The following is a 124723-nucleotide window of genomic DNA, read 5'->3' as shown; positions in this document are numbered from 1 at the left end:
TAGTCTCTGATTGATGCTCTGGATTGTCCAGGGTGTTGCCCAGCGTCAGCTGGCTTGGATTTCAGAATTGAGATTGCAGGCAAGATGAACGATGATGTTTTCAGGCCAAATTTAAATGTAACGACAGTTGGTGTTCAAGACTTTTGAAGAAGACAAACAAATACGCCTGGTCCTAAATAGGTCTGGCTCCAGCCAAGCGGTGTGACCCGAGTCCTTCACCGCCGGTGCTTTGACATTTCTTTTCTCCTTACCTGATTTCACCTGCACCGAGAGCGACGCTATTGAATTCTCCCCGTTGGACGCGTCCTCCGCTTCCACCTGCAGGGTGAGTAAGGTGAGAAGTTGACTTCAACGACCAACTTAGCTTGGGTTGGGTCAACTCACCTGCAGAGATAAGGTATCCTCCGGGCGGTCTTTGGTCATGAACAAGTAGCCGTTAATGATGGAGAAGTCGTCGCTTCCGATGACGCGATAGACGATGTGAGGGTTTATTCCCTGGCGAGGCAGGAACGAGAAGGTCAAGTCAAATCAGCAGATGCGGACTCGGAATGGAATCCAGGTGGCGGCTTTACCCCCACGCTGGCGTAATCCTCGTCCAAGGCGACGATTTGAAGCGGCTCGTCCTTGTTGGTCGGGTCTGTCGCCATGGCGCCCGCTGAAGAGATCACGCCCTGGTACTCGGCCCTCTGGAGTTTTGGTTTGTGGAGGCTCTTCACCTGAACACTGAGCGTGAGGCTGGTGGTGGCAAACTGAGAACTGCTCGGTGTCTGGGCGGCCTGCCAGAGAAGAACAAACCTCAGGAGGTCAAATCGGGTTCTTTAGCGTTATTGATTGAACATGTAGTACGAAAAAATGTCTTGCCAACAGCTCGTGTGTGTGTGGGTGTGTGTCTGTGTTAGTCTTCACCAGAACTGTCAGACTGATGGTCCCCAACACGTCGATGGCCCTCAGCATTGTGACGTCGCCGGTGTTTGGGTTGATGTCAAACAGTCCGTCCTCGTTTCCTGGTACAGACAACAGCGATTGAGTTCTTGCCCGTTTTAGGGGCAGGGTGTGGCTTACCGCTCAGGAAGGAGTAAACCATGGCCTCGTTGATCCCGGCGTCGCCGTCAATAGCGTGAAGCGGACCCGGCTTCAGTGTCAAGGGTTCGGCCTGGTGCAGGGATGGGACATAAAAGCGCTTCAAGTTGTGGGAAGATGCAAGTCGTAGCTTAGCGTGAAAAGGACGGAAGGCTCGTCAGTCACCTGCATTTGGTTGAGGTCCACGCTGCCGGTGTAGCCGGTGTTATGGCAGATGATGACGCCGGCCACCACGTGTTTGTTGCAGGGCTGGAACCAGGGCGGTCTGTTGTCCACGTCCACCACGTTGACTTGAATGGTGGCCGTGGCGGTGAAGGAGACCTCGGCACCCGAACCCGACAGCGGCGTGTCCTTGGAGAAACAAGAGAAATGACAATCCGGAAGAGGAGAAAAGCATCACGTGACGCGTTATCACCTGAGCTTGCAAGACCATCTGAACAGTTTGGACTTTGTCGTAGTCCAGGATGTTCTGGATAACCAGTTGCGGGTTTTCGGGAGACGCCAGTCTAAAGTAATCCTGAAGAAATGCACAATACACCGAGTTCATGCTGGGAATGGAGCTCATGGGCCAAAGGAGGAACGTACGGATGGTGATGTCAGCGTATAGTAAAGCGTCGTGCCCTCGTCGGCGTCCTTGGCTGGAAATTGGCCCACGGCCGTCCCCACGGCGAGCAACTGAGATGCCCAGTGACGCCGATGGTTAGTTTGCAAACGGGAGCGCCCGGCCGCTCCGCTCGAAGCGCTTGCTTACCTCCTCCGTTGGGATCTGGTACGTCTTCATGTCGAACTCTGGCGGGTTGTCGTTCACATTGAGCACTCTGACCACCATGACCAGCTCGTACTGGGAAAGCAAACCGTGAGTGAACATTTCCGAGAGGGCGGCTGGCCTTTTCAACTCCGCTTTGTTAGCGCTTTGAGTTTCGCTTCGAAGCAGTCCAGGCTAGTAAAGAACCTGCAGGTTGAACGCTCACCTGTTGCGCCGGGGGCCTTCTGCACGTCACCATGACCACGTAACGTTTTACCGTCTGCAAGCAAAGGCAAAAAGTTGAGCCCATGCCCCGAGCGCTTGCTTATTTGCCGGCCCACCTCATAGTCCAGAACGGCGTTGGCCAGCAGCCTGTTCCCCTCCAGAATGAAGGGCACGTCGGCGGCGTTCTTCAGCGAGGGCACCACCCCGTCGAGCACAGCGATGGTCTCCACTTGGTGCCCCACCGTGTTGTTCTCCTGCACGTTGACCGTTTCGGGAGCGCTACAAACTGGAAACGCCGCACCAATCAACCGTCTGCCGTTTCAATCGATCAGAACAAAGTGACTCGAGCATGATGTGACGGACGAGACAAAGTGTCAGAAAGCCCAATTCATGAAAAATCCCTAACGTTGTAGCTTTGAATCATTTGAGCATGATTTATGGTTTGTAAAAAAAAAAAAAATCCCAACAATTTCACCCTTTCTTCTTGATGATTCTTTTTTCGGGTTAGATTTGATTGCAATCAATTTGTGTTATGACAAAGCGAGGAGCTTTCTTCTTTTTTTTTTAGGCTCCGGATGATAATGGCTTAATTGAGCGATGTAGCAATCCATAGGACAATTACTCACGCTCCTGGGCCTGTGTGATGGTCAAAGAGGTGAGCAAAAGCACCGAAAAGAAGAAGTTCTTGCTGGCCTCCATGTCAGCTGCTTCCGTCTTCTTGCGCCGTCCGTCTGCTTATCGGCCGCGATTTACGAGCCGCTTGGACTTTTGCCCGCCATAAACATTTTTGTTTGCGCAGTCGGATGAGAGTTTGTCACATCCGCAAGTTTGTTTGTTTGTTTTTCTGATTCGGTTGCCTGTCACAAAGATCAAATATATTTGTTTATTCTCAGAATTTTAAGTCAAGCCAGTGGTGGCCTTCTCTGCTGGCCTAAAAATATCGGAATCGCAGACTGATGTTAATGATATTTTGTCCGTGAATTCGTATTCATGTAATGATTTAATAGTAGTACCCCATCGCTTCGCTGCTTCATAACTTTAATGTAGTGCTGAGTGTGAGACCCCTTTCTTATTTGAACTAACTTTTCACTTTATGTGATAGTCACCTACAGTCAGCACATAAATAGTTGAGCTGAGTGACATAGAAGTTATCATGTAGCCCCCAAAAAGCCCCACTGTGGCGCAATCCTTGGTATTGTTTTTAAAATCCCTGTTTTTTCTGCATTTTGAGTGACTTACTGAATATATATATAATTGATATGCCTGAACGTTGCATGTCTCTGTGGCGCAATCGGTTAGCGCGTTCGGCTGTTAACCGAAAGGTTGGTGGTTCGAGCCCACCCAGGGACGGATGCCTTTTTTTTTTGGTTGTTTTTTGAAGTATAGAATAAAGTCCTCACTGGTGTAAATCACTACTTGTATAGTTTGAGAAATGCCGATGATTCAAAACTCAAGTTCTTTCTATTCATTTTTTTTCTGTCCTGTTTGATAAAATACAGTTTTTGTTTTCATCGGGTTCCGCATGGCCAAATGTCTCTTCTGTGATTGATCAAACGTTGCCCCGCGACAGGAATGCTAAGGTTAATAAGAAGAGACGTATTGCCTTTGAATCACAGCATCGTCTTAGTGCATTGATTGTATTGTCATGTTTTGTACTGTTGTATTGTTGTTTTTTTTTTTTAAACGTCCAGACGAACAGCGTTCCCGGTTTCCGGGATATCCCTGCGCTTGCTTATCCTACTTCGTAAAATTAGTCCGCTTCGTCTTTCGTCAATTAAAATGTATACACCTCCAGCGTTAAGGGGAAACACTTGTGAAGCATATGCATGCCGTCATGAAAACGCCCGCGCGTATGCCGAAGTATGGAAGAACGACCCACGGCTTTTACGTGCATGATGTGGCGGATGGATACTTGAGTTGAAAAGCATGCATGCGTTTCAAACTCCTCGGCTCCACCAGAACGCCGGCCGGCCACGCGGGCGAGGCAAGTGGCGCGCACGCACGCTCGCTCGCTCGCATTAAAATGGCCGATGTTCCCAATCGTGGCGTTTTCCTTTTATTTCGCCCGTGAGGGCGACCGAGGCTTCCGCCGCTGCTGCTCGAGAGTCGTTGGGACCACACGTCTTGGGGATTTTGATAGTTCCATCCATAGAAAGATAAGCCGCAGAGGAATAATGCTGCTCACCAAACTGGGCTCAAGCTTGTGCTCCGCCGCGAGTAGCGTGGAGCTGCCGCCCATCAAAGCACAACAAGGTAACCAACACATCATTCCTCTTAAAACAACTTTCGGATTATATTTATTCCAACGTTTGATTTCAGCCGTCCTCGTGTTCAGTCATGTTAGCGTGTTGAAAACTGCTCACAATTGTTCGTTATTGCTTATGTATTTAACGATGTGATTTTCTTGTGTGTTTCTCAGTCCAAGAAGAAGTGCCTCCTTTTGAGAAGGTGTACCGAGTGGATTCGGTTCTGGGCAGCGGGGGCTTCGGGACTGTCTACTCGGCCGTCCGCGTGGTGGACGGCGTGCCGGTAGGCGCTGCTTTTGTTTTGCTCCGTAGCACGTGGGAGGGGGGGGAAGGGGGGCAGGGAGGACCGGCAGGAGGACCGGTAGGAGGCGTTCAGCGAAACGACATCCGCTGCGGGGCATTTCAAATCACATATCGACGTGTCTTTGACGCCTATGTCGAGTTTCTCAAATAAGCAATATTTTGTCAATGTTTCTTGATATATTTGAAATGTATTTTCTGCAGTGATAAAGCCGCATTCCATTTGTGGTTTTAACATCTTTTTGTCGTTGTATCAATGCAGGTAGCTGTGAAACACGTGTCCAGAGACAAAGTGACTGAGTGGGGCTCTTTGGTGAGTTGTCTGTCTGTCTGTCTCTGTCTGTCTGCCTGCCTGCCTGCCTGCCTGCCTGCCTGTCTGTCTCTGTTTTTCAATTCAAATTTGGGTGGCACGGTAAGTTCTAGTTAGCACGTCTGCCTCAAATGAAGCTGAAATGAAAAGGAAAACGAAATATTAGTCGTTAAGAAGATCTTGTTCAATTCGACTAAATAGAATGAATAGTATATACCCGAATCTGACAATTACATGAGGGAAAAAAGTCAAAAATAAGGCAATATGAAGTGATGAAAAAATAAAGAATTATGCACAATGAGGAAAAATGAGAAAAATAATTTACAATATTAAAAAATGGAATTGGAATAATTTCACTCGGGAATGAAACCTGCCTGACTTGTGCAGTCATGGTCATTTCATGATTGTCATTTGCGCACCTGGAGTGATCTTTTTTTTTTTTTTTTTTTTTTTTTTTTCTGTAATTTGACCACCACTTCTATTCTCCCATGGATAGTGTGGTAGCGTGGTTCCACTGGAGATTGTGCTATTGAAGAAGGTGGGCGGGGCCTTCGACGGCGTAGCGCGCCTGCTGGACTGGCGGGAACACCCCGACGGCTGGCTGATGGTTTTGGAGCGCCCCGAGTTGGGCCAAGACCTCTTTGACTACATCACGGAGCGTGGCGCCTTGGATGAGGCGGTGGCGCGCGGCTTCTTCCGCCAGGTGCTCGAGGCGGTGCGCCACTGCTACGCGTGCGGCGTGGTCCACCGCGACATCAAGGATGAGAACCTGGTGGTGGACCTGCGCACCGGCCACATCAAACTCATCGACTTTGGGTCGGGGGCCCTGCTCAAAGAAGGAATTTACACAGACTTTGATGGTGAGTTGGAGCACTTTGCGAAAAGCGCAATCGAAATCCAATGCCGTCGCTGCCAATCCAACCCATGTCGTGATCCTTGGTCAATGTTTTGCTCTAAAGACCTCAAACTTTGTCAGCATCCCGAACCGTTCTGAATCGGGCTCACTCGGCTTCCTGATTGATTCCATCCTGATTGTGTGTTCAGGTACTCGTGTGTACAGTCCCCCGGAGTGGATCCGTCTCCGCCGCTACCACGGCCGCTCTGCCGCCGTGTGGTCTCTCGGGGTACTGCTGTACGACATGGTGTGCGGAGACATCCCTTTCGAGCACGACGACGACATCCTCAGTCGGCAACTACGCTTCGGCGTCGGCGTCTCCTCGGGTACCTTCGCGCTTCCTGTCTCTTGAGACGTGTCGTACTGAGCAGGCAGAATTCCAACAAACTTTGAGTTCCTGCTGGATGGTACCTTACGTTTGTTTCCTCTTGTCTTGTGACAGATTGCCGGCAACTGATCGGCTGGTGCCTCAGCCTGGAGCCGTGCGCGCGTCCAACCCTGGAGCAGATCCTCCTGCACCCGTGGGTGACCTGCGGTAGCAGCAATGACAAGGACGAAGAGGAAGAGGAAGGGGGCGCCACATTCCATGCGGCATCTCAGGAAAGCGTCTGATCAAAAATTAAGAGGCAGGCAGGCAGGCAGGCAGGCGCTGGTCTTCTCAGGTTGTTTTTTTGTTTTGGTTTTTCTTCACGTTGTAGCAATCGTCAGTTCCTCGTGCACAGTCAATGCAATGATACGCTTGGATATATTTGATATATATTTGCTATTCGTGCGAGTATATTTTCTATACATTTATTTATAGAGAACATTCCACGTTATTTATACACTACGTTTTTCAAAATGTTTTTTTTCATTTTGTTTTACTCTTGCCATGTTTTTTTGGGGGTGCGGGTTTTGTGTTTTTAATACTTTTACTACTGAAGCATATTGCTGCATATTGAGAGATAAAATGTTACAACACTTTAAAGGGCGGGGGGGGGGGGGGGTCAAGTAAAAAATTGTGTTTCCAATAATATGTTCTATACGGCGGCCATTATGTCATCTTCAGTTGACAGCAAATGGCCGCCCTCTGGGAGGGAAAAATCGATTGGCTTGTTCTGCTCCATTCATATTGCACAATCGCAATATTAATCAGAATAAGGAGCCGTATAGAACGGTGTAAAGGACAGCTTTGACTTGACTTCCACTCAAATTTCTTGTTTTGGTGTGATAATGCATCAAATAAATATGCTTCCACAAGTATTTTTGTTGCACATTTTTTTTCTTGATTAAACCTTTCATATCAATAGTAACTATGTTTAATTTCTGGCCAGAGTTGTGATTCGAACCAAGAACCGCAGGACTGAGGCAGATGTGCTAACCACTAGGAGTGAGCCAGATTGAATGAACCAACCAAAAGTTGGTATTCAGTATGTCAAAAACGAAAAAGTACAAGGAAACGCTTGTATTACATTTGCTTTATTAAAACTTGTTTGCAGATCTAAGTAAAGGCAAAAGGTGATTCGAAAATGTTTTCAATCTATTTTATTTGGAATGCAGTTGAATCATTCTAATTTCGTCCAGGAATTCTCACTATTGTTTTATTTGAAGTGCTTATTTGAGTTGGGCGTTTGAGTGGCAACGTTGTCTTTTTGAACAGGCGCTTGGGGACAGCCTCCAAGGGGGGTCCTACCGGCCGGGTATCAGACGGAATCGCCTTTTCTGCCGTAAGCTTAGCGTAACAATTTCAGCGAAAATACGTCGTTCATAGTCAAAATCATGCGCCAGTTTAGTAAAACTGAATTATTCGTGTCTATAACTGTACTTTACGTTTCGAGCATTCATGTTAATCGCTAATCGCTTTCAACCAAACACATCTCTGGTGTGCACATGGCACTAAAACTGACGTTGAAAAGCAATTGAAACGATGTACTTAGGAGATTTAAAAACGGTGAATGGACTAAAACAAAATACATACGACATGCCTTTACATCGGCTATCGCGTAACGAGTCGAATGTCAGCGGTTTGCGCACGAACACAAGCCTTTTGGAAAGACGACTTTGTTTGTTTGTTTGTATGGTCGGTCGTCTAACATGATGAGGATAATGATGATGATGATATTGTCCGGCAGAGGAGGCTGGTCGGAGGCTGGTCGGAGGCTGGTCGGAGGCTGGTCGGAGGCTGGTCGGAGGCTGGTCGGAGGCTGGTCGGAGGCTGGTCGGAGGCTGGTCGGAGGCTGGTCGGAGGCTGGTCGGGATGGGGCGCTCGTCCAAAGACAAACGGGACATTTACTACCGTCTGGCCAAAGAGGAAGGCTGGAGAGCGAGGAGCGCCTTCAAACTGCTGCAGCTCGACGAGGAGTTCAACCTGTTCACTGGTTGGTGACCGACTACAAATCTCTGGAGGGCAACAGTACACGAAGGAGCAACAATGATCAATCTAACCACCGTATTTGGAAAATGAGCATTGTTTTGCCTCGCGTGTGCCTTTTTGTTTGCTGTGACGTCAGGTGTGAACAGGGCCGTGGATCTCTGTGCGGCTCCTGGCAGCTGGAGTCAAGTTCTTAGCCGCAAACTCAGGTAGACAAACTTGGCGCGCAACATCCATTCAACAAGAGTGAGGGCTACTCTTTGATCCCAAATAAATCAAGGGATGTCTAAAGTCCAGCGCCATCGGATCAAGGACGCTGACCAGCCTCGAATTCGTCTGGATTTGAAACAAGTCTATTGTTGTTTAGATATCACGGGGAAAAGTCCGAGGGCGGTGAAGATGTGAAGATTGTGGCGGTGGACCTGCAGGCTATGGCTCCTTTGCCGGGAGTCACGCAGATTCAAGGAGATATCACCAAGGTGAGAATCGAGTTGAATTACCAAAACAAAGTCCATACCAGGTTCTTCCAGCATGCCGGGCGGGGATCGATTTATGGAAGCGGCCGAAGATTATCTGATGAAAGCACACAATGCACGGGCTAACGAAACGAACGCGCATCTCGTCTCAGGTGTCGACGGCCGAGGAGATCGTCCGCCACTTTGAGGGCCGCCCGGCCGACTTGGTGGTGTGCGACGGCGCTCCTGATGGTCAGAGTCTCGGGCGCCGCACCCGCCAGATGCGCATCCCTCACGTGCTGTTGTTTTGTCGCCATAGTAACGGGCCTCCATGACGTGGACGAGTACATTCAGGCCCAGCTGCTCTTGGCTGTGAGTTGCCAGGGTTGCTCTTACACAAGGACGGCAGTCGTTTTAACGGTTGTTATTTTTTGGGAGCTTCAGGCGCTGAACATCACCACCCACGTCCTTAAACCAGGAGGAACATTTGTGGCGAAGGTTGGTTCTTGTTCTACTGTTAAAACTCGATGTGTGTTTTTGCTGTGCGTAAATGCCAAGCGTGTCTTTCCTTTCTCCTGTATTTGTTTCCCCCCGCCCTCGTCAGATCTTCCGAGGCAAAGACGTGACGCTGTTGTACTCGCAGCTCAAGATCTTTTTCAGCGGCGTGACGTGCGCCAAGCCTCGCAGCAGCCGCAACTCCAGCATAGGTCCGTTGGCGCCTTTATCAGCGTTGAAGAGCACCTTCAGTTCTCTCTGGCTCTCGTTTCACGTGTTCTTTCTGCTGGCGTGCAGAAGCGTTTGTGGTGTGTCAGAACTACCGTCCTCCAGAAGGTTACGTGCCCAACATGTCCAACCCTCTGCTGGATCACTCCTATGGTAACGGCAGATGAATCATTTATAACGATTCATTCAAGTTTGTTTTTCACATTTGGATCTGCGTGTTCCAGAAATGTGCCGTGTTTTACGTATGTGCCATTCCTGAACAAGTTGTGATGAGAAACGTGATCATTTCCTGTGGCACATTGGTTCGGAAACATTGGTTTACGTGAGCCCGGTTCCCTTTATTCTATATTTTTGAATCAGATGTCGACTTCAACCAGTTGGAAGGTCCAAACCGCATCATCGTTCCCTTCCTGGCGTGCGGAGACCTTAGCGCCTTTGATTCCGACAGAACCTACCCTCTGCAGGTGACGCCGCACTTGATGATGAAAAATGCTTAGTTAATGCCCTTCAAATTTGACCTGGTTCAAATTTCCTGCAGCTGGACGCCAGCAAGGCGTACCAGTACACGCCCCCTACCCAGCCGCCCATCAGCCCCCCTTACCAGCAGGCCTGCCACCTCCGCAAGAACAACCTGCTCTCCAAGGAGGCGCCTCCTTCCGCACCCGGACGGCAACAGAGCCGAGACCAGGCGCAGGCCGACTGACTACACTGAGTGCCAAGCAGGGAAGAAATGGGTGTCATTGTTATAGTCACTGCTATGACTCGGCCGAGGTCCGGCGGGGTTCGAACTCACGACCTCCCAGACTCAGGGCGGTGAGTTTTAGTAGCATTGATGGCACCGGCCCATGTTTTAAATGGTTTTTATTTTCGGGCTTTGCTTTGTACGTCCAATGTTTGTCTGTGTGCCCTGACCACTGACTTGCGAGTGTGGCTGCTTAGAATCTTGCCCAAAACGTCTTATTTGGAGTTCAGGAAAATGAGTCGATGGATATTAAAAAATGTTCTACATTTATTTCTATTTATATATATTATTTATAATACCGCAGTGGAAACAAAAGACATTTTTAGACATTCAGATTTTATTTTTTAAGGCTTAGTTCACAACGTTTTAAATGCTGTATCGTTGAAAAGATTGGAAAAGCTTCGACTCAAGCACTTCCTGGTTTGGCTACGTGTGACGTCATGACGCAGAGGACTCGCAGCCGCATTGTTGTTGGGGGAAGAGACGCGAAGCAAAGCAAAGCAGAGCAGCAGCAGCAGCAGCAGCGCAGAGCAGAGCAGAGCAGCTCGACAGTTCGGCCCGAGCACCACAACCATCTAACGCCAGCCAGCACAGCCACCAATTTTGCTGGCGCCGTCGAATTCTTTGCGGCCGGCCCGGGCCTTGTGTCGCTCTGGATACTCGGCGGATCTGCTCGGGGGTCGTTGGGTTGGGCAGCGAGCGCCGGCTGGATGCGGATTTAACCTAACCGCCGCTGGGGCTCCGCAGGCCTCGCCGCCGACGCCATTGCTACTAGTCCTGCTCTCCTAAAGCGGAATTCCCCATCAAATTCAGGTGAGGTTAGCCTCGGTACAACCTTTTCATGTCCCCTAGTCTATCACCAAACCCGGGTGGTCGTTAGACATAAATGTTGACAGCATGGAGGATGTGACAACTTTTTTTTTTTTTTTTAAATCCCCCCGTGGGTTTTTCTTGTTGTGTTAGTCGCCATATTGCCCCCCCACCCCCGCCCTCTCTGTTCCTTTGAGCAGGCTAACCGCGGCTAGCGACCTGCACCGAGTGTCCCGCTGCGTTTATCCGAGACACGGTGGGGGCTTTTGGCTCGAGAAAACATTAAAACAACTTTTCCCGGTAAGGCATTTGCCAGGTGGTTGGGACTGTTGCGTTCTAAAACAAAACGGCGTCTTGGCCGAGCGGACATTAGCCGCGTTTGCTAACGGTTTCTTGTCCACATTCGATCAGAGGGAGCGACCCGGCGTCGAGCCGGCGGAGGCACGCTGGGGTCGCTGCGGAGGAGCGGAGCACCCCGCCTCCTTCCTTCCTTCCTTCCTTCCTTCCTTCCTTCCTTCCTTCCTTCCTTCCTTCCTTCCTTCCTTCCATTCATCCGAAGAGAACGTCCACGGCTCCCTTGCTTGTCTGCTGCCACAGTCAACAGCGCGAGCGTCACGCTCCTCACAATAACCGCTTCGAAGAGAATTAAAAAAGGAAAAATTGACCTAATGAAGGGGGGGAAAAACAACTTTTCTTGTACTGCTACTTTCCAACTAAGGCGAGATCGATTTCTTTTGAATTGTGGCGAATTGTGACTTAGTTGTGACAGCACAGCAATGCACAAACTGTGTTGAGATGCCAAGTGAGGCGAGACGGAAGGAACCATGTGACCGACCGACCGACCGACCCAGTGAACTTGTAATCATCTTAGTCGTGCGCGAGCCCAGCTCAAGCTGTTTGTCGTGCTGCCGCCTCATTCAGTGGGGAGAGAGGAAAGACTGTGATCACTTGAAAGTGAATACGTTTCTGCTCAAATAAAACACTGACATTTGACAATGCTGAGACCATGGCGTCGAAATGTTACTATTCACTTATCTGTTTTCGACTCGCGTAAAACATCACAGTGAGGAACCAAAAGGAGACGCTTGCTTGCACACTTCTCCAAATAAGAGAAAAAAAACAGTCAAATGAAACATTGTATAACATTGTACCATCGTGCCGACGGCCCAAGTTTACCTGTCAGCGGAGCTTCCATTTTGACCCATGTCTAAAACTTACCCCCCCGGCGGCTTGGCTGTGTTTTCAGAAGTGGCGATGAGCAAACCCACTCAGCGCTTTTCCACTCTTTGATTTGGCAGCGTGTGGCGGCATGAAGAAGAAAGCCCGGCACCAGCGCCCGGCGGCGCCCAAGCGTGACTCGTCGCCCATCAAGCCGTCGCCCAACCGGGAGACGCTGACCTACGCGCAGGCCCAGCGGATGGTGGAGCTGGAGGTGGACGGCCGCGTGCACCGGCTGAGCATCTACGAAAAGCTGGACGTGGTCGGCGACGACGACCCCACGGCCCAGGAGATCCTGGAGTGCAACAGCAACAAGGAGAACCACGAGAAGCCCCGACAGGTCCCGGTGCGCTCGGCGCGCCTGCAAAACAGCCAGCGCAAGAAAAATGCCGCCGCTCTGGCGGCACCGCCGCGCGGGGGCACCAACCCCGCCGCCCCGCCGGAGCCCCGAGTGAGGACGGTGGAGTACAACCTGCCCGTGGTGCCCAAGAGGCCGGCGGCGTATTACACCTACGCCGAGCGGACGGCGGAGGAGCTGGACGAGGAGGTGGAGTACGACATGGACGAGGAGGACTACGCCTGGCTGGAGCTGCTCAACGAGAAGCGCAAGAGCGACGGCATCGGCCAGGTGTCCAGCAACCTCTTTGAGTTCCTCATGGACCGCTTTGAGAAGGAGTGGTACGCCGCCGCGCTGGGCCGCTGCGAGCCGCCGCGCTCGCTGGTGGACGAGGACGCCGTGTGCTGCGTGTGCATGGACGGCGACGGCGCCGACAGCAACGTCATCCTCTTCTGCGACGCCTGCGACATCGCCGTGCACCAGGAGTGCTACGGCGTGCCCTACGTGCCCGAGGGCCGCTGGCTGTGCCGCCACTGCTTGCAGCGCCCGGCGCGGCCCGCCGACTGCGTCTTCTGCCCCAACCGGGGCGGCGCCCTCAAGAGGACGGACGACGGGCGCTGGGGCCACGTGGCCTGCGCCCTGTGGGTGCCCGAGGTGGGCTTCTCGGACACGGTCTTCGTGGAGCCCATCGACGGCGTGCGCAACATCCCGCCCGCCCGCTGGAAGCTCACCTGCTACCTGTGCAAGGAGAAGGGGGCGGGCGCCTGCATCCAGTGCGACCGGGTCAACTGCTACGCCGCCTTCCACGTCAGCTGCGCCCAGAAGGCCCGGCCTCTTCATGAAGATGGAGCCCGTCGGGGAGGAGACGGCGCCGGGCGTCAAGAAGACGGCCTACTGCCGCAGCCACACGCCCGACGGCTGCGACCGCCGTCCGCTCAACGTCTACGAGGAGCCGCACCCCGAGAACGGCGCCGTTCGCCACAAGCGCAGCGAACGGCGCGGCAGGGCCCGCGCCAAGGCCTGGTGCAAGAAGCGCAGCAAGCGGCCCGAGCCTCCGGCCCGGCCCCGGCCGGAACCCCGAGGGGCCGGCGCCGCCGACCCCGGGCCAGCATCACCTCCTCCAGGTTGGCTGGCGCGTTGCCACTCGCGGGTGGATTGAAAGAGCCTGCTCGGATTAACATCTCTGGCCTCGCCTCTTTCAGTCTGGACACCATCCTGAACCAGGTGGCCGTGCAGAGGAAGCGTCCCTTTGTGGAGCGCGTCCTGAGCTACTGGGTGCTCAAGAGGCAGTCCAGGAACAACGTGCCGCTCATCCGCCGCCTGCAGGCCAACCCCAGCCAGGCGCCCAAGGTCCACGTCGGCGGTAAGCGGCCAGCTGCGTTTGAGCCTGCGGCGCGTGGACCCGCCGTTATATTTGGGGCGGTGGTGTCGCTTCAGGAACGCACGGAGAGCAACCGGGCCCTGAAGGAGCAGCTGAAGGAGTGGCATCGACTCCGACACGACCTGGAGCGAGCGCGTCTGCTGCTGGAGCTCATCAGGAAGAGAGAGAAACTCAAGAGGGAGGAGGTAGGCGGAGCGACCAGCAGCCACATGCCTCAGCATCAATAAGGCCGAGAGGAGACGTTGACAGCTGCAGCCTTTGAGAATCTTTATTTTTTTCCCCTTTCCTTACAGCCAACACTTTATGCTTGCAGTTTTTGTGTGTTCTTGCGCTCTCTCTCTCTCTCTCTCTCTCTCTCTCTCTCTCTCTCTCTCTCTCTCTCTCTCTCTCTCTCTCTCTCTCTCTCTCTCTCTCTCTCTCTCTCTCTCTCTCTCTCTCTCTCTCTCTCTCTCTCTCTCTCTCTCTCTCTCTCTCTCTCTCTCTCTCTCTCTCTCTCTCTCTCTCTCTCTCTCTCTCTCTCTCTCTCTCTCTCTCTCTCTCTCTCTCTCTCATCTCACTGCAAATCAAAGCAGGTCTTTTCACGCGTGGGCATTTATTCTGCTCGCCAGGTGAAGCTGCAGCAGTCGGCGCTGGAGGTCCAGCTGACGCCCTTCAACATCCTGCTGAGGGCTGTGCTCAGTCAGCTGCAGCAGAAGGACCACTACAATGTCTTTGCTCAGCCCGTCAGCACCAAGGAGGTCAGGTTTTTGTTGTTTTAAATGTATTTGTCCTCTTCCCCGGTCCCCCTGAAACCAATAGTACTCCTCCCCCGTCGCAGGTCCCGGACTACTTGGACCACATCAAGCAGCCCATGGACTTCTCCACCATGAGGACTCGGATAGACGCTCACTTGTACCGCAGCCTGGACCAGTTTGAGGCCGACTTTGACCTGATCATCGCCAACTGCATGAAGTACAACGCCAAGGAGACCTTCTTCTACAAGGCGGCCCAGAGGATGCAGGACCTGGGCGGCGCCATCCTGCGCCGCGCCCGCAAGGAGGCCGACCGCATCGGCTTCGACTTCTCCAGCGGGTTGCTGCTGCCCGAGGCCCCCAAAGCGGAGGCTCCGCCGCCCTTCGCCTGGGAGGACGGTGAGTGGCTTCTGGGGAAGCTCCGAGTGAGCGCCGCGCTAATGTCGGCGTCCTAAAGCTCCGAGCGCACGTGAGACGAGTCGGGCTTTGTAAGACCGCCGTAGTTTGGTCTACCGCCGTATAAGATTCAAAAGGGTCCTTCTACAGGGCTTCATCGCAAACCCCCCGGCCAAAATCCAGGCGTCCGCAAAGAAGGCTTAATTTGAGATGGAAACGTTTCTGCACACCTAGCCTCTGGAATTTCTGCAGGGTGGGACTTTCCAGAGTACTGGAGAATCCACAAGAACCCGCCGACTTCTTTTTCTCTCTCTGTCGCCGAAAGACCAACATGTTGTGAGTGTGAAGCACTTGGGAAAGCTAAAGGCAAAGTCAGGCCAAAAAATGAGTCCGATCACGGCATTCTCGTTTGAGCCATCGTGGCGACGTTGTGAGGGGGCGGCCGTTTTGCCACGCGCCGGCCACACTGGGTTAATGACATTTCGGCCGCTGCGCTGCGATTGCTTGGGACCTGGCCGGCGACCGTCGTGTCCTTTTCTGTCCGTGGCGAGTGGCCAAATGGCCTCGCCCCCCCAGATGGCCTCTTTAATTTCAAGGTCCGCAAAGCAAACGACCAGTTGGTCCGCACACAACTAAGACATGTTTTGGCCCAACTTCCCCTTTGAGCGGATAGTAGTTCCGATTCAAGAGCGGTGCTTTGCCCTGATCCTAAGCCTTTTTGAGGGCTGTCGCAAATCGGCACTGGCGACGGCAGAGCCGCTGCGCCACCGCAGGAACGTAAACGTGCTGGAAGATGACGGTGCCTTTCCTGTCGCCCAGTGGACCGCCTGCTGAGCCCCTCGTACCGCCGCCTGACGCCGCTGGAGGATCAGCTGAAGGAGCTGCTGCAGAAGCTGGACCTGAGCGCGGCCATGAAGAGCAGTCCGTCTCGCAGCAAGAGGCTCAAGCTGCTCAAGAAGACCATCACGGACGTTCGGAGCGAGATGAGCCTCGAGAAGCCGCCGCCGCCGCCACCCGAGCTTCCGGAATCTCCCCACGCTCCCGACTTGAAGGCCTCCGCTCCTCCGACGCTCGAGGTGTCGACGCCATTGGAAGTGCCGCCTCCGCCTGACCCGGGGCCGCCGAACCCGGCGGAGCCCACTGCCGCCGCGGAACCGGCCGACGTCACTCGCACCTCATCTACCTCAGCGCCCTGCCACGAGCTCAACGGGCACCTCGGCGACGGCGAGGAAGCCGCGCCGCGGACCGACGACCTCTCACGCAGGTCCAAGAGCGTCAGTCCGCAGAAGCCCCCCAGAGACGACGGACAGGAGGCGTCGGGCGTCCCCTCGCCACCGGGCGCCAAGACCTTCCTGTCGGTGGTTATCCCTCGGCTGGAGACGCTCCTGCTGCCCAAGAAGCGGCCGCGAAGCAGCAGCGTCGACGGCGAGGAAGACGGCCAGTCGCCCGTCAAGCGTCTGGGCACGGGTAAAGTCTCTCGCGTCGGCAACAGACGCACCGGCCCGTGAGCAGCCAAAGCGTTGACAAGCCGGTTGCTCTCCGTAGGGTTGGCCAACGGTTTTGTGGAGGAGGAGGAGGAAACCTCGGCGGCACCGCCGCCGCGATTGCTGGAGCCTCGACGCCGCTGCGCCTCCGAGTCCAGCATCTCCTCGAGAGTCCCGCCGGGTGCCAGGTGAGGGCGCCGTGGGCCTGGTTCTGAGGGCGCCGTGGGCCTGGTTCATTGCCCGCTCTCGCTGAAGTCAAACGTTCATGCGCAAAATGAGCTGGAGTGGAAATGGGACCGTCGTTAAAGAAGACAAATAACGTTTAGAAATCGTCTGGCGCTGTGGCGAGAAGGTTCCGTCTCGCGTTATTCCTTAGTTGGCGGGATTGCTGCGTTGACACTTATCTCCCCCCTTTCAGCTCAGAGGCGCTCTTCAAAAGTGCCAAAGGGCAACCGACGGCAGGCGCGGTTCCGCACAAGCCGGCGGACGACGACGAAAGCGCTCCCGCGTCTTGCGGCGGCGGCGACAACGGAGAGCTCAGCCACGCCGTCAAGGCGTCGTCAGGTGACTGCGCCGCTCTTTTCGCCGCTTGCACTTGGCTGGAGAAACAGCAGCTCAAATTGGGACGTTCACGAGCCCGGGCTCCCCTCAGACGCGCGCCACGGTTGCCTCGTTGTTGAACCACGTCTGAGTAGATCCATTATTTATTTCTCCACCTATTTATTAGCTGGGGGGGTGCTACAGAGGCTTAGGGAGTTGTTGCGCAGAACATGTGTGACAGGAAGTGCAAGGCAAAGTGTTTGACTTGCCTTCAAAGTAGTTGATGGCAAATAATAAAGTGGCCGTGAGTGACGCTTGGCTTGACCCGAATTGTGTCCATCTGCTCTGCATGTTTACGTGCCGGCAAAGTGACAACGGCGGCGGCTGCTGCGGGAGGGCGGCGGCGGCTGCGGGAGGGCGGCTGCGGGAGGGCGGCTGCGGGAGGGCGGCTGCGGGAGGGCGGCTGCGGGAGGGCGGCGGTGGCTGCGGGAGGGCGGCTCGCGCGTCAACATTTTCGTCTCGTTCTTTGATACTAGAGACAACGACGGCAATGATTGCATGCCGGCGGGCCAAACGTCCAAAAAGCTCTCGTGGAAAGCAAACGGTCCCGGGTTTGATCCCAAACGTTTCCATCCTCACGCTCAACATCCTATTTGAGTGCGTGCGTGCGTGCGGTTCGTAATTGACCTGTGTTGTTCCCGTAGAGGCGTGGAAGCCCTCGGCCGCCTTCCCCTTTGTTGCGGAGCCTCTTAAGCTAGTTTGGGCTAAATGTAGCGGATATCCCTTCTATCCCGCCCTGGTGAGTGACTTGCCAAGCCAGCCGCCACGCCTCATCAGCCATCAGCCCCTCCCCCACCCTCCGCGCCATCGTGCCTGCTTGTGATTGGTGGTCGCCGGTTTGCATGCTCGCCGCTCCGGACGAGGGCGCCGTCCTCCTTCCTCGCCAGCCCGCTTACCTTTTGGCGTGTTCTCCGCCGCAGATCATGGAGCCGCCGGCGCGGAGAACGAGGCGGCGCCGGCGCAAAGGGGCGGGGGCGGAGCTGCCCCGCCCACCGCGGGACGTGCTCCGAGCCGGCGAGCGGATGCAGTTCAGGTCCGCAGAGAAACTCTTCCTCGTCCACTTCTTCGACAGCAGGCGCAGCTGGTGAGACGCAAAATGTTGGAGCGAGCGAGCGCCTCGGGACCGTGATTCCCCCCAAAAAAGTAGTTTGGCTTGACGGTCTCAAACTTGGTGCCGCCCCTCCAGGCAATGGCTTCCTAGATCCAAGATGTCTCCGTTCGGCATGGACCACACTCTGGACCGCGTCAAGCTGCTGGAGTCTCGCCGCTCTCACCTGCACAAGTCGGTGCAACGAGCCTTCGAGCGGGCCATGAAGCACCTCCACCAGCACCGCTGTGGCGGCAGCAACACTCAACACTGACGCCCACGTCTGCCTTCGGCGTCGCCCTCTCCTGCTTTCGGGAGCTTCCCAGCGCCTGGAGGTCCTCCTCGCGCGCGCACAAACCTCAGACGTACTGTAGCCGGCAGCGGCGGCCATCTTGTCCGGCCCCGAGACCTATGCAACGTCGACACTTTGCTGACGGGAGGATGAATGTGCCCGCGAGACTGACCACCTCACATCTGCTGCAACTATCTTACTGCCACGAAGACCGTGCGTGTGTGTGTGTGTGTGTGTGTGTGTGTGTGTGTGTGTGCGTGTTTGCCATTGCGTGTACGTGTGTGTGTGTGTGTGCGCGTGTCAGCCTCCTGTAAATAGAGGTCCTGACCTGACACTAATTTATTCCCATCCTCCCGTCATCAGATATCTTGAGGCGACATGGGCCGCCGCCATCTTGTGGTGCTATCTCATTCATTCATTCATTCATTCATTCATACTTCATCAGTTGAACATTTTTTAAGTTATTGACTACTCAAGCTATGACGACTTTGGCATCAGTTGTTTTTGTTTTTTATGATAAAGTATGTTTTTACACGACTGCTCGTTTGTACATATTTCTATCAAATCTATAGACATGCTCATTGTTTGAAGTGGTGCAAGATCAAGTTCAACTTTCTTTTTAATAATGGGCCTTAGTGTGTGTGTGTGTGTGTGTGTTTGTGTTTTCGAACTACAGGGGCAAGCAGAATGTGCCTGCACTTATTTATTGTAAAGCAGATCTTATATAAATGTTTATGAATGACTTTCTAGATTATAGTGAGACGATAGTGGGGGCACATAGCGGGGCCTAGTGAGCGGGCGAGCTTTTGTTTGGACAGGGTCGAGCTGGCGCCGGGTGCTTTCTTCTCTTGTGCGTGCGTCACCTGTGTTGTGCGTGTAAATAGTTTTGGTACTTTAGCTCTGGGAATCGAACAAAAAAAGTCATAGCCAACGGGAGTCGAAAACAGCCAACACTGTGGCTTTGTTTTTTGTTTTTGTTTTTTATACTAAAACACTGAAAAATTAAAATCTGCATTGAATCACTGTGTCTATTGAGGTGTTTGTATTTGATTCCAGTCGGCTCGGCGAGTGACAATGGCTTTCTTTCAACTGCAACGCATTTTGATGAGGCTGGATTATTTGACAGCCTACGGCGCCCCAGACATGACAAAAATCATTGACGACCTACCCTACCTACATTCGAGTAAGTCGCTTTTCACGTCGTCATAGCGCACCTGTTGCAAAGAATGTTTGCCCACTAAGGTTAATATGATCTTGTAAAGACGGCAACGTAGGTTTCGTTTGACTTAAAGAAAGGGTCGAAGGGGATCCACGTGGACTCACAGAAAGAACGAGACAAAGTAAACAAGTCTCCATTGCCACCTGATTATCAAGGAAATTGAAATGTGAGGCCAACAGTTGTTTTTTGTTTTCTTTTTTGGACTCTTCGAACAACCAGACGTCAACTGCGTAAGTGATTCATGTTATTTTTCTTACAATGCATTTTAATGCTCTAAAAGTTTTGACGCCATAATTTGAAACCGACATTATTTTAAAAAAAGTTACATGACGTTATTTTAAAATATCGCTTTACTACAATAGTATTTCAGGCACTGATTCCGTAGTGACATCAAATAAACATTTCAAATAGTGAACCTGTAAAATAAAAGCGTTGTACCCTTAAAACCAAAATAATTAAAAATGTTCAGTACCTGTAATTAAAAAAACGAAAAGGGCATTGTTTCTTTTTTCAATCACATTTTGCCATTTAATAATTTTTTTAAATTATTTGAATGACATTTGAAATGATTTCAATTTTGCGAACGCTTATAGAACGATCCAAAAATAGTGCATTCTCTATTCGCTTGCTTTTGAGCTCATGAATTGGCAGTGAAGAATCCTGCGCTTCTTTCCATCCTTTCCCCTCTCAAGATGGTCGTGCTGATGGGCAGCAGCCTAATGAACCAATCAGGAAGCTCCGCGGCGAGCTAATGACTTAGCTGACAGGGCTAACGAGGCAGGCCGTTAATATGACACGATGCGCTTCCTCCGTGCTGTCCCCCCTGACCGTGAACTGCAATCTGTCTTTAGTTACTTTTCTACGTTTATTATTTGTTTTTATTGATCTTTTATTTCTTCCACAGTTTAAAGTGCATTGCCATCTTTGAGATTTCTTTTCTTTCCTGGTGCTTAAGTGGTGGGCAGGGGGGGCGGGGGGGGGGGGGCGGAGAAAATCATTTCCAAATATATTTTAGAGTATCAAATAAAATGCTGCAGGAGCTCAACTGGGCTACAAGTGTTCTAGCGGGGCTCAAGCCGCCCCCTAGTCTCAGTCTAGCACCACTTTGGTACCATGACCGACTAATTTGGTCCACTCCGAGTGCCAAAATATTAGGAAGGAAAGACAAGTTAGCAGGGATAAAAGTTCAAAACAAACAGATGTGTACTTTCTTTTGTGGGAGGTGAAATGGGGAAGGGGGGGTCGAGGCTGGAGGGGGGGGGGCTGTAATCTTCGGGGCTTCTATTAGCGGGTTGGCGGGTGCCAGAATGGAGCGGACGCCTCTGAGCAATCATCTCGACCATTTCACACCTCGTTGATCCCCTCATCTGCTGCACAGCAAAGAAGAGTGCCTCTAAGGGGGGGGGGGGGGGTGCTCAAGTCTGTAGCTTAACTCTGAAAATCTTCCTCGTAAAAGTCACTGAAATCATACGTCCCCGCTTTTTTCTCACGTTGACTATGACTTGAGTGACCAATGACGGTTGAGAGACCAAATTGGACAATTTCAACTTCCAAAATGACTCCATTATTAGAAGAGTTGCAGAAAATGAGTACTTGTCCACTAATGGATTGATTCCAACACTTCTTATTGTGATACAAGACGAAAGCCCAAACATGATCCCGTCACAATTCATCTTGCGTCAAACCAATGGATTGACTGGCCCTCGGCAGGGAACGTCACCCCTCCAAACATGGCCGCCACGCAGGCCTGTCCGTCCGTCCGTCCGTCCGTCAGCCGGGCTTCTACACTGCGTCTTCTCTTCACATGCTATCATCCTGCTCATCATTTCAAACCCTCCAAAGAGTGTATTGCCACTACTTTTTTTTTGTCCTCTCCATCTCTGAGCGAGTTAGCCCGAGGAGCTAAGCGACGGGGTCCGCCTCCACTCATCAGTGGAGGGATGACGAACGAATGAGCTGTCCTTGCACCTGCTCCGTGGCACGACCTTTTGGCGGCGCCGCCTGCGCAGAGCCCCACACGTGAATTAAGAGGCAAGGCGGGAAATTGAATTTGTGCCGAACGGGAGGCGGCTCGCCACGTCGCATTTCATTTGGAGGTAAAGTGTGGCACTTAGCAGGGACCGATCTGGCCACCTTTTTTTTCTTCTCCACGCAAGAGCAGGCTTTTGAGCAAATTCAAGTTTCAAACTTTTGACTTTCAAACTTGACTTTTGCCTTTTTTACGTTTTTTACGAAATTTCAGCGGCTCTTGGAAGCCTTGTTGGAGCTTCACGTTGCTTGACGCCTTAACACAAAGTGGAAACTTTGGCCGAGCGAGCGAGCGAGCGAGCGAGCGGTGACTTTGAAACGTGCCTTTGTGCTGCGCTTTCCACGTCATTTTGCCGTTTGTCACGTGCGGCGCGAGAACAACTTTGATGAGCCAACGCTCGCCTGCCTTGGAGTCACCATATGTTCGCTCCCTGTGTAAAAAAGATTTCAAAAAAGAGCAAATCAACAGAAGTAGTATCAGTGGCTCACCCCAAAAAACGACAAATCTGTGTTGTGGCGGCACGTCAAACAATGGCCGCCGGCCGCTCTGGCGTGCCATCGCCGTATCAATTAAAACTTTGAAACTTTTTTTCCAGTTTGCTTTTGGCTCCATTATGAGCATGAAATGCTTTATTTTTAGCGGCGTTCTATTTTTTCTTGTACACACCGCCAAGGCTTTGGCCGCTTCGATGCGGCCGCTCGCTTCATTTGTGGCCATCGCGGAGCTAATTGGACCTCCGGAGGAATAACCGGACGACTCCGTGAAAGCGACACCTGACTTTGCCTTGCTTCATCGCCTGACCAATTTGCAGTTTGTTTGTTTTTATCTTCTCGCTTTCCCTTTGTGGCGTTTTGCCTTCTTTCCGCCGAAGTTTTCGCTTGCCAAAGTTCTCTTTGTGAACTATGATTTTGCGCTAGCAGGCCGTGCCGTGCCGTGCCGTGCCGTGCCGTGCCGTGCGCGAGGCAAACGTCACAACGCTTTTTGCCCGCTCGACCGTCACGTCGAAAGACAAACGTGACGAGAGCTGCGCACCTTTGATATGAGCGGAATTTTGACATTTTCAAGCGAGCTTTTGGCGGATGACGTACGTGCGGCGCTTTCACTCCAACCTGCACAACGTGTCGGGGGCTTCAAATGCGCTCTGCATGTTTACGGAGGAAGTTTCTATTTGAATAATTGAGTTGAAGCTCAGCCGGAGATGATCCGTCTTTGTGTTTATTTTCCACGCACGAGCCCGAGCGCATTCTGCGATGCGTGCAGCCTCTTTCAGCGTCATGGTAAAGCGTGTGTTGTTTTTTTTTGCGTGATGAAGTGCACATTTGTGTGCATGTTGTGATGCTAACGCTACACGCTGCCTCCACAAGCTTTTTGGAGCTAACTGCTGCATTTTTCATGGCCGCCCGCTCAGTTCTCATCTCATTTAGTTTTTCCTTTTCACTCGGCGTAAAAATCATAAGTCGTCATCACCTGCAAAAGTAATAATTAGTAGCAGTCTATCAAAAGTTGTCGACATGATTTATTCGGCACTTTCCAGATATCGCGACGTGTCCTCTTGAGTCGCCAAGTAGAGATTTTCTCCAAAAGGCAAAGTTGAGTCCAACGTGGCACGACCGACCCCATGTCTTGGCTCAGCTCTCGACCGACCGACCGACCGACCGACCCCATGTCTTGGCTCAGCTCTCGAGATGCACGATGGGAGTTTTCGGTCCCGTTGTCGCCACTGTCAGGAGACCTGGCAGACATGAGCGAGGGAGCGAGCGAGCGAGCGATCCATGGTGATTGCAAGCAGGAAAAGAAGAGCTGAGCAAAATGTGGCCGCTGTTGTTATTGTTGCGATCGAAACATTCCATTGTGGACCAAATTGGACGGGACCCGTGACTGAGCCTTGTCAAAGGCCTTGTCAATTTGATGGCTTTCCTTTACGACAATAACCAATAAGCCAGTCGGTCGTAGGCATTTCATGCACGTGGACCGGATGGCTTTTGGTCGAGCCCAGCGTTCTCACCGTGGTGGTCTTGACCCGCCCCCCCGGGCGCGCGCAGCTCCATCCCGAGCCATCGACGAGCGCTCGGCAGCCCTCGTCGTCCAGGCACGGACTCATCTCGCACCACTGACGACTCAGCACGATGCCAGCTGACCACGCAGGAAGGGGAACAAATGGCGCGTTGACAATCATTTCATTGGCACCGCAAGCTAAGTAGCTGCACGTGGATGGAAATGCTAATTGCTAATCTATCCGACCAGCAGCCAAACGAAGCAAAAACTAAGCCGAAACCTAACAAAGTACCAATTGACCAATGACCCAACGAGCTAAGCAGTAAGCTACTGAACTAATGAACTATCCGGTCCCCTAACTAACTGTCAGTCAGTCGGTCAGTCGGTCAGTCAGTCACTCGGTCAGTCAGCCAGCCAGCCAGCCAGCCAGTCAGCCAGCCAGCCAGCCAGCCAGCCAGCCAGCCAGCCAGCCAGCCAGCCAGCCAGCCAGCCAGCCAGCCAGCCAGCCAGCCAGCCAGCCAGCCAGCCAGCCAGCCGGTGAGCGAGTGAGTTCGGGCAAGCAAATAATCAGTGGCCCTATGATAAAACCGTGTGGGGCTATTGTGTGCGAAACGGCCAGCGGTGATGTCATGATAACGGTCTCACCGTGCACGCAGGCGGGCCGGCCCCGGGTGGTGCCGGCCATTTGTCCCGGGACGCAAGCGCAGCGAGCCGTCTGCCGGGCGACGCTTCGTCTGGGGTGGCTGCCGTCGCGCTCCAGCGTCAGCACCTCGCAGCTGCCCGTCCGCAGCTCCCCTGCACAAGACGCACAAGACACCAACCATCCTGAAACTCAAATGGCCTTTTTGATTTTTCATCTTTTTCCTCCCTTTGCGCCATTTTTATTCTTGCAAAAACGACCATTTCCCTGATATTTGCTCCATCTGCGCATGTCAAAGTGCAGTCGGATTCATGTCCATGTCAACAGTGCATCCGATCGATCCTAATGATGGGATCCAAAACATTGTGTTGCCATGCAGTGACTCACACATGCCACGTTGCGCGTGCGTGCGTGCGCGCGCGCGCGCGCGTGTAGCGAGGGTCCAGGGACTCATAAAATGGAGCTGATAGAAAATCACTAACAATCTTGAGTGGCACACTTTTCACTTCCAGCCCGTCACTTTGACACGCCGCAGTAGTTTCGATCGGTGACCTAAAGCCGCCTCTTTCTCATCATACTCATAGGAAGGTTGGTGGCGCTCTACTAGATCACCGCTCGCCTTTATTCTCCTTTCGTCTCCTCCTCTGGACTCCTCTAGTCCAGCTATAGTCCAGCTAGTCTCACTCCATTCCATGTACAAGTCGGAATTGTGGGCTACCTGTTGTCAAGTACGCGTGCACACGCGCGTGAGCGCGACGCACCTTGGCGGAGGCTGTTCCCGACGAGCGCGCACAGGAGGAACCAGCAAAGCCCCGCGGCGGCGGCGGCGGCGGCCAGAGTCAACAGCAGCCGCAGGAGCTGCATGGGAGCCCGAAGTCCAAAGTGGGGCTCACCGGATGGACGGAGGCGCCCCCGGGTCGGCTCCGTCGGAGGTACGCATAAGCGCGCGGGACCGAATCCACTGTTTAAGTCGCTTTTCAATGTCCACTCGACGAGAAAAACAAACAAACCATGAGATGATAATTGAAAGCTTAAATAAGGCAAGAACCGCCGAGAGCGGGCATGTTGTGTGTGGCAGGAGCTGCTTCCTGCCGGCCGGCCGGCTCAGCTCAGCTCAGCTCAGCTCAGCTCAGCTCAGCTCAGCTCAGCTAAAGTCAACTCAGCTCAAGGCGCCGGAGCTTGTTGAGCGACGACGGGAGAAGCTCGCTTTCTCTCCTCTGACGTCACAGCGGTGCGTACGTGATCCCAACAGTTTGATTGTGCGCGTGTGGAAGCAAACAGCCCAATTAAAACAACATTTTACAAACCTATCCAGAGATATCATAGTAAAGAAAGGCTCTGGATTTCAATTCAGACACAAGTGCATAGGTCAAAGCAAGTTTGACCTCTCTCTCTCTCTCTCTCTCTCTCTCTCTCTCTCTCTCTCTCTCTCTCTGTGTGTCTTTTTTGCATAGTTGTTGCGAGGCTAGCTCTGTCCCTTCTTTTGCAGTTGCCGGCTGCTATTTATTGACGCTTTTTGCGTGGGCGCTGACTCACTGACATGTCATCGAGCTAGAAGTGAAAGCGAACCGCGGCGGCAGAGCAGATGTTGTGCCGCCGCCGCCGCTTATTTCATGCAAATGCTTGAGAGGTCCCGCTCCGTCTCTTGGTTGACATCGTCCCGTTCATCATTTGCCATCATGATATGATGGTGTCGGACATTCTCTCAAAGTGATTGACGTGTTTTTATTTCCCTCCCTGTCGCTGGACTTATCTCAGGTCCCGCGGCATCCGGCCCCTTCTGGTTGTTGTCGATGATCTGCTTTCCTGTCACGGCCGTCCGAACCGGACCGATCGCCCAAATGAAACACGTCCGTCAAGCGGACGAGGGGATTGCGACGCGGTTGACGGCTGAAATGAAAACGTCACACGTTGCGGACGGACATCGTCGACCGCTCGGTCGACCGCTCCATCTTGTTTGGCTTTGCGAGGCTCAACTTAGCTCGGCTGAGCACGAGCAACCCTTTTTCACTTTGCACGATGGCAAAACTGTTGACCCAAAGGCGCCACCTGTCTGATGACTAGTTGTCAACTGATCCTACCATCGGTGGACCTCTTCTTGACAATTGTTAGCACAAATGCTACGAACCCGCGTCCGTGAGCCAGCTCAGCTAATGGCAATTTTGGTACACTGACGAGTTTTCCAAGCAACGCATTTGAAAGAGTTCCATTGATTTGCTCGACTCGTTAGCTCTATGCTCATCATTAGCATATGGAGAGGCAACGAAGGAGCCCTCCGGAGGATTCTAGAAAAATGTCACAAAGCAACAATGATGCCGACGTCGGCGTCCTTGTGACATTTGAACGTTGCGCGTAGCTTTTTGCCACGACGGGACAATTTCCCGACGTCCCCCGAGATCGGCGAGACCTTTCCAGGACCACCTGGCCCCTTTCCCTGGCTGGCTGGCTGGATGGATGGATTTGTCCATTGCTATACAGCGTTTTTCTTCCATCAAAAGCTCTCAGTTGTTTGTCTTATCTGAGGCAAACAAGTTGATGGTGCATGCCTGAGGGAACTTCCTCTTCCCCCACCTAAATATTCAAGTCGGTCAATATTTCATCGTGTGTGTCAGTCCCCACCCCCCTTCTGTGAAGGAAGGAAGGAAGGAAGGAAGGGTGGGCAGGCTAAGATGCCGCTGATGCGTCTTTCAGGCGCTTTTGTTGCGACCTCGCAGCGTGATCTGAAGGAATCGTCTTGAGGCTTCGGTGCTTACTGAACTTCGCTCGAGTGTGTGCGCAGATACGCACGATTGATCGGAGACAACGCAGCCACACGGTCTGTTTCGCGACTTGAGTCCACGATGTTTGTTTTGCTTAAAGAAAGGAGGCGTGCGTGCGTGATGTCATCAATCCACATGGAGTGAACAAATAAGTGGAAACAAAGTCATCTTCTTGTGAATAAAACATGATTTAACATTTATAGCCCTAAAAACAATAAACAATGTCTTGTTTGTGAAAACAAGCATCATGCACACCTGACCTTTAAATGTGTGTGTGCCTGCCTGCGTGTGTGTGTGTGTGTGTGTGTGTGTGTGTGTGTGTGTGTGTGTGTGTGTGTGTGTGTGTGTGTGTGTGTGTGTGTGTGTGTAAAGTCGGATAGGTCAGAGTCTCACAACATTTATGCACATCAACAAAAGTTAGTAAATAACGTCAAAATGACGTCGTCTTACATAACATTTCATGCAACTGCAATTGATGCTCCAAAGTTGTAGAATAAAATGAAAGTAAAAGGAGGCTTTTGAAAAAATGTTCCTTTACTTCTGTGCAAAAGTTCCAGGCGGTGACGGTTGACTCCTTCACTGGCAACCCAGTTCATATCTTTGATGTCTCTAACCATCAATGGCACCTCAACAATCAAGAGCAGTTTGTCAGACGTCAACGAGAGAAGCCAGCCAAGCATGCCATGCACTTTCCCTGAGTCGGAGGCCTTCACTTCACTTCCAGCAGTTTTTCAGGTAAGAGGCCATCAGCAGGCGGACGAGGCCCAGCTGGAGAATCGGTGCAATCAGCAACGAGTGGGAGGAGTCTGTTGGCAATGTCAGCTTTATTTGCTGGCTGCTCATCTGAGTTTCTTACCAAAGAGATCAACTATGAGCACTAACACGAACAAAGCCCTTTTGGGTCTAGCTCTATCATTAGCAGTAGCTTTATTAGCCTCCCCCCAGGACTTGAAATTGAGGTCCAAAGTCCAGCAGGCAGCAGGTAAACATTTGAAACATTCACAAATTGTTCCGATTTCAGTCCGTCGAATTCAACATTTAGACGGAAAAGCTTTCCATGTTTTTTTAGCTCTGTGATGAGCTTTTTCCGTCTCAATCCATGTCTGGAGGTGCAGCTGGCCAAGCTTTTCCTCAAGAGCGGCCCTTGTCCTGGAAGCCTCCTCAAGCCCCGGCGGAGGAGGAGCCCCGCTTCCCGCCGCACTTTGAGCTGAAGCCTCCTGAGGTGCCCGACGCCGTCCTGGTGGTTTGTCAGGAAAACTCCATCCGGGTGGAGGCCAAGCGCTTTCCGCTGGGCACGGTCGGGAATGCCGACGTCACCTTGGGGGGGTGTCCCGCCACCGGGGAAGACTCTCGGAACCAGGTCCTGATCTTTGAGTCGGAGCTGCACGGGTGCGGCAGCCAACTGTTGGTGAGTGTCCTGCTGGATCACGAGACTTGGCTTTCGAGACTTGACACAAAACTCGTGTCGCTTTGGGGACTCGTTGCGTGTTTCAGATGTCCGAGGACGCCTTGGTTTACATCTTCACGCTGCAGTACACGGCTTCTCCTCTAGGAGACACGCCCATCGTCCGCACCGGAGACGTCACGGTCGGCATCCGATGTCAATACCGGAGGTGGGCCGCTCGACTGGCCGACTGGCAATTCGGCCACGCTTACGCCAAGCATTTCAGGAAGCACGACGTGAGTAGCGGCTTTCTGCGTCCCACCTGGAGCCCCTTGAGTGACTCCAAAGTTCCTGAGGAAAGCCTCTACTTCTCCTTTCGACTGATGACCGGTGGGTGCCTTTTAGCTTCCGAGTCAAATAGTTTGAGGCCAAACTCTTGCTCGTCCTCACTCAAAAGACGACTGGCAGACGGGCCGTCCGTCTTCCCAGTTCCTGCTGGGCGACATGATGAAGTTCGAGGTCTGGGTCAAGCAGTTCCAGCACGCCCCCCTCAGGGTGACGGTGGACAGCTGCGTCGCGACCGTGGTCAGGAACGTGGACACGGTCCCTCGCTACGCCTTCCTGGCCAACAACGGGTGGGTGGGTGGTTGGAAGCGTGCGTGCGTGCGTGCGTCTCTTTGGAGACTGGCTTAGCGCTTAACGCTTGATCTTGTGCTTGCTTCAGGTGCCTGTTTGACAGTCAGGTGACGGGCTCCAGCTCCCGCTTCCTTCCGCGCTGGCGGGACGACCGGCTGCAATTTCAGGTGGAGGCGTTCAAGTTCCAGCAGGATGACAGCGGCACGGTGAGAGCGGCGTGTGCGCGCGTGCGCGCGCTCGCTCGACCTTCTGAGCCAGCGCAGCTTGGCTTCAGATACTTCCTGGCTCTTCTTCAGATCTACATCAGCTGCAACCTGAAGGCCATGGCTGCGACAGCGGCGGTGGATTCTGCCAACAAGGCCTGCTCCTTCACCAACGGGTGAGTTGCCGCCCTTCGTTCGCCTTGGGTGCTGATCTTCAAGCTGCATTCTGGACTGAAGGGAATTCAGAAATAAAGCACAGTGGTTCGGAAATTCTCACTTTTTGGAGCGTGTGTGTTGACGTGGTTCAGGTGGACAGAGGCGAGTGGGGTCCATCAGGCATGTTCCTGCTGTGACACAGATTGCGGGACCAGAAGTTGGCGGCGTGCAACAGGAAACGGTTGGTATTGAGACATAATGTCCAAAAGGAACAAATGGGCGGCTGATGGTCATTGCGCTGATAGAGTTGATTGAAATATACATTTTTGCATGCCTCAGCTAAGGAAATACGTCTATCTTGGGCATTGCAGGTGCAAAATGGGAAGAGGAGGTTGCAGTCGGACCAATCACAGTGAAGAAAAGACCTGTCAAGTGACCTCTTGGGAACAAGATTAAATCCTCCTCGTGTCCATCACATGACCTCACTGTTTGCTTCAAGAAAATCTCAGAGAATCTTAATTCTCTAAATTCAGCAGTGCCTCCTGCCGTTTCAGTGAATTGCTGCAGTCCACCTGAAAATTAATTTGAGGACTTTAGTTTTATTTTGCTAAATGTTAGGAACGACGATACATAGCAAAGGGTGAGCAACGTTGCACTTTTAAAAGGAGCACCATTGTATTGACAATACTTTATATTTTAATTAGAATATCATCCGTTTTCAAGGTTACAATAACATTTATTTCATGTATTTGAAGTTTGTGTGTCCGTGATAGTCTTATTAACGGAAATGTTAAATTCATCCCCCAAAAATTGGTTCGCAATAACTCGTAACAATAATAATAGATGAATACATGTTAAATCCAAGCGCAATTCTTTTTTTGCAGTTTAACGAGATTACAAAAGCCAACTGTTGATTGCGTAATCAAAATAACGGAGGGGAGATGCTTTCGGGTGTTGTAGGACAAGGTCAAAATTGTAGCGTTACTTTATCATTGCGTGCTAATAGAAGATATTGTTATATTATTTAAGATTTTTTTTTATTTAGAACTTATTCTATTCAACTAGAGATTACCCAAAGTGCTAAATAAAACTGAAATCTGAAAGTATTTTAAACGAGAAGGAATTTGACTTTAACGAGTTTTTTTACCAGCACGTCAACGCAGCATCAGGCCACTCCCACTTCCGGTATGTACCCGCTATGCCGGGGGGCCAAAAAAACCACACAACAACTTGAGCTCAATCCGTTACACGGTAGCCATTGAGCCCGTTGAATGTTCGGCGTTTAATCGGACGTCCGCTCCTGACCGGGTGAGGTGAAGGAGGTTAACGGAGACAACATGGCCCAGCCAAGGTAACCTTTTCCCCGGGCCTGAAGGACGGACAACGGACGGCGCCGGTCGGTCCGATGGAGAGGCCGGTGAGACTGCTGCTCTTGTCCGAGCTGCGCATCCGCAACGTCGGGCACGAAGTGAGCCTGTGCCGGTCCCTTCTGACCTGGAAGAGGCGAACCTCCAGCCCGGTGTACCATCCGTTCAAAGCCAGTAAGACAACGAACGAGACAACGATCGAGCCGAACCCAATTGCCCCCCCCATCCCCTTCCCCCTTTGTCGCGCTACTCGAAACACACGAGAGACTTTCGCCCTGCGTGGCAACCACAGCACGACGGACGAGCTGACGACGAATAAAGCGCACTTGTGTGGCGTCAAGATCTGAAAATGATTTGCTACAATTCGGCTCCTATTCTTTTCCTAAGCTTACGTAACCAGCCACTTGCCACCATCCCAAAAGAAAATTCGACGTGGAAAATATGAATGACCGCTAACAACGACAGCTAGGTCATGTTAATGTAGTTGACCTCTGTCGTCATCAAAACATTTGGATTACGCTTCGGCTTCTTGTGTCCCACCGCCTTTCTCCGGTAGGTTCTTGATTGAATTGAAGACTTCCGTCACGTCGCCCAGGCGACAGCCGGAGTCGTCGAACCCCTCCGTGAAACTCCAAACTATTGTGCTTGCGTGTCTGTCACTTTTTGCTGATGCCTGTCTCTTTTAAAAAAGACCATCTTAGACTCACTGAGGCCAACCTGCAAAAACTCCAATCAAGTGCTCCTCAGATCGTACACTATTTGGATGATCGTTCACCTTAGTTCTGATACATGACAATGTTAGCGTCTGATAAAAATCATCTTACGCAGCTCGCCGACGTTACCGTTTGAGTTTCCTGCGTGTCACAGCTCGCGATGCGAAGGTCACCGTCGCGGCCCTTTCGGGAAGCGAAGGAAGTCCGGAGCTCACGTCTTAGTCACGTAAATATTTGCTCAACAATGAACCGCATTTCAGCACTAATGACTTGTCCACGTGTGCGTGTCAGGCGTGTGTCATAGCGTGCGCGTATCGGAGATCATCAGTGTGCGCGAGGAGGAAGAGGAGGAGCCCGAAGAGGATGGGAAGATCGGCAGGGACGATGGGAGCTGGAAGAAGATCAGAGAGAGACAAGCCAAAGACCGCAGGCGCTCTTTCACAGGTGATGGCACCGAACCCGGACGCGTGTGGTTTACACAAGCGCTCCAAAATGCTCCATCAAAAGTGGTCGCTAACTAAGCCTGCCTTGCGTTGCCTTGCGTTGCCTTGCAGTGTCGTACGTGGAGAGGTGTCGGCGGCACCGCTGGCGGTGCGCCGACGTCACCTTCGCGTGTCCTCAGGTCGCGCTGTGCCGCCGCTGGGTCAGCACCATCAGAGAGCAGCTGGAGGCCATCGGTACGGACCTCAACACACGCACGCACGCAGTTTTTAGGTCGAGTCAATTGTGCGTATGGTTGTGTTTTCGCAGGCGGCAGACCTACACAGCTGCTGGTGTACATCAACCCGTATGGCGGCAAACGGCAGGCCAAACGCGTCTACCAGCAGAAGGTGGCGCCGCTCTTTGCTCTCGCCGGCATCGGCACGCGCGTCATTGGTATGCCAGCAAAAAAAAAAATTTTTAGATTCCCCAATTTGTAATTGCTTCCATTCCATGTCAAATGATGGCAATTGATGCTACTGATTAAAGTCAATATGAAGTCAAGGCATCAAAGAAAACGTAAAAAGGGACAAATCAAACCAAAAAAAGAACTGGCGATGAGGGAAATAAGTCGATAGCCGCCCTCAACTCCAGCCGACACTGATGACACTTTCCTCCTGCACTTTGTCCGCACTACTGTTTCCGATTATTCATCTACTTTTCTATTATTCGTTTACTTGACTATGTTACTTGTATCTACCTCTCATGCACTGGATGGAGGTCTCCAATTTCATTGTACTATGTAGAATGACAATAAAGGTTTTCTGATTCTGATTTTGCGCAATCTACTGCCGCAGTGACCGAGTACGCCAACCACGCCCGGGACCACCTGAGGGAGGAGGCGGAGCTAAAGCAGTACGACGGGTAAGTGAGCGTCACGGCCGTCCAGGGAGGTTGGCAGCGTGCTAACGTGCCTGCCTTTCCCTGGCCAGCGTGGTGTGCGTGGGCGGCGACGGCATGTTCAGCGAGATGGTGCACGGCTTGGTGTGGCGAACGCAGAGGGACGCCGGCGTGGACGTCAACCGGGGCGAGCAGACGCTGGTGGCCTGCCCGCTGCGCATCGGAATCATCCCAGCAGGTTTGCGCTTCCCTCGCGCTTGCTCTTGGCCGTTGGCCTTCTTCTGGATGTCTTTGTTTCTCCTTCAGGCTCCACAGATTGTATCTGCTTCGCCACAGTGGGCACCAACGACCCCGTGACCTCTGCCCTGCACATCATCGTGGGTCAGTCCGGCAGCGCGCGTTGAGCGGGAGTAAGGAACGAGCGTACCTCACTCACCCAGCACCTCCTTGCCAGGCGACCGTCAGCCCATGGACGTGTGCTCGGTGCACCACGGCGACGCCTTCCTGCGCTACTCGGTGTCGCTGCTGGGCTACGGCTTCTACGGCGACGTGCTGACGGACAGCGAGAGGAAGCGCTGGATGGGCCCCGCCAGGTACGACCTGGCCGGCCTCAAGATGTTCCTCACGCACCACCACTACGAGGGCACCGTGTCCTACCTGCCGGCCGGCGGCGGCGCCGGAGCGCCCGGGGACGCGTCCAGGTGTCGAGCCGGGTGAGGACGCTCGCAAACGAGCCGCTTTTAGGCAAAGGAGCAAAAGTCACGCCGTCTGCTTTCGAGACCTTCACGAAATGTCCGTTTTTCCTTTGCAGTTGCTCAGTTTGCGGGGACAACGGGAAGCTCTTGTCGGAGAGAGCCGCCATTTACCAGACGGACCCGCGCGAGGGCAGCGGTAGGTAACTAACTAACTAACTAACCAACTAACTAACGCATTCATATAGAAGAAACAAATGCTAAAATATAATCTTCTTATCAAGAAAAACGGATTGATTGAAGATGGACTTTTGGGAGATGTTTTGTTTGGGGAAATACATATTTTACCAAATGTCATCTCTTCAAAGATTTAGTTTCTTCGAATAGGCTCTTGGAAGGAAACCGATACTTTCAGAAGGGAAATGTTTTCACCCCAAATATTTTTGAAGAAAGAAAAAGAGCCGTGGACAGAGCTCTGAGGAACGCCGCAGCAAACGTTTACAGCGTCAAACATGCGCTCACTTGCGCTGCAGAGAACCACGACAGCGATGATGACGACGACGACGGCTGGCGCACCATCCGCGGCAAGTTCCTGGCCATCAATGCGGCCAGCATGAGCTGCGCGTGCCCCCGCAGCCCTAAAGGCCTGTCGCCCGCCGCCCACCTGGCCGACGGCACCGCCGACCTCATCCTGGTGCGCAAGTGCTCCCGCTTCAACTTCCTCAGGCACCTCCTGCGCCACACCAGCAAGGACGACCAGGTGAGCGCCTCGCCTCGTCTCGTCTCGTCTCGTCTCGTCTCGTCTCGTCTCGTCCCGTCCCGTCCCGTCCCGTCCCGTCCCGTCCCGTCCCGTCCCGTCCCGTCCTGACGTCTGTCTGCGCCCGTCTTTCAGTTTGACCTGTCCTTCGTGGAGGTGCACCGCGTGCGGCGCTTCCGCTTCACCCCGCGACACTGCCACAGCGACTCTGAGCTGGAACTGGACCCGCTGGACGGGAAGCGGCAGATCTTCGGAAAGATCTGCCGAGACCACCCGGCCTGCGGCTGCGCGGCCCCCTTCAGCAGCTGGAACTGCGACGGCGAAATCCTACCGCACGCCGCCATCGATGTCAGGTGATTGACTGCCTTCCCCTGGAAGTCCCCAATGGCCCCTTTTGTGGAATAATCCCCCAAACTGGATTTTGTTGTTTTCCAGAGTGCATTGTCAGCTGATCCAACTGTTTGCCCGAGGCATCGAGGAGGCGGCCATGTTTGATGAGCTGGCGCCCACCTGCTCCGCGTAGGGCCTGCGACGAGCCACGATTTGCCTCCCTCTTCGTCTTTTGCTCAGCGGGTCTGATCGGGTCACGTTCCAGAGGGAAGGTGACGACGGTGCTGTCGCAGAGAATCAGGAAGGCCGGCCAGGTAACGTCCAGACGCTTCCGCGTCGGGGTTGACACGGGTCAAAGGTGAAGTCCTACTGAATGTCGAGACCAACTGGCCACCACTCAAATTCTGTTTAGTCGGCTCTGAATTTGGTGTTGGAGGCCCGAGTTGAGTCTGATTTTTGAGACGTTAGTGCTGCGAGGGTGAAGGACAAACCCTCATCTTTAGTTTGCAGTTGGCTCTGCTGAGTCTAAATGTCAAAGTCCTGCTTGAGTCCAGTCTGACTGAGAAGTCCGACTCAAATCTTAGTGTTAAGTCCCGCGTTTCTCCAGGTCTGAATGTTTATCTATCTATGTCCTCGTCAAGTCTCGTCTGATGTCGGACTTGTTGGGACGTTTCCAAAGGAGTTTGTTTTTTTTCTTCTTTCTTTTAACAATGTTTTTATTTATTTGCCTCCACTGTTAAGAGATGCAGGAAATGATTTGTTCTCGGAAGATTACAACTTTTTAGTCGTATTTTTTATTTTACGTTTGACTTTCATTCAAGAAAAGAAAAAAAAAAAAAAAAGGAAAGTTCTCATTTCTTTCCATCTGTTACATGACCAATGGTAAACTCTTGCGACTGAATAGTCATTTTCTGGAGAACTTTTTATTTGCTCTTAACCCTAACCCCCCCCCCCCCCCCCCCCCCCAAAAGAATAGGGAATAGAAGAAAAAGTCTCAATTGTCTGTAGATTGTTTTTTTTGTTTCATGACTTTTCAAATGTGTTGTTAGCGTCTGTTACATGACAACTGCAATTGTTCCTCAAAAGCGAAACTCCAACTGGTTTACCCAAAGAAAATCGTTTTTTGTAGCTGGTGCTAATGAAGCACTTTTAGTCGTCTCGTATTTGATTGTTGCTGTTGATTGACTGCTCATCGTCTCTGCTGACCTGAGCTGGACTCATGAAGGTGATGACGATGACGAGCTTGTGTCCATGTAGCCGCTCCATTGTAGCGCCAGCCATCGTTTTGGTTATGGGCAAATGCAAGAAGAACAACTGCAATAAGGAATTGAAGACACTCCAGGCCTTTGATATTTGATTGACGACAATGAAGTTTGGCTGCCTTGAATTGTTACTGTGGCAACTTTGCTAGCGTCAACATCACTTTGCATGCTAATTAGCTGTCATTAGCATGCTAGCCGCTGCAATTATATGCAAGTTTTGGACCTCTATGCACTCTTGCCAGCTGTAGCCTCCTCCGGAAGAAATAAAATCACATCAATATTTTGGTTTCTCATTTTATTTGCACATGGATTCAATTGTCTTGACTACGACAGCATTTTCCCCTTCATTTCATTGTGGTATTCGGAGTTCCCTTTTGCGTTTCTATTTTGGAGGACATCTTTGAAGTGATTGTGACGCCATCTTGTGTCCGTGTGGATTTCTGGCGACGTGTTTTGTCCACTTCCGGGGGAGGAGATTGACAACCGAATGGAGAAGAGGGAGTGCGAGTTGGAGCGGCCCTGGCAAGTACTGAACGTGTCGGTCGTGTTTTGTGCTTCCAAGGTTGTTTAGCACCGAAGAAGCCGAAGCCAAACAGCTCTTTGCTTCCGGTAAGTCTGCTCGTGACGAATGAGTCGTCCGCGTCAATGTCAAACCGAATTTAGGAGGTCAGGTCGGGAAAACTTGCTTATGCTTACGGATAACTTTTGCAAAAAGACACATGGGCCATCAAACTTGAAAGCTTAGATAAAGAGGGAAAAGAAGTGACAAAGGCATATTGGTTTGTTTTGATGCTAAACAATAAATCTATTCAAGCACTGACCCTTCACAATAAAAGTGAACTTCAGTCCGTCTGTTAAACATCAACTTTCTGTTGGCCTGCTGCAGTGAACTCAGCCTATGAAACTTGATTCACTCCATAATAACGTTTGTTGCATGTGTCAATCAGTTACTTTTCACATGCAGTGTAAATGCAAAGTTCAACGAAGACAATTAAAAAGGCAATGAAGCTTCTGCTTCTATTGTGATGGCCCTTTAAAAGAATTCAACATTCATTTGGAACGACTTTTTTCTTTAGTACTGGATCATGAATGTGAAAAAAAAATCGAATTGAAGCTGCTGCGCAAATTCCACAACCTCCGTAAATGATCGTGTCAACTTTTATGGCAGGTCATCATGTCGAGTCTGCAGTGCAGCGTCCAGCTGTCGGTTCGTCCGTCCAGATGCCTGGTGGACGAGAAGTTGACCATCCTGGTGCATAGTGCGCCCCCTAGTGCCCATCTCACCCTGCGCGCCTTCCACCGCTGCGAGGACGGACATGGGTGGGAGGCCTACGCTCACTACCTGACAGACGTCGCGGGTTCCTTCAGTGGTACGGGGCGTGGGACGAGGGCTATGGCTCCCAAAAGCCTCTGAGAATGTTACAGATTTGAAGAGAAACGTCTTTGCTTTGCAGCAACCAAGGATCCCAGCCTGGGAGGGACATACACCGGGGTGGAGCAGATGGGTCTTTTTTGGAGCATCAGACCAGTTCCAGGAAGTCCACCTGGACTCAGGTAGACCACCACTTGCTAGACCACCACCTGCTAGACCACATTCATGGCAGCAAGAAAGGGGCTCATCTCAGCTCATCTCCAGGATGAGGAAGAAGAATGTGCAGATCCCAATGGAGTTCACCATCTCGCTCTACCAGGACCACCTCAGTGACTTTGTGGATCGGGTCCCACTGGCCTCCCAGGTGTTGGAGCGCTGGTACGTGGCGCCCGGCGTTCTCAGGACCCCCGTCACGGACCAGGAACTGACGGCGACCCTTTTTCTGCCCGCAGGTACGAGAACGCCGATATGGTGCTGCCGTAACTAACCTCACTCAAATGTTTTCTTTTCCATTTCCTTAAAAAAAAAGAAAGAAAGACATAAAAACGATTCCTCGGTAAAGAATTGTACAGACGACAACGCAGGCTTGCCTCCGTGTTGGATTGTGTTGAAACGAAGCCATAATCCAAAAACGGTCAGCAGGTCCGGGACCGTTCCCTGCCATACTGGACCTGTGGGGTGGCGGAGGCCAGCTGGTTGAGTACCGGGCAGCGCTCTTCGCCTCGCACGGCTTTGCCGCCATGGCTTTGGACTACATGACCCCGAAGATAACGCTGGAGACTGGCAAGATGGTGGACAACACCTATTTTGAGGTAAAGACGGTGCTGCTTCTGCCTCACGTCAAGGTTCAAAACATATTGTTGGCATGGCATGGCATGGCACTCTCTCTCGGCACGCAGAAGGCCTTTGCGTTCCTGCAGCGCCACCCTTGGGTGCTGGCCGAGCGCGTGGCCATGTTGGGTCTCTCCTTTGGAGTCAGCGTCACGCTCAAGATGGCCGCCTACTCGCGCGTAGTCAAGGTTGCGCACACGACATGGCATGGAAAATGCACTACGACCTTTGGACTCACTCTGCATGCACGTGTGTGTGTGTGTGTGTGTGTGTGTGTGTCACAGCCCAGGTGCGTGGTGTCCATCAGTGGAAGTCACGTGCAGCCCGTGGAGGGAACTATAGCGGACATTTTATCCTACTTTGATCAGTAATGTTCCCCGCCATTTTGTTGGGAAGACGAGACGTTGCTCTTCACGTTTGCCGCTTGCCTTCCGTCCGATCAGGAACGGGCACAAGGCTCAACTGAACGACAAGAACGAGGCCATCATGAGAACCTTGCTGCTGCCGATCCCGACCGACCCCGCCTTCAAAGTGGACGTGGGTTCCTGGTTCCGCTTTCATGTTTTGGTCCTGGTCCCGATTGGGTTTGCTACCTACGCGCTGCTCGTGTTTTGTCAGATGGGCCGTGTGCAGTGCCCCCTGTTGGTGGTGGCAGGCGAGGACGACCAGAACTGGCCCGCCTGTGAGTCTGCTGAAGATGTGAGCACGGCGACTTCAATGAGCCTGTATTCAAATCATCATTGTAGAAAAACAACTTGCGTGTATGCGTCCCAGATGAAGAAGATGATGGAGCACGCGGGCAACGTCCACCTGCTGAGCGTTGCGTCGTACCCTAAAGCAGGACACTTGCTGGAGCCTCCGTACTCGCCGCACACCAGAGTCAGTTCTTTCAGATCCGTGGGCACTCGGGAGAAGCGTAAGTTAGCGCAAACGGCTCCGATGTCCTGGTCCATGTCTCGGTTCATGTCCTAATTGGGCCCCAATGGGTTGATGTCCTTCTTCATGTCCTTTATTTGCTTCCTGTGTGTGTTTGCAGTCACGGCTCTGTGGGGAGGCGAGTGCGCGGCGCACTCGCTGGCTCAGGAGGACGCCTGGAAGAAGACCTTGGACTTCCTGCGCCACCATTTGTATGCGTGAAGAGCAAACTGGACCAGAGAATATCACTGGAGCTTGTTGCCAAGCTCGCCATGAAATGTTCGTGTCGTCACGTGTGTGGATGGAGCATTCGTACTGCCCCCCGGTGGCCAAAATGCACACACCAGACACGCTTCCCATTGAATTGTCGCACAAACTGCTGTTGAATTCTTGCTCTCGTGCGATTCTCCATTCCATTTCAGAATTTCATTGCTGTATAAAGCACAACATTGTAGGCTGCTAGATCTAGATTAAAAAAGAGTGCCAATGACCAAATGGATTCCAATTGGATTGGAATGAATGGAAAAGGGCGTGTCCGCGTGGACATCCGGCCCACTTCCAGGTTTTTCTGATGAGTTAATGAGAGCTTGTCATCTGCATGCATGTGCAGTTGTTGAGAATGGAAAAGGGCCCGTTGATGGCAAAGGTCTAATCAGTTGACCAAGGCGAAGTCCAGCAGACGCCGGCGATGGCGGACCTCAACGTTCGCCTGGAGGCTCTGTCGCTGCTATGCAACGCTCGGGTGAGCTCCCGCCAGGCTCGGCTGTCAGGTCACGGCCCGCGCGTGGCCTCCGCCACGCCTATGTCCGTGCTGGGTTTGGTGTCGGCGGCCATGGGTCGCAGGTAAGCTCCCAAACCGATCCAAAGGCCACGTTTGATTGGCGGCGTGGCGCGGAGCGGCAGCCATGCGCTTGTTTTTGTTTCAAACGGCCACCTTGGCACCATCCGTCCCAAAAAGTCACCCTGTGGGACAACAAAAGCAGACTTGCCGTTTCCAAAAAGAACACAAAACACCTTTTGTCATATTTTATGATGACTCCACAGGTCAGGAGCAGATGCTAACGCTACCTAGCGTGTATCGGGTGGCGTGAGGGGAAACCACTTTGACGACACGCTTAAGTCTACTCTAGTGCAGAAAGGTGACGACGCTGTGCGTGTGTAGCGGCGCGGGCGGCGAGGGCCTGGTGATCGACGAGGACGAGTTCTTCGACAGCCGGTACGACTTTGACTTCAGCAACCTGAAGGACACGTGCACCTTCTACCGAGGAGGCGAAGTCTACCGCAGGCCCTGCGGCTGGCTGCGCTTTGCTCTCAAGGTCTGCACTTGCCACAGTCAGACAGACAGACAGACAGACATTCTTCATGTGAAAAAGGATGACGCTTCAGGTCTCCATCCAGGCGCACTTTTTAGACAGCCGCTTTTTAGAAAGCTCTCCGCTCTCTTTATCTTGTCTTTCTGTTTTTGCCCAGGTCTGGGATAAATATCCAGACGGTAACGCGTGGTTGGGCGAGCGCGGCTACAGAACCACCACCTACTCCATACCCGGAGAGTGGCCCGTGTCCTACCACGGCACCTCCAAGAACGGAGCCAGGGCCATCATCGTCACCAATTATCAGGTTAGCGTTCAAGCGCTTTGTTGTTGTGACGTGATACTGATGTGTTTCCAAATCCTGTGGAGTGTTTTTTTGTTTTTTTTTCTTTTCCCTCCCTCCCTCCCGCTCCAGCCCGGTCCGGGTCAAAAGTACGGTCGCGGGGTGTATTCGACGCCCTCCCTGGAGCACGCGGCGCAGTACACCCGGACGTTCCAGTCGAGCGTGACGGGCAAGAATTACCGCGTGGTCATGCAGAACCGCGTCAACCCGGCCTACCGCGAGAAGCACAACGGCGGCGAGTACTGGCTGCTGCCCGTTCCCGACGGCCTGACGCAGGAGCAGGAGCAGGATCTGGTGGAGAAAGCCATCCGGCCCTACGCCGTGCTCATCAAGCCGCTTTGAGCGCAAAAGCTACAGAACCCTTCAAGATGAAAGCCTCCTCTCCATGGTCACAGATGCTGCATTCAATAAATGACTAACAATAAATATTCAACATAGTGTTTTTTGTGGCCTTTTTTCATTGATTTCTTTCATTTGATTTAGTGCAAAGAATGTTGCATATCTTTGTCTATTCTGGAAAGGGTATTTCAAAATGTCAGTTGCGTCCCTAATTGACTACACACCGCCCGTCGCGCAATCAATACACGGCAGCAGCTCATAGATACGACACGACACGAGTGATCCACGCAGTCCAATCGAAGTCCATGTCTCTGCCTTTTATTTATCCTCTCGTCTCTATTCATATTTAGAGCAATGAAATTCTACGAAACCAGCAGAGGGAAGCAGCGACCGTCCCATTGCCATCGAACAGACGGTCTATGTGTGATTGCAGCATTATTCCTCTGGGTGGCGCCACTACAAAGTTTCCCGTGAAGATGCCAGTACGTTGCAAGCCACCTGTACACGCGGGCGCGGGCGCGTCACTTAACGTGCACCCGTGTTGTGTCGCGTCTTCCGCGGGCGCACGCACGCACGCACGAGTCAATCCCCCTCTTGCAACACGCAGTCCGGCGGGTCCGAAGAGTGCACGCAGTCTCCGTTTTTCTTTTTGCACGTCAACGTGTACTTTAGTGATTGTTGTCTTGGTTTTTGGCCGCAGCGGCGGGAGGGAGGGAGGGAGAAAGGAGCTGGGCAGGGAGGAAAGTATCAACGGCGTGTGAAACTCCGGAGAAGCAGGAGGGACGCGAACGCACCGTTGGATCCTGCATTTACAGGTATTCATAGCCGCCTATTAGCAAGTGGCTCGATTCGTGCTTAGGTGTGACTCTTGAACTGCGATCGCCTGTTTGTTCAGTCAGCGACGTCAACAAGGCATTTGGATGCGACGAAATGTCCCCATAGGAGTTGTGACTTGCGTGAGTATAGAACATTTGCACTGCATAAACTTTAGCCTGCAACTTTTGGGAGCTCGTCGTTAAGACCTGTAATTGCTGTTGCCGAAAAATCATTTTAAAAGAAGCAATAGGGACATGCGGCGGTGTCTTGAGATGCCAATTTAGATCATTATGTCACCAAGCCAGTACTTCAAAACACTCCTTTCATAGTTTTGGCTTCATTTGAATGGAGGTTGTGGCGCTCCATTAGGTCTGTGCACCCTGGCCACCAGGGGGCAGCTGACTGTCGCTGCCTTGTTGCTCTTCACAGGGGATAAAGAATAGATGCTTTGGATTAGAGTTCTAGCCGAAATATCATAGGTCAAAATACCACCAGAATTCATTGGATCATTTGTTTTTGCCTTTTAGGAAGTGGCTCTAAAATGTCCAACAACGGAAGCAGAAGGCCGGTAGAAGGCGACAGTCCCTGTTTTTAGAACCCCCGCTTTGGCTCCTCGGGGGAGGGGCTGGCCCCCATGGTCCCCTGGCCGGGCGCTGGCCGACTAATCGAGTGAGTGACCGCATCAAGATGGCGGTCAGCAGGTGCTACTTGCTGCCGGCTTTCTTGATGATGAAGAGCTGCTTGCTTGCGGGCTCCGCCGTCTCGTCCCCTGATGCGGAGTTGGCCCGCTCCATTCGCCTGGACGGAGATATCATCCTGGGCGGGCTATTCCCGGTGCACGCCCGGGGCGAGCGGGGGCAATCCTGCGGAGAACTGAAGAAGGAGAAGGGCATCCAGCGTCTCGAGGCCATGTTGTTTGCCATTGACCTGGTCAACAAAGACCCCGAGCTGCTCCCCAACGTCACGCTGGGCGCGCGCGTCCTGGACACGTGCTCGCGAGACACCCACGCCCTGGAGCAGTCGCTCACCTTTGTGCAGGCGCTCATGGAAAGGGACGCGGGCGACGTGCGCTGCGCCGACGGACAGACGCCCGTCTTCGCCAAGTCCGACAAGGTGGTGGGCGTCATCGGGGCGGCGTCCAGTTCCGTCTCTGTCATGGTGGCCAACATCCTTCGACTTTTCAAGGTAGGCTAGCGGACCCTTGTCACACGTTGTTTGGAAAGGTCAGCCAGATTTTCCACCCGTTTTGGCGGCTCGTTTGATCCACGGATGGAATTAGCGGGTGACAATTAGCAACTCCAAGCTGAACGTAGCACAGTCACACAAGTCTTCTGGGAAAAGCAGCTTCTGGGTTTTGTCCAACTGAAATGGTGGCTGTTGCAAATGGGTAGCTTGGGTTCCCGGCGGTCTCCTTCCAAAAAGTCTTTGGCCACGTTAGCACGCTGTGCGCCGTTAGCTGGGAGTGTCGCTAGTAGCTAGCGCCTTGCCGGGTGAAAACGAGTTGCCATGTTCCCACGTCTTAAGGTGTGAGAAGAAGATCTGCTTCTGCTTCTGCTTCTCTCCAGACAAGTCATTGATGAGCGAGCGATTGTGATTTTCAAACTGCGCAGTCTTCCCAATAGTGCTGCATAAATGCTGTTTTTGATTGTCGCTCTTTGCATCCTGTGGTTTGTTGTTGTGTTTCTTTTTCTTCTTTTCTCGCTATTGTTCCTTTTGCCCTGTTCTTATTCATGTATGTGTTCTTCATTCTTGTTCTTGTTCATGTTTTTCTTTTTCTCCTGCTTGATGTTCTTCTGTTGTTCTTCTTCTTCTTCTTCTTGCTCTCATTCTTTGTTTTTCTTGTTGTTCCTGATCTTTTTCCACTTGTTCTTTCTTGTTGTTGTTTTTGGTCTGGTTCTTGTTTTTCTTCTTCCCGGTTGTGTTGTCTGTGGGCGCACTTCACGCCGGATCTGCATCCCGCCTGGGCCGGCCGGCCGCCCACTCGTTCTCCAGCCGTCACGTCTGAAAGCGTCATCGTCCGGCGTGGCCGCAGGCGGGTGGAGAACACCCCCCCCCCCCCCCCCCCACACACACACCAATCGCGAGATTCCAGTCGTGGGATTAGCACAGTGCTAACGCTAACGGAGACAGCGACCGTGCCCCCTCCGTCCCGGCGGGAGAATTACGAGAGCGGCGGCGGCAGCCGGGTGTCAGCCGGCGCCTGTCGGTTTGCATCATGTCTCGCGTGGCCGCGTGTGTAACCCCAAAATGTCAGCGTGACTCACGTCACCTTGTCACTGATGATGTCATTGGACAAAACTTTGCAGCAACATGGGGATTGTTATGAAGTTCAGTCATCAGGCAAATGAAATGCCGCAGCGCTACAAAATGGCCGCCCCACTGTGATTTTGGGCCATGGTCGGATTGTGTAATTGAATCCCGCCTCGCCTCGCCCCGCAGATCCCTCAGATCAGCTACGCCTCAACGGCCCCGGAGCTGAGCGACAACACTCGCTACGACTTCTTCTCGCGCGTGGTTCCTCCGGACTCGTACCAGGCTCAGGCTATGCTGGACGTCGTCACGGCCATGGGCTGGAACTACGTCTCCACGCTGGCTTCCGAAGGGAACTACGGCGAGAGCGGCGTCGAGGCCTTCGCTCACATCTCTAGAGAGTCGGGTAGGGATGGATGGATGGATGGATGGATGGATGGATGGATGGATGGATGGATGGATGGATGGATGGATGGATGGATGGATGGACGGACGGAAGGACGGATGGACGGACGGACGGACGGATGGACAGATGGATGGATGCAGGGACGGATGGATGCAGGGACGGACGGACGGACAGACCCTAAGCCGCCATCAATGCTTTGCTGTGGGCTGATGTGTGTGATTAGCTGGCCTGTGTTGATTAGCGCTGATAGCAATTAGCATCTGCTCGCTAATGACGCCGTCTCCCTTTCATCAGAATTCATTTCAGTTTTGTGCCTTCACCTGAAACTTGCTGACCGCAGCTGCATTATGACAAAAATGCGGCGTTCATGTCCACAAACAAACACGGGTGACATCTTGTGGTCTGAGAGTCTTTCAGGGTCTCTTGCAGTCTTCAAGTTTAAAGCTGTCAAACAGTTGTCAGGTCCTGTACTTGCGAGGTCTTACTGGAAGTCTCAAGACCTTTGCGACTCGGCCCATTCGTTAACCTTTCTTTAGAGTATGTCCGAGTTCTGCGGTCTTGGTCATTAACAGACTCTTAAGCAAATGTCTTTTCCGGCTGTCTTGGTATTTCGAAAGTTTTAGGCAATCGATCTCCTGGTCAAAGTGTCTTGAGGTTCTCTGATCTGATCTGATCTGATCTGATCTGATCTGATCTGATCTGATCTGATGTGTCGTCTTGAATTGCTCTTTGGCGTCGACCTGAAAGTCACGTGACCGGGACGACGCCTCGAAAATCGCTTAGCGACGATGTCACGTCAATGACATCAGTGGCGTCAGGTGAGCTGGTAACTTCTTTCATGGCTTTGGAAAGTGATGTCACAGAGAAAGGGCGACGGTTGTCACGTTCCCGTCCGTCTTCGAGGCGCTGGAGCGGTCGCGGCGACGCTGACCAAAGCCCCGACGAGACGACAATGCGCCTGACGTCGGACCTTTGGGCCGACCTCATCGTTTGGCCGTTTGGCCAAAATGAATCCGAGCGGTAGGTGCGCCGGCGCCGCTCGCGCCAGATGATCGCCAATACGCGTGTTGGGGAAGCAATCCTCGGACGGGCAAGCAAGCGTATGGCGCTTAACGGGTCCGCACTGTGTGTTTGCCTGCGCAGACGACTTAAAGATGTTGAAAGGAGTGACTCTGGGTAGGGTCCACACGGTGGAGGACGTCCTGGGCGAGGGCACCTTTGGCGTGGTGGTCAAGTGCCGCAACACGCTGACCGACACCAGGGTGGCCGTCAAGGTTTTCAAGAAGCATCGCAACTCGGTCAACAACGCCAAAGAGGAGATCTCCGTTCTGAAGCAGCTGTGGGCTCTGGATCCCGACCAGTGCCACATCGTCCGCTGGCAGGGCTTCTTCTTCCACAAAGAGAACATCTGCCTGAATTTTGAACTGCTGGACCAGAACCTGCGCGAGTTCATGCAGTATCACTGCGCCTTGTCCGTCCAGCAAGTCAGGCCCGTGGTGCACCAGCTGGCCACCGCCCTGTCCCACATGAGCGCCGTGGGACTGGTCCACGCCGACATCAAGCCCGAGAACATCATGGTGGTGGACCGGCACCAGCGGCCGCTCAAAGTCAAGCTGGCCGACTTCGGCCTGGCCAAAAACGTGGCGGACATCGCGGCGGGGGACTGCGTGCAGACCTTGTGGTACCGGGCGCCTGAAGTCATCCTGGGCATTCCCTTCAACGAGACGGTGGACGTGTGGTCGCTGGGGCTGGTCGCCGTGGAGCTCGCCACGGGACAGCCGCTCTACCCCGGCCGCACCGAGTTCGACGTTTTGAGCTTCGTCGCCGACACTCAGGGCCAGCCGGCCGACCACGTGCTGGACCGCGGGAAGGAAGTGGGCCGCTACTTCCGCAAGGAGGGCGACGGGGTGCGCCGGTGGAAGCTCAAGTCTCCGGAACGGTTTGCCAAGGAGACGGGATGCCAGCCCAAAGGCGGGAGAGCCCTGGTCCTCAACTCCCTGGACGAGTTGAAAGTGGTCACGGCGGAAGCGGAGGCGGACATGGCGGCGGCGGCGGACACGGCGGCTCCACAGCGCACCGACCGGCTCTTTGTCCGACTGGTCAAGAAGATGCTGGACCTGGACCCCGATCTCAGGGTGGACTCGCACAAGGTTCTGCTGCACCCTTTCTTCCATCGCAGCCGCCGCTCCGAGAGCTCCGTCGACAAAGGCTCGCTCGACGAGGAGACGCCGTGTCGGGTGGAGCGACGGTCGCCGTCGTCCCGGGTGGAGCGACGGTCGCCGTCGTCCCGGGTCGACTCGCTTCTTCCTCTGATCCCAAAGCGCCCCGTCCCCTCGGGGGTGGCGCCAAAGACGCGCGGTTCCAACGGCACCTGCCTGGGAAGGTTGTCCAAAAAGATCGTAGCGGCCTTACGCAAGATCACGGCCGTTTTGGGCAAGATCAAAGTCTACAGCGACAGCCCCGACTCGTAGGCGCGTGAGACGAGGCGTAACAAACTCCAAACAGGGGGAGGATTTTCTTCAAGCTCTGCAGGGACGCTGGGGCATCTCGCCGTTCTTTTGGGAAGAGGAATCCTAAATGGACGGACCCGGCAAGTTGTGCCATTTTGACCCCCAAAAAATATAAAAATAGGTGCTGCAATTTAGTACAAAAACAGACTGTTTTGCACGGACCGACCCAAGAAATGTGAGCCAACTTCCTGGCGAAGACAAAGAAGCGACTGCGTTATCTTGACTCTGGTCCGGAAATGGCGTGTGTGTGCGTGTGCGTGCGTGTGAGTGCGCGTGTGCGCGTGGTGTGGTTAGCTGGCCAAATGCTAATACTAAGCAAAAGCTAACAATTAGCATTGATAGTTGTGCCCAATGCCCAACCCAAATTGCGCCTAAAATTGTTTGCAAGCTGTACACAAAAATGCCTGCAAGGCAAGTTGGAGTTGTTGGCCTTGATTTTATGATTTCATCTAATTACATGTTGCAATTCATCATCTTTGTTTTGCACACCTTTTATTCGGTTTACCTTTTTAATCACGTTTTCTGAAGCATCCCCAAAAATGCGCCAATCACAGAGAGAAGAAAAAGATGGAAAGAAGCTAATTGTTGCTGGCGCCTGCAAATTGATCAAGTGCGGAAAAGTGCGTGCGTGCGTGCGTGCGTGCGTACGTGCGAGCGAGCGTGCACCACAACAAAGTAGAATGGAATCCAAAGTAAGAAGACTTCCATCTTTTTTAATTGATGACAATCAAACAATCACAAAGAGGAGTTCAATCTCCTCATTGATGATAAAGGAGTGCTGAGCGGAGCCTCCTGCTGGCTGGCGGAGAAGGTTGCGAGCATGTTTGCTGTTGCCGGCGGGTTCCTCGGAAGTTGAGCTTTCCCTGCGCTTGTGCTTGTGCGTGTGCGTGTGCGTGTGCTCAGGTGGCGTGTGCATCGCGCAGGCGCTGAAGATCCCGCGCGAGCCCAAAGCGGGCGAGTTCGACAGGATGGTGTTGCGGCTGCTGGAGACGCCCAACGCCCGCGCCGTCGTCACCTTCGCCAACGAGGACGACATCCGGTACGGACGAGCCAGATGCAATTGTTGATTTTCATTTCCTGAAACGTGTGCGTGCGCACGCGACAGCCGCATCCTGGACGCGGCCAAGCGCCACAACCTGACGGGTCACTTCCTGTGGGTGGGCTCCGACAGCTGGGGCTCCAAAGTCTCCCCCGTGCTGCACCACGAGCTGGTTGCCCACGGGGCCGTCACCGTCCTGCCCAAGAGGGCGGACGTTCACGGTCAGAACGCAAACACCGCCGCCGCCTTGCCAGAAAGCAAAGCAGCTGAGCGGCTCGCCGCCGCTGTCGTCTTTTGTGTCTTAGCCTTCGATCGCTACTTCAAGAGCCGTTCGCTGGCCAACAACCGCCGCAACGTTTGGTTCGCCGAATTCTGGGAGGAAAACTTCGGGTGCAAGCTGTGGACGCACGGCAAGAAGACGGGAGCGGCCAGAAAGTGTACAGGTGAGCCAGCGCATGGCGCCACCATTTCTTGTTCAATTGGGTTCCATTTCAGCCAGTCAATCTTCAGGCCTGAACTAATCCGAGCCGGCAGACTTCCCGTTTCCGCTCTGCTTTCGACTGAACAAAATAGGGCGGCGCCATCTACTGGCCGACCGTGGAATTACATCCGCAGCAGAGCGATCGGTTGCACATCCATCGACAGGACGGCAAAGTGTCCCGATTGTTCCGGCAGGCTCGGAGAAGGTGGGCCGCGACTCCTCGTACGAGCAGGAGGGCAAAGTGCAGTTTGTGATGGACGCCGTGTACGCCATGGCGCACGCCTTGGACCGCCTCCACCGCCAGCTGTGTGCCGGCCACGCGGGTCTGTGCCCCCGCATGGCCCACGTCGACGGCAAGGAGCTGCTGACGCACATCCGCGCCGTCCGCTTCCACGGTAGGAGAGCGCCTGACCTTATTTTCAGACTTTTTTTATTTTTGCTGTATTTTAAAATACGAGGCTTCCCCGGCTGGCCAACCGGCCGCACGCACGCACGCACGCACGCACGCTTCCCCTTCTGCGTCACTTGACGGACAGTTACCCAGCGTGCGAGAGCAACAGAGGGGCGCCCGCCGGCCGCTAATGGCTAATTGCTAATTCATCCGTGTTGCTCGCCCATGTGTTTATTGCTAGAGAGGCGCGCTCCAGTTGAGCGCTAATGTTAGCGGATGAGCTGCGCTGGAGCGCGGCGACGTGATTGCTCTGGACAGCTGACCGCGAGGCGCTCCAAAAAGCACGTTCGAAGCTCTTTTGTCGACTTCCCGCCCCGACAGGAAGCGCCGGGACGCCGGTGACGTTCAACCAGAACGGCGACGCCCCCGGCCGCTACGACATCTTCCAGTACCAGATGGACGAGCGCTCGGGCCCCGAGTACAAGGTCATCGGGCGGTGGAGCCATCAGCTCAGCCTCAACGTAAGCCCCGCCTCCTCCGATCATGCGACGATTGACACTTTTCCTCCGTTTGGTTTTGTTTTGAAACAAGTGAGAAATGCTAACGCGTGAGCCTCCCCCTCGCCAGATGTCGGCGCTAAAGTTCGAGCCGCGGGGCGCCCCTGGCGCGCCCCCTCCCGCATCGTCGTGCAGCGCGCCGTGCGGGCCGGGCCAGCGCAAGAAGGCGCTGAAGGGCGCGGCGTGCTGCTGGCGCTGCGAGCGCTGCCAGGGCTACAGCTTCCTGGCCGGCCCCTTCGCCTGCCGGCCGTGCCCTTACCGGCAGCGGCCCGACCGCAACGGCACCGGCTGCCGGCCCATCCCGGTGGCGCGGCCGGAGTGGCGCTCGCCCTGGGCGCTGGTGCCCGTCCTGGTGGCCGTGCTGGGCATGGCGGCCACCGGCGCCGTGGCGGCCGCCTTCCTCCGCCACAACCACACGCCCGTCGTGAGGGCGTCCGGGCGGGAGATGAGCTACGTGCTTCTGACGGGCATCTTCCTGTGCTACGCGGCCACCTTCCCCATGGTGGCGCCGCCCGGCGTGGCCGTGTGCTCGCTGCGCCGCCTCTTCCCGGGTCTGGGCTCGTGCCTGAGCTACGCGGCTCTGCTGACCAAAACCAACCGCATCCAGCGCATCTTTGCCCGGGGCAAGACGGCGGTGGCGGCGCCGCGCTTCATCTCGCCCGCCTCGCAGCTGCTCATCACGTGCTGCCTGGTGGGCGTGCAGCTGCTAGGCGCGCTGGCGTGGTTGGTGGCCCGGCCGCCCCGCGCCCTGGTGGACTACGAGGAGCGGCGGACGCCGGACCCCGGCCGCGCGCGGGGGGTGCTCAAGTGCGACACGTCGGAGCTGGCGCTCATCTGCTCGCTGGCCTACAGCCTGCTGCTGATGCTCACCTGCACCGTCTACGCCGTCAAGACGCGGGGCGTGCCCGAGACCTTCAACGAGGCCAGGCCCATCGGCTTGGCCATGTACACCACCTGCATCGTCTGGCTCGCCTTCATCCCCGTCTTCTTCGGCACGGCGCGCTCGGCCGAGCGGGTGAGTCTGGGAAGACCTTGGCGAAGGGAAAGCAAATTGAACGTGGGGGAAATGTCCGCTCATCCGGTGATTGGGCGAGCCCATCCGTCGGTTCGGCGGTCCGTCCAAACCGCACGTCCGTCCGTCCATCCATCCAGTTTGTCAAAATGAAGGCAAAAGTCTCGCCCCCCCCCCCCCCCCAGATGTACATCCAGACGGCCACGCTGAGCGTGTCGCTCAGCCTCAGCGCCTCGGTGTCGCTGGGGATGCTCTACGTGCCCAAAGCCTACATCATCGTCTTCCACCCGGAGCGGAACGTGCCCAAGCGCAAGCGCAGCTTCAAGGCCGTCGTCACCGCCGCCGCCGTCACCGGCAAACTGTCGCAGTTGGCGGCCGAGCGGCCCAACGGCCAGGCCAAGACGGAACTGTGCGAGCCCGGCGGTGAGTTGAAACTACAAAGCCAAAGAAAGTTCCGCTTCAGAACATTCTGGAGCTGCCGCAACGCGGGCTCACGGGTCTTTTCTCTCCGCAGCGGTACCGAGCAAAAGCGCCTCGGTCAGCGCCTACGTCAGCTACGCCAACCACCGCATCTGAAGCAAAGGAAAAACTGGGCGACCAATCGTAGTTGTCGTTATGCTGATGTGACTCCAATTTGCAATCTTCTCTTTTGGAAACTGTACAAATGGAAATGAAATCAAGTGACGCATGCTGTTTTTTAATTTGATTTATTTGGTTTTTTTTTTACCAATGAGTATGATTTCTGATTAAACGAAAAAACACATTAGTCTCTACCTCCAACTTTGTGGCCACAAATGCGTGCAGGCAGGCCTCCTTCCGTCTTGGCATCCATTTCAGCTCCCAGGTGGTCCCCACTCCCGCCTTTGAAGATCAGCTCTCCATATGCCAACAGCGAGAGAGAGAAGTCGACCTTCCTCAAAGCCGGCGGGAAGTCAGTCGGCCGGCCGGTGGGAAGTCGGCCGGCGGGAAGTCGGCCGGCGCGAACTCGGCTGCGCTTCTCTCCTCGCACGTGAGGCCAATCGATGGCGGCCGGCGCCGTGACCGGAGCGCCGAGCCATACGGTGGGAGCTCCTCGTGCATGTAATGAATATTGAAGCTGAAGCTTGATTTCCCCTGACTCGGCGCCCTGAGAAGAAAAACCTTCTGAGAAGTGCACATTGGAGATGTTTTTAGCTGTCATGTCACAGCTACAACTGTACTACATGGTTTTTTTTCCCTTTCTTCTCAGGTGGCCACAGCACACCTGGGAGGTCTCCTAATTGGGCTACGGGCGGAGGAGGCCTCAGGTGCTCCGCGGGCTTCAGACACACAGTTCATTCAACCCCCGCTGCCAGAAGAAAATGGGCCACACACAATCTATTTTTAGAAGATGCACGTGCGCACACACACCTGTGCACAGCGGCGCCGCGGAGTCGTCTGATGGCGATGTCGCCGAGGCAGACGTGGATCTCCAAGTGCAACTTTGTGATTGCTTTAGCTTAGAAACAGAATGTGCGTGCGTGCGTGCATGTACGCGTGCCGCACTCACATGTGGCGTGCAGATGGTGCCACAATCTGTTCCCAAGAAAGTTCCGTCAGCTCTTGGAACAGGATGACGACGAGGAGGACGTCTGTCAGCAGAAGCGTGTCGGCGCACGTTCTTCTTCTCCGTGGTTGTCGTTCTTCAAATCTGAAACGAGGATCATCATAACCTGCAGAATTGCTCAAGTTTTGTACGATTCCAAATAGACTTGACCAGCATCACTCAAGTGGAAGGTTCCGCCTCATCCGGACCCAGTTTGATGGATACTTTTTGGACTGAAGTCGACAGCCTCGACTCCGAGGTGATGAAATAATGATCGCGTCACCCTAAAATAGACAAACAGCATTTAATTATGAACACGGCAGACAGCTTGATGCTCTTAGTATGTTGATTTTTTTTTTTGACTGAGCAATTTATTTACATCCAAGAAAAAGACATGAAAGTCGGTCGCTTGAATTGTCTTTCCAAGTTGCCTTTGTCGCGTTGCATATTCTGGGAAATGTCCAGGAGCTTCTCATCTGATGTAAATCTTTGCTGACGAAGCCACCGAATCGTTCCAAAGGCTCACATTTCGAGACGATCAATTATGAATCGTGTCAGAAACAGAGATGGGCTTTTTAGGGAATAAGGACAACAACCAAAAAAGCAATAGATTGACTGACACGGCGAGAAAGGGATTCGAGTGCCTTTGTTGCACCTTGAGGCCGTGACCCGGCGCGCGCACGCTCGCTCACCCACTCGACGCAAGGCCGGCCGGTCGGTCGGTCGGTCGGTCGGTCGGTCGGTCGGTCGGCAGGCCACCTCTGCGCTCCATGCAGTTCTGCACGCGCGACAAAGCCCGAGGCGAGGCGTCATGCTCGACACCGTGCTGAGGAACAGCTTAGCATCAAGAAAGCGGCAAAGTGGAAAGCTTTCGACAAGACGTAGCGACTCCAAATGAATATATAGCGCCACATTAATTGAAGGTGACATACTTTAGGTCTTTTGTGACTTGGTGGTTGTAATTTGTCAAATGCTGTGGATTTCTTCTTTTCTTTTATTTTGTCTTTGTGAACACGTGTCCTCTGTTTTGTGGTAAACGACCGTTGGCTCATTTTGACTCAACTTTGTGTTGTTTTTCAAATTAGCAGCACTTTTGAAGTCGACGAGCTTCAAGTTGCCTATGTACGTACTTTAGTCTTCACCGTGGACCTAACTAACGGACCGCTAAGTGCGTATCCGTTCACGTGACAAGGCCAAGCAAGATACGCTTGCTGGTAAATACGAACATTTCAACTTTTGCCTGACTGTCTAGAATCTAGACGCAGACTAGAAGGAGCAATACAGGTTGGTTATTTTAAAGCATTTAGAATTATGCCCGATGTAGATATAAGATGAAATAACTTGGAAATAAATATTGTCCAAATCTGGCTGGCGGAGGTTGAGGTTTCGCGCATGCGCAATGAGGCATTTCCGTTCACGCAGGCGCACTTCAGACAACAGCCAGTTCGAAAGCGAAGCGAGGGAACGAGCAAGTCAACGAACGGTAAATAACAATTCTCGTGTGAATATTACAAATTCCGCCGCCTAATACAGACCAACAACTACACAACAAGCTTTGTGAGTCGTCGGGTTTGGCGACGGTTTCTTGTGTCGCTTCAGCCAGTGGCAATTTTATGCCAAATCACTCCGCTTTAGAGTTTCATTGCTCGGTGGACGCCCGAAAAATACTCGGCGAAGATTTTCTTGTCACTTGTGAATTCTTCGCGTTTCACATTGATATGCGGCGTGTGTCGAATACACAAATTAATTAGTCGTCACGTCGCCTCCTCTACAACTAGCGCGCTTCAGTGTACACTCTCAAAGTTTGTCGTGTTTTTATTTTTTCCCCTCCATATGTTTTACTAGGTAAGTCAGTTGAGAACACTTGGACTCATTGTGACAAATGAATAATGGCATAGCCTTGTCGTCGGGTGAGTTTTTTCTTCTTCTTTTTTTTTTCCAAGGCAAGCCAAACCAAGCGCGCGCGAGAGAGAGAGACATCCGGAAGGTCAAAGTCGGGCAACGTGGATGAGCTCCGAGCTCCAGATTGACTCCTTCCTCTTCTTAAGTCAGCCCGCCGGCTCTTCTCCACTCCACTCCACATCACAAGAGGTTAATCCCATTCATTTCTTTTTCCGCGTTGTCATTTCCACCCCAGCCAGCCAGCCAGCCAGCCAGCGCGGCGTATGCCGGCCGTCAGGCTGTTCCCACCGCACGCAATAAGACACCTGCTAGTTTGTTTTGGATTCATTTTTCAGGCCACCGCCGCCACCAGGATGCCTGTCATTTTGTTGGCCGAAGGGGCGGGGCCAGGCAACCTGACCATCGTTCCAATCGCGCACATCAACGTTGCCGCCAACCACAGCCACCACTCGGTCAAGGTGAGCTCCCGGCAACAACTCCCAAGAAAATCAATGAAAGATGACACCAAAAAAAAAAAAGATCCAATCCATAAATCGTGTGTGTGCATCCAGGGGAGAGTGGTGCACAAAGGACAGCTGCTGGCGTCATCGAGGCACAACTTCTCCCTGAAGACCATCATTGAAGGTAGAAAGATGCACCTGAGCGTGGACGGCAGCGTGAATGAGTTGCCGTGGTGTTTTACGTGTCCAAAGACGACTCGGGGCCTCGGGAGGTGTCGTCCATCAATGTGGTCCTGCTGGACAAGTTGGCCAGCGACTTCTACCCGGCTGTCAATCAAGGGGTATGTTCAAGTGGCAGCTGATGGAAAATGTGCACATTAAAAAAACAAAAGCACGGCCCCGCTTTGACGCTTTGAATCTTCTCCGTCAGGACGAGGTGACGCTCTCGGGCTTCAGCGTGCGCGATTGTCCCACGGCGGAGATGGGCAGGCAGCATCCCTGCGTCCTGGAGATGTTGGGAGATCGAGCCTTTGTTCACGTGAGGACCAGGATGGAGATTGAAATCAAAGGAAATGATTACTAAAACCAAATAGCCAATGGAAAAAAAAATCCTCAAAAAGGAAGAAAAGATGTTAGATGGGAACAGAAATGATTGGACAAAAAGCAAGATCATCATAGGAAGCGAGCTGCGGTGGTCTTTTTTTTTTTTTTCTTGAATTAGGCTTAAAGTTGAACTCTCCAGACAGAAATACAATTGTCTTGGATCGCTGACGATTATGGCCAGTTTGGTCGGCAAAAATGGAAAAACCGGGTCTTCTGTGCTTCAGGTGTCTTGGTCCCCGCCCACTGACCTCTCGGCTCCACAACAAGCCCAGAAGAACGACGGTCCAGCGACTTCCTCGGTCAGAGCGGTGCGGTCGCCACTTCCTTGTGGAGCGGGGCTCCAAGAATGCAACATCTGCTCTTCTGTGATTCAGGCATCTCGCATCCCGCCCGCTGACCTCCCGGCTCCACGACAAGCCCAGAAAAACAGCGGTCCAGCGACTCCCTCGGTCAGAAGACCGACCGATCCTGGGCAAATGCGAGAAGCGCCGCGAGCGTGGTGCTTTCTGCTCATCGCTGCGGTGTTGTTGCGCAGGTTTCCAGCGAGCCAAAGCGCGCGTACGTCAAGCTCGGGGACCTGAAACCCGGAGATGTGGTCAACGTGTACGGCGTGGTGGTCTTCTTCAAACGGCCGTTCAAGAGCCGAGGAACAGGTCGGTCCGGTTGGAGCCAATCAAATTGACGCGTCGGAGATAGCGCCAGTTTCCCAATGTTGTCGTGTGGTGCAATCGCGTTCCCTTTTCCTTTTTTCTTCTCCAAAAAAACAAACAAGCGGCAGCCATTTTGTCTCCCCTCGGCAGATTACTGTTCCAGCCTGAAGATCACCGATCAATCTCAGAAATTGATCAGCTGCACCATTTTCTGCCCCACGCTGGAGTCGCACCCGCAAATCTTCCAGAATGGCGACATTGTGCGCTTGCACAAAGTCAAGGTTGCGTACGCCAGGGGGGCGGGGCGGGGCGGGGCAATGTGTCGACTCGCACGAGTTCTAAGGCTCCGGCCGTCACCCCTTGCAGACCAAGCTCTACAAGGGTTCCCTCGCCCTGATCAGCAGCTTCGGCTTTTCCGCCATGACCTTCAGCGGAAAGGAGGGCGACGACTTTGAGCCTCAGACCTCCAGCCGGACCTCCTCCTTCACCGAGGACGACTATCAAAACGTGAAGGCGCTGCGGTCCTGGGCGGCCGACCAGGACCTGCTGCACCCGGACCCCGGCGTGCCGCTGTCGGGCGTCCAGCCCGAAATGTACTTCAACCTCACCTGCCAGCTGCTCGCCAAAGCGCCCGTGGACTCCACCTGCACCCTGCTCAGGGTCTGAAAGCTTTTGCTTTTTTGATTGGGGCCGGGCTTTTTAATCTCGCTCGCTCTTCGGCAGGTGTGGGACGGCAGCCGGTGTCCTCACGCTCTGCTGCAAGTGACGGTGGACCCGGACGTGACGGAGGGCCCCGCCTATTTCTCCGAGGAGCAAGAGATGCTCATCGCCAACGTGCTGGTGTACGACAACCACGTGGAGTGCGCCCGCCGCCTCAAGGTCAGAAGCGGCAAACTGCCGAGCAGGTGTTCAATTTGACCATTTTCCAAAATTTGCCTTGGACCCCAGCAGAACTGCCATGAATTTGTTGTGGCCTGCCATCACAAAAATGTGATTTTGCTGATTTAAAAAAAAAAAAAAAAATAGCACTCTGTAATATTAAGTGCGAGTTGAGCCGCCACTTGAGTGCGTTTCACAGGTAAATAGGCGCTCTCGTAGGAGAGCGGTTAAAAGCGTCCGCAGGCAAATGGAGCCCGTCGAGACTCGGCCCAAACCTGCTGACTCGGCAGCAATCCTCCGGGCTTTTTCTTTCTTTCTCGGCTTCCGCCCAGAATGAAAGATAAGAGCGAGTCAAGCAGACGGGACTCTGCCTTTTGTCTTTGCGGCCCCGCGGCGCTCGCTCATTAGCTGCCGCTTAGCGCTCACGCTTCATCGGCGGGCGGGCGGACGGCCGCGCGCGCTGCGGCAGACACGTCAACGCCGTCCAGCGGGATCGTGCGGCTTGTTGGTTTTCGTGTTTTGAGAGATTTTCGGTCGGTCGGTATATACTATAATATAATATACTATAAAGTGGATGAGTGGCAGGCACACTTTTGGCTTGAAGTGCTTTTCCATCCAGCAGCCCAAATGCCCCCCCACCAACCCTTCTTATTGGCCCAATATCTCCGAGTCGCAGACGCTCTTTGCTAAAGCACTTAACACGCTGCCCCGTTCCCCAGTTGCCGTGGCGATGCCCAAGGTGATGCCGCAGCTTTTTTTTTTTTTTTTTTTTCTTCCCTCAATCCCCCATCCCTTTAAAAGATGAAATGGTTTTAATCCCTCACAAGAGGAAGAGAAGATGAAGGCAGAGTAGGATGCTCGTAGGCCACTTCATTAGGCACGGCGGCTGTGGAAGTCATTTCAATATTTCTTTTTTTTAGAAAATTCATTCATATATTTTTCAATTGTTTAGAATTTCATTCTTAAGCCAATTCTTTTCAGTGTGCTCTTTCCATGACCGGCTTCCAGTGCAGGTCTGTGGATGTTGCCACCAATGAAAAAGCAAGTTTGCAAAATAGCCAAGCCCGCAGCGCTACCCAGGTCGTGCGCTCCAACGCACGCACGCACGCACGCTTTACGGCAGTGAGCGAGCGCCGAAGCGGCACCGGCGTTCCGGCCTTTGCGCCTCCCGGCGACAAGCCGAGACGCGCGTGGCGCTCGGCCGAAGATGACTCACTCATCTTCTTCTCGGTCTTCTCCCGCTCCTCAGCTTTGATGCGATTACGCGTCACGTACGTTTGCGCCTTCCTTCAACCCGTCAGGCCGACGGCGCCACGACGTTTGATTGCCTCCGACAGCCGACGTTGACGCTTGAAATCCTCATCGTGATGACGAGGAGGACGTGGTTTTGTCATCTTTAGGCTTGGCGTGACAACATTTGAATTGGGGTGGGAGGCGAGTCGTCTCCAGGCGACTGACTCACCGAGCACCTTGCGAAGTTTGGCGCAACAGTGCCACCCGCTGGCCTCCGCACTCACAGCACAGGCGGGAGCCAAACAAATGTTTTTGTACCGTAACAGCGGTACTCTGATCCTCTTCCTCAATGTCTTCCGCCAGCCCGGGGACTTCCTGAGGATCTTCAACCTGCGAGCCGTCCCGGGTTCCGTCAAGGTTCCTAAGCAGAGCGGCGGCGGGCGAGTGGAGGAGGTCAACCTTCTGGCTTTCCACCTTCACGGCGGCACGGCGTACGGCAGGGGCCTCTGCGCTCTGCCCGACAACAATCCCGATGTCCCAAAGCTCAAGAGGTGACGCCTCGGCTCCTTACCACGGCTCTTGTCTCAATCCGTAAATGGCCGTCCGTCCGTCCGTCCGTGTTGACTTGCTGCTTTGCGTGCAGGGCAATGGAGCTTTTCCATGCCGCCAACCAAGTCAACGACTCCGCCATGATGGAAGTGGATGATGCGCCTCCGCACCCTGCAGGTCAGCCAAACCCTAGCGCTCTTGTCCACAGGGGGGCAGGCGCCATCATCTTGGAAAAGTGAAACCTAAACAAACAACTTGAGAATATTTTCACCTTCCAATAGTAAAAAATGCAATGTTATATTTCATATGAATATAAATCAATCATTTTGTGTAAATGGGACTTGAAGTGCTGTTTGCGTGAATGTGGCTTTGGTTACTTTCACAACATCATTGCGCTTGTGAACTTGCGTATAGCGTCCTCTGGTGTCCACAAGAAGCTTTTTGTCTCGCTTCATTGAGTAAATTGTGCATTCAACGAAGACTCGTGCACGTTTGTCACACTTTGAAGAAATTGCAAGGCTCTCCGACCTTGGCTCACCACATTTGGCATAACAGCGTCTCTCTCGTAAGCCATCTCGGTGTCTTGATGCCGCCTCTCTCCTGTTTTCAGCAGGCGGAGCTTCCATGGAGTTTGGCACAGGTAGGAAACACCCGGAACCATAATATAGCATACATTTAAAAAAAAAAAAAAAAAAAAAGTTGATTTTGCTCAAACGGATCAATGTGTCAAATTGCTGAGATTTCATTTTAAGACCGTGTCAGCGTCAAGAAAGGTGTCAAATGCGCTTCAATGCCCAAAAAAACCCGACTTCAGGTCTCGACGAGCAACGTCTTCCTTCTGTTGCATTTGCCGGCCTCGACGTTGGGTTGTTTTGTGACTTGTGTTTGTGCCGCCTCACAGTGAGAAGGTGCGCTCACGAGGTGGCGCCCATCACGCTGGGCGAGCTGCTGCGTCGCGAGCCGGGCGGCTTTCATCACGTCCGAGCCCAGCTGGCCTCCTACGAGCCCCAGAGGCTCCACCAGGCGCTCAAACTTTACTGCAGCAAGTGCAACGCCATGTACGGGTGGCGCGCCCCCGCTCCGCCCAGCCCATCGGTCGGCCCCGGTGCTAACCCGAAATGTGCACGCTCCTCCAGGGAGGAGGTTCCCAACGACTTGCACGTGGAGAGCGTTTTATCCGGCGAGTCGGGCCAGCCCAGCGGGCCTTACGTGAGGCCGTTCTGGTGCTTCTCGGGCAGCACCTACATACCCGCCGCCGCTGCCGCTGACGACGAGCCCGGCGGCGCGTCCAAGCGCTTGATCAGATTTTACCAATCGGCGCTTCTCGTGTTGGAGCGCAGGCCCAAGGAGTTCATTTTGTTTGCAGGTAAAATGAGGACTTGTTGCCTGAGTTGCCTGAGGCCACATGGAGAATTAGGGAAGGGGGAAAAAAACAAACAACAACACAGATTGGTCGCCAACTCTTCTGTCTTACTTTTTGTCCAGGTTACATGCTACACGAACTACGCCGTATGGCAGCCAAGTACCTGAATGTGGTTCCTGTCAGTTGTGCACCAGATGGTCGCCTGGCGCTGTTGGACCTGAGCGCGCCCTTCCTCTTGTGCGGAAGGAAGAGCTTCTACGGGTCGGGACCACGGACGCCGCATTGTCCGTCGTCATCGCGCCAGCTGGTGGGTGATGTTCTCTCTCTCTCTCTCGTCAGGTGTAAGCGGTGTTCTAAGGAACCCGCCATCATGGACCCCACACTCCAAGGAAGCAAAGTCATAAATGAGAGGGACATCGCCAAAGGTCCATTTGCTATTTTTAAAATCCAAATTGATTGACTTGCTGTAATCGCTTTGACCAAAAATGGTCTTGATTTTTCACATCCTGTAGGTGACCCAATACTTTTGACACGCCTCACTTGAATACTTTTGTTGTGATTTTGTGCGTTGGATAGCATTTGGCATTCAACTTCTGAAGTTGGTCCTGGTGCTGAAGTTCCGCCTGCAAGACGGCGACGACACACTGGACGCCTTCCTGTGGAAGGACGCGGTCAGTCCAGGCGGGCGGATGAGCGTCACGTCACGTCGCAAAGCCAAAGCTCAAAGCTTGTGTGTGTGTCTGATCAGGAGACCTTCTTCAATGTGTCGGCGGAAGACGCCGCGATCAACCAGCAGGCTCAGGCTCAAATCCGACAAACGCTGGACTCGCTTTGTCCCCCAGAGGGCGCTACAGGTGAGCGTCCCTGGCTTGACTTGTGCGTGGCGTCATACAGCGAGAGCGACGCGGACGCGGACGGAAAGGCAGAAACCTTCTACCAGGTCTGCCACACGAGCGCACGAACATCTTCACCGTTGACGTAGGAAAAGTCATTTTTGCTGGATTATTCAAAAATGCCAATCAACAAAATGGTTGCGTTTCTTTTCTCATGTTGCTTCTCTTCAAATGAATACAGGCAGGCCCAACCTCAAGTTTTGTTTTGCCTTCTGTTGCGTCAGGTGCAAGATTTGATGTTTAACTGGAAGTGAAGAGTGAGGAAAATCTGTAAAAATGTACGAGGAGACATTGGGACTCGTATATAAGCAGTGAAAAATAGAAGTTATTTATTGTTGTCTTACTTCTTGACGAAGCGATATGCTGCTGCCTGTTCAGTCAATAAAGTCTCTTGGGTGGCCACTTTAATCTCGAAACCCATGAACTGACCATTTTCTTTCGTGTCCTTTTGAAATGAGAATAACTTGGAAGTCGTCCACCTCACCCATTGCCCACCCGGCCCCCTCTGAACCTCAAGCGACCCCCTCTTTTGGGTCCGCCCCCGCTGCACCCCTCCATCGCTCCGGGCTCTTCGACCGACCGACCGACCGACCGACCGTCCTCCACTGCGCCTGCTGAAAGTGCCCCCTCCCTCCCACCCACCCAAAGCCAAGCCAAGCCCCAGCACCTTCTCATCGGAGGACTTCTTTCGACTCGCGGGCGCATATCTTCTCGGAGACTATGGGCTTCGACTGGCCTTTTGAGGCCCTTTTTTCGAAACAAAGTTGACATGGCTCGCGCGCCGTGGGACTCTCGTTGGTGTCGGGTTTAAGGGAACCCCAGCGCGCCATCATGCCCCTCCTGAATCGGCTGCTGTGCGTTTGGATGTGCGCCGAGGCCGTGGCCGCACACGCGGACGAGCAGAGCCGGCGGTGGCGCACTTTGAACGGGGCGACGTCGCGGCACGTCCTCCGCCCGGAGTTGGACTCGGAGACGAAGTCGTCCGAAGCCGCCGCCGCCACCGCAGCGGTGGAAGCGCCGCATGCACCGAGCCCGCTGCGTAATTGGAGCGGACACCCGGCGTTAGGCGCGGACGCTGAGCGGCCAGTGAGCGAATACGACCCGCCAGCGAGGACGAGGACAAGGACGAGGACGAGGAGGCGCGAGCGGCGTCAAAGAGGGAGCGGCAAGCGGCGAAGCGAGCGTCTTGAGCGCCGGGCCGCCGCCGTCCCCGCTGCCTGGCCGTCGGTCATGGCGCAGGAGCAAGACGAACCCGCCGAAGCTCCGTCGAGTTCCAACGCCAGCAGCAGCAGCGACGACTACGACGCGTACGCCACCGAATCCCCGCCTTTGGAGCCCGGCACCCCTCGGAGCAAAGTGAAGCGGGTGAGGAACCCCTTCTACCCGCTGAGCGCGGCGGCGTACGGCGCCTACGCGCTGCTGGCGGCCGCCTTGGCGCTGGTGTGCGCGGGCGTGCTGGGCAACGTGTCGCTCATGTGCATGGTGTGCCACAACTACTACATGAGGAGCATCTCCAACTCGCTGCTGGCCAACATGGCGCTGTGGGACTTCCTGGTGCTCTTCTTGTGCCTGCCGCTGGTGCTCTTCCACGCCCTCACCGACGACTGGCTGCTGGGGGAAACGTCCTGCAGGCTCGTCCCTTACCTGGAGGTGAGCGGCCTCACGCGCCATGTTACATCTGAACTTTGACTTGATTTTATTTGTTCTATCTTTTTGCTTTGTTATGGCCTAAGGACGGCAAAAGGCAAAGTAGTCCCAAAAAGCACTTTGGGCCTGCCTTTCATCGTTGTGTGGCGCTCGCTCGCTCGCTCGCTCGGCTCGGCTCGGCTCGGCTCGGCTCGGCTCTTTTCTTGTTGATCCTTCCTGAATCCGTCTCAAGACAAGATTAGAAGTGTTTAAATGCAAGATGGCAGACTGCACGATAGCAGCTTTAATATTTAATCTGCTCAACATGAAAAAGAGGCCAGCACGCACCTGCTGATCATGTGACAAGCTCTTAGCCAATCACAGCGCGGATGACAATTAATGAGGAACGCTGGGATTAGCACAGGGTGACCCCCCCCCCCCCCCCCCTCGAGCGCCCCATTCAAATTTATCCTTTGAATTTAATCTCTAAACTAGACGTATTTCATTTTTGACAGGATGTTTGTTGTCTTTGTACTGTAAAGTACTTTCCTATTACTCTGGAGGGATGATCATCAAATTTTGTCTTTTATGTTGGCGGGATGCTCATTGGATGTTGGCGCCGCAGATGATGCCTTGTCTTTTGTTGCGATGTCTCCTGTCGTTTGCTAACGTGTCCTCGTGCCCTCCCTCCCTCCCTCCCTCCAGGTGGCGTCTCTCGGTGTGACCACATTCACCCTCTGCGCCCTCTGCATCGACCGCTTCCGCGCCGCCGCCAACGTGCGCTCCTACTACGAGATGACGGACAACTGGGCGTCCACCAGCGCCAAGCTGGCCGTCATCTGGGTGGGTGCCCTGCTGCTGGCCCTGCCCGAGCTCCTCATCCGCCAGCTGGTGACGGAGGAGGCCGGCGCCGGCGAGGACGTGGCGGCCTGCGAGCGCTGCGTGCTCCGCGTGTCCACCCGCCTGCCGGACACGCTGTACGTTCTGGGCCTGACGTACAGCGGCGCCCGCCTGTGGTGGTTCTTCGGCTGCTACTTCTGTCTGCCCACGCTCTTCACCATCTTCTGCTCGCTGGCCACCGCCCACAAGATCCGCGGCGCCGAGCGGTCGGCGGCGCCCACTCGCGGCACCAAGAAGCAGATCCGCCTGGAGAGCCAGATGAACTGCACGGTGGTGGCGCTCGCCATCCTCTACGGCTTCTGCCTCATCCCCGAGAACGTCTGCAACGTTTTGATGGCTTACATGGCGGCGGGGGTGGCGCCCCGCGCCCTGGACGTCCTGCAGCTGCTGAGTCAGCTGCTTCTGTTCTGCAAGGCGGCCGCCGCCCCGCTGTTGGTCCTGTCCCTGTGCGAGCCGCTCCGCCGGGCGTTCCTAGACTGTTGCTGCTGTTGCTGCCGAGAGTGCGGCGGCCCGCGCGCCGGGGAGGCCGCTCGCGCCGGCGGTGGCGCCGAGCTGGAGCTAGCGCGCTGCGACGCGGCCCCCGACGACGGGGAGACGTCCGCAAATTACGCCTCGGTGGGGACGCACTGCTGAGATCCGAGACTCGCCGGCCGATGCTGTTGATAGATCGCACGGACGCTTTTAGTCGTCAACAAAGTTTACGCTGGAGCCAGAAAGCATCTCTTCTCTTCCTGTACTTGATAACAGCGCCACCTAGCGAGACTGGTATCTGTGAGCGTCGTGGTTGTGGCAGCAGGGTAGTGGTGAGCGGCTAGCCACAACCTCTGCCGCTACGACCAGCGCTGACTGTGACTGAGACTAGTCGGTCGCAAGCTAACCTAAACGTAGACGAATGTTGCGTTCCTGTCATTTCCACCGGCGCGTTGGGGCGGCCATCACCCACCAAGCGTCACGATTGTACTTTAGCTGGTAATGTAGCCGTGTGCTCACTTTATAGACAAGATTAAAAAAGTTCCACGTGGCGTGGCCATTTTTTACTTTGTCAGCTTTCCTATCAAATTTGAATTTGCAGAGTCACCGACCGGCTGCATCTCTGCTTTTGAGGGGTCAACTCGCCATCCCATGGAGCATTTTTCAACTCCAGCCAACTTGCGGTGTGAGTACAAGGGCCGCCATTGTCCTCTGGCCCGCCCGCTTGCCCGCCTCCGCCGTGTGAACGGACCCACAGTGCTCTGACACTGATGTATTGTGTTCTTTCTGGCCCGTAAACAAGCACCAAAAAAAATCCCAAATAGGCTGGGAAGCGCGGCGGCTCCCGCGGCACTTCAGTGCCGTCCCGTCCCGTATGCTCGCAGGCTAAAACGCTATTGTCAGCGTGTTACTTTATGTTCATTGATAAGAATAATTTGATGCTATCTAGAGGCTCATTGTTGTGTTTTTGGCAGGCATGTGTGCTGCGTGTTTGGGTCTTTGTGGAGCAGGCTGGTGGCCCCCTTCGCCGCTCCAGCAATTAGACAGACCCCATTCATCGGTACACAATGGGGCGGCAGGGACGGCAGAACAACACGCTCAAGCACACGGATGTCCTGGCAGGGCAGGGCAGGGCAGGGCAGGGTAGGGCAGGGTCGGGTGCTGCTCTCACTAAGTGATGGTCCACTTGGTGGTCTGGATGAGGTGAGCATGGCATATGTCTGTTTTTATTTTAATCTTTCATTTCATTGACCACATTGCCAGTCACGTGGCCTCCCACGTGACTGGCAACAAAACAATCATGCACTTTGACGGTTACTTGTTTTGGAACTTCCCTTGCCTTCCTGCCCTGCCCTGCCCTGCCCTGCCCTGCCCTGCCCTGCCCTGCCCCTCTCTGGTCACGTGAGCAGCAGCCATCGGCTGGTCCCAGTCACGTGAGCGCCCCCTATATATCTGCTCTCCCCGCCCACTTGCTCAATGTGGCGGGAAACGTGTTGTCGGAAGAGAATTGTTTGAGAAATGTTTTATTGGCTCAATCAGCGCACGACAAATCACCGAGGCAGAACAACGCTCCGTCCGGTCCGGTCCCGTCCGGTCCGGTCGCTGGTGGGTGTCTCCGGTTGCACGGCTCTCGATGATGCCGTCGGGATTCCCGATTATGTCGCCCCTTCCTCCCTGAGCGCCGTGGATGGGGGTGGAAGACAAATTCCCTCTTTGGGCAGCTGGTGACCTAAAAAGCTTCCGACAAAGAAGAATGAGGACAATTAAACGCTTCAAGCCCCCGTCCCGACTAACCGCCATCTTGTGTCAGAGCACATGACACACGTACGCTTGCGAACATTTGTGCGCTGCTGCATTTTCTTGTCACACAAGCGAGCGCTTGCTAGCCGGCAAGCCAGGCAGCCACATTTGTTCTCAAGACGTGTTAAGTAAAAGCTGACATTTCCTTGCACACAAAAGCGCGTCTGTTGTTGATTCTGGAGCTTGATGTATGTATGCATGCTGAATACGTAGAGAAATCTGAAAGGCAAGCGAAAACGTCACGTGTTGTTGTGGAATGTCTTCGGGAGACCAAACAATGACTGTGTTTGTTTTGGCATTCACAAAAAGGAATGCGCTTTTTGATCATCTCCTTCTTAATGCAAAATGAAAGAAAAAAAAAAGCCTCCCATTTCTACGTATAAAAAAACGATAGCAGACTGCCGAGATGCAACTTGTGGCTCCCCCTGCAGGATTTCAGGCTCAACTGCATCTGTGTTAGTTCTGCTCTTCATGCTCTTCAAGTCATGAATATTTTTGCTCAATTTTCAAAAACAGAAAAAAGGTCCAACAAAATCTGTGGTTTTCTTTCATTTGCAAGGTGCACCTCTGGCTCCCTCTAGAGGACATAAACCTCCAACGCAGCCCTGACAGAACTGCAGCAGTTGTCCAGCCCAACCAAAGTGCCCCCCCCCCCCACTTTGAAACGGAGGTACTTAATTTTTTTCCATTCTTGACGTCTTTTGACATTTTGATTGTCTTGACGTGCACAAAACAATCCCATCAAGATAGGACAAACTTTATTAGCCACAGTCAATTTGGAAAAGTCGACATTTTGGGAGTATCGGATGTAATTCAAGTTTTAACAGCAAGCACGCTTGGAATGAAATACAATCAAATGGAGGTGGCAGCGTGCTCTCAGTTGTGGGCGTCGTCATGGAGGACGTTGAGGGTGGTGGCCGAGCGGCACGGCTGCTCATCGTAGCACATGCAGTCAAAATGGCGCTCAAATTGCTCCACGTCCTCCTGGGACAGGCTGCCGCTCACCACCAGCAGGCGGCGGCGGGGCCGCCGCGCGATGCGGAAGCGCCGCGGGTCCAGGTGCAGGTAGACGTCGTCGTCCCAGCGCTTGCGAACGCAACGGCCGCGGCCCTGGCACAGCGCCGCGCTGCACATCCTGGTCGCCGTGGTGACGTTGAGGATGTACGGGTTCATCACGTCGTCCAGGTGGCGCCGGGCGTCGAAACACGAGTCCTGCAAGGAAGGAAGGAAGGCGTAAGGGTCGAAGGTCGCTCGGAGTCTCGAAAGGAAGACTCGGTACCTCGCTTTGGACCACGTCCATGTCTCCCCAGGAAACGACGCCGGCGGCACCCAGGGCGGCCGCTTCGCCGATGGTGCTGACCAGATCCCTCTGAAAATAAAGCAGGCGTGAGACGGAAGCGTCGGGCCGCCGACCTTTAGCACCCGCTCGCTCACCTCCGACATGTACTGATCCGTGCTGTCCTTGTAAACGGGGCGGACGTAGGCGTAGACGGGGATGGCGTAGGAGGCGTTGTTCAGCGCCGCCACCCTGGCGGCTTCCAGCAGGCGGTGGCGCGCAAAGCTGCGCGCTTGCGCCGAGTCCCGCAGCGCCGCCTCCAGGTAGATGGACGGGTAGAGGGCGGTGGACTCGCGCCACAGCCACGAGAGCTCGTCGTTGCGCTGCATCTCGATGTCGGGACACTGGCCGGTGAAACTCGCCGCGTCCTGCTCGGAAGGTGGCCAACGTTGAGGAAACCTGCTTGTGGTTGAGTGGCGGCAAAACGGACCTGCTTGTAGTTGTAGTTGTAGCAGTCGGGGTAGAGGTAGTAGCCCCACAGGCGTTTGGGTCGCAGCTGCTTCCCGAGCAGCAGCGAGCGCAGGAAGTAGCGCTTGGCGGCGTCCTCAAACACCGCCTTGGCTCGCGCCTCGGCCTGCTGCTCCGACAAGCCGCCGTTCTTTTCCTTCACCATCTGGACCGAGAGCTGCCGGTAGATGTCTTTGCTGCCCCAGTTGCGGACCCACTGCGGGCGCCACTCCTCCAGGTCCAGCACGGCCAGGCCCGGCCCGTCGGCGGGGATGTAGAACTCGATGTCGTCCTCGGCCAGCTCGCGGTGATCCCGGAGGTCCACCAGCTGGGGCAGGCCCTTGTCCACAAACTCGCCCGTGTCTTGGTCCACGTGGGGGACGATCCCGAAGCGGTCCGTGTAGAAGATGGAGACGCTCTGGTTGGTGGCCGACCTCAGCGTGCTGCTCACCAGGTGGAAGTGCGACAGGTCCAGCGGGAGGCCGAAGCGACTCTCGCACAACTCGGTGGGCGCGTTCCACGTCAACAGGAACGGGTGGTCCGACGCGATGGGCGGCGGCGTCCGCCGCGGCGGCTCCGAGGCCCGCCTGGAACCCAGCAGCACCAAAGCGGTGAGCAGGCGGGCCGCGTTCGGGCCCATTGTCAAGCTGCGCACAAAAAGGAGCCCTTTGGAGCAAAGCCGCCAAAACGGAGACGTCTGTCTGAAGCCGGACGGCCGCACCAACCTGCCTGCCGCCCTTTGGACTCTCAGGGGCTGGGAAATCGTCGTTGGGCACCGCTTGGCTGGATGTCGTCCAAAGCCCAGATGGGCTTCCTCTCGCGCCTTCCTGATGAAGATGAGGAAACGACGGCGTGGCGTCCGTCCCGACTCGTCAAGAATGTTGGAAAACCTTAAGCAACAGCTAATGTGGTGAGTCAGCAAAATCATTTTTGGAAAAAGGATTTTGAGAATCGTACAGCTTCTATTTTCTGGACCTTTTTGTGCTCTCTATGCATCATTTGGACAAGTTGTAAGAAAGGCATTTTCATCCATATTTAGGCACCAAAAGTTGAAAGCCATTTTCATGGACGTCATGCTTTTAATCGCTCATTTGACACTGCCATTGACGTCAAAGATCAATTGGAACTGAGTTACCCACATTTCTGATTGGAAAGAAAAGAAGATGGAGAATGCCTCTCCAGCAGCCTTGTTTGACGCACTCGGCAGCTTCACTCACCTCTCAGATGACGGAGCTTCCTTCTTGGCTCGTGGGCACGATCCCGACTGTCGACGGCTCGGCCGTCCGTCCGTCCGTCTGTCCGTACGCAGCAGTTGGGCGCAATTGTGCGCTTTCAAGTGTCACCTTTGTGATGTCATAAACGCACAAGGGACGTCCCTTTTTTCTCCGAGTACGTCATGTCCTCGCTTTTGTGACTTTTGTTTTAAAGTTGTCAAAGAAATTTGAAGGCGAAAAAAAAAAAAAAAAGACCTTTTGGCCATTGTGTGGAAAAATCAAACTCGACTCGCATTGCTGTCAACATTTTTATTGAAGACCATCTACAGATTCAATGAAAGTTGAAATGACATCATGGCCTAGTTACCGACATGGACACGAGGCAAAAAGTGGGAAATTGAAGAAGTCGATCGCCGCGCCGGACCTCGTCACACCTTGATGACCTGGATGGCGGCGGGCGGCGGCGCCAGTCGCGGCTCGCACTCTTGCCCGGCGTAGCACTGACACGTGAAGTCGCGGGCCCAGGCATCCCGCTGCTGGTGGGACGGCAGGCCCACGGCCACGTACTTCCCGTCGGCTCGCAGGATGTCAAAGCGGGCGGCGTCCAGGTGGAGGTAGACGGGCGCGTCGTAGTTCCGCCGGACGCAGCGGCCGCGTCCCTGGCAGAGGGCCCGGCTGCACAACACGGCCGCCGCCGTCACGTTGGCGAGATACGGGTTGAGCGTGGACCTCAAGTAGTCGGACAGCGACTGGCAGGAGGCCTGAAAGACAGACGGCGCGCTTTCTGGATTGGTTGGTCGCCAGTGCCAGTCAATCACAAAGGAAGAAGAGCAAATTTGGCGCGGTGGATGGTTGCCATGGTTACCTTGTCGTTGTAGTCGCTGCTCCCGCCCCACATGACCACGCCGGCGGCCCCCAGAGCGGCCGACTCGCCCACCGTGCTCACCAGATCCACCTGCAAAGTCAGGCACGCTCAAATTGGCCGGGCTCAGTCGGGCTCAGGCGGGCTCAGGCTCAGGACTTACAGCGCTCTCAAAAATCCCCTTCTGGCCTCGATACAGGGGTCTGGAGTAGACGTAGACGGGCGAGGTGTAGCGGCGTTTGGGCAGCGCGGCCACCCTCAAGGCCTCGCGCACCCGGTGCCGCACGTAGAGAGCCGCCCGGGGCGAGTTCCTCAGGGCGGGGTGCAGGTAGACGGACGGGAAGAAGGCGGTGCTGCGCTCCCACAGCCACAGGAGCTCCCGGTTCTGCCGGCGGGCCTTGGCTGAGCAGCGGCCCGTGTAGTTGTCCCTGTCCCAGTCGTAGTTGTAGCAGTAAGGGAAGAGGTAAAAGCCCCAGCGGCGGCTGGGGCGCTCCCCGACTCCCAGCCGGATGGTTCTCTCCATGAAGCTCCTGGCGGCGCTCTGGAACTGATCTACGGCCAGCCGGAAGATTTGATTTAGGGATGAGAACGGGGAGGCTTGCAAGGCGCTGGCCAAGGACAGCCTTTGGTAGATGCGCTTGGCCCCCCAGTTCTGGGCCCACAGGGGGCGCCAGGACTCCCAGTCTATGACGGCCAGGCCGGGGGACCGGTCCTCGGCTATGTCGTGGTGGATTTGCCGCCTGGCCCTGAGCAGGTGTGCCGTCAGGTTGCCGTTTTGAGGGACGCCGCCCTGGCGGCAGGCCCGCCTGCCGAGGTCCATCTTGGGGTAGAGGCCCAGCCGGTCCTCGTAGAAGATGGTCAGGAACTGGCCTGGAACCGAGTCCGGCGTGGTCACCGCCTGCGTGCGAGCCAACAGAGCTTCGTCAAGCTTGATGGGAGCCGAAAGCCACCCAGCCTCACCTGGAAGGCCGAAGTGTCCAGTGGGATGTCCAGACGCTGGCACTGCTCAGTGCGGGCGTTCCAAATGGCCACGAAAGGGTGCCCGGGGATCAGGGGCGGCTCGGTGGGTGGCGGCTGGGTGGGTGGCGGCTCGGTGGGTGACGGCGGTGGCGTCGAGGCCATAGCGCTCAGGATGAGGCAGGACAGCAAGCGCAAGCGCAACAACATGCTCATGCTCATGCTCATGCTGGGGACCGACAGAAGAAGAAGACAACACTTTGACATCTATCGCTCCATTTTAGCGCTGGCTCGGTCGTCGGCTTCATTGGAGTCACTTGAGAGCATGTTGAAGACGAGAGTTTGATTGTGAAAATGCATTCAATGAGTGCATGCATGTTAGTTAGCCTTTTGATCCACCTCATATTGTGATTGGGAGAGGTGTAAATGGAAAATAGAGACATATTAAATGAAACAAAAGTCAATCTTTTTCTGTTGAAATGGGAGAAAAATAAGTTTGTACCTGCGTCTCTCCTCTGCGTCGGTCAAGTGTCAAGTTGACGCCGCTTCTTTTTGGCGACTTGTCGTGTCAAACAAGAAACAAAACGCCACAACGTCATTTGGGGTTTATCAGCAATCAGCCATCTGCTCTTGCTGTTTGCGTCTTCCTCTTTTAGACGGACCGATGCTTTTATGTTCACGTTGAATGACGAGCAAAAGTGGAACTGGAAACGTGCTTTATTGGCAGTGCCTTTACATTCGTGTGCTGCACGTTTCACTTTACAATCACAACGTTACAAAACAAAAAGAAAAAACAGTCATTGTTGCAGTGGAGTGAGATGAAAACAACAACAACAAGTGCTACATGCCGGAGCACCCAGCAAAACACTTTGTGAGTGGCACATTCCGGACGGGTACCAAACACGGCGTGTATTATTTGATTTCTATTGTTCGTCGGCCTTGGCTGAGGTATCTGGACGAGTTCTCACGCACACGCACACACACACACGCTTGTCCAACTTCTGAAGAGGAGGGAGGAAGTGAAGAACCACAAAAAAACCGCCAAGTCATGACTTGAACTTTCAGCAATTCAGTTAAGGGAGGAAAAACTTTTGCTTGCACTAATGAAATTAGCGTCGGTGTCTAAAGTTGTACCGGCTTTGTTTTTGATGAAGGTGGAGGCTACAAATTGGAGAACCATTTGAAGTATTACTGCATGGCCTTGACCTTTGGTTTTTGCCTTCAAGTCATTACATTCTTAGGAGCTGCGCTAGCTGGAGCACGCTAGCGGCCGTGTTAGCACGCTAACACACATTCCAATGTCTCGAGCGTTCCTCGGAAGTTCAGCAGCAGCATCAAAAGCGTCAGGAGACCGGCGGGGCCTGCGGCGAGGCCTGCGGCGAGGCCTGCGGCGGGCGACGCCCCGCTGCGGCCCTCGTCCGCCTGCTCGTCCTCCCACTCGCTCCTCCGCCGCTCGTCGTCGTCGTCGCGGTCGCGGCCGGCGTCATCCTCCGGCACCTCGTTGGCGCTATGGCAGCGCTCCCCTAGGTGGCCCTGGTAGCAATGGCAGCGGAAGCGCTCGGCCAGCGTTTGGAGGGCCCGCGGCGAGTGGCGCCCGCTGACGACGAAGCTGCCGTCCGAGCCGTCGCCCCCCGCGGGGCGGATGCTGTAGCTGTCGGCGTCCAGGTGGAGGTAGTGGCGTGCGCCGGGGTCGCGGCGGACGCAGCGCCCGTTGTTCTGGCACAGGAAGTGGCTGCAGAACTCGGCGGCCCGCGTCACGTTGGTGATGTACTGGCCCAGCCGGTGGTTCAGGAACCAGCGCACCTTGCTGCAGTTGTGCTACAACACGAGAAAAAGAAAATAAAAACCATCCAAATCGACCACCCAGAAGTCATGACGCAACTTTCAAGTGCCACATTTGGATGTGTTTAGTGTGATCATCATTTTTGCCACAGCACATTAACATCTTGGAGCCAAAACAGTCAGTTGAAAGGGCAGAAGAAGAAAGAAAGTCGATGAGAATCGAAGCATTGTTGTTGGCGCGCGCGCGCACGCACGCACGCACGCACGCACGCACGCAATGTGAGTGCCAAAACAATTCCAGACGCTGCAGGATGAGACGACGTCCGTCCGTCCGTCCGTCCGTCCGTCCGCAACAAAGACAAACGGCGACCGCAACAAAGTCAAACGACGCGACGTCAGGCAGACTCGTTTTGAACCCTTGAATCTTCTTGAATCATCTTGAATCTTCCCAAGACAAAAGTGTCCACTAGACGGCAGCATGGCCTTCAAGACACAGATACTTTGAAATGTGGATTTTCAGACCAAGCTATGAAGTCACTCAGTCGAAGATGAATGGTGGCCTATTTGGGAGGACTCTCATTTATTTTCTTGATTTAGTTCTGTTTTAATTGGCTTGTAAACAACAAAGAATAAAGACATTGTTCCGTGTTAAAGACGTCGTATTTTTTTCCCAGTGTTGAAAAGAGGAACCTTATTTCTCTTCCATATGGCCATGTTGTTAAGGGACGCAGTTAATTGACGCACTCGCGTGACGACAACTTACTGCTTGGCCCCTGATTAGTTTTGTTCCTTTTCAGCTCAATACTGTGCTATTTGCCTCATTTAGTCTTTGTGAGGTTGTCTAAGTGAGTGAGTTTGTGTTGGAACACTACTTGTATTAGCTGTAAAATAAGACAAACGCCGTCCTGCTGCCATCGCTTTTTGGAAATGTACAATTGCAATTTAGCCAACTTGAGCTTTTTCTATGGCATGGCTAATCATGTGATTGTCAGATGTCAGCGTTTTGCAATGGGCTGCTCACCCGCGACGTGGTCAGGTTGAGGTCGCCCCAAATGACAAAGCCGGCGGCCCCCAGCGCTGCGCTCTCGCCCATGGTGTGGACCAGATCCTTCTGCGCAGAGGACACGGCAAGGGTGAGTGAGTGACAGTGACAGTGACAGTGAGTGAGTGAGTGAGTGAGTGAGTGAGTGAGCGAGCGAGCGAGCTGCTTGCCGTGGAACCGGTTAGCGTGGCGCTGCTTAACACGGTGCTCTCCTTTTTCGGTTTGATTTGAAAAGCAAAAGAACCGAATACGACACATTGACCCCTGATGCTTAGCAGGAAACTATTTAGCATACAGCGACTCAGCACGAGGGGCTTACTTAAGACGTTGCAAATTGCCCGTTACCGTGGTGAGAAAGGTGAGCGGCTCGTCACGGTACCCCAGCCGCAGGTAGACGTAGATGGGGAGCTCGTGGTCGCGGGAGGTGAGCGAGGCCACGCGCAGCGCCTCGCGCACGCGGTGGCGGGCAAAGCGCAGGCTGCCGGCGCTGCCGCCGTGCGCCTTGCGGATGGCCACGGACGGGAAGAGCGCCGTGCTGCTGTTCCACAGCCAGCGCAGCTCGTCGTTGCGCAGGCGCTCGGGCGCCGGGCACAGGCCCGTGTAGCCGTCCTCGTGCAGGTTGTAGTTGTGGCAGTCCGGGTAGAGGTAGAAGCCCCACAGGCCGTCGGGGCGCATGCGCGTGCCCAGCTGCAGCGTGCGCTGCATGAATTCCCGGGCGCTCTTCTCGAAGCGCCGCTGCGCCAGCTCCTCCACCTCAAAGGCAACAGCAAAATGGCGTTTGATCAGCCGGACGGACGGACGGACGGACGAGTCGGCCACGGCGGCCCTCACCTGCGCCGCCGTCACGTTGAGGTAGGCCTTGGCGGTCAGCTCCCGCGACTGGCGCCGGTACACGTCCTTCTTGTGCCAGTTGCGGCTCCACTGCGGGCGCCAGAACTCCCAGTCGATGACGGCCAGCCCGCGGAAGTCTCGGGCGGGGATGAAGTGCTGGATGTCTCGGTAGGCCTTGAGCAGGTGCACGTCCAGGCTGCCGTTCTGCGGGACGCCGCCGTGCAGCGCCTCGCCCTGCGCCGTGTAGCGCGGGTAGTAGCCCAGCCGGTTGGCGTAGAAGATGGTCACGTTCTGGCCCGTCCAGTCGGCGCGGGGGCTGCCGCGGATGTGGAACAGGCCGTCCAGCTCCATGCTGACGTTGTACTTGATGGCGCACATGTCCAGCGGCGCGTTCCAGGCCGCCACGAAGGGCCGGCGGCCCACCAGGGGAGGCCGGGCGGGCTTCTGGGCCGGCCCGCCGTGCGGCAGCAGGAGCAGCAGCCGGACGGTCAGGGCGAGCCGGAGCCCCGCGGGCGTCCCGCCGGCCATCAGGCGGGGGGGCCGGCCGTCATCCTGACGAGAGCGGGACAAATATTCAAAGATGTTGTCGCCGCGTCAGGACAAAACTGTTGCGGCTCCCAAATATCTTTGCCAGGGGCTCCATCCATCACTTTCTGGACAGGTCACGCAGGTCACGTGACCCGCAAGGACCCCGCCGAGTCAAAAGAGGAGACGAAGCAATGAGGACAGGCGCTCCCTCCCTCCCCCCCCCCCCTCCCTCTCGCCAAGAGTCTTCTTGCGGTTTGCCGCCGTCGGGCTCTCCCACGTCTCCCGCCAGAGGACTCGGGTCCTCCTTTCGCGGGCCCCAACCGGAGGCATGTCGTAAAGAAAAAAGAAAAAGAGCGAGCTCACGGCGGAAGCGCGGCCCCTCCTCGGCGGGACTTTCCAACATTGGGTCTTTGCTTAGGGGGCTAACAGGGGCTTCCCCCGTTTGCCCCCAAAGCATCTTGGGTCAAGGCGGAACATGCTCGCTGTCCCGAAGGCGTCAAATCGGGCATGCGTGGGGCTCCCCGTGACATCTTTTCACGCTGCTACAAAGATAGCGTATCGACTGTTGCTCGCTACTGAAAGACAAACAACCACCCGGTGGAGGAATGCACGCTCAAGGCCGCCGCCGCCGCCGCTGCCGCTGTTTGCTCCTGGCCTTGCCCACGCAGCCAATTGAAAGAAACGACATCTACAACAGGAAGCGGCAAAGCAGCTTCCATCTCACGGTGGCGTTTTAGCCAGTTGGAAACGTCTCCGAAGAGAAAGAAGCACGCTCCCCCTCTCTCGCCCTCACACGGCCGCCTGGAAGTGATTAGCCAGCGTTTGTTGAGGCCTGCGGTTCTTGCGGCTTCTGCTCGCGGGACGGATCCGCCGTCTGATTGTCTCCGCTGGAAAATGTTATGAATTTCACACACACGCCGCTTTTGCCAGCACCTTTCGATCAATCGCCCCCTCCTCAAAGATTCCGAAGCCAATCATGGAATGACCAAAATAGCGCATTTGATGAAGCCCCCCCCCCCCCGCCCCCATCTGTCACATGCCACCTTCAACCTCTTTACAAAAGCCACGCCAAGGCAACATTTTGGATTTTGAAAATGGATCACACTCTTTTCTTTTGCTGACCAAAGCATATTTTACGGCTTCTTTTTTTGCCAAAATGTCGACAGGTTTTCAGGTCTTGACGCCTCCTGGAGCACTTTTGCAAAAGGTGTTTGAAAAAGCGTCACCGGCGCCTCCCCCACCTGCGTCGCTCGCCACTTTAACGACGAGCTCGGCCGAGCCGTCTCCGCTCACGGCCTTGGCCGCAATTGCGCAAACATCTCCATGCCCCTCCAAAGTGCCACTTTGGAAACACAGAAGGAGGCGAGCCAACATTCCTGGCGTGAACATTCCAGCGTGACAGGCGCCGGATGGCTCCCAAAATAAGTGGCGCAAAAACAAAGCGGCGTCGGTGGCTCACCTGTCGATGAGACGGCGCGCTTGCTCGCTCTTGCTCATGTCTGCCCCAAACTCATTGCCCCAATCCATCCATCCATCCATCCATCCATGTGCTCCTCTGTGTAGGAGACAAAACCACCGCGCCGGTCTTTATAGCGCCACGAAGAGGAGGAGGAGGAGGAAGGCGGGAGAGCCTTACCATGACGTTGAAGGAGAAGGCGAGAGACATCCTCACTCAAAGAGGGCCGGGGGGGAGGCTTTCAAGCCCTTGGCACGAGTCTCCAAACAGGAACGTGAACGCTCCAGCACTTGGTTGTCGTTCACGCTGCCACCAACAATTGAGATTTTTTTTGTTTTTTTATTATTTTTGCGCAATCAGACTTTACGCTCCATTTATAGCCGTGACATTTCGAGGGAAAAAAAATCCTGATCTTCATCAGTGTGATCAAATATATGGATGGAATCAGCGCACCCCAAAAAACATCTGGAAAAGTTGACTTGAATCTACAAAATGGTTTTGTTTGAGCCAGTCGAACGCAGGCCGGGACGGCGGCCGTGTTGTTCTTCTGGCTGAAACGGTCCAACTCCCAGAATTTATGTGCATGGCCCATCATCCCTGGTGGCTCACTTCCACTATTATATGCAACTGAGCGCTATTCTGCCTTCTTGTCTTTCCAAGCCTTTCTTTTTTCTTTTTTTTTTTAAAGTGTACGTTGCAGGCATACCGGTGACAAGCTGAAGAACATCAGGATGAACACACCGTGGACTTTGGCTTGCACCTGAGTTGACCTTTTGTTTTGGAATCTTCTCGCATTTGCCTTAGGGCCTTGAGATACAAGTTAACAACCGCTTGCACCTCAAATTGTCTTTCCCCGCTGAAATGAACGCAATTGATGACTTCTGCCGCCCAAATGTTTTTTTAATGAGGAACAAATTCACATTCACTAAAAACATACAGTCGTGGCATCGTCGAGTCGAACGAAAGCTTCATTTCGATTGGCCGCCGTGCTGCTATGCCTGTCTTGGCCACCTGGGGGCGCTGTCATAGTCAGTGCTGCTTATTGAGACATCCTGTTTGCAGCACGAATGAGTCGTTCCTCAGAGATGCTAACAACTGTGAGTTTAGCTCGATTGTCTGTCTACGTGTGCTGCTGCACTCTTTGCATTCAGTCCTTTGCACAAGCAGTTGCCTCACCAACTTCAATTGCAACCTACTTTGCTAGCTGTGATGTCACATTTGGTTTCTCCTCCTCATCTGGCCCGTTTAATGGCACTCGAGAAAATGTGGGACTTTCCGCAGCGGCGTGAAGCCAGCCGACAGGAAGTGACTGGACGGAGCGCGCGTTCAGACAAAGAGACACTTGACGAGAAGACAGACGCCCAGCAGCGTCACCGTGCACAGGCAGGAGATGTAAAGCCAGAGGAGCGAGAAGAGGTCCCCCGGCGGCCGGGGCACCTGGGGAACCTCGCAGTGGACCCCCGTCCAGCCCTGGTAGCACTGGCAGCTGAACTTGTGCTTCATGTCCAGGACGTCCCGGCGGTGGAGGCGGCCGGCCACGTGGAAGCGGGGGCCCACCGCCGCCCGCCGGACGCTGAAGGATCGCGGGTTGAGGTGCAGGTAGGCGCCCGAGTCCAGGCTCTTGCGCACGCAGCGGCCGTTCTTCTTGCACAGCGCCTTGCTGCACAGCTTGGCGGCCGACGTCACGTTGACCACGTAGTGGCCCAGCGCCCCGTCGATGTACGTCTTGACCGTCACGCAGTTCCTCTGACGAACAAAAGACGGGATATTTCTTTTGGGTACGAGCGAGAACAGCGCCCCGGTGCCCGTCCACCGACACGGTCGTCACCTGCGATCTGGCGTACTCGGACGAACCCCAGAGGACGACCCCGGACGCCCCCAGGGCGGCGCTTTCGCCGATGGTGTGCACCAGGTCGCTCTGAGGGAGACGCAGACGAAAAACTGAGCCGGGCCGAGAGCGAGGCGACGGGTCGCAGCGCCGGCTTACCTCTGACAGAACGGCAAAGGTGTAGGCGTAGAAGGGTCTGGAGTAGACAAAGACGGGCAAGGTGACGTCAGGGCGCGCGATGGAGGCGATCCTCATGGCCTCCTTGACCCGGTAGTGGACGAACTTGACAGCGTCGGGCGAGGACTTGAGCTCGTAGTCCAGGTAGATGGACGGGTACAAGGCGCTGCTCTCTTTCCACAGCCACATCAGGTGGTCGTTGCGCACGTGCTCCACGTTGGGGCACTCGCCCGTGTAGCGCCGCGGCGGCCGCTGCTTGTAGCCGTAGTTGTAGCAGTCGGGGAACAGGTAGAAGCCCCACAAGCCGTGCGGGCGGCGAGCCCCGGCCAAGGCCAGCGTCCCGTTCATGAAGGCCCGCCCGGCCCTCTCGAAGCTCTCCTTGGCCTCCTTCTCCACTTTGCTCTCGGGCCAGTCGGGGTGGAGCCTCCGGATCTGCTCCTTGGACTTGTTGCGGTAGATGTCCTTGGCGCCCCAGTTGCGCACCCACTGGGGTCTCCAGTTCTCCCAGTCGATCACGCCCAGCCCTCGGAAGTCCTTGTGAGGGATCAGCTTGTCGATGTCGCCGCGGGCTTTGCTCAGATGTTTGGAGAGGCTCTGGTTCTGCGGGAGCCCGCCGTTGACGGCCAGCCCCGCGTTGGAGTAGTAGGGGTAGTAGCCCAGGTGGCTGTGGTAGAAGATGGTCACGTTGGGGCCGCTCAGGGTCTCGTTGACGTTGGCCACGATGTCGAAGACGCTCAGGTCCAGGTCCACCCGGAAGCGCAGGCGGCACGGCTCGGTGGGAGCGTTCCACACCACCACGAAGGGCCGGTGAGGGATGAGCGGCGCCCGGGCCGGCCTCTGCCCTTCCCCGCGGGCGCCCGAGCTCGCCCAGCAGCCCAGCGCCAGGACCCACAGCCCCGTCGACGCCATGTGCCCCCGACGCCGGCCGTGCGGCAATTAGCGGGCGGGCCGGAGGCGCCGCGGCTCCGACCGGCGCATTAAGGGCTTGGTTGAGCGCACACAATGGGATGGGATGGGATGGGATGGGATGGGGGGAACACCATGAGCGTGCCAAAGAATGCGCCCCACTTAGGCTGCGGCATGAGTGAAGCTCGCCTCGCTCGGGATGAAAAAGAACCTTTGTCACGGACTCGTAAATATTCAAACAAGAGACTCGGGCGGCGAACACCGAAGCACGTGAGCTCCCGTGCGAGACTTTCTCGCGTGGGAGGCCCCGACGAGGCCTCGCGTCCCAGACGTGCCGGCGATTCCGACTTTGAGGAGCCTCTCGAGGATTTGAATGATTGGGGGAGGAAAGCAGAGCTGGCAAAGGCAACATGAGGATTACTCACAGCGTTCCGTCATGTTGAGCAAAACCTCAGGAGGAGGAGGAGGTTTTGCTCGGCCCAGTGCGGCGGGGCTCGCCGACCGACCGACCGCCCGCCCGCAAAAACCCAAGTGCAAGACACGCCAGGCCAGACCACAAGAGAGTTGCAATGAAGCCACCCTGAGTTCACGTCGCGCTCCCTGACACCAAAGGCCAATTGGCAAGATTTGAATCGTCCGTCACAGAGGATTTGGCCCCAAAGTCTCCTCGAAGACATTCGGGGCTGACATTGTGAGGATGATATGAGCCTCCGGATCAGCAGGTAGCGCCGGTCCAAATGGGAAAACTCGTTGGTAGTTGCACACAAGGTGTTTTCTCGCTAAAAAAGCAACTTTGTTTTGGGACAAACAGGGATTGGTGATTTATAGATATTTTAAATTAGTATTTCGATCATTATTGGCAACAAAAAAAAAAAAAAAATTGGGGAGAAGAAATTTTATTTTTTTCCACAGAAAGAAAGGTATTAGGACTTCCTTTCAAGAATGGATTTGAAAATATACTATGACGGTGTCTATGTTGAACTTATTGCTCGGGAAAGTCAAGGCACTCGTAGCTATATCTCGAGGCGCCACGGTATGTCTACATTGACCAGCACCAACCGTTTTTTTTTTTTTTGGGGGGGAGTGAGCGAATTAGGGCCACCCACCCCGACCCGATCCGATCAATGTGGAACGCATGAAATATTTTTTTTGGGCTGGCTGCAAGGTTCGTGTGCGCACATGGTGGAAAATATGAAACGGCTACTAAATGTCAACAAAAGACACGAGGATTAGAAAGGAGGAGGATTGGGGAGTTCGTGGAATTCTAAAGGCATTCAAACAAAAAGTCTTTTTTTTTTGTTTTAATGACTTGAGTGAGTGAAGATTGTTCAAAGTGTAACGAGCACAGTGATGTGGATTATTGATGGCGTGGTTTTCAGTCAGCGTGCGGTTTTTTTTTTTTTTTTTTTGGTAATGATTTTTATTAACGGCGCCTCTTAAATGGAACAAGCTGTGTTATACATTTGGCAGCCTTGAAAATGTGCTGACTCAGACTTTCCTTTTGCGCTTGGATACGAGACGCCAACGGTGGCAAAACAACGTTATCGCGTCATCGCGCCGTTAGCATGCGTGACGTGAGCAGCGTTAGCAGCAGACGCCGCTGGGATGCAGACCCGACGTTTTAGTTTAAAAAAAAACAACAGCAACAACTGGGCAGAATTCTCTATTAGAGCATCAAATGCTTTTCCAACATCGGGCCATCTCTGCTTTTTACTTTCCGCTGCACAAACACAAAGAGATGAGAGGAGGTGATGAGTTTATGCAAAATTATGAACGGACAATATTCAAATACTTTGAAATATAAACTATGTATGTATCATATATATATATACGCATGTAGTCTCTCCATGTGAGCAAGCTTGTTTCTGAAATGAAATACTACCAGTCGGGTGTTTTTTCATTCCCTCGACAGTCCACCCTCGAGAATCTAAACAAAAATGCTGCGGCATACGTTTGACTTGTCCATAATTCATAAGTGGATTCCATTTTGGTCATCTTGGGAAAATGACGCCCCATCATTTGCTTGTGGAATGACTTTGTGCTGTCACGCGGCGCCCCCTGCTGGCGGAAAGGCTGCACGGCAGTGGCGGAGGCTCAGTAGCAGCGGCGCTTTGTCACTTCCTGAGGGCTCCGCGCTTCTGGGCGGCGGCAGCGGCGGCGGCGGCGGCTTTGGCCGAGTGGGCGACCATGGTGGGGATCTGGTTGTAGTGGCGGCGCGCCAGCAGGTGTTTGTGCTCCACGCTGCGGACCACGGGCACGTCGTACACCTGCAGGAGAGTCTTCAAGTTCAACTATTGCTCCTAGGACGAGGGACAGTGTGCGAGCTGCAGCGCAGCGCAGCGCAGCGCAGCGCAGCGCAGCGCAGCGCAGCGCAGCGCAGCGCAGCGCAGCGCAGCGCAGCGCAGCGCAGCGCAGCGCAGCGCAGCGCGTGCGTCGGACCTTGAGCAAGTCCTCCACCAGGAGGTGAGCGTCCGTCTCGTCTTTGCAGAGCAGGACGCAGTTCCAGGGGCTCCAGTCCTTCTGGCGGTCCCAGCGGACCAGGACCAAGCTGTACAGGTCGCTGCAGCCGCTCAGGGCCGAGTGGGACCCCCAGATGACCTCCACCAGGTACTGGATGTCCTCCACCTGAAGGCCCGCACAAGCCAGCCTTAAAGGCGAAACTCATTTGGGCGACAGAATCAATACAAAAGTTGTTCTTGCTTTGGCCACCTGCAGGATGAAAGGGATGATGTTGTCCTTGTTGAGCAGAAGCTCGGCGTCCCTCAGCCGCTTCAGCATGTACTTGTAGCAGGAGAAGTCGTCGCGGCTGCCGGCGATGTTCCTGAGCCGGGTGCAGTCCAGGCAGCGGCGGCTCAGGTGGGAGCGGGCGCAGGAGCGGAAGTGGGCCGAGCCCAGGTGGCGCTGGCAGCCGTGGCACAGGAACACGTCGTTCTTCAGCTGCGCCGTGCTCTGCGGCACCTGCACGACAGCGAGGACGTCAAGCGCTGTCGGCCCGGGTCGGCCCGGGTCGGGCTCTTACTTTGAGGTGCTTGGCCACCTCCGGGTTGAAACCCGGCGTGCGGATGAACTGCAGGAAGTACGTGCACAGCCTCTTGCGCAGCCCTTCCAGGTTGGCCTCCTTCACCTGCCGCCTCATCAGGTCCTCCTCCCTGCCGATCAGCTCCACAATGTCCCGAGTCAGCGGGCACGGGTGCTCCTGGGCCCAACGTGGCAAACATCAGCCGTTGGACTTTTCTCCCGGTGGCCGGTGGCTTTACCTCCACAGTTTGCTTGAGGCAGAGGAGGATGTCCAGACGCTGCTCCGGGCTGACGGGCGACATGGCCACGCAGTCGTAGAGGTCGCCCAGTTCGCGGGCTCGGATGGTGTCGGGCGTGTCCATCTCGATCAGGCGGCCGTCCGCCGCCCGCCACTGGTGCGCCGTCGACGACTGCAGCCAATCGAGTTACTTTTGCAATTTTGGGGGCGGTCACGTTTGCATTCCGACCTTGTCCAGGAACTTCCTGACGGCTTTGTTGTAGTTGTTGCTCCTGATGGCGATGCCGTGGCGTCCGATGGTGGCGATGTACTGCGTCTCCTGCTCCAGGAGCGAGCACAGGGCGGCTTTCCTCTCGGCCCCCCGCAGCGTGGCGTTGATCTGACGCTCCTTGTCGCTCCGCCACTCTGAGTGCGGGCGGGCGGCACAGACGCGACGCCGACCTGACTACCTGCTCGTTGTAAAAGGCGCAAAAGTGGACCTACTCTCCAGCGCGTTGTAGAGCAAGTTGAGGTCCTCCCTCTTGCGCGGTTGCATCCAGCGGCTGTGGCTGTCTTGAAGCTGCTCGGCCCGCTCCTCGTGCCTCCTGCGCTCCTGCAGGTCCAGCCAGGCCAGACGGCGGTCGCGCTCCTGCCGCAGCCGGTCCACCGCCCGGCAGCTCAGCCAGCGCCGGGTGTGCGCTTGCAGACGGATCACCTGCCGGGAGCACGCCAGAGGCGGCCGTCACCCTCAATAGCTGGGTTATTTTATTGATTGATTGATTGATTTTTTTTGGGGTGGCATTTCCTCTGTCCCCCTCCAAATCTCCTTTTTATTTATTTCCTCAGTAACAGTGTTGTTACTCACAGCTTTGAGGCGGGTGTGGTGATACTCGTCGGCGGTGATGTAGTGGCCCGGGCTGAGCAGCCTGTCCTTCATGTTGGAGATGTAGCAGCCCACCCTGGTCATCTGCGTGGTGACGCTGGAGTCGCACTGCTGCGCCTGCAGCACCTGCTCGGCCGTCTGCGGCGCAGAGCGTCCGTGAGCGGCTTTCTGGAGATGCGCTTGGGCGCCTCCCGTCCTGTCCTGTCCCGTCCTGTCCTGTCCCGTCCCGTCCCGTCCCGGGCCGCTCCCTTACCTGCGCGTCTCGGCTGACGACGTCCACGCCTCGGCCGGGCCGGGCCCTGCGCGGGGTCTGGGAGGCGGCGTGGTGGTACTCGGTGCCGGTCAGCTTGTGCCTGTAGCCGCCCAGGAAGGCCTTCTGCGGGGCGGGGGGAGGCCCGCCGCCCGCCGACACGTCGGTCGGCGCGCTGTCGTCTGGGACGGGACACGCAAGGAGGAAGGACCTTCGACTGTGTGTCGACTTCCCAATTGAGCAGCCGCGAGGTTCTCTTACCGGTTCTCAGGCTCACATTGATGACGTCGGGATTCTCGTGCTGCTCCGAATCGGCACGGGCGGCCAGCGGCTCTGACGACGATGCGGTCGTCCCCGCAGCGACGGCACCGTGCGGCTCGGAACCGGGAGATTCCGAGAGGCGCCGCTCTTGCCCTGAGATGCAAGCGCGCAGGTTTGTCACAGTCACGCGCCAGCCAGCCGAACCTTTTCCAAGTCCCCATGATGCCTTGAACAGCTACGGACGGTGTCCTCCTCACCTCCATCTGAAGTCTTTACTCCTGCAGAAGTCTCAGCCGCCTGATCCTCTTCCATACGTGGTTCTGCTTGGTCCTCAGAGGAGAAAATCTCATCCTCATTCCCTGGTTCTCCTTGGTCCGCTAAGGTTTTGACTTGTGACGAGGGCTCATTCCCTTGTTCCACTTGGCTCCGTGGTTCCCTTTGGTCCTCAGAGGAGAAAATCTCATCCTCATTCCCTGGTTCTCCTTGGTCCGCTAAGGTTTTGACTTGTGACGAGGGCTCATTCCCTTGTTCCACTTGGCTCCGTGGTTCCCTTTGGTCCTCAGATGTGCTTGCTCCTGGCAAGGTTTCGTTCTCAATCCCTGGTTGTCCTTGGTCATCCTCCGGTAAGGTCCCCTTTGCTCCTTCCTCCTCATTCACTGGTTCATCTTGCTCCTCAGTGGTGCTTACTCCTGGTAAGGACTCTTCCTCATTGACTGGTTCTTCTTGGTCATCAAAGGTGCTCACTCCTGGTATGGGTTCCTCATTTACTGCTTCTCCTTGGTCCTCAGAGGTGCTTACCTCTGGTGAGGGCTCCTCATTGACTGGTTCTCCTTGCTCCTCAAAGTTGCTTGCTCCTGGTAAGGACTCGTCCTCGTTTGCCGGTTCTCCTTGGTCCTCTGACTCTCGCAATGCTTCCTCCTTACGCTCCTCGCCTGCTTGTCCCTGGTTCTCCTGGCCTTGTGGTTCACCTTGGTTCTCTTCTGATTCTGGAGGAATAATTGTGTCCACCTCGTCGTCTGACATTTTATTTGAACTTTTGCAATCAGTCACGACTTAGCGAGCTGTCGACTTGGAGCAGTGGCATTGAACACCCCGCGACATTTGCGTTTACACGTTGCCATAGTAATCACGTGGCAAGACTAACGCCCCCCCCCCCGCCCCTTCTTTATTAGCTCGTTGCCAAGGTCGCAACAAAACGTGACGTAGTTTGTGTGTCAGGTTTGATGACGAATTAGGAAAGCCCATCAGAAATGGGATCAAATAAATGTTCAATGAATTAAATGCATTGTATGATTTAAAAGGAGGTGGGTGATGTGAGTTCATGATCGCTCCAGAAACAATGCGAAGAATAAAAACGACACCTCTGACTATTCGCCATACAATGTGTTTAATTTGATGTATAAGCCTGCTTTCCCTTCATGCTTTGATCCGCTTTAACGCCACATAATCGGCGAGAAAAATGACAGATTTTCTTCCTTGCGATACTGCCGGTTGAATTTGTTAAATTCGGTGAGCGGTTGTTAACAATACGTCATTAATATTTGAGCACTTTTGGGGCTTTTTATTTGCACCGAAGCGTCGGCCATCTGGCCTGTGCGCGTGACGTCATCGCGGCAGCCCCGCCTCTTCTGTTTTGCCTCCGCAGAGAGAGCTGCAGTCTCGGACAAAACCACTTTTGTGTGAAAACGAATAAAAACAATGCGTCAACTAAAGCGTACTTAATCGTTAAAACGTATGATTATGAAAGCAATGTGTAATTATCACATATAGTTTTGATGATTTACGAGTTATTTGCTCTTAAACCTCGGGACACATTTATAACGCGTCGGAGAAGTGCCCTCTGCTCATTCGCCCAAGTGGTACGCCCCATGTAGTTGCCATGTTGGACGGCAGAATCGCTGCTGCGGCTGCTGCTTCACTTTTAACGATGGAACTCTTGCTTGACGTCGTCTGAAGACGCCGACCAGGGCCGATAGTTTCCCTTGTTCCACACCAAAGAGAAGAATTTGGTCGTTTTCGCGAAGGGAGCGGAGCTCAAGAAGACACGCCCGGGCCTTGGCCGCCCTCCAAAGTCAGCCAAGCCTGGCCGCAAATCGGCGGCGATGATCCGGCTGATGGAGGCCACCGCGTCCGCAGCCTGCGTGGACGTCGTGTGAATCCAGTTGGTTTGGGCTTTCTTCTTTTTCGCTGGCTGGCTGGCTGGCTGGCTGGCTGGCTGGCTGGCTCGCTTGGGGTTTGTCGCACTGTCCTTGATTAGTGGCGCCTGCACTAACAACAGTGCCATGAACAGTCACCCGCTGCCCCGCCGGGTGCCCAACGTGGGCTCGCTGCTGCTGACCCCGCAGGAGAACGACTGCCTGTTCGGCTACCTGGGCAGGAAATGCGCGGTGAGTTTGGGCTGCACCTGCGCCGGCCGGGCAACCATGCGCCCGCCCGCCCGCCGGCCGGCCGCCGGCCGGCCGCCGCGCATCCACTTGGAATCTGCCGCATCACGTCTGAAGAGCTCCATCTAACGTTGATGAAATAGAGCGAGCACTGTATTGACGAATTCACTCTCAGTCAAGTCTGCCTTGATTTACACCACACACTTGTCCATTTTTCCGTGCGAGTGCCTAAGCTTGTCCTCCTCCTAACTTCTTGGAGTGAAATTCTTTCGTAACCGATGTGACAAGTTGCAATGGAGTTCCTAGTCTTGATCTTCTTCTCAAAAGCTGCAACACCATCATCCAACTCAAGATGAATGCTCTTGTGTTGTGCGTGTAGTTTAAAAGCTGATGGCGACGCTCGGACGGTCCACAAGATTCCACGTGCCGTTAACCCGTCGCGCGCGTCTTTGTGCAGACGCTGTGCTCGGCGGTGGTTCAGGTGTACGCCGCCGATCGGTCGTGCGGCTGGCTGAAGAAATGTTGCGGCGTGGCGTGTCTGGTCAAGGACAATCCGCAGCGCTCCTACTTCATCCGCGTCTTGGACATCAAGGTGAGTCAAAATGCCGGGGAACGTTCTGGGAATAAAGTTCAATGACTGATGATGTTGCGCTGTCGTACAGGAGGGGAGGACCATGTTTGAGCAGGAGCTCTACCACAACTTCGCCATCAGCTGTGCCAGGTCCTATTTCATCTCCTTTGTGGGGGATGTGAGTAGGAGTCCTCTCTAAGTCAATCATAGCGATAATGTTTGCGCTAAATTATGGGAGGCCCGAAAAAATCGGTGCCCATTGAAATGCATTGGGAGGAAAGGAAAGGAAAGGAAAGGAAAGGAAAGGAAAGGAAAGGAAAGGAAAGGAAAGGAAAGGAAAGTTGGAGTCCCATTCCATATGTGGCAAAGTAGGGGAAGTCAAACAATAAACTCTAAAAGGCCCAACAGTGACATTTCCTTCCTTCATGCGCGCGTGTGTGTGTGCGTGCGTGTGTGTGTGTGCGTGCACATCAGAGCAACCAGGTGGGTTTGAACTTTGCCAGCGAAGAAGAAGCCAAACGCTTCCGAGTGTCCGTCAACGAGCTGCTCAACCGAAGACAACGCAAGACAGGCAAGTAGCTGCGCCTGACGACTATCTGCCCGTCTGTCTTCTTGCCACTTCCCGTGTCACTAAGATGGTGGTGGCCATCTTGCTTCTTCTTTTCTTTTAGTGAGGAAGGATAAGCAGTTTGGAGAATGACTGAATGACTTTTTTTCTCCCTCATCTTCATCCTCCTCCTCCTCCTCATCTGTCACCTTGTTGTTTTTCTTTCCTTTCCCACCTGGCTCCATTGGTAATTGTGTTCATTTGCTTTTGTTTTGCAGAGAAAAACGGTGTGTCTAAAAATGGTACGTTCCACTTTTTTTTTTGGCAGCCATTTTTCATTTTCAGGCGACGTCCTCTAAATTGATCCAAGTACTTTTTTTTTTCTTGTTAGCGGGCTGCGAGGAATCAGACATTAGCGCTTAGCTTGAAAATGTGGCTCGTGGTTCCGTCTTTGCGTCAGGTTAATCCGCAACGCGGCGGGACGTGGCTCCATCTGTTGCGCGGCACGCGGCACGCAGGCTAACCTGCTAACCCGCTAACCTGCTGTTGCTGCGGCTAATCCGCAAGCTGCCACTTTGTGAACGGCGAGCCAAAGACAAATTGTTGACAAACAAAGCACACGGCGGCGGAGACAAAATGAACCTTTTCGTTCGTTCATCCGTTCGTTCATCCGTTCGTTCATCCGTTCATTCATTCGTTCATTCATTCGTTCGTTCAAATGGATTTTCAAAGCCATTCATCTTGACTGGCAGGTCTGCAAAGACAAATGATGCGCTTTCGTTTGGGCTCTTTGGTAAAAAATGTGGTCAGTTTGTGACGGCGCGCGCTTCAACCCGGGAGAAGATCAAAGATGGTCAGATTTGGCGCAGGTGGCTGGCGCCGGTGAAGGGATTTGGATCGGGATTATTTGATGCGGATTAAGGATGCCGCTGAGCTCGATTGTGGAGATTACCAGCAATCGGAGGATGGAAACTTGGAAAACACGGCGACTGGGTTTTCGCGTTGGTCACGCGTGTCTTCCTCCGCAGGTCCCACGCTGCACATGGCCACGGTGGACATCAAGAACCCGGAGATCAACAACGTGCGGCTGCTCAACTCCCTGGGCTCGCAGTACCACGTGGTCAACAACGTGCTGGCTCAGCGCAGGGACAAGAAGAACAAAATCAAGAAGAAGAAGCTGACCAAGGCCGACATTGGCACGCCCAGCAACTTCCAGTCAGTGCGCCTTCCTTCCTACTTGGCGCTGGCGTTTATATCGCAAATGCAGTTCATCATGTAGCATGCTAACTAGCATTTGGCACACTTAGCAAGCAGCCGTGCTAGAGCGACTTCACTCTACTCTGTTTGCGTTTGTCCCATCTTGTCTTCCAGGCACATTGGGCACGTGGGCTGGGATCCAAACACGGGCTTTGATGTGAGTAACGTGCACGCACGCACGCACACACGCACACACGCACACACACATGCGCACGCGCCGCAACACAATAAGGACGTTGTGTATTGTGGTGGCTGCACTATGACGTCACTCAACAATAGCTTGTTGTTGTTGTTGTCGTCGCACACGTAAACATCCCTCCGAAACCTTGTGACTTGTTAGTAACACGGACGCCAACTTTGTATTTGTCTCCTTTTCAGCTCAACAATTTGGACCCCGAGCTGAAGAACCTCTTTGACATGTGCGGCATCTCCGAGGCTCAGCTGAAGGACAGGGAAACCTCCAAGGTCATCTACGACTTCATCGAGAAGAAAGGAGGCGTGGAGGCCGTCAAGAACGAGCTCCGCAGGCAGGGTGAGTGAGTGAGTGAGTGAGTGAGTGAGTGAGTGAGTGAGTGAGTGAGTGAGTGAGTGAGTGAGTGAGTGAGTGAGTGAGTGAGTGAGTGAGTGAGTGAGTGAGTGAGTGAGTGAGTGATGGATGACTTTGCGGGAGATCCTCATTGAAAGCTGGCTTACTCTTATTTGTTGTCCTCTCCCTGGTGCAGCGCCGCCGCCTCCGCCGCCCTCTCGGGGTGGCCCCCCTCCTCCCCCCCCACCCCCGCACAGCTCCGGCCCGCCTCCGCCCCCGTCCAGAGGAGGTCGCGGGGCTCCGCCTCCCCCGCCCCCTTCCCGCGCCCCCTCCTCTGCCCCTCCGCCCCCACCGCCGACCAGGCCGGGAACTTTGGGAGCCCCTCCCCCTCCTCCCACCAGGGGAGGCCTCCCCCACCACCCGCCTCCCTCGAACTCTTCCCCGCAAGGGACGCCGCCACCCCCTCCTCCCCCGCCGGCCCAGGCATCTTCGGCGGGTAGGGGCTCCTCCGCCCCACCCGCGCCGCCGCCACCGCCGCCCCCTCCGCCGGGCCCGCCTCCCCCGCCGGAGCTAGACGACGTACGGGGCAACGCGGCTCGTTCTCCGCTCCCCGTCGGGAAGTCGGCGCTTCTAGAGCAGATTCGAGGCGGCGCCCAGCTGAAGAAGGTGGAGCAGAACCACAGAGAGCCGCCGGCCGGCGGAAGCGGCGGGCGGGACGCGCTGCTGGACCAGATACGCCAGGGCATCCAGCTCAAGACGGTACTATGCGTGCGTGATGACGTCATCGCCCGAACGCCGCTAACAACTCGGTTTCCGCAGGTGTCGGATCATCAGGAGTCCGGTCCACCGGCGCCCGCCGCGGGCATTGTGGGCGCCCTCATGGAAGTCATGCAAAAGAGGAGCAAAGCCATCCACTCGTCAGGTACCACGCCCGGCCGGCCCCAAAAAGTCCACAACATTTCCTGGCGAAAAACGATGCGTTTGCTGCTTTCAGACGACGAGGATGACGATGACGAGGATGAAGACTTTGAGGAAGATGACGAGTGGGACGACTGAATTCCGCCATTTTTCCCGCAGCAGACTCCAATGGTAGAAATGTTTGCGAGTATTTATATGGACTGGTTTACATTTTAAATTATTGTCTTTCCGTGAGAGCGGCCGTCTTGAGAATGCACATTTCAGCGGAAGTTTTTTTTTCTCTACGTGTCTCGTTTTGTCCCGTTTCCCTCCTAAATTGTTTTCCTTTGCCGAGACCAAAATGCTACTGTTATGCTACTCTTTCCTCCATTCTTATGACTGACTGACGGGCGTTGATTTGCACAAGCGTTTGTTTTTCCTCGTCTTTGTCCGATGACATTTCATTCCTGAGCTCGGCCCACCGGCGAAGAAACTTTGCGACGTGGGTCCTCTTCGGCGGCGCGGACGGGCGGTGACGTCGCGCTCTTATGCAACGCAAATAACCACGAACCAAAATGTAGACGAGCTTTTAACGCTTTTGTTTTTAACCAGGGCAGACTGTGTGTGTGTGTGTGTGTGTGCGTGTGTGCGTGTGTGCGTGTGTGCGTGTGTGTGTGTGTGCGTGCGTGCGTGCGTGCGTGCGCGTGCGGAGAGATCCCAAATTGTATACTTCAATAAATAAATGTTGCTATTTGCAGAGGAGTGTGCCACCTCCTGCTTCGGGAGCCACACGTTTATTTTTGCACTTGCAGCAGATGGCCAAAGGGGCAGTAGCGAGTACTCCCCGTGTCCTTCTCATGACCCCAGGTGGAGGCGATCGAGGTGGGAAGGGCTCACGTGGCTTTTCAGGTTTTTACCACTCAGTCACTCGGTCCAATTATGTGGCTATAAAAATATTAGCTTCAAAATTTGGGCCCTTGTTTAATGTGCGCGCAATGCATTCCCGATTGGGCCAGTTTTTGATGTATTTCAGTCTAATGGGCTCTGGGTGGCGCCAAATGCTAAGGTACCTCACTCACTGACGTCACTGGGAGGATTCAAATGTGCTACTGTAGCGCCACTTGGAGTATAAAGGAGGTAAGTACGGGAACAAAATGAAGCCAGAGCAGATCATGAAACGAATGGCAACATTCATGACATGATTAAATTGACGATGACATAGACACACACACGCGCAATTTGTACACACATGTTGCACAGAATGTGGAGAAAACGATCAAGGTCATTTTCTGCCACATGCACATTTTCCACAAAGAGCTCATGAAAGTTAACGAGCCTTTGTTAGGATTCATTGCACGCGCGCACACACACATACACAGAGCTTCCATCTGACCTTTGACCTTTGCGATCGCAGCCTATAAAAGTTGCCCTCGTGACCACACAAGTTAAACGTTGAGCGCATTAAAGATGATGGAGGCTGTCCAAATTCACAAGCTGATTTTTCTTTTGACCAAATTGTTCACGCTTGCTCTCCCCCCAGGAGGGGTTCGTGTTCGCCGTACAAGATGAAGCTTCGTAGGTGAGGCGGGAAAACTTCCGAGTTCATAATCTCGCCGTTGTTCAGTCCCTTGAGGGTCAAACGTGATGATGAGGCCAGGTCAGCATCTTGCAAACTTAAGTCCGATGTCTTTCCTACCTGTGAGCTTTGACAGCGTGTCTCCCGTGCAAACGTCCAAGAGCAAAGTATTATATTTAGTGTTGAAATACGGGAGGCTGACGCTGACTATTGTGTGCGCTAAGCCGTGGGGGCTTTGTCACCGCGGCATCCTGACCCGCCGGGCCTCTTGGGGGTCCCGCTCTATTTTTGACGCGTGATTAGACGCCATGGCCAAATTGTTGGTTGGCGCAAGACCGACTTGACGGAGAACAAACACCGACGACGTTGACCTGAAGAAATGTAAAGACATTTTTGTTCAAAGGTCATGGGCTCCAGAGCTGGCAACTGTTTAACTGGAAGATAAGCGGCGGGGAAGACAAAGCGCCGATGACTAGAGCTGATCGGCGGCAAAATCTCATTCTCTTCTCCCGACGGAGACGAAGCCAAGCGCAGGATGTGGAGCAAGTTGCGCAACTATCGGCGTTTGCTCTTCATCGTGGTGCTGCCGCCACTGCTGCTTCCTCTTCCTCTCCTTGTCGCCACCAAGGTAATCAATCGATCGCTCGTTCGCTCGTCATTGTCATCCTTGTGCTCGCCGCCCACGCCGGCGGGAGACTTGAGATGAGGAGAAAGCTCAAAGTTTTTTTTGGGCCCATTTCCCAATGCGGTTGTCAGTTTGCCGTCCACAAGCGGCAATTGCACCACGTTGCAGAGAATGCGATTCCCACGCTTGGCTCTTGCTTTTTCAGGAGTCGCGCTGCGCCTTCGTTCTTCTTCTGATGGCCGTCTTCTGGACCACCGAAGTCATCCCGCTGCCCATCACCGCCTTGTTTCCCGCCGTCCTCTTTCCAGCGTTTGGCATCATGACGTCATCGCAGGTCACCCTCCCGCTCTCGCTGGCGCTGGGCAAAAAAAGCGCCGAGGAAATAGCAGCTGCGTGTCGCTCGCTCAGGTGGCCACGGCGTACTTCAGGGACTTCCATTTGCTGTTGGTGGGCGTGGTGTGCCTGTCCACCGCCATTCAGAAGTGGGGGCTCCACCGCAGGACGGCCCTCCGTCTGGTGGGCGCCGTGGGCGTGGAGCCGGCCCGCCTGACGCTGGGCTTCATGTCGGCCTGCGCCTTCCTCTCCATGTGGGTGCACAACACGTCGGCCGTTACCATGGTGATGCCCATCGCCGAGGCCGTCCTCCGTCAGATCCGGGGGACGCTCGAGCCGGGACGTGAAGACTGCTGTCACCCGCGACCGGACGGTAAGCGACGGCGCCCCCTTGTGGCTGGGAAGATTTGCCTGCACGTGCGTGTGCATTTGTGTGTGTGTGTGTGTCACACGCAGAGGTCCATGTTGAGGAGGAGAACAAAGCTGCGAGGTATTGTTGACGTGTTTCTTCTTTCTTGCCATGCACGCACATCCAGAGGAACAAAATGATCCTTTCTTTATCCCAGGGATGAGCTGAAACTGCCAGAACGAGCTGCTTCATCATCATCATCATCATCATCAGAGGCAAGTCGGGTGCTTTTCACGACCACTTTCATGGTTGGCTTTTCCCAAAAATGCTGATTTTCCACGATGGCCGGCAGGTGGCGCGCGCAACGGCGCTTCCCGGCGACCTGACGGTGGGCAAGGCCATGTGCATCGGCGTGGCCTACGCCTCCAACATCGGCGGCATCGCTACCTTGCCGGGAACGTCGCCCAACCTCATCTTCTCCGAGTACCTGCAGCAGTGAGTTGTGTTGTCGACACGGCGCACGTGGCGAGTTCCGCTCCAAAACGTGCTTCTCTTTCACGGCCGTCCCGGAGGATTTACCCCGAGTGCGAGCGCCTCAACTTTGGTACTTGGATGGCGTTGTGTTTGCCCATCAGCCTGCTGGTGTTGCTGCTCACGTGGGCGTGGCTCTGCTGGCTCTTCATCGGCTCCGAGTGAGTGGCACCCGCCCCCTGAGCGTTAGCCGTAACAAGTGACCTGTCGTCCGTCGTAGCGTTCGGTCGCTATGGCGACGCCGAGGAGAGCGCTCCGAGAGGGAACAAGCCACCAGGAAAGTCATCCGAGACCAGTACAGAGCGCTCGGACCCATCAGGTGAGCATGGTATCACGTCGGGTGTCGGGATGGCGTCGTCTGACACGTGGCTCGCCTCTCCGTGTGCTCAGCGGTCAGGAGGTCTTCACGCAGGTGGTCTTCTTGCTGATGGTCTCCTTGTGGCTGACGCGATCGCCGGGCTTCGTTCCGGGCTGGGCCGCCGCCTTCCCCGGGTGAGTCGGCCGTTGCCGCCGAGGCGTTTTCCGCGGCTGACGGCGGCTCGTCTGGGCCTCCTCGCAGTCACGCCGAGCACGTGAGCGACGCCACCGTGGCTCTGGTACTGGGACTTCTCTTCTTCCTGGTGCCCGCCCACGGACCCAGCCGCCCATACGGTGAGCGAGCGAGCGAGCGAGCGCTCAGACGTGTGGATGAACGGGAGCCGAGCGTGGCGCTGACGCTGACTGTCCACCAGAGAGCATGATCTCCTGGGAGGAGTTCCAGGCCTCCATGCCGTGGAAAGTGTGTCTTCTGGTGGGAGGAGGCTTCGCCCTGGCCGACGGTACAAAGGTGTGTCTTTTTCTGTCTTGGCAGAGAATTGACTATCTGTTGCTAGCTTGTTGTTGTGCGCGTCGTGCACTTCCTGTGATGTCCGCTCGAGGAAGCTGCGTGCAGGCAGTAAGCAAACGAAAGCGGTCAGACTCATTTGCATATTGGCGAGGGGAACGCCGACGCTAAAAGCTGCAGTTCATTACATCTGCTAATGATGCTATGAAACGAGATCTCGGTGGACCTAATGAGGTGTGCGTTTGCGTGTGCGTAGGAGTCGGGTTTGTCCCAGTGGGTTTCGGATCTTCTGTCCCCTCTGGGCGATCTCCCGCCACTGGCTACCATGACGGTGACTTGCATCATTGTCACCACGGTAACCGAAGTGGCCAGCAACGCCACCACCATCAGCATCTTCCTGCCCATCCTCTCGCCGCTGGTGGGCACAAACACACGCAATTGTTTTGAATCCACGTTGGGGATGTCGGGGTGAAAAAAACACAACACCACCAACACCACCAACAACAACACCACCACCAACAACAACAACAACCTTTGCCTTGCCTGAATTCCCATGCAGGCGGAAGGCGTCGGCGTCAACCCCTTGTCCCTGCTGATCCCGGCCACGCTGTGCACGTCCTTCTCCTTCCTGCTGCCGGCGTCCAATCCTCCCAACGCCGTGGTTTTCGCCTACGGACACTTTAGCGTGGCGGACATGGTGAGCAGCGTGACAAACGTTTCATGCCACTTTGCTTTCGGAGCCCAACCTGTGCGTGCGGTGTCCCGTCGCTGCAGGTGAAGGCGGGGCTGGGCGCCAACGTGATCGGCCTCTTGGCAGTGGTGTTGGCCGTCAGCACCTGGGGCGTGCCTTTGTTCTCTCTGGATACGTATCCCCATTGGGCGCCGCAGTTGAACGCCACCGCGCCGTGACCACGTGTATTTTGAGTTTGATTCCTCGTTTTTAACTCGTCCTTTTTGTAGGAACACGATAGTAGTAAAGACAGGAGGAAAGACAAGAGTTGGAGAAATTGTCCAGCGCACAGTGGACGCAGCTCACTTGTCCCCATAAGGTCCAGATTTTTGGGGGGTAACATTACAATTGTCACACAGCATCGGTACAATATTTCAACATTTCATTTCAACAGAATAAATGTGTTGAGATTGTTTTCAAAGTGTCTTCCAAAATGCTTTGGGGTGTATTTCAGGAAGGTATTTCTTTTCACCTGCTAACTGTGATGGAGAGGGCTTGACTATATGCAAGCGTCTTGGGAATGACCTGGAGGCTGCTGTTCCACTCCACGTGAAGATTTCTTTCCAAGCAATCCGTCGTTATCCGCGCGCGTCCCAAAGCGCCAAGATAAACAGCGCGCTCACTGTACTGAAATGCAGTTGTGTGCATAGCTGCTCTATGTAAATGGCAGCCGAGAGGTCTGTGCACACTCGGAAAACACGGCCGCTCGCCGCCCCAAATTGAGCCGAGCCGAGCCGAGCCGCGAAACTGACTCTTAACACCATCACCATCGTCTCCATTTTGTAAAATGTGACTTTTTGTGGCGGCGGCGGGCCGGCGGCGCTCGAACGTTTGTTTTCAGGCGAGTGCCTTGACTCGCTCAGAGTGAAGCCTCTTCGCGACTCTCGTCGCATCTATGTCTGCAGCCACAGGTTGCACACCTGTGCGTCGGCGTGGCGTGGCGTGGCGTGCACGCGCCTCCATTCCGACACTGCGCGGACAAGGAGAAGCGACCAAACCGGAGCTTCCACGCAACGGAGTCGAAGCAGGCCACTTCTTACCGGCTGCCTCGCGACGTGCCCCGACCGACGGACGAGCGCGGCACGGCGCAACGCCACGTCACGTCACGTCAAGTCACGTCGACTCAAGTAAGCAAACAAGCGCGAAAGTCCGCGAAGAACAACACTCGCTTCCCGCTGAGAGTTGACGACGCAGCGGAGCGGCCATGCTGGACCCGTCCTCCAGCGACGACACCGGCGGGGAGTCCGACCCGGAAGTTGCCCGGGAGCCCGCCACGAAAGCAGACGGTTCCTTGTCGCTCAAGCCGGGCGCCGAGAGTCGGGCGGACGGCAGCCGGCAGCGACAGCACACAGCGCCGCTCAAGCAGGGACAGCCCGCCACCGCCGCCGCCGGAGACGGGCACAGCGCCCACCAGAACCTTCGAGGCGGCTCCACAGGTGAAGAGGAGGAGAGGCGAGAACGCGAGCGAGTGCAGCGGGAGGAAGAGGAGCATAAAGTGCAATTGCAGATCTACGTGTTCGTGCTGCGATGCATCGCTTACCCGTTCAACGCCAAGCAGCCCACCGACATGGCCCGCCGGCAGCAGAAGGTGAGTCGGTCGGTCGGTCGGTCGGTCGAGCCCGGCGCCTGCGCCTACCGAACCTCCCCAGAAAAATGGCCTTTTTTTTTTTTTTTTTTGACACAACCTGAATGTTAATTGTCACGTGCACGTAGCAAGTCAACGGCGGACGTTTCTTTCACCCATTTCAACCACATCATGAGTGCTTTTCGTGCAGAAAGCTCCTTTTTTGTTGGCATGCATCCCACTTTGAAACCCAAATGGACAGAATTGTACGTTTGAAATGTTGTCCAAGTTAGTGACTTCACATAACAGCCACCGTTTTTTTTTCTTCTCTTTGACTTGTATAAACGCTCCATGGTGGCAACACTTTAGCACGTTTAGCAGCTTGGAAACGAGCAACCAATTCACCCTCAAAATGGGCTTCAAGCTAGCATCTGAAGTTTAGACGAAATAATGGCTGTCGTGTAATATGCTGGATATCGAAAGTGTGAAGACGTTCAACGGTAACAAAAACAAACAAACAAAAATGAGGTTTTTATTTCTGGGGGGGGGTCTACTTTTTTGTGGACTTGTTGCATGTACTTCTGGTTTCCCCCACCAAGCAAACAGCGCTCGCCACCTGCAGTCGGTCGGGCCGGACGGCAAAGAAGCTGCCGTGTTGTGGCTGGGACGCCGTTAATCAGCCTCTCACGCTGCCTGCGAGCCGCAGACGACGGGCGGATGGATGGATGGATGGATGGATGGATGGATGGATGGATGGATGGATGGATGGATGGATGGATGGGGGGAGTCTTTCTAGGCGCGCCGCGCAGTTCAATTAACAGACGGACGCTTGACCCAGCGGGAGGGAGGGAGCACGGCGCGCGTCCTGGACCCGCCGGGCCACCCGCAGCGCAGCTTGGCTGGGCTCGGCTCGCTCGCTCGCTCGCTCTTCCAGCAGGCGTGAGCCTCGCTGGCGATGCCAGTCGCCTCAGCAAACATGAGCAAGAGGCAAAGTTGCGTGGCCGGCACCGTTTCGCCTTCGCTAGCCCTCGACTTTGCTTTAAAATGGATGCGCGTCAGGCGCCGCCATCTTGGCCAACTCGAAAAGAAAATCTTCCTCACTACGCAAAATGTCGGACATGAATGGGTGCTTTGCTACGCTTTGCTTTGTAAATATCAAGACACTTTTGCCCTGGATGTAACGCGACATCCTTTTGTCGCTACCCGTAAGACATTTTGCCATCACCAAATAACATCTTTTGCATCTTCCGGGACCTTTTTTTGCGCGGCAGTCAGTCCGTCCGTTGTGACCAAAGACGATCGTAACGCTCGTCCGCGTGTTATTGGGATGGTGCTTATCCGAAAGGCAAAGAACTGTGCCTGTTTATTTAGTGGGCCGTGTTGATTAGTCCAAACCTTTGGCGGCCGGCAGGGTGTTTGATTAGTCCAAACCTTTGGCGGGCGGCAGGGTGTCGCGCTCTGTCGACGGCTAGCGTTTGCGTTTCTGGAAACTCGCCATTGAGCTAGCCATCAAAGGATTAGCGCAATCGTTGGCCGCGCTTACTTGAAGTTGACTGTCAAATTTAGCATGAAAGAAAGTGACTGTCTTCGAAACAAGCAAAACAAACAACTTTCATTTGCTCTGGTCTCCCTTGCGCCTACTTTGAGAAAAGCACTTGAGCGTAGCGGAATAGTCACGAGACGATTGCTTCCGTCTTGGCAAAGCAGCGCGTGGATGTTTTGCATTCCCTTGTAGAAATGACAGTTGGACTCCATTTTGGTAACGCTTGGCCACCATTTCCTTAGCCTAAGCCATAACGTGGCGCGTTGGTGTCGGAGGAACATTGTCTTGGGGCTTTGGCGCAGCTGCTTCTGCTTTCTGCTGATAAAACGCCCACCAACACGCACGCACGCACGAATTTACGACGGGGAGCCAACGATACTCCCGCTGAGGATGCGGCTCCGCCTCCCGGTTAGTAAACGCTGTTCAAAGGAAAGCCACTCTTGGCGACTTCCCTTGATGTGTCCAAATCAACAAAAGCAGACAGTTTGTTTGGTGTTGTGGTTAGCGTGATGACAACATCCTTCAGATAATGATGACGGCTGCTGTTTTTTTTTTTTTTTTTTTTTTTTTTTTTCCCCTCTCACCATCCTTGGCCAAAGTCAGCAAACCTTTCCTGGTGTGGAGGTGGAAAGGAACAATAGCAGGAAATGACATGACCTCGCCGACATGACAAAAACAATTTGTCAAAATAAAACCTCAAGCTGCTTTTTGCTGCCGCCGCCGCTAACCTGGTGCCGTGGCTGATCTGGCGCTGTCGCTAACCTGGCGCCGTGGCTAACTTGCCGGCTATGTCCTCAGGTAAACAAGCAGCAGCTCCAAGCGGCCAGGGAGCGTTTTCAGGCCTTCCTCAACGGCGAGACGCAGATTGCAGCCGACGAAGCCTTCTGCAACGCCGTCAGGAGCTACTGTGAGGTAGGCCCCAACCCGCCCATTGCCCACCCCCAAACCCCCCGTCCCCCCCCCCCCCCCAAAGGGCCGGTGGTGATATTTGCGCGCGGAAGTTGCGGGTGCCATAGTGTTAATTGAGTGTTGCAAGGCGGCAGGAGTCCAGCCAGCGCTTCGGGTGCTTGACATTTGCCGCGCCCGGTGGGCATCCGCCTCCCTCCCTCCCTCTCTCTCTCTCTGTCGCTCGCTCACTCTCACACTCTTAAGTTTCTCCAGCTTGTGATCTTGTTTGTCCTCGTCGACGTGATTTGTTGTCGGAGTTTTCCGGCAGTGTGCAAAAGCGAACCCAAGGAGAAGGATGCTAGCGCTTAGCGTTAGCGTCCCTTTTAATTTGCTCCCTAACTCGGCTTCCGTCTAAATAATTGAGTGGGATTTTAAAAGGGCAATTAAAAGGAGCAGCGGGAAAGGGGGGGAGGCGTCCTGCCGCTCTCTTTCTTCTTCATCACAAATGACAGTCACGTGGAGCCACACTCTGTCACATCTTAGCAGGAGAATTCAAAATTATTGAAAAATTACAAAAAGAGTTTTTCTTTTGGCAAAACTGTACGTCTAGCAAAAGTTGTCATAAGACAAGAATGATGACAGTGAAAATAAAAATGTATTTTGGTGGCGCAAAAGAAGGGAAAAATGCTTATCTTGCGAGGATTTAGTCTCAATTTATTTAATTGATAAATTATTTATTTAAAGTATACTGTCGACATTAAAAAGAAAGAGAGAAAATCAACAACTCCATTGCAGGTTTGCGGTTCCGGATTTTGTTTTTTATGCAGTTGGAACTCAGTAATCTGGGGTGTAATTCCACTTTCAGCCACTAGGAAGTGGCACAGGATTGTCTACCTGGTGACAGTTGAAAAGTGCACGCCTTGTGTGTGTGTGTCTGTGTGTGTGTGTGTGTGTGTCAGGGCTTCCTGAAGAGCGAGCGCGTGTGCCGCATGGTCCAGAGCGGCAGCTGCTCGGCCAACGACTTCCGCGAGGTGTTCAAGAAGAACATCGAGCGGCGCGTGCGCAGCCTCCCCGAAATGGACGGCCTGAGCAAAGAGACGGTGCTGAGCTCCTGGTTGGCCAAGTACGACGCCATCTACGGCGGCGACGAGGACGCCTGGCGGCGGCGGCGGCGGGGGGGCCAGCGTCCGCACCTCGGCGGCGCCGCCGCCGCCGAGCTCATCCTCAGCAAGGAGCAGCTCTACGAGATGTTCCGCCTAGTGTTGGGAGTGCGCAAGTTTGAGCACCAGCTGCTCTACAACGCCTGCCAGGTGGAAATAGGTGGCAAATTGAGCAACCTCGCCGTTTCTTTGGTCCCAATTGTCTTGCACCCTTCTCGCAGCTGGACAACGCGGACGAGCAAGCGGCGCAGATCCGCCGAGAGTTGGACGGTCGATTGCAGCTGGTGGAGCGAATCGCCAAGGTGGGAAGCTCTCAAAAGTCGTGGTGCAACTCGTGGTGCTAACCCGTCCGTCCGTCCGTCCGTCCGTCTGTCCGTCCCACAGGAGAGGCGGTGCCCCGAGCTGGCGTCGGGCGACGCCGAACTCTACGTGGAAGAGCTGCGCTCCTCCGTCAACCTGCTGATGGCCAACCTGGAGAGTCTCCCCGTGTCCAAAGGAGGAGCCGACTTCAAGCAGAAGCTCAAGCGCTCCTCCGCCGGCAGCACCTTCCTGGACCTGGGCGACGACGTGGACGTCCTGTCCAAGGCCGACGTCTCGCTGTCCTTCGCGCTGGAGGTGGGTCAGCCGGAAAAAGCCATTCTCCGAGTGAGCCCTTTTGCCATCCCTCTGGTCTCTGGTCCAGGTGGTGATCGTGGAGGTGCAGGGTCTCAAGTCGCTGGCTCCCAACAGGATCGTCTACTGCACCATGGAAGTGGAAGGAGGCGAGAAGCTGCAGACGGACCAGGCCGAAGCCTCCAGACCTCAGTGAGCGCAACTTCCTTGTTTGCGCTGCCCCCTGTTGGCGCACCTTACGTGTCACCAGTATTTCCTCCGCCATCTCTTCACGCTCAAGTTGTCGTTTTTTGTGGTTTGTGTGTTTGAGGTGGGCCACGCAGGGCGACTTTGTCACCACGCACCCGCTGCCCTGCGTTAAAGTCAAACTCTTCACGGAGAGCACCGGCGTTCTGGCCCTGGAAGACAAGGAGCTGGGCCGAGTGAGTACCCCCCCCCACACACACACACACACACACTTGTCAAAGCGTCTCGGCGAAGCGGCGACTCGCGGGTGACCGCTTCCCTTTCAGGTGCTCCTCGAGCCCACCGCCAACGGGCCCAAGCAGGCCCAGTTCCAGCCCATGCAAGTCCCCAAGAACAGCCAAGACCCGGAACTGAGGATCAAACTGGCTGTGCGCATGGACAAGCCGCCCAACATGAAGCACAGCGGGTGAGTCGGTGCACTTCTTTGAATTGTAGTGGGCAAACATCGCCCCCAGCTGGCGAAAAACGGAAGGGGCGGAAGCGGTCCAAATCGCCTGTCAATCACAAGACCCTAAAAACTAACCAAAAAAATATTTCTTTATAAATTCATATTTAAAATGAACTCAACACATCCTGTAATTCCGTATTTCTAATTTTAATTTAGCATTATATATTATATTTAATGTATTTATTTATATATGATATTATATAATAAATAATATTTATTATATTTTACATTGTATATTTAAGCCTATTTTCGCTGGTTAATTATGCATTTTGTTGACAACATATTTTAGCTCCACTAGTAAATGTTATTGACTATTGCAACACTAAAGTACTTGAAAAATAGTCTTGTTTTTATTCAAGGTTTGGCTGTACAACGTATTGGCCACAAGGTGGCAGCAAGACATCGTGAGCGAGCACGCACGTGCACTCGAATGTGTCAAAGGGCCTTCGACGTCTTTAGTTGCCATGACGACGGAAAGTTGATACGACTGCTTCCCAGGTGGCTTCTTAAGAACTCAAATGGCAAATTTGCAGATGGAGGCAATTATCGCCTTTTTTTCCCCCCCCAACCCGTCCGTCTATTTCCAGACGTAATTGACGCAGGTTGCGATAAAACCCGTGTTCTTTTTTTTTTCCTTTTCTTTTTTTTATGCTGCTTCAATCCACCATTGTCAAGCTGTCAGTCACCTGCCTGCCTGCCTGCCTGCCTGCCTGCCTGCCTGCCTGCCGTCCTTCTTTTTTTTCCTTCTGGGCGCTTGTGTCGGCTTTCTAGTCGTTCTCGCAATACAAAAGTCAAAGAAAAAGACACGTCGGGTCGGGTCGGGTCGCTCGCTCGGCTGCCGGATTGGCTGCGTCCGGTTGACGCGGAAATGATTTCCGCTTGACCTTTTTTCATATTCCTTTATTTTGCTCTTTGACAGCAGCCGTGAGAAAGCGCTCGTCGGGTTTGTGCGCTGTGGCTGAACAGTTGCCGCGCCGCGCCGCACCGCGTGTGGCCTTGACGCCTTTCTTCTTTCTTCTTTTTCTTCTTTTTTTCTTCCCCACCATCGGATTGATTTTCGCCGCCATGCGCTTCCTGGCGCTCGGCTTCGTTTCCGGCACGTCACGAATGCGCGGAGAATACTCGAGCTTGAAATGAAGTCAATGAGCATTGTTTCAAAGTCTTGCATGCCAGATTAATGTTTGTTTTGGCACAAAAAAATGACATATTTTCTAAATGAAAAAGACGTTAGGATTGGTTGCAAAATCTAATATTTGTGGCTACAGTTTTCCCAACTCTCTTGTTTTGAAAATGTCTTCCAATTCATTCATGTTCATCAATCATTTCAAGAGGCCATTAAAAAGCCTTTTTTGCCTGCTACTTCATCTGACGTTGCCAATGGCCGTAAGCAACAAAACCAGAAGAATCGCTCGCTCTGCAAGGTTGCCCATTTGTTGTGTTGAAATCATTTCAGCGTGGGAAGAGCAAAAATGCAAGTTCTTTTCAGAATGTTCTTTTGTAACTATGCCAAGTTAGCTCATGTGTATGTGTGTGTGAGAAAAGTAATCTCGCGGCCTCCCTCCCTCCCTCCCTCCCTCCCTCGTAGCTACTTGTACGCGCTGGGACATCGCGTGTGGAAACGCTGGAAAAGGAGATACTTTGTTCTGGTCCAGGTAAGAGCGCACGCACGCACGCACAAGCCGGACTTGGGCCGAGGCCGCGGCCCCACTCGTGCTCCCTCCCGCAGGTGAGCCAGTACACCTTCGCCATGTGCAGCTACCGCAAGAAGAAGCCCGAGCCTCAGAAGCTGATGCAGCTGGAGGGCTACACGGTCGACTACTGCCAGCCTCAGCCGGGTCAGCGGCGCAGCTGTCCAAATGCAAAAAGCCCTGAATCGACCAAAAACTAAGCGGCTCTCTTGCTGTCTGCCGGCAGGCCTGCAGGGCGGCGCCGTCTTCTTCAACGCGTTGCGCGAGGGCGACCTGGTGGTGTTCGCCTGCGACGACGAGCAGGACAGGCTGCTGTGGGTGCAGGCCCTGTGCCGGGCCACCGGGCAGTCCTACAAGCCGGCCCCGCCCCCCCACGCCAACCGCCGCAAAGCTGACACGCCCGCCTCGCCCATCAGTAAGTGCAATGAAAATAAAGCAGGCCCCCCTCCCCCCTTGGTGTGGTTTAGCAGCTGCGCCCGCCGCTCAAACTTTTCGCCCGTCGCTCCTCATCTGCGTCCATCTCGCCGCCGCACCTGTAAGCGAAAGGTCGCACGCGGTCGATGAGCCGCCCTCGGCCTGGGCCGCCGCCTGTCACATGGATGTGACCGTCGCCGTGACGACCGCAGACGGAGAGACTAAATCCAAGCGTCACGCCTCCGCACTCGCTCGCTCGCTCGCTCGCGCCTGCCCGCCGTCTTTCTGACACCTTTCATATCCGTCAGTCAGTCAGCCGCAAAGTCGAAGCTCCCGACCGAGCTTTTGCAAGTTTTGCGCGTTTTGTCCCAGAGTCACCCGCATGCGACAGTCAAACGGACTTTTAAGGAAGGAAGAAAGGAAGGAAGGAAGGAAGGAAGGAGCGGCGCAACCTTGCATCCTTCCAGACATTTTTTTTTGCGCTTAAAATAAAAAAAAAAAGCAAAATCTTGGCAAACCAAAAAGAAATTCAAGGAGCAAAAAAAAAAAAAGTCCCTTTTATTTATTAATTTTTGAAAATGTATTAGTTATTTAGCCCTCTCCTCAAGGAAATCCGGCAGTAGAGAATTGCAAACGGAAGATTTTCTTCCTGGCCAAAGTTGTGGCTGTGATTTACCGAAGTCAAATTCCTTGTTTGGCACGCTCAAACATGGCGAATAAAAACTCTTGAATCTTGTTTGCAGGAAATGCCTCCCGCCTCCTCCCTCCTCCTCCTCCTCCCCCTTCCTCCGCCTTGAGCTTGGCCGAGGTAATCATAAGCCGTCGGGCGCTAATCAATAACTTGCTAAGACTTTGACCTTGCCATAGCCCGGAGTTGCGTCCGTCCCACTTTAATTGTTCTTGGCGAACGGCGCCGACGTGCGGAAAGCGGCAGACAATATGGGCCGAAAGGCGCCATCTGGGCCAGGACACCCCCTCACCCAGCCCCCCCTCCACACGCAATAATAGCTGAAAGTTGGACTTGACAGGCATGAGCGGCGTCAATCAATAGCGGGCCCCTTGCCCCCCCCCCTCCCTCGCTTTGTTTGTCGTCAGCACCCATCCATATTTCTTTGTCTTGCGCCTTTTCTGGGAAATCGCAAACGGCCGCGTAAAAGCGACCTACATCGGAAATGGAAAAGGCGGGGCGGGAAAAAGGCGGCAATTGCGCAAAGCGCACTTTTGTTGTCTTTTTCTTTCCCGCCCGACAAAAGATGCCGGCGTTTCAGCGACGCTTTCCGAGGGCGGCGCGATTCAAACGCACAACGCCGTGCAAAAGTCGCAAAAAAAAAAAGGTCAACAGATGTCAAAACACATTGACGCAGTCAAATCAAAATGGATTTGGAGCAAAATACAACTCCAATAATATCATATATAAATACAATCTAATATCAATCTAATATTAAAAAGAAAATACACACTCAAAAGGTGTGTCTTGATTCTTCTCATTTGACCAAATCATCAATGATTTTTTTTTTTTTATTTCCTTTTAAATTCATCTCGTCTTTCTTTATTGAAAGAAAAAATATCGGTCAGAGCAAAAGCTCTTTTTTAATGTTCAAAAGAAAAATCATTGAATCAAATAGCTTTGGCAGAAAGTGCAATATTTCATCCCAAATATCTTTTGATTTCATTTATTTTGACATTTTGGATCTTGTCATAAGAGGAAAAAAGTGAAATTCGAAAAAGTCTATTTTTCCATCCGACATCAATTTGTGAAAATTTGATTGATTCTACAGTCAAGTCCAAAAAAATTTTTTCATTTAGCAAATGTTGCGTTTCAATAAAAAAAAGAAGAAGCAACTTTTAAATGTGTTGAGGGCCATTAAGAAAGCAAAGTGACCTACATCGGAATTGACCCGCCCGCCCCCCCAGGCAACGGCGGAAGAAGAAAGCAGATGAGTAGCTGATTGTGGAAATTTCACTTTTGCTGTCTTTTCTCCCGCACAGGACAAAAGTCACAAAGACGGCAAATGTGTGTGTAGGGGGGCAAATGTCTGGCGGGTGCTTCCTCCTCCTCTTCGTTGTCGTCCTCTTCTTTTTTTTTTTTTTGAGAAAGACACAAAAATGGCAGCGTTGCAAATGAAAGCGCGAGTGTGCGCTCACTCCTTTTGCACGGCCGTCAAACGGAGCCGGCCAGCCCAGAGCGGCTGCGGCGGCGGCGGCGGCGGCGGCGCCTTTTTGCTTTCCACTGCAGTCGTTTGTCTTCTTTGTGCCAGAGCTTGGAAAAAAAAAAACTTTCTGCATCTGGTTAGTTAATTCCTTCGAGCTAATTTCAAGTAAGAAATGTAAAGAAAATTGCAAATGTAAAAAAAAGAAAAATAATAACTTCATTTGAATATTTTTGGCTTCAATTTATTTAGCTAATGTTGCTTTGCAAGGGCAGAACTATGTTGCGAGTTTGCTTTTTGCTAGAGTGGATTTTTCTGACTGATATTTCTTTGATGAACAAGACAGCATAAGTTCGAAGCCACTTTTCCCCCCAAATTCTTTTTTCTAGAGCAGAACAAACATTGTTGCGCATTTCTGATTTGCACTTGAGGGTTTTTTACACTTGGATTTTGCAAATGCTGCTTTTGGGAGAGCAAAGGAAAATTGCAGCGACGTGCGTCTGAAATCTTTCTTTTTGTAGGTCTGGATCCGTGCGAGCGTCAGGGCGTGGAGGAGCTGGTGTCGGCGTCTCCGTGCCGTTTGGACCACACGCGCCTCTTTGGCATTTTGCAGAAGCAAACGCTGCGACACCGCATGAACGATTCCTTCTCCTGCCTGGTATGCAACAAAGCAAAACTTTTGCTCCCTTGATTTGACTGGATTGGATTGGATTGGATTTTTTTGTCGCCTGCACTTTATTTTGCAATTTGGCCGAACACTTAACAAATGAGCCGCCTAATGAGGCAAAATGGTTGTGGAAGGATGCCTTAGACCATGCGAGGGAGGGAGGGAGGGGCCGTCTTTGTGGGCTCTTGTTCTTCTCCGTGCGTCTCGGCAGGGGGCATTTGTTCTAATCAATACTTTCCGCATAGGAACATGAGCCTCATGGCCATGCGGGGGTTTGCTCGCAAATGAGGGGGGGGCTTTTTGTGTCAAAGCAAACAATCATGACGGAATCCCACCCACAGCGCCGCCAAAAGCGCTTTGACGCCTCGTTTCACTTGCCACATCTGCTTTTGACGCATTTGGAGAATTTCGAATTTGGAGCATCTGAAGAATTTTTTTTTTTTAATTGGTGCCTCAGAAAATGACATTTTGCCAACAGACAGCCTCTTTTGGTGCTCAAAAATAGTCCAATCAAATGAGCAAATATACGACAAAAAAAGTGCAATTTGGTCCCATTCCCGCAAATTCACCACAATTTGAAATGGCCCATTAACAACAAAATTCCAGCTGATGATTTTTTTGTTTTCTTTTTTTTTTTTTTTTTTTTAGTGCACGGGCCTTTGCGGGCCTTTTTGCATCCTTCCCGCATTTGATGGAATGCGTTTGTCGCCAAGATCTGAGAGTCCCACTCGCGTCTGTGTCTGATTTTGCGCCGCGCCGTGCCGCGCCGGCGCTCGCTGGTCTAATTGGCGGGCGGGCGGAAAGCGCTGCGCGTGCGTATGCATCCGAGGCCCGCATTACGGCGAGGAAGGCGGGCGCTGGCGAGAAAGGCACGCCAAAGCGCCCGCCCGTCATCATGCCAAAGCGCGGCCTCCTGCCGATGGCGAGATTGCCACCGGGTAAATATTTTCAAAGGCGGGAGCCAGCTTCCCGCCGTGAGCGAGCGAGAGAGAGAGAGAGAGAGAGAGAGAGCGAGCGCTCCTCGTTTGTCATCCGACAGCTTTTGCCGACCGCCTCTGGTTTTGGGGCTGAGCCGACGCCGAACGGATCCGGTTCAACCCGGTCTCGGAATAAAAGAGCCTTCAGATGCTATCGCTTAGCAAATGCGACAAGGTGCAGGTGACGCCGCTCAAAGCAACAAATGGAAGAAATTTTAACGCTCCGCTGTCGGCTGACCCGACATCCCCCCCCCACCCCCGTTTTGACGTTTCTGTCGCAGAAGCCATTCCCACAATGAATCGATGATCAAAGTAGAGACTTGATTCCATGTTGATGAATTGGAAAACGTAAAGGCGGAAAATTGTGTCTGCTTGTGACCCAGGTGGGCAAAATGTCTTTCTCGGGCTTGTTTGAGTGTCTTTGAAAAGCGCTATTTTTCTTTCTTTTTTTTTTTTTTTTTTTGCTCACTCGCCTTCCGCGGTAACGTCCTTGAGGTGTTATTGCGTTCTTTGTACTTACCGCTGCTTATTTGTGTGTTTTTCACAGCGACCTCGCTCGCTTTTGTGCGCCCGTCAAGCACTTTGTGACCTTTTGGCAGGCAAGCGGAGCCGACGCTCACTCGGGCGTCGAGTGTTGCTATTCAAGCACCTGTCGTACTTGAATATTTGCTGGGTGAAAAGGACGGCGACGGCGAGGTAGAAATCACGGGGGGGGGGGGTAACTTGTCCCTTTTCAATGGGCACGAGGCGAGATAAACAACAGTTTGAATACTCGATGCCAACCTTGTCAGAAGAATTTGCAGCTGGAGAGGGCCGCGTGCCGAGCGCTCGGCTTGTGCCATTTTGGCACCTTATGGCACCTTATGGCATCTTATGGCACCTTATGGCATTTTGGAGGCTCCCCCGCTATTGGTGTGCTTCCCTCCCTCCTTTCTTGCTTTCCTCCCTTCTTTTCTTCCCTCCTTCCTTCCTCCATCCTTCTTCCCTCCCTCCCTGCAGTGACATCTGCTCCTCTTTCACGTCCGTCTACCTGGCGGCCTAGCCCGGCCGCAATTAGAGGCGTCTTTTCTCCTCCTTTCTTTTTCTCGGTCTCGGCGGGCTTTGTGCTGCAGAACCCAACGGCGGACATCTGTCAACAAGAGGCTGGGATTGGTGTCGGGTCCCGGGGTGGCGCTCTATTCAGCGGCGGGTGAACCTCAACAAGCGTCTTTGGAAGGGACACGCTTGGCCGCTGAAAACTTTTCCACGCGGCAACCTCCCTTTATTTGTTTATTGAATATCATCAGGGCTGAAAGTAGCTCTGAATTCATTTGCCCATCGATCGATGCTTTCCGAAGCTGCAGTCGAAATGCTGACGCTCGCCGGTCCTTGAACGGCACCGTGCGTGCGTGCGTGTTTTGGTAAATAACATCTCCCATGGCAACGGCTCCTATTTTGCCTAAAGGACGGCGGGAAAGGCGTTCATTTGCTTCAAGTGTCCACTGGAAAGTGTCGACGCGTTCGTGACTGCTGTGATTCTTGTGGTCAGGGTTGGTTCAGTCCGGGCCAGGTGTTTGTTCTGGACGAGTACTGCGCCCGCTACGGCGTGGGCGGCTGCCAGCGCCACCTGAGCTACTTGAAGGAGCTGATGGACTTGTCTGAGAACAACACGCTGGTGGACCCCACGCTGCTTCACTACAGCTACGCCTTCTGCGCCTCGCACGTGCACGGCAACAGGTACGGCGGTGGCACTAGCCGCGCACGCCTCGGAAATGTGCGAGCCGCTTGTGGCGGTGACCCGCTGTGACCCGGTCGCCGTCTGTCAACATATCTGTGCATTTTCTCTTTGTTCACTCATTGAGGCAATTAGCCGCTAATGATTAGCTCCTCCAGCTAATGGAGACGTGTGTTTAGCCGAGCTGGCTTTTTGTCAGCTGGAGCTGTCATTTGAGTAATTGCTGCTCATTCAGGCTCCCGCCGGGCGTCGCTGGGAAAAGACAAAAAACTTCAGTGGGGGAGGGGTGGGCCTTGATATTTGACAGGCAGCTAGCTACCTGCTGCTGTTTGGTTAAAGCCCGTGTTTGGTTGAGCCAGCCACGTCACCATGGCAACAGCTCACGTCGCGACACGGTGGGCCGAGGTCCCCGGTGGGCCGAGGTCCCCGGTGGGCCGAGGTCCCCGGTGGGCCGAGGTCCCGCTTCCTTCCGCCACCTCTGGCTTCCTCGGCGTGGAGGAATGCTTTGGCCTCCCTCCCGCTCTGATTTGCCTGAAAAACACAATCAGCATTGAAGGGAAAGAGAAAAGCGGAGAAATCCTTTTTCATCTCATGACATCATCAGACATTTTCACCTATTTCCTTCCCCCCATCCTGGACTTCCTGGGAGGGGTGCGGAGTGGGGCTTGTCGTCCCTGAGGCAGATATGCTTCTTATCGTTTACACTTGAGCCGCGTGGAGTGTAAACACACAAATAAGAAGAAGGACCCCCCCCCAAGCCACCCCTTTTTCCTTATTAGTCCCCCCCCCCCCTCGCCGCAGCCTTGGCAGCTCGCTTGCTTCATTTAGCAGCAACAATGTGTCTGAAGCGCAGCAAGCTGTCGCAGCCCACTTACAAGCAACACCCCCTTACATGACCCCTCCCCTCCCCCCCCTCCCCCAATCGTGAGAGCGCTAACACGAGCGCACATGTGGCGCTCGTGACCACGGCAAGCACCATCTTGGCTCGATTGGACGCCTGCCCATGAAGGCCTGACATTTGGCCACAGAGCCAGGACACTTTGCAATATAATCCAAAATCCATCAAGGCAACACCTTGACAAATCCAACATGTTAGGTTACGAGAAAGCGTCACGGAAGGCAGGAATTTGCTTTTCACACGGAGACGCCGCATCCCAAAAGTGCATTCAAATTGCGATTCGTCCACTTTGTGCACGCGTGCGTGCGTGCAGACGCCCGCTCGGCAGGGATTCTCCTCTCAAACGTTCCCGAGCGTTCTGAGGTCAAGCCGACCTTTAACATCCACGGGGTCAAGGGTCAACGTCGGCGTGTCAAATCGATGCCCAGTAAAAAACCTGACGGACGGGCGCCGCGCCGCGCCGCGCCCTTCACGCTCCAAATACGACTCGTGTGAGATGGCCGGCGTTGGGCGTTGCAGTAATGCCGAGCGAGCGAGCGAGCGAGCGAGCGAGCCTTCTTGTTGTTCTTCACGTTTGGGCCGGTTTTGAGCAAGCGCCAAGGCGGCAGCTGATTGCTTCTCAGCAGAGGTTAATTCTTCACTTTCAGACAGCAGCCGAGTCAAGGTTGCCGCCGCTTTCTTCCCTCACCTCCTCCTCCCATTCTTCTCCTTTTCTTCCTTTCTGTCTTTTGAGAGCAGCAAAGAAAAGAAGCCGGCCGCCATTTGTACGTGTTTTCACTGACCTCAAGATGGAAGAGGTCGCCTTCCGCTGGAAACGCTTTGCTGCTGTTCAAATATTTCATTTTGTTTTGTTTGAGGGCTTCAATGCATGTTTTTTTTTTTTTTTTCACGTTAGCATTTAGCTAGCAGAGACTTTGCGAAGCGCATTTTTGGCGCAACGAGTTCAATTAGATAGCAACGCGGTGGCACAATTCAAAGACAAAAAAAAAGGATATAAAATATAGTATATAATAATAATAAAAGATTTTTTTTTAAATTATAAAGAAAAAAGCAGACTGGATTTAGCCAAGAAGCTGAAAAATTAAAAGAAAAAAGTTCAAGAAAAACAGATATATATACTAGTATATAATAATATAAAGTATATATATATAATAATAAGAATAATAAAAAATTATAAAGCAAAAAGCGGACTGTTGACGTCCAAGCTGTGAAGCTGCAAAATGCGCAATGGCTCAATTTTGGAAGTGGCTGATAATCATTGAATTGTATGGATTGCATGAAGGCCCGACGGGACGGGGACGGTGACGCTGGAGGAGAAGGAGCAGTTCCAGGCTGTCAGGACTCGCCTCATGCGCCTTCTGGAGAACCACATCACGCACTTTCGGTAATCACAAAACACTTTTGCTAACAAAGTGCCCAAATTAACAGGTGGGGGCGGGGCGGGGTGGGGTGGGGCAGGGTTGGGCTGGGCTGGGGGGGCTTCTTTAACCTCCAAGGTCACCTGGAGGGGGAGGGGGGGGGCACTTGAGTTGTTTGTTCACTTGTCAATGAAGGAGGTGAGAAAAAGGGGGAGAAAAGAGAAAGCGCTTCTTGTTGTTGCTCTTGTTCTTTCTCAGCGTAATTAGCGCCGCGGCCGCCATCTGTTGCAACCGTCCCTCTGTCTGTCTGTCTGTCTGTCCGTCCGTCCGCCTGCCCGCATCCATGTCTGCGCCGTTTTTGTTTGTGCACGCAGGTACTGCTTCCCTTTCGGGCGACCAGATGGCGCACTCAAGGCCACGCTCTCCCTGCTGGAGAGGGTAAGACTCGGCCGTGCCGCGCGGCGCTGTGCCGCGCCGCGCTGCGCCGCGCCGCTCGACCCCGCTCGACCCTCGTTTGCCCGCCCGCCCGACCGACCGGATCTTTCCGTCAAATCGCCATTTCAAAACGTTGTCGTTGATATTTGGCGGGCGTGGGCGCGACCGCCAATGTTTGTGCCGCGCGGCAGGTTCTGATGAAGGACGTGAGCACGCCGCTCGGCAGCGAGGAGATGAAGAAGGTGCTGCGGCGCTGCCTGGAGAAGGCGGCGGCCGTCAACTACGGCCAGCTGCTGGACTTTGCCAACTGGAAGGCCGGGGCCAAGCGGCTGGAGGACGCCGTGCGTCTGGCCGAGCTCGTCGTCGAGGTCCTGCAGCAGAACGAGGAACATCACGCCGAGGTTGCCCTCTTTTCTTTTCTACCGTCTGGTGCCGGCATTTTTACGTTTCATGAAACGATTTCAATTCTTTCAAATAAGCATCTTTTTTTAAGGATTCATAATCGAAATGAGCATTACAAAGATTTTTCTCGAGAGGGGGCAGATTCCTAATTTCTGAAAGATGAATTGAAAGGTTCCGATTCCAATTTGCCGTCCAAATGAATTTCCGTATCTTTTGCCAACTTTTCAACTTTCCGCTCAAACGCAAACAAGCGACGCCCACGTGATGCTTTGTGCGTGAAAAAGAGAGCAACAGCAGATGCGGCGGCGGCGGCTATTCTCGGAATGCCGTCGCCGTGGCAACCGATCGCACCTGAAAACTTAACTGGATGACCGGGTCAAAGCAACCTTTGAGTCGTCCAGAATGGTTTTCTTCCTTTTGTATATTTTGAAGGACTTTTTTTTTTTTTCCAAATGTCAGCTGTTGAAACGCTCTGTGCCGTCAATCAAAAGTCAACAATGTTGATTGTGTCTTGTTCTCTTTGTGCTGCCGGAAGGGACGAGAGGTACGTTTGTTTGTCTGTTTGTTTGTTTTTTTCTGGCTTCCCGGCCACGGCGCTTTGAGTGGCCCTCATCGCCGTTTGCGTCCCGCTGCCTGCCGAGCGTCGCCATTCTTCAGCTTTGAAGAAGCTCTAAAGTGCGCTTTTTTTCCGCAAGGCCTGACGGGAAGTCCCGCAAGGCCACGGCGTAGCGAGCCGGCGAGGCTTTTCATTCTGACCCCAGCTGCCTCTTCGTCCTCGCCGCCTTTCAAGGCCGGTTGCACTTTTTTTTTTTTTTTTTTCTTTTTCCACAGCGCAAGCGGCCGCGCTGAACCGGTGAAGCACCTCGCTACGCCGACGGCCGCCAAGTGTCAGCGTAGCGCTCGTCGTCTATTGGAGAAAAAAAAAAGAAAGGGGAACTTGGCCGTTTTGCTGCGGAGCGGCCATTTTGCCGTGGCCGCCGCCCGGTGCCGACGTTTTGCCTTCAAACAACAACTTTGGAGCTTACGTGCTATTTGTTTGTCAGGCGTTTTCGCTGTGGCCCGAGCTGATGCGCGAGCACGCCGAGCACTTCCTGGCGCTCTACCGCCTGGACCTGGACTTGGCTCTGGAGGCGCAGCCCGTGGACTCCTGGAGCAGCTTTCCGCTCTTCCAGCTCCTCAACGGCTTCCTCGCCGCCGACGGTGAGTCCCGTTGGCCTTCTTGTATTTTGCCACCACTTTTGTCTTTCTGCTTTTCTTTTCTAAACCCGTTTAATGATTGTTGCGTGGGACCTTTGTTTTTGGGAAAAGCATCGCAGCAGGCCAGAGTTTGTTCTACCCACTTGGACCTTTCCTTGTTTGGGATGTGGTCTGACTTCAAACTAATTGAAGTTGAAAGCAAGACGGCGACACTTTGGAGGAGCCAGCGAGTCGATCGGCAAACCAAAAGGCTTTTTGCCGTTGTTGATGTTTTTCGGCTCAAGGTCCCGAGGCGGCGAGGCGGCGGCGGCGGCGGCCATTGTTGGCGGCGGGCTTTGTGAGCGCCGCCGCCGCCGCCGTGATAATGCGGCGCGGTCCCAAGGGCGCTAGGCGAAACAAAAGATCTCGGCGCACTTGGCGTCAGCGCCGGCGTGTTGATTTTTGCGCGTGCCATTGTGGGCGCTAATTACGCGAAAGGCAAGGAAAGAAGAGAAGAAGGCCGCCCGCCCGCCCGTTCGCTCGCTCCCCCCCCCACCCGCCACTTGGCCAGCCTTGCAAAGGCGTCGCCGCAACGTGTCAAACCTTGACAAGATGCCTTTGAAAAAGGCTCGCAACTCTGCCGCGCTTTTCGCACACTTTACAAATAAATGCTCACTTGTTTGGCGTTGGCGGCAGCGACGGTGAGGGAAGGGGGGGACACAAAGGGAGAGCCAAGAAAGTGTGCGGAGGGGGTGGGGGGGGGCAGCGTTGAGCAAAACGACTTCACTTTTTTATTTCCATTCTATTTGCGCTGGCCACTGCAGCTTTTTTATTTGGATGCGCTCGGCTCGGCTCGTCACGCACACACTTTTGAAACCTGTCGAGAAATCAAACGTTTGGCATCCTTTGTGGCTTTTTTGCTATCTTCTTGCGTTCCAAGTCGGTCAGCATTTGTCCATCTGATTTGTTCCATCTGATTTGTTCCATCTGATTTGTTCCATTTTGTGACCTTCTCTGCCATGTCTGTCAGAATGGTTTCTTATTGATTTTTTTTGTACTCATTCACTGGCAGCCCAGTTAATGTCTTTGACGTCTATAACCGTCAATGGCACTGAATGAGTTAATGTCCCACATCAAATTGTTCTTTTGGAAGAACTTTTGTTTTTGGAACTTGTCAGGGTTCTCCAAATGCCTGCGTTGAGCTAACGTGTCATACTTGAGTGTTTCTTTGGAAATGCTCACTTGTTGGCATTGACAGATGGATGGGGGGGGGGGGTCTCTTGCTGTCGCTCCCCGAGGGGCGCCAAAAAGGCGACTGTTAATCACGCGGCGACTAATGAAGCCCGCTGAGACGGGAGAACGTCGTTACTGTCGCCGTGAATTCATGGAGGACTCGAGGCAAGGCCCACGATGGCCGCTGCCGCCGCCGCGACGACATTTTTCCACATTTGTATCGCGAGTCCGAGCGACCTCGTCGAAAATCCAACACGGCGGCGAGAACGAGAAATGTAAAAACAACCGTTCCATAGTGGATGGCTTGGATTGAAAAGAAGCAATTGCAAAAAGAAAACAGCTGTATTGAGGCTGGTGTTTGCGCATTGCAGCCCAGCTGTGCGACGGCCCCTTCCACAAGCACCTCCAGGACGCCTTCGTCCCTCTGGTGGTGCGCTACGTGGACCTGATGGAGTCGTCCATCGCGCAGTCCGTCCACCGCGGCTTCCAGCAGGAGACCTGGCATTCCGTCAAGTAAGCTTTGACCTACTAGGTCTGGATGAAAAACCGAAAAAGCAAACTCGGTGAGCTCGGAACGCCGCCGCCGTCGGCCCAAAAGCCCGTCTATGACCGGAACGCCGGCGCTGGAGCTAGTGCTGACCTGTGAGCGCCGCGTTCCTGCCGCTCCGTCCCCTTTGCGGCAACAATTGAAGACGCACTTTTTTTGCCCGACAGCTCGGGAACGGAACTCGGTCCGGTTACCTTGGTTACGGCATGATTAGCTTCCTGCTCATTTGAACAACACGTTCGTCGGCGGGTGGCGATATGCCACTCGGGGCTCCCTGGGTGTGTTTTTGTGGAAAGGCGGAAAAAAAAAACTGCTCAGACCGCACTGTGCGCTTCGAGAAAGCTGCAAAGAGCCACCAAAAAAAAAAAAAAAACAAGCTGGCACTTCATTAGCAAGCACAGACGGGTGAGTGGGATCTGCCCGTTCCCCCTGGGGGTGAGGGAGCCGGTGGCGGGGGGGCCTTCAGAGAGCCTCACTAATTAGACATGAGGGGGCCTCCGCGCCACTGCCACTTGTTGGGGTGCTCGTCTTTTAAAGGCCAAATGAGAAAAAGATGGATGGAGCGATGGATGGAGCGATGGATGGATGGAGCGATGGATGGATGGAGCGATGGATGGATGGATGGATGGATGGATGGATGGATGGATGGATGGATGGATGGATGGATGGATGGATGGATGGATGGAAATGCCAATATCTTCCTCTAGAAGCGTAATTGAAAGTGTCCGTGCAGTTTAAGTTCAAACGCTTGTTGAACTTCTCAGCAAAACACGAGAAAAGAAACGATATTGTGGCAACATTGCAGGAACGGCTCGGCCACGTCGGAGGATCTCTTCTGGAAGCTCAACGCGCTGCAGATGTTGGCGCTGGAGCTGGACTGGCCCGAGCCCGCCTTCGCCGAGCACCTGCAGCGGAGACTCAAGCTGATGGCCGGCGACATGACCGAGGCCTGCGTCAAGAGGTCGCCAAAGGCCGCCCGGCCCATCGGTGCGGGAGCCGCCTGACTGATGCTTGATGAGCGCCCCTGCTCGTGTGCAGGACCAAAAGCGCCTTTGACGCCCAACTGCAGAAAGTCAGCAAGTGGACGGAGCTGCGCGTGCCGCCGTGCGCCTGCACCATGTTGAACGTCGTGGCCGACGCCAAGAGGCGCTGCCCTGAGCTCTGCGCGCTGGACACTGGCCAGGAGGTAAGCCAGCTAGCTGGCCGGCTAGCGAGCGGCCAGACACTTTTTTAAATGCATGCTCGATTTGAAACAATGTCCTGAAAAGTTAGCTACCTAAAAATAGAAGAATCAATTTGTTTCATTCAAATCATCACCAAATAAAGAAATTGCATCCAGAATTGTTTTCATTTCAATTGGAATTTTCATTTTCAATTTAGCCAATTGTGTCACGGCAAGAAATAACCTCTAAAACTTGTTGAGTCCTTTTGCCGCAAGCATGCACAGTTTCTAAGATACGGGCAATTTCACGCAAGAAAATACAGGTTGAAGCAAAACGTTGTTGGCAGGTGGCCACGCCATCTTGTTTGCTAAAAGCCTGGTTGGGGTCAAACGCTGGCATCAGCTGCTAAAACCAAAGGGGAGCCTTTCAGCCCGACACCTCAACGCCTGATTGGCTGCCGGCCCGGCACGGCACGGCACGGCACGGCACGGCGGCCTTGACACCGAAAATCCTCCAAACGCAGCCCCCCACCCCCCCTTCCCCATGGCTTCCCCTCAGCCTGTCCGAGCTAAAAATTGAGAAGAAATAAATAAATGCATTTCTAGGTATATCGTGCATATATGATATGTAGCAATGTGAAAAATAGCTTGAGATGTTTAACATGTTTTTCTTTTCTTTTCTTTTGTCCGTCATTTTCCACCCTTCAGACGGACACGCAATGGGTAAAGCACATTCTTTCTTTTTTGTCTTTGAAAGCAAACATGTTTGTTGTTATTGTTGGTTTGGAAGAATTGAGGAAAGCAATTGCCAAACCAATTGTAGACAGACACTGTGTTATGTTTTGAAGTGTCATTTTGAGCCAGTTCAAATTGGAGCGCCGCCGGCTGAGCCGCATTGTGTTTGTTTGCATGCGGCAAATGTTTGCTCAGTAAGTAAATGTATGATCAGTAAGTGAAGAGGCCCCCACAAAAATGGGGTGGGAGGCTTTAAAAAAAAAAAAAAAAAAAGCTAGCGACCTCATCGGACCCTCAAATTGTCAGCCATCCTCCCGCTTTGGTGATTGGCATTTTTTAATTTGGGGTCTCTTTATGGGCTGTCTGAAAGGCCATTGTGGCGCCATTCAGCAGGGTATCCCCCTCCCCCAACCTCCCTCCCTCCCTCCTCCGCCAGGGAAAAAGTGGCATGAATATGTTTTTTTTTTTTTTCTCAAAGCGCTAAAGTGGACGTGAAATGGCGGATTAATTGAATCTGCGGCGCGCTTTTGGTCCTTGGCGGCTGGCCGGCCAGCCAGCCGGGCGGGCGGGCGGGCGGGCGGCTATGCACCAATTGTGCGTGGCTGGCGCTCAAAAAGCAAGCCTTGGCATTCCACTGTGCGTGTGATCCGCCCGCCCGCCCGCCCGCCCGTCAGCTACCTCAACGCAACTCGGGCCGGCACCTTTTCATACGGTGCACCCAAAAGTCCACTCGAAATCATTTTGCAGGAGGAAGGAGCAAGAAATTGAAAGCAGGATGCAAAAAGCCTTTCATTCTTGACATTCCAATCAATGCGGCGCTCGTATCTTTCAAAAAATGCAATGGCATTGAAGTGAATGGCTCTCCTCTCCTCTCCTCTCTTCTCTGCGCATCAGCAGCACTATCACTCCAAAATCGACGTGCTCATCGACAACGCCTTCCAAGACATGATCTCTGCACTCGTCGCCAAGGTGACAGCCAACTTGTTTTGTAGAAAATCGCACGAGTTATTTCAATTTTATTACAAAAGGTGTGTGCGTGTGCGTGTGTATATTTATATATAAATGCATATTTATATGTCTGTATATGTTGAACTACTATGATGTAGTGTTTTTTGCACGTGTGCAGTTGGGTGCGGTGTTGGACGCCGTTCTGTCCAAGCTGTCGAGATACGACGAAGGAACTTTGCTGTCTTCCATCCTGTCCTTTACGGTCAGTACGCATGCACGCACACACGCAGGCGTTAGCTGGAGACTTTTATTCTTTTCAAATGAAGTCTTTTCCTGCTCCTCCTCCTCCTCCTCTTCGTCTTCTTCCTCTCAAGGTGAAAGCAGCTGCCAAATACGTGGAAGTTCCTGTAAGTCTTTTTTTTTTTTTCTTTTCTTTTTGATTCATTTGTGTGTTGTCACAGATAGATAGATACAATTGCACATAGTTGATTGTGGTTTTAAAAGAAGCTACAAATAAAGATAATAGTTTAGGACAAAATAAGTCATCGTAAAAGCATTTGTTGATATCTAAGGCTCGCCCGCCCGCTCGCTCCGAGACTGACTGCCGACCACTGCGCGCAAATTTTCACTCGTATCTTCATGACTCGTATCCGTTTTATTATTTATCATTGGGCTGAAATGAAAACAAAAAGTCAAAACAAGAAATTGGGAGCGAGATGGATATGAAGGAAGGGGGTGGGCGAGTTTGAAGCCTGGATTTGAAAGAAAGAAAAGGTGCTTGCGGCGGCCGCCACAAGCGCAAAATGCGTAGCCGGCCGAGCTGCAGATGTCAGCTAGTTGCCTGTTAAATCAGGATTCTTATTTTGATTTGCTCAAAGCGCAACAGTCGAGCGCTTGCTGCCGTTAATTGGCGGCCAGGTGAGCCACGTATGATTAACCAGCCGACTTGATCCCCTCCTCCCCTGCCTGCCCCCTTAATCCCCCAGCCAGCCAACCAGCCAGCCCCCGTCCTCCATTTTGTTCTCAGGTTCCCGTGCAGACTTCCTGTGAAATTACAATGTAACCCGCACCGCGGGTGTCGTTCTTTTGTGTGGCCGCAACCTGAAGCGGCTCAGCTGCCGGGAAGAGGCCGGCCGGCCGGCCGACCGGCGGCCTTTCCGCGCTCGTTCCCACCGCCTTTTGCCGCTCAAAACGGCCTGCGCTCTGATGAAAATTGGATAGTGACAAGTTAGAAGACGACGCACGCGAGCCTCGGCGCGAGGTCCAGCCCAACGTGCGCAAAGGCCGCTGCTCGTCGCCGTCGCTCGGCTTTGTCGCCTCGTCGGCGTGAGAAGACGAGACTGCGACTCGGCCTCGGGGGGGATTTAACGTCTCGGATGACACGCTTGATAAGCTGTTATCGTGCCGCGGCGTCTACTTTTTGCGTGCGCGCGCGCATGCATACCTGAGCGTTGACTTTCTCGGCCTGGTGTCGGGAGTCGCCGGCCGGACGGCCGGCTTTCTTACCGATGCTCTCGCTGTCGGCGTTGGGATTAGCGTGCCGGCTAACGTCCATCTAGCTTTGATATCGTCTTTGACGCCTCGGCTTTGATGAACCGGCGCGCGTGTCGGCCGCTTGTCAAAGTCGCAGATGCCTTGCGGTCACGTGACCTCACTTTAACCTCTTTTTCCCGCCCGCTGGTCCGTCTGGATTACAAACGCCCGAGTGAGCGGCGGCCGGCGCGGCGCGGTGTCGCGTCGCTCCTTGTCTTCCGGCGTCACTCATCCCAAACGGTGACACGACTTTGCCGGTGTCGTGCTTGACGCCGGCGCCTTTTGACTCCAGCGCTTTGCGTGTTTGTCTCGTACATGGTGCCCCCCCCCCACCACCACCACCACCCAGCCCCTCGCCTCAGCCAACCAACCCCCCCGAGGGCGACGCACACTGTGAAAGATGTCAAAGCGATTACAAAAGGCATTACACTTGTAATCTCCCCTGACAACAAGAGTGTGAATGAGGATTGCGCTCGGGAGTGTGTGTGTGTGTGTGTGTGCGCACGCGTGTCTGTGTCTGTCTCAGCATGCAGGCCGCAAGCATCAGGTCTTTGGTCCGTGTTAATGGTTGTTAAACCACATTAAGTACGTGAAAAAGCCAATTTTGCTCCGCCCCCAGTTTGCTTGATTGACATTCAATTTGATGGACACGTGAGGATGTAGGAAAAAGCGGAAATTGGCCATTGGAGCGAGCGAAGAAGCAGCCCTGGAATGCTCCCAAGAAAAAAAAAAAGTTTAATGGCGTGTGTTCCACAGAAATCAGGCGCGGACCTGGCCGACGCCTACGTCACCTTCGTGCGGCAGAACCAGGACATCCTCCGTGAGGGCATCGGTGACGAGCTCTGCATCGAGAAAATCTTTGACGTGAGTCGCCTCTTCTTCTTCTTCTTCTTCGTCTCTTTCTGCCGGTTGCCATGGTAACCAAAAAAGACGGAGCCGCTCCCCAAAAGAGAGTCAAGCCATTCTTTGTCTTTCGCACACGCCAATGTTTGCTTTGGTTTTAACTTTGCGCTTTTGTGGATGGCGGGCGTCTGCCGGCGTTCTCAATACGCTGCGCTGCGCTGCGCTGTTGGTTTGCCTTGCCTTGCGACACAGCAGCGCATCCAAAATATTTCAGCAAAGAGTCGTCAAACACGGCTCGCCGCTCGATGGGGCCGACCTCGGCGGGCGCGCATTAGCGGCGCTGCGGCACGGTTGACTGCCGCTATTTGCGAGCGGGTGCGAGGGGAGGGGGTCCACCTAATGGGCCCCGTTGGCGTGCAGTCACGCTCGGAAGCGAGGAGCGGGCCTCCCGACCCGTCTGGGCTAACCCTCTTGCCGGCTGGCGGCCATTTTGAGTCGGCACAATGAAGATAATGAAGCACACCATCATCTTGATGCGTGCGGGAGGCCGAAGGAGGTCCATTTGGCGCGCAGCTGATGGCGGGCGGGCGAATGGCCATGGTCGGGCGGTCTCCTTTCTGCACTTGCGTCCGGGTCTCTCCATTTCCGAGTGCCGACGCTCATTTCTGACGACTGGACGTCCGCTTCACCCCTGCCTTGATTGGCGCTTTTCTTTCTTTCGTTCTTTCTTTCTTTCTTTCTCTCTTTCTTTCTCTCTCTCTTTCTTTCTTTCCTCCCTCCCTCCCTCCCGTGCCCCCGCTTGCCCCTTTTCTCACGCTCGAGTCACACGCGGAGCTTTGAAGAGGTGCGTCGAGTCGGATGTATTTTCACTGGGAGAGGAAAGGACACGATATGATGCGCCTGGACAAGACGCCCGCCACGTGCGTTTGTCTCATCTGTCCAGTCCTTGGGTGTCCGCCTGGATGAAGATGATGAGCGCGATGAAGATGACGGCACGTGCGCACACACGCGCACGCCTCGTTAACGCCGCGCAAATGGAGGATGGAGGAGCTCCTTAATTGAGCAAATTAGAGGAGCACAGTGAAAGCAGATGGTGGGTGGGTGGGTGGGTGGCTGCTGATTAGAAGGGTGAGGGAGGGGGGGAGTGTTGCTGTCAGAAATAACTGGGGGAGAAAAAAGAGGGGGCGCCCCCCCACCCCCTGGTGTCAATGTAATGATACAATTTCAACACATTGACACATGCTGGCGTTTTGACACAACACAATTTTTCCAGCCTGCCTTTAATGTGCCGCTCGCTCGCTCGCTCGCTCGCTCGCTCGCTCGCCCGCCCGCCCGCCCGCCCGCCAGCATCCAATGGAAAACGTTCATCAGTTCCCCTTGAAGTGGCTGTTTTTGCGAGCCCTCGCCATTCAAATGAAGGCAGCGAGGATGGCGAGACGTTTGTTAGCATTTGTAGCGTTAGCTTACCATCACTGGATACAAACACTTTGCCACGTCCGTTTTTCGTTAATTCAAATGAAGGCAACGAGGATGCCGAGAAGTGCGTTAGCAATTGTAACGTTAGCTTACCAAACCTTTTTTTAATCAACTTCAAGCCGATGGCCAGTCTCAGCCAGTGGCTCCGCAACTACGACCGTGCAAAGTTTGACTTTTTTTTCTCTTTCTCTCTCTTGGTGAGAAACATTTGAATTTGCGATTCAAGGACAGCAAGGTGGTCCATTGAGAAACAAAAACGTACGTCGGTCTCGTCGTCGCCATGGCGATGAAAAGCAAAGGGTCACTGTGTAAAATTCAACAGGTGCAAAGTTGAAGTTGAAAGACTTTGGAGTCACTTTAGCAACGTTGTGCCTTTGTTCTCTTTGACTGGCGTCAATCGCTTGATGACTTTATTCAAAGAATGAAAAATTTAGTTGAAGTCAAAGGTGAGCTCGCACAACAGACGAAATCAAGTATTGGCGAAACGTTGGGCCTTTTGTGCAAGGCGTTAAATAACCTCTGGGCTGTTTTTCTTCCGCCGCAGTTGAAATTAATTAGAAGAGCGGGCGGCTACAGCCTCTTCAAGCGCGTCGGAATATTTGGGGTCAGCGCGGGGTCACGGCAATCTCCCGCACGCTGAATGGAAAGTGGCGTCGCACCCGCCATTGCAAGTGCAGCGCGCTCTTCAGGCGAGGTGAGGCCACGTGTCTGCGCGGCGGCGGCGGAGGAGGAGGAGGAGGAGGAGGAGGAGAAAAGCAGCCGTGAACTCGCCGGATGCTTCGGATGGCGCCGTGGAAAGTCGTTCGGCGGTCCGAGGAGGCTTTGATCCTGAGCGTGTCAGGAAGATGGCCGCCTCCGAGCTCTCATCAAGAAAAGACGTTTCTTTTTGGTAGCCACTCTGCCGTGACACGTGAACTTCTCACAACTCGACCTCAAGCGAGTGCTTCGGCCCGGAAGCTAGCTTCCTGCTTCAGAATAATGAGAGTTCCCATTTTGGGTCTCCTTGACCTTTCTTCTGCTTGGTCAGGATTGCCCCAAAATGCTCTCGAACCAAGCGTGAGCCCTTTTGTTTTGATGAACCTGATTCTTCTCCAGTGAAAAGCCAGAAAGAAACGTCCGTGGCGGTCCCTCACTTTTTTTTTTTCTTTTTTTGACGTGCACAGCAATGGTACAGCGTGTCCACGAAAGCCGTATGCGTGTGGTTGGAGGATCGACTGGACCTTCAGTTGCACGTGTACCAGCTCAAGAGCCTCATCAAGATGGTCAAGGTAAGCCAGCTCATCTTCTCACGGTTCACGTTTCTCCTTGATCGATATAAAGAAATGGAGCTGAGCGAGCAGCGCCCTCTCTCTTCTTTTGTCCAAACCGGCAGAAGGGCTACCGAGACTTCCGTCTCCAGGGCGTGGCGGATGGCACGCTCAACGGCAAAAGCTACGTGACGGTGTACAACCGACTGACGGTGGAGGAGGCCACGCTGGCCGTCAAGGCGGGACACGCCCTGGACGGCGTCAGCATGCGGGACAGCGACCAGGACGACGACTGAAGCTCGCCGTCGTCGTTGCGCGGCCTCAAACTTCCAGCGTCAAGTTAGTGCCAAAAAAAGCTGAGCCATCATCTTCTTGAGTGAGGCTAATGCTAATGCGGACGTCAATTCTCTTCAAATGTGAGCTTTTAGTGATATACGAAATAATAACAAGATGAATCTTTTTCAAACCACCATAAATGTCAAGGACAGCCGAGTAAGGGGCTCTCATTTATCATTCCAAGGGTGTGTACACTTGCGCAACTGCAGTTGGGGTTTTTTTCAGCTGTATGGGTTAAAAGTCACATTCATAGTTTGCTAATCATTTGTCTCTTTTTAAATGTACCTACACCCAAAGAAAATGTCATTTACAATGGGTGTGTAGACTTTTCATATCCACTGTGGGTATGAAAATGTCCAAAAATATTTCTTTTCCCAAACTTGAGAAAAATGAGCGCGTGCTCGTCAATAAATATTTCTAAGCAGTTGACAATTGAAGCGAGTGGCATTGTCAGAGGCTGGAAGAAATGAACACCTCCCTCAAATTGAAGAAGAATTGCGACACACACACACAGACGAATTGGAGCCAATTTGAAGTCGTGCCAAACTTCAACAGCAGCGCCAAGCAGTCTCTCGGTGGAGTTGAATGGTCCACATGAGCAGATCAACGCCTCCCTCAAAACGACACGCTCGCTCGCTCACTCGCTGACTCGTCGGCCGGCTGGCTGGCTGGCCCGCCCGCATGACAATCTCGCTCAAATGGAAGAGCAGCAGTTGACGACTGAACCCGCTCGACCTCATGAAAACAACAGCGAAAAGCTTCTCTCGGAGCTAACTTGTGAGCGCCTCCCTCAAATAGATGACGCACACGTCCGTTGGTACGGATGTGTGTTGCTAACCAAAACAGCAGCAACCTTTCGGCCGAAGCAACAAATGAATGGCTCCCCTCAAATAGGCACCTCCTCCCACTTGACTTGTGAACCAACATGGAATCCAACTCTTCCGCTTGAAAAGATGAACAAAAGTAAAGGCAAGAAGGAACTCCTCCCTCGAGTAGACGCCCTCGTTCAGTGCCCGGCCGGGCCTCTGAGCCTCAGTTGCTAACCAAAATGGCAGCAGCTAAACCAGAGGCTCCCAGGCCAAACAAGACTCCTCAGCAGGGTGACCTCTGGATCGCGCCCCCTTGTGGAAGATTGCGTGGACTGCAAAATGCCTCTTTTTTTTTTTTTTTTTTTTGTCTCGCACTTAATGGAGTAAAATGTGTTCTAAAATCCGTTTACCGATGAGGAAACGTCCCATTTGTCATCATCAGTAGCAGCACGATCATCACTTTCCACGTCATTTATGACATTCAATGTATTATTTTTTTTAAATTATTATTTGAATGCTTTGAATTGTTCCTGAAGCTGTGCTCACGTGTGCTTGTTGTGATCTAAAGAAGGAAAAATGTATTGATATGTCACGTACGACATGTCCAATAAAACCATTTTGAAAGCCGCTCTTGTTTCTTTCCCGTGATGTCGAAAGGATCGCGCTCAATGGAATTGCCATCGTATGTCTTTATAAAAAGGACTGTACAAAAAAATACAAGTCTTCTGAAGATGTGAAAAATGCGAAACAAATATGCTAATCAAAAGATTTCATAAAGGAGCGTGAAAGGCTTCACAAGATAAAAGTTTGAAGTCATGCATGCAGGTAAAACATTCCTACATTTTTCTACAAAAGTGAAATGGATTCATATGCATTCTGACAGCGGGCGCATCACTTGAGTACAGGAAGGAAGGCCTGTGTTTAGTGCACGCGCACAAAATAAAAATAAAGTATTGACTATTGTGTATTATGCAGAATATAATTTGTAAGATTTTGTTTGAGAGGCCAAAAATATGAGAAGGAAATATTTTTGAAGAACAAATGTTTGAATTTCAA

General features: G+C 53.8%; 20 protein-coding genes, 1 long non-coding RNA gene, 1 other non-coding gene and 1 pseudogene across 56 annotated transcripts in view; 15 read left to right on the top strand and 8 right to left on the bottom strand.

Annotated features, from left to right (window-relative positions):
* The window catches only part of cdhr5b (cadherin-related family member 5b), a 6131-nt gene extending 2798 nt beyond the window's left edge, over positions 1–3333 (bottom strand). Inside the window, exons 1-12 of one of the 2 annotated variants that reach the window (XM_049722386.2) lie at positions 2677–3333; positions 2167–2336; positions 2052–2105; positions 1832–1921; positions 1666–1755; positions 1496–1597; positions 1246–1431; positions 1063–1153; positions 907–1004; positions 573–776; positions 385–495; positions 252–318 (exon numbers count right to left, since the gene is read on the bottom strand). In XM_049722386.2, coding sequence (XP_049578343.1) covers positions 252–318; positions 385–495; positions 573–776; positions 907–1004; positions 1063–1153; positions 1246–1431; positions 1496–1597; positions 1666–1755; positions 1832–1921; positions 2052–2105; positions 2167–2336; positions 2677–2749 — 1336 coding nt within the window. In that variant the 5' untranslated portion in view covers positions 2750–3333. The remainder of the gene's footprint in view (positions 1–251; positions 319–384; positions 496–572; positions 777–906; positions 1005–1062; positions 1154–1245; positions 1432–1495; positions 1598–1665; positions 1756–1831; positions 1922–2051; positions 2106–2166; positions 2337–2676) is intronic. The other variant, XM_049722387.2, reaches the window with a different exon arrangement.
* trnan-guu (transfer RNA asparagine (anticodon GUU)) lies at positions 3327–3400 on the top strand. Its single transcript has one exon. It is a non-coding gene; the product is annotated as a tRNA-Asn (tRNA).
* Positions 3401–3468: 68 nt separating this feature from the next.
* LOC125970306 (serine/threonine-protein kinase pim-3) lies at positions 3469–7043 on the top strand. The gene is made up of 6 exons (XM_049722478.2): positions 3469–4303; positions 4470–4579; positions 4859–4909; positions 5403–5766; positions 5951–6127; positions 6244–7043. The coding sequence occupies exons 1-6, from the start codon at positions 4081–4083 to the stop codon at positions 6411–6413; spliced, it is 1095 nt and encodes a 364-aa protein (XP_049578435.1). The 5' UTR covers positions 3469–4080; the 3' UTR covers positions 6414–7043.
* A 436-nt stretch (positions 7044–7479) lies between these two features.
* Positions 7480–10341, top strand: ftsj1 (FtsJ RNA 2'-O-methyltransferase 1). 2 transcript variants are annotated; one of them, XM_049722483.2, is made up of 12 exons: positions 7480–7939; positions 8028–8158; positions 8291–8360; positions 8519–8630; positions 8780–8858; positions 8926–8978; positions 9051–9104; positions 9211–9313; positions 9399–9482; positions 9690–9793; positions 9868–10034; positions 10145–10341. In XM_049722483.2, exons 1-11 carry the CDS (start codon positions 7875–7877, stop codon positions 10030–10032), a joined length of 1020 nt encoding a protein of 339 aa, XP_049578440.1. In that variant the 5' UTR covers positions 7480–7874; the 3' UTR covers positions 10033–10034; positions 10145–10341. The 2 variants fall into 2 exon arrangements, with proteins under 2 accessions (XP_049578440.1, XP_049578441.1); XM_049722484.2 differs by lacking the exon at positions 7480–7939 and having other exon boundaries at positions 7946–8158.
* A 154-nt stretch (positions 10342–10495) lies between these two features.
* Positions 10496–19426, top strand: LOC125970255 (bromodomain-containing protein 1-like; annotated as a pseudogene).
* Positions 19427–23153: 3727 nt separating this feature from the next.
* On the bottom strand, positions 23154–25438 carry LOC125970322 (chemokine-like protein TAFA-5). Of its 2 annotated transcripts, XM_049722499.1 has the most exons (4): positions 25052–25438; positions 24296–24445; positions 23661–23788; positions 23154–23387 (listed from the first exon to the last, which is right to left on the bottom strand). In XM_049722499.1, exons 1-4 carry the CDS (start codon positions 25152–25154, stop codon positions 23379–23381), a joined length of 390 nt encoding a protein of 129 aa, XP_049578456.1. In that variant the 5' UTR covers positions 25155–25438; the 3' UTR covers positions 23154–23378. The 2 variants fall into 2 exon arrangements, with proteins under 2 accessions (XP_049578456.1, XP_049578455.1); XM_049722498.1 differs by having other exon boundaries at positions 23154–23788.
* A 2352-nt stretch (positions 25439–27790) lies between these two features.
* Positions 27791–29903, top strand: LOC125970302 (zona pellucida sperm-binding protein 3-like). Of its 2 annotated transcripts, none has more exons than XM_049722471.1 (9): positions 27791–28031; positions 28165–28457; positions 28544–28662; positions 28720–28823; positions 28891–29068; positions 29158–29275; positions 29366–29448; positions 29581–29669; positions 29800–29903. In XM_049722471.1, exons 1-9 carry the CDS (start codon positions 27920–27922, stop codon positions 29862–29864), a joined length of 1161 nt encoding a protein of 386 aa, XP_049578428.1. In that variant the 5' UTR covers positions 27791–27919; the 3' UTR covers positions 29865–29903. The 2 variants fall into 2 exon arrangements, with proteins under 2 accessions (XP_049578428.1, XP_049578427.1); XM_049722470.1 differs by having other exon boundaries at positions 28159–28457.
* A 715-nt stretch (positions 29904–30618) lies between these two features.
* Positions 30619–36149, top strand: LOC125970281 (ceramide kinase). The gene is made up of 12 exons (XM_049722425.2): positions 30619–30969; positions 31800–31952; positions 32063–32185; positions 32259–32384; positions 32786–32852; positions 32921–33066; positions 33135–33209; positions 33283–33541; positions 33640–33719; positions 34054–34280; positions 34413–34630; positions 34713–36149. The coding sequence occupies exons 1-12, from the start codon at positions 30834–30836 to the stop codon at positions 34798–34800; spliced, it is 1698 nt and encodes a 565-aa protein (XP_049578382.1). The 5' UTR covers positions 30619–30833; the 3' UTR covers positions 34801–36149.
* Positions 36150–36309: 160 nt separating this feature from the next.
* On the top strand, positions 36310–39482 carry LOC125970298 (peroxisomal succinyl-coenzyme A thioesterase). The gene is made up of 11 exons (XM_049722459.2): positions 36310–36478; positions 37038–37239; positions 37324–37423; positions 37506–37693; positions 37884–38053; positions 38141–38260; positions 38357–38439; positions 38516–38609; positions 38691–38771; positions 38847–38988; positions 39109–39482. Exons 2-11 carry the CDS (start codon positions 37044–37046, stop codon positions 39207–39209), a joined length of 1275 nt encoding a protein of 424 aa, XP_049578416.1. The 5' UTR covers positions 36310–36478; positions 37038–37043; the 3' UTR covers positions 39210–39482.
* A 47-nt stretch (positions 39483–39529) lies between these two features.
* Positions 39530–41066, top strand: LOC125970315 (uncharacterized). 2 transcript variants are annotated; one of them, XM_049722488.1, is made up of 4 exons: positions 39530–39830; positions 40150–40303; positions 40458–40604; positions 40713–41066. In XM_049722488.1, exons 1-4 carry the CDS (start codon positions 39676–39678, stop codon positions 40980–40982), a joined length of 726 nt encoding a protein of 241 aa, XP_049578445.1. In that variant the 5' UTR covers positions 39530–39675; the 3' UTR covers positions 40983–41066. The 2 variants fall into 2 exon arrangements, with proteins under 2 accessions (XP_049578445.1, XP_049578446.1); XM_049722489.1 differs by having other exon boundaries at positions 39564–39830; positions 40150–40203.
* A 410-nt stretch (positions 41067–41476) lies between these two features.
* Positions 41477–51204, top strand: LOC125970257 (metabotropic glutamate receptor 8-like). Of its 8 annotated transcripts, XM_049722352.2 has the most exons (11): positions 41479–41794; positions 42323–42980; positions 44235–44451; positions 47865–48000; positions 48067–48221; positions 48306–48443; positions 48676–48876; positions 49254–49393; positions 49500–50444; positions 50627–50864; positions 50956–51204. In XM_049722352.2, exons 2-11 carry the CDS (start codon positions 42483–42485, stop codon positions 51015–51017), a joined length of 2730 nt encoding a protein of 909 aa, XP_049578309.1. In that variant the 5' UTR covers positions 41479–41794; positions 42323–42482; the 3' UTR covers positions 51018–51204. The 8 variants fall into 8 exon arrangements, with proteins under 8 accessions (XP_068507057.1, XP_068507058.1, XP_068507054.1 ...); XM_068650956.1 differs by having other exon boundaries at positions 41477–41794; positions 48067–48443; positions 48574–48876; XM_068650957.1 differs by having other exon boundaries at positions 41478–41794; positions 48067–48443.
* On the top strand, positions 44583–47842 carry LOC125970296 (homeodomain-interacting protein kinase 2-like). The gene is made up of 2 exons (XM_049722455.2): positions 44583–45471; positions 45595–47842. The coding sequence occupies exons 1-2, from the start codon at positions 45459–45461 to the stop codon at positions 46920–46922; spliced, it is 1341 nt and encodes a 446-aa protein (XP_049578412.1). The 5' UTR covers positions 44583–45458; the 3' UTR covers positions 46923–47842.
* LOC125970329 (uncharacterized) lies at positions 51036–53237 on the bottom strand. 3 transcript variants are annotated; one of them, XR_011086947.1, is made up of 3 exons: positions 52938–53237; positions 51831–52289; positions 51036–51567 (listed from the first exon to the last, which is right to left on the bottom strand). It is a non-coding gene; the product is annotated as an uncharacterized lncRNA (long non-coding RNA). The 3 variants fall into 3 exon arrangements; XR_011086945.1 differs by having other exon boundaries at positions 51970–52289; XR_011086946.1 differs by lacking the exon at positions 52938–53237 and adding an exon at positions 52385–52716 and having other exon boundaries at positions 51970–52289.
* A 717-nt stretch (positions 53238–53954) lies between these two features.
* Positions 53955–60937, top strand: pot1 (protection of telomeres 1 homolog). Of its 3 annotated transcripts, none has more exons than XM_049722369.2 (20): positions 53955–54096; positions 54243–54365; positions 54459–54531; positions 54600–54688; positions 54778–54885; positions 55175–55249; positions 55325–55399; positions 55486–55603; positions 55751–55881; positions 55967–56260; positions 56324–56479; positions 58076–58263; positions 58356–58438; positions 58875–58901; positions 59163–59319; positions 59398–59627; positions 59747–59885; positions 59964–60049; positions 60201–60295; positions 60373–60937. In XM_049722369.2, the coding sequence occupies exons 1-20, from the start codon at positions 54013–54015 to the stop codon at positions 60604–60606; spliced, it is 2565 nt and encodes an 854-aa protein (XP_049578326.1). In that variant the 5' UTR covers positions 53955–54012; the 3' UTR covers positions 60607–60937. The 3 variants fall into 3 exon arrangements, with proteins under 3 accessions (XP_049578326.1, XP_049578323.1, XP_049578328.1); XM_049722366.2 differs by having other exon boundaries at positions 58872–58901; XM_049722371.2 differs by lacking the exon at positions 58875–58901.
* Positions 60938–61078: 141 nt separating this feature from the next.
* On the top strand, positions 61079–64797 carry LOC125970282 (prosaposin receptor GPR37). Its single transcript, XM_049722427.2, has 2 exons — positions 61079–62167; positions 62849–64797. Exons 1-2 carry the CDS (start codon positions 61349–61351, stop codon positions 63674–63676), a joined length of 1647 nt encoding a protein of 548 aa, XP_049578384.1. The 5' UTR covers positions 61079–61348; the 3' UTR covers positions 63677–64797.
* Positions 64798–66055: 1258 nt separating this feature from the next.
* LOC125970309 (hyaluronidase-5-like) lies at positions 66056–68430 on the bottom strand. Of its 2 annotated transcripts, none has more exons than XM_068650972.1 (6): positions 68315–68430; positions 67823–67987; positions 67081–67744; positions 66749–67018; positions 66594–66683; positions 66056–66526 (listed from the first exon to the last, which is right to left on the bottom strand). In XM_068650972.1, exons 3-6 carry the CDS (start codon positions 67735–67737, stop codon positions 66191–66193), a joined length of 1353 nt encoding a protein of 450 aa, XP_068507073.1. In that variant the 5' UTR covers positions 67738–67744; positions 67823–67987; positions 68315–68430; the 3' UTR covers positions 66056–66190. The 2 variants fall into 2 exon arrangements, with proteins under 2 accessions (XP_068507073.1, XP_049578439.1); XM_049722482.2 differs by lacking the exon at positions 68315–68430 and adding an exon at positions 68073–68306.
* A 175-nt stretch (positions 68431–68605) lies between these two features.
* On the bottom strand, positions 68606–70793 carry LOC125970292 (hyaluronidase-2). 3 transcript variants are annotated; one of them, XM_049722450.2, is made up of 5 exons: positions 70633–70793; positions 70134–70353; positions 69337–70071; positions 69177–69266; positions 68606–69072 (listed from the first exon to the last, which is right to left on the bottom strand). In XM_049722450.2, exons 2-5 carry the CDS (start codon positions 70350–70352, stop codon positions 68740–68742), a joined length of 1377 nt encoding a protein of 458 aa, XP_049578407.1. In that variant the 5' UTR covers position 70353; positions 70633–70793; the 3' UTR covers positions 68606–68739. The 3 variants fall into 3 exon arrangements, with proteins under 3 accessions (XP_049578407.1, XP_049578406.1, XP_049578405.1); XM_049722449.2 differs by having other exon boundaries at positions 70134–70359; positions 70633–70788; XM_049722448.2 differs by lacking the exon at positions 70633–70793 and having other exon boundaries at positions 70134–70606.
* Positions 70794–70829: 36 nt separating this feature from the next.
* On the bottom strand, positions 70830–76137 carry hyal4 (hyaluronidase 4). 2 transcript variants are annotated; one of them, XM_049722430.2, is made up of 5 exons: positions 75773–76129; positions 73786–74337; positions 73300–73707; positions 72934–73023; positions 70830–71948 (listed from the first exon to the last, which is right to left on the bottom strand). In XM_049722430.2, the coding sequence occupies exons 2-5, from the start codon at positions 74311–74313 to the stop codon at positions 71406–71408; spliced, it is 1569 nt and encodes a 522-aa protein (XP_049578387.1). In that variant the 5' UTR covers positions 74314–74337; positions 75773–76129; the 3' UTR covers positions 70830–71405. The 2 variants fall into 2 exon arrangements, with proteins under 2 accessions (XP_049578387.1, XP_049578388.1); XM_049722431.2 differs by having other exon boundaries at positions 71797–72395; positions 75773–76137.
* A 35-nt stretch (positions 76138–76172) lies between these two features.
* hyal6 (hyaluronoglucosaminidase 6) lies at positions 76173–78695 on the bottom strand. Of its 2 annotated transcripts, XM_049722447.2 has the most exons (3): positions 77757–78695; positions 77598–77687; positions 76173–77515 (listed from the first exon to the last, which is right to left on the bottom strand). In XM_049722447.2, exons 1-3 carry the CDS (start codon positions 78681–78683, stop codon positions 77096–77098), a joined length of 1437 nt encoding a protein of 478 aa, XP_049578404.1. In that variant the 5' UTR covers positions 78684–78695; the 3' UTR covers positions 76173–77095. The 2 variants fall into 2 exon arrangements, with proteins under 2 accessions (XP_049578404.1, XP_068507071.1); XM_068650970.1 differs by having other exon boundaries at positions 76173–77687.
* A 1633-nt stretch (positions 78696–80328) lies between these two features.
* Positions 80329–84332, bottom strand: iqub (IQ motif and ubiquitin domain containing). 6 transcript variants are annotated; one of them, XM_049722358.1, is made up of 11 exons: positions 83567–84332; positions 83310–83462; positions 83052–83230; positions 82781–82936; positions 82420–82630; positions 82166–82341; positions 81938–82108; positions 81700–81876; positions 81390–81638; positions 81120–81305; positions 80329–80947 (listed from the first exon to the last, which is right to left on the bottom strand). In XM_049722358.1, exons 1-11 carry the CDS (start codon positions 84330–84332, stop codon positions 80795–80797), a joined length of 2577 nt encoding a protein of 858 aa, XP_049578315.1. In that variant the 3' UTR covers positions 80329–80794. The 6 variants fall into 6 exon arrangements, with proteins under 6 accessions (XP_049578315.1, XP_068507064.1, XP_068507062.1 ...); XM_068650963.1 differs by having other exon boundaries at positions 81938–82341; positions 82781–83230; XM_068650961.1 differs by having other exon boundaries at positions 81120–81638; positions 82781–83230.
* A 1219-nt stretch (positions 84333–85551) lies between these two features.
* Positions 85552–90248, top strand: wasla (WASP like actin nucleation promoting factor a). Its single transcript, XM_049722432.1, has 11 exons — positions 85552–85696; positions 86151–86285; positions 86356–86442; positions 86739–86835; positions 87090–87113; positions 87840–88026; positions 88183–88225; positions 88447–88600; positions 88791–89353; positions 89414–89516; positions 89589–90248. Exons 1-11 carry the CDS (start codon positions 85592–85594, stop codon positions 89648–89650), a joined length of 1560 nt encoding a protein of 519 aa, XP_049578389.1. The 5' UTR covers positions 85552–85591; the 3' UTR covers positions 89651–90248.
* A 144-nt stretch (positions 90249–90392) lies between these two features.
* Positions 90393–94879, top strand: slc13a1 (solute carrier family 13 member 1). Of its 4 annotated transcripts, none has more exons than XM_068650967.1 (14): positions 90393–91148; positions 91471–91695; positions 91898–92398; positions 92482–92515; positions 92592–92649; positions 92727–92869; positions 93010–93066; positions 93126–93224; positions 93296–93397; positions 93465–93556; positions 93637–93731; positions 93985–94146; positions 94288–94425; positions 94503–94879. In XM_068650967.1, exons 1-14 carry the CDS (start codon positions 91136–91138, stop codon positions 94635–94637), a joined length of 1854 nt encoding a protein of 617 aa, XP_068507068.1. In that variant the 5' UTR covers positions 90393–91135; the 3' UTR covers positions 94638–94879. The 4 variants fall into 4 exon arrangements, with proteins under 4 accessions (XP_068507068.1, XP_068507067.1, XP_068507069.1 ...); XM_068650966.1 differs by having other exon boundaries at positions 92947–93066; XM_068650968.1 differs by having other exon boundaries at positions 90393–91695; positions 91898–92026; positions 92101–92398; positions 92947–93066.
* A 549-nt stretch (positions 94880–95428) lies between these two features.
* On the top strand, positions 95429–124294 carry LOC125970252 (calcium-dependent secretion activator 2). 6 transcript variants are annotated; one of them, XM_049722338.2, is made up of 27 exons: positions 95430–96046; positions 98364–98477; positions 99413–99763; positions 99835–99915; positions 99998–100228; positions 100296–100417; positions 100536–100647; positions 100738–100877; positions 102505–102571; positions 102646–102754; positions 102834–103022; positions 105693–105829; positions 108344–108531; positions 110710–110811; positions 111160–111223; positions 111412–111621; positions 112666–112822; positions 114403–114544; positions 115384–115539; positions 115617–115764; positions 116449–116463; positions 117373–117444; positions 117602–117685; positions 117798–117830; positions 119713–119820; positions 122439–122543; positions 122648–124294. In XM_049722338.2, exons 1-27 carry the CDS (start codon positions 95663–95665, stop codon positions 122816–122818), a joined length of 3792 nt encoding a protein of 1263 aa, XP_049578295.1. In that variant the 5' UTR covers positions 95430–95662; the 3' UTR covers positions 122819–124294. The 6 variants fall into 6 exon arrangements, with proteins under 6 accessions (XP_049578298.1, XP_049578299.1, XP_049578295.1 ...); XM_049722337.2 differs by having other exon boundaries at positions 117370–117444; XM_049722341.2 differs by lacking the exon at positions 117798–117830 and having other exon boundaries at positions 95429–96046; positions 117370–117444.
* The last annotated feature ends 429 nt before the right edge of the window (positions 124295–124723 follow it).

The sequence above is a fragment of the Syngnathus scovelli genome, chromosome 6 (assembly GCF_024217435.2).
Source record: "Syngnathus scovelli strain Florida chromosome 6, RoL_Ssco_1.2, whole genome shotgun sequence".
Classification (NCBI taxonomy): domain Eukaryota; kingdom Metazoa; phylum Chordata; class Actinopteri; order Syngnathiformes; family Syngnathidae; genus Syngnathus; species Syngnathus scovelli.
This window is presented reverse-complemented; position numbering and strand designations above follow the sequence as displayed.

Bases quoted from the DNA above. Each gene is read 5' to 3' on its own strand.
- LOC125970281 (XM_049722425.2), top strand. From the start codon at position 30,834: ATGGAGAGGCCGGTGAGACTGCTGCTCTTGTCCGAGCTGCGCATCCGC. The intron at 33,067-33,134 runs GTTTGCGCTTCC...TTTCTCCTTCAG, and splicing joins CATCGGAATCATCCCAGCAG to GCTCCACAGATTGTATCTGC. The intron at 34,631-34,712 runs GTGATTGACTGC...GTTGTTTTCCAG, and splicing joins CACGCCGCCATCGATGTCAG to AGTGCATTGTCAGCTGATCC.
- LOC125970292 (XM_049722448.2), bottom strand. From the start codon at position 70,397: ATGTCAAAGTGTTGTCTTCTTCTTCTGTCGGTCCCCAGCATGAGCATG. The intron at 69,267-69,336 runs GTAAGTCCTGAG...CTGACTTTGCAG, and splicing joins AGGGGATTTTTGAGAGCGCT to GTGGATCTGGTGAGCACGGT. The intron at 69,073-69,176 runs GTAACCATGGCA...TCTGTCTTTCAG, and splicing joins GCAGCGACTACAACGACAAG to GCCTCCTGCCAGTCGCTGTC.
- hyal4 (XM_049722430.2), bottom strand. From the start codon at position 74,313: ATGGCCGGCGGGACGCCCGCGGGGCTCCGGCTCGCCCTGACCGTCCGG. The intron at 73,708-73,785 runs GTGAGGGCCGCC...GTTGCCTTTGAG, and splicing joins TCAACGTGACGGCGGCGCAG to GTGGAGGAGCTGGCGCAGCG. The intron at 71,949-72,933 runs GTGAGCAGCCCA...CTCGTGTTGTAG, and splicing joins TCAACCTGACCACGTCGCGG to CACAACTGCAGCAAGGTGCG.
- ftsj1 (XM_049722483.2), top strand. From the start codon at position 7,875: ATGATGAGGATAATGATGATGATGATATTGTCCGGCAGAGGAGGCTGG. The intron at 8,631-8,779 runs GTGAGAATCGAG...ATCTCGTCTCAG, and splicing joins TTCAAGGAGATATCACCAAG to GTGTCGACGGCCGAGGAGAT. The intron at 8,859-8,925 runs GTCAGAGTCTCG...TTGTCGCCATAG, and splicing joins GTGCGACGGCGCTCCTGATG to TAACGGGCCTCCATGACGTG.
- iqub (XM_068650960.1), bottom strand. From the start codon at position 84,332: ATGTCAGACGACGAGGTGGACACAATTATTCCTCCAGAATCAGAAGAG. The intron at 83,231-83,309 runs GTAAGAGAACCT...GTCCCGTCCCAG, and splicing joins CAATGTGAGCCTGAGAACCG to ACGACAGCGCGCCGACCGAC. The intron at 82,631-82,780 runs GTGAGTAACAAC...TGCTCCCGGCAG, and splicing joins ACCACACCCGCCTCAAAGCT to GTGATCCGTCTGCAAGCGCA.
- LOC125970309 (XM_068650972.1), bottom strand. From the start codon at position 67,737: ATGGGCCCGAACGCGGCCCGCCTGCTCACCGCTTTGGTGCTGCTGGGT. The intron at 67,019-67,080 runs GTCCGTTTTGCC...CCTTCCGAGCAG, and splicing joins ACAACTACAACTACAAGCAG to GACGCGGCGAGTTTCACCGG. The intron at 66,684-66,748 runs GTGAGCGAGCGG...CTTTATTTTCAG, and splicing joins CGGATCAGTACATGTCGGAG to AGGGATCTGGTCAGCACCAT.
- LOC125970302 (XM_049722470.1), top strand. From the start codon at position 27,920: ATGAGCACTAACACGAACAAAGCCCTTTTGGGTCTAGCTCTATCATTA. The intron at 28,663-28,719 runs GTGGGCCGCTCG...CAAGCATTTCAG, and splicing joins ATCCGATGTCAATACCGGAG to GAAGCACGACGTGAGTAGCG. The intron at 29,069-29,157 runs GTGGGTGGGTGG...TGCTTGCTTCAG, and splicing joins GCCTTCCTGGCCAACAACGG to GTGCCTGTTTGACAGTCAGG.
- LOC125970257 (XM_068650953.1), top strand. From the start codon at position 42,483: ATGGCGGTCAGCAGGTGCTACTTGCTGCCGGCTTTCTTGATGATGAAG. The intron at 49,394-49,499 runs GTAAGCCCCGCC...CCCCCTCGCCAG, and splicing joins GCCATCAGCTCAGCCTCAAC to ATGTCGGCGCTAAAGTTCGA. The intron at 50,445-50,626 runs GTGAGTCTGGGA...CCCCCCCCCCAG, and splicing joins CGGCGCGCTCGGCCGAGCGG to ATGTACATCCAGACGGCCAC.
- LOC125970322 (XM_049722498.1), bottom strand. From the start codon at position 25,154: ATGCAGCTCCTGCGGCTGCTGTTGACTCTGGCCGCCGCCGCCGCCGCC. The intron at 24,446-25,051 runs GTGCGTCGCGCT...CGTCTTGTGCAG, and splicing joins CGGGAACAGCCTCCGCCAAG to GGGAGCTGCGGACGGGCAGC. The intron at 23,789-24,295 runs GTGAGACCGTTA...CTGCGTGGTCAG, and splicing joins CCGGCCCGCCTGCGTGCACG to CTGGCATCGTGCTGAGTCGT.
- LOC125970298 (XM_049722459.2), top strand. From the start codon at position 37,044: ATGTCGAGTCTGCAGTGCAGCGTCCAGCTGTCGGTTCGTCCGTCCAGA. The intron at 37,240-37,323 runs GTACGGGGCGTG...TTTGCTTTGCAG, and splicing joins CGTCGCGGGTTCCTTCAGTG to CAACCAAGGATCCCAGCCTG. The intron at 37,694-37,883 runs GTACGAGAACGC...AACGGTCAGCAG, and splicing joins GACCCTTTTTCTGCCCGCAG to GTCCGGGACCGTTCCCTGCC.
- slc13a1 (XM_068650966.1), top strand. The intron at 93,557-93,636 runs GTGAGCGAGCGA...ACTGTCCACCAG, and splicing joins CGGACCCAGCCGCCCATACG to AGAGCATGATCTCCTGGGAG. The intron at 94,147-94,287 runs GTGGGCACAAAC...ATTCCCATGCAG, and splicing joins TGCCCATCCTCTCGCCGCTG to GCGGAAGGCGTCGGCGTCAA.
- pot1 (XM_049722366.2), top strand. From the start codon at position 54,013: ATGAGCTCCGAGCTCCAGATTGACTCCTTCCTCTTCTTAAGTCAGCCC. The intron at 55,400-55,485 runs GTCAGAAGACCG...GTTGTTGCGCAG, and splicing joins GCGGTCCAGCGACTCCCTCG to GTTTCCAGCGAGCCAAAGCG. The intron at 60,296-60,372 runs GTCAGTCCAGGC...GTGTCTGATCAG, and splicing joins CCTTCCTGTGGAAGGACGCG to GAGACCTTCTTCAATGTGTC.
- LOC125970282 (XM_049722427.2), top strand. From the start codon at position 61,349: ATGCCCCTCCTGAATCGGCTGCTGTGCGTTTGGATGTGCGCCGAGGCC. The intron at 62,168-62,848 runs GTGAGCGGCCTC...CCCTCCCTCCAG, and splicing joins GGCTCGTCCCTTACCTGGAG to GTGGCGTCTCTCGGTGTGAC.
- LOC125970252 (XM_049722337.2), top strand. From the start codon at position 95,663: ATGCTGGACCCGTCCTCCAGCGACGACACCGGCGGGGAGTCCGACCCG. The intron at 99,764-99,834 runs GTGGAAATAGGT...CCCTTCTCGCAG, and splicing joins TGCTCTACAACGCCTGCCAG to CTGGACAACGCGGACGAGCA. The intron at 119,821-122,438 runs GTGAGTCGCCTC...TGACGTGCACAG, and splicing joins GCATCGAGAAAATCTTTGAC to CAATGGTACAGCGTGTCCAC.
- LOC125970315 (XM_049722488.1), top strand. From the start codon at position 39,676: ATGGCGGACCTCAACGTTCGCCTGGAGGCTCTGTCGCTGCTATGCAAC. The intron at 39,831-40,149 runs GTAAGCTCCCAA...GTGCGTGTGTAG, and splicing joins TCGGCGGCCATGGGTCGCAG to CGGCGCGGGCGGCGAGGGCC. The intron at 40,605-40,712 runs GTTAGCGTTCAA...CTCCCGCTCCAG, and splicing joins TCATCGTCACCAATTATCAG to CCCGGTCCGGGTCAAAAGTA.
- hyal6 (XM_068650970.1), bottom strand. From the start codon at position 78,683: ATGGCGTCGACGGGGCTGTGGGTCCTGGCGCTGGGCTGCTGGGCGAGC. The intron at 77,688-77,756 runs GTAAGCCGGCGC...CGTCTCCCTCAG, and splicing joins CCTTTGCCGTTCTGTCAGAG to AGCGACCTGGTGCACACCAT.
- wasla (XM_049722432.1), top strand. From the start codon at position 85,592: ATGAACAGTCACCCGCTGCCCCGCCGGGTGCCCAACGTGGGCTCGCTG. The intron at 88,027-88,182 runs GTCAGTGCGCCT...CTTGTCTTCCAG, and splicing joins GGCACGCCCAGCAACTTCCA to GCACATTGGGCACGTGGGCT. The intron at 88,226-88,446 runs GTGAGTAACGTG...TCTCCTTTTCAG, and splicing joins ATCCAAACACGGGCTTTGAT to CTCAACAATTTGGACCCCGA.
- LOC125970306 (XM_049722478.2), top strand. From the start codon at position 4,081: ATGTTCCCAATCGTGGCGTTTTCCTTTTATTTCGCCCGTGAGGGCGAC. The intron at 4,580-4,858 runs GTAGGCGCTGCT...GTATCAATGCAG, and splicing joins GCGTGGTGGACGGCGTGCCG to GTAGCTGTGAAACACGTGTC. The intron at 6,128-6,243 runs GTACCTTCGCGC...GTCTTGTGACAG, and splicing joins CGGCGTCGGCGTCTCCTCGG to ATTGCCGGCAACTGATCGGC.